This window comes from Lampris incognitus, chromosome 6 (assembly GCF_029633865.1).
Source record: "Lampris incognitus isolate fLamInc1 chromosome 6, fLamInc1.hap2, whole genome shotgun sequence".
Classification (NCBI taxonomy): Eukaryota; Metazoa; Chordata; class Actinopteri; order Lampriformes; family Lampridae; genus Lampris; species Lampris incognitus.
Genome location: NC_079216.1, coordinates 613,252 through 755,667, shown reverse-complemented (window position 1 = coordinate 755,667; position 142,416 = coordinate 613,252). Strand labels below are relative to the sequence as shown.

At 44.3% G+C, this 142,416-nt stretch overlaps 3 protein-coding genes across 3 annotated transcripts in view; 2 read left to right on the top strand and 1 right to left on the bottom strand.

Moving 5' to 3' along the window:
* Window positions 1-28,716: 28,716 nt before the first annotated feature.
* asb15a (ankyrin repeat and SOCS box containing 15a) lies at window positions 28,717-55,988 on the bottom strand. Its single transcript, XM_056281602.1, has 9 exons — window positions 55,891-55,988; window positions 55,734-55,786; window positions 46,900-47,034; window positions 40,189-40,353; window positions 34,519-34,764; window positions 33,799-33,970; window positions 29,573-30,098; window positions 29,141-29,298; window positions 28,717-28,888 (listed from the first exon to the last, which is right to left on the bottom strand). The coding sequence occupies exons 1-9, from the start codon at window positions 55,986-55,988 to the stop codon at window positions 28,717-28,719; spliced, it is 1,725 nt and encodes a 574-aa protein (XP_056137577.1).
* Window positions 55,989-59,865: 3,877 nt separating this feature from the next.
* Window positions 59,866-105,812, top strand: iqub (IQ motif and ubiquitin domain containing). Its single transcript, XM_056281601.1, has 12 exons — window positions 59,866-60,109; window positions 61,268-61,402; window positions 62,044-62,211; window positions 69,411-69,592; window positions 70,626-70,781; window positions 74,934-75,144; window positions 75,529-75,704; window positions 81,942-82,112; window positions 82,496-82,672; window positions 87,861-88,109; window positions 90,807-90,992; window positions 105,446-105,812. The coding sequence occupies exons 1-12, from the start codon at window positions 59,866-59,868 to the stop codon at window positions 105,614-105,616; spliced, it is 2,226 nt and encodes a 741-aa protein (XP_056137576.1). The 3' UTR covers window positions 105,617-105,812.
* An 18,064-nt stretch (window positions 105,813-123,876) lies between these two features.
* Window positions 123,877-142,416, top strand: part of LOC130113901 (diacylglycerol kinase zeta-like) — a 132,246-nt gene continuing 113,706 nt past the window's right edge. The window contains exon 1 of the mRNA XM_056281599.1: window positions 123,877-123,914. Within this exon, the coding sequence (XP_056137574.1) occupies window positions 123,901-123,914 (14 nt within the window). The 5' untranslated portion in view covers window positions 123,877-123,900. The remainder of the gene's footprint in view (window positions 123,915-142,416) is intronic.

Genomic DNA, 142,416 nt, shown 5'->3' with positions numbered 1-142,416 from the left:
TTAAAAGTGGTCTGAGTTTTTATCGACAAGAAAACCCTCAAACTGACACTGGTCTTGTGAAATGTGAGGAGGCGCTGAGATTACTAAAAGCTGTTTAAATAAATGTGAATATTTACAGAGATTGTCTCCTTTCTTTTTGAGCTCACAGAAACCCTTGTTCCATTGTTTCTTTCTTTCGTTCTTTTTTAAACAGTATCTTTATTTACTTTTTCTTTAGAACATACATGTAAAAAACACACCAACAAACAAACAAAAGAGAAGAGAAGGCCACTTTATTCAAAGGTAAAGGAAAGCAAACAACAACAACAAAAAAGAGGGGGGTGGACACTACCACCCATACATATCAACATTAAGTCACCGTTTGAATTTAGAGCAACAGCAACAATAAAAGAAGGGAAAAAAGAAGAGAAAATCTTGTGCATCAGAGTACAAATCCAAAGCAAAACATTCATATACACACCAACCTGTGGTATTACATGGTATTATATGTCTCTCTTGCAGTCTGTTAAACCCTTTAGTATAACAGCTGCCAACCTTGGACCTATGTCGTTTAGAAAAGGGGCCCATATCTTATAAAATACATTTACCTTACACTTAGCTCTGTAAGACAAGTATTCCATAGGTATCAAGCTCAAATCTAACCTTATGGCAACCTGCTACTGTAGGAGGCGTGTGGTCTATCCATTTCAACAAGATGTTCTTCCTGGCACAGAAAGAAAGAACACATACAAGAGTAGGAACTTTGATCCAGTTTGCTAGGCAGACCAAAAAGGAGACACAGAGGTCTTTTCCACATTGAACACCAAAGATTATGTTAAGTTTATCCACAATATTCATATATATATATATATATATATATATATATATATATATATATATGTTTGTGTGTGTGTGTGTGAATATTGTGGAGAAGAAGCATACTAGTACCGATTTTCAAGAACAAGGGTGATGTGCAGAACTGCAGCAACTACAGAGGTATAAAGTTGATCAGCCACAGCATGAAGATATGGGAAAGAGTAGTAGAAGCTAGGTTAAGAGGAGAGGTGATGATCAGCCACAGCATGAAGATATCGGAAAGAGTAATAGAAGCTAGGTTAAGAGGAGAGGTGATGATCAGCAAGCAGCAGTATGGTTTCATGCCATGAAAGAGCACCACAGATGTGATGTTTGCTTTGAGAATGTTGATGGAGAAGTATAGAGGAGGCCAGAAGGAGGTACATTGTGTCTTTGTAGATTTAGAGAAAGCATACGACAGGGTGCCGAGAGAGGAGGTGTGGTATTGTATGAGGAAGTCAGGAGTTGCAGAGAAGTATGTAGGAGTGGTGCAGGATATGTATGAGGGAAGTGTGACAGTGGTGAGGTGTGTGGTTGGAATGACAGATGGGTTCAAGGTGGAGGTGGGATTACATCAAGGATCGGCTCTGAGCCCTTTCTTGTTTACAATGGTGATGGACAGGTTGACGGACGAGATCAGGCAGGAGTCTCCATGGACGATGATGTTCGCAGATGACATTGTGATCTGTAGCGAGAGTAGGGTGCAGGTGGAGGAGAGCCTGGAGAGGTGGAGGTATGCACTGGAGAGAAGAGGAATGAAAGTCAGTAGGAGCAAGACGGAATACATATGCGTGAATGAGAGGGATGACAGTGGAATGGTCAGGATGCAGGGAGTGGAGATGATGAAGGCATTTGACTTTAAATACTTGGGGTCAACTGTCCAAAGTAATGGGGAGTGCAGGAGAGCGGTGAAGAAGAGAGTGCAGGCAGGGTGGAGTGGGTGGAGAAGAGTGTCAGGAGTGATGTGTGACAGAAGGGTACCAGCAAGAGTTAAAGGGAAGGTTTACAAGATGGTAGTGAGACCAGCTATGTTGTATGGTTTGGAGACAGTGGCACTGATGAAAAGACAGGAGGTGGAGGTGGAGGTGGCAGAGATGAAGATGACAAGATTTTCATTGGGAGTGATGAAGAAGGACAGGATTAGGAACGAGTATATTAGAGGGACAGCTCAGGTTGGACGGTCTGGAGACAAAGCAAGAGAGACAAGATGGAGATGGTTTGGACATGTGTGGAGGAGAGATGCTGGGTATATTGGGAGAAGGATGCTGAATATGGAGCTGCCAGGGAAGAGGAGAAGAGGAAGGCCAAAGAGGAGGTTTATGGATGTGGTGAGGGAGGACATGCAGGTGGCCGGTGTGACAGAGGAAGATGATGAGGACAGGAAGAGATGGAAACGGATGATCCGCTGTGGCGACCCCTAACGGGAGCAGCCAAAAGTAGTAGTAGTAGTAGTATTCATATATATATATATATATATCCAGACACAGTGGATATAACTCCCCACCTCTGTATTACACTTTATACACAGTAGCTCAGACTTGTTCTGATCCATTTAATGTCTAAACTGGGGAGTTATCTGTAAGCGGTGTAATAATCTGAACTGAGATTCTTTAGTTCTATTACAAACAGAAATGTCCTTTGCTAGTCCCCATATCTCATTACAAGTGACTTTATCAATATTAAGGTTCAGGTCATTATTCCAGTCATAATATCGGATTACTTCTATCATATTGATTAAATACCCCAAATCCGCGCCCTAAAATACCTCTTTTGTTGTGGTCCAAAAGTATCTTTTCCATCAGGGAGGGCTGGCAATTAAAGACAGTGTCCCTTTTGCTGTGCAAGAAACTACGTATCTGTGGATATCTAAAAATATCACTTTGTGGTAAGTTGTATTTCTGGTGTAATTGCGCAAATGAAAACATGATGTCTTTCTCATATAAATGACCTATACTGATGATCCCTTTATGTTGTCATAGGTCAAATCCAGCATCTGTAACTCCAGGGGGAAAGTCAATATTACCCCATACTGGAGAGAGGGAGGATAACATTCTTTCTTGTTCTTCTAATTTTCTAATTGCTACCCAAGCTTGTAATGTTGAGTTTATAATTATATTATTCCCAGAGATACTTTTACATTTTTTTCCATTCTAGAGTGAGCAGAAGACCCACCAATGACGTATTGATCTGTGATGACTCTAGATCTAGTCATATAGATTCTGAATCATTCTTTACCCATTCAGCAATATAATGTAACTGCGAGGCCAGTTGATGTTAGGGACAGACAAGCCCACCCATCTCCTGCGGCCTCATCAGTCTAGCCATCCTTATACGAGGCCTCTTCTTGTTCCAAATAAAGGTGCTAAATTGCCTATTTATCTCTTTCATCACTTTAGTTTTAAATAGAATTGGGATCAGCTGAAAGAAGTAGAGAAACCTCGGAAGAATGTTCACTTTAAGTAATGATATCCATCCTAACACTGAAAGCGGTAAGGAAGACCATCTCTCCAGGTCTTCATGTATACCTTTATTATTTTATTACTTTACCTTCTCTTATTGGGGCCATTCTGGTAACTGAGTTTGAGCATACAGCACAGCAAACTAATTTAAGTATAAAGGGTTATCACAACTGGCTCACCTTTACAAGTACTTGCCCCCTGAACCATCTGTGAGCCAGTGGCATCGCTCTCTCCTTCTTGCCCTTCCTCCAAACTGGCCTGAGCTGAGGTTTTGAAATGGGTGTCCCCTTCCTCGATGTTTCGTCAAATTGAACCCATAACAACACAGGGGATACTCGATGGTAAAACCAGCATCCTGGTACTATGCCCACTTTCCACCACTCAATTGTATAATGGTGTTAGCCCATCAGCAGGTTGGTTCTGCTGCCACTCATTCTGTTTTATCCAGATCCACCAGAATCTCCCTTCTCCCTTTTTGGTGATATTGGCTACCAGCTGCTTTCTTGATGGGCCTTCAATCCCATGCAGTCCAAGAGCTTTCCAGAGCGACTGCGTGAAATTCTCATGTTTTGTGTTATTCTGAGCACGTTTGTCGTTCACGTTTGTCTTAAAGGCAACACTGTGTGAGCTTTCTGTTAGAATGGTGATTTAGGTTCCTGTCGCTTTAAGAGCTAGGTCTTGTGATTTAGATTACTGTTGCTTTAAGAGATAGGTCTTGTGATTTAGGTTACTGTTGCTTTAAGAGATAGGTCTTGTGATTTAGGTTACGTTGCTTTAAGAGATAGGTCTTGTGATTTAGATTACTGTTGCTTTAAGAGATAGGTCTTGTGATTTAGATTACTGTTGCTTTAAGAGATAGGTCTTGTGATTTAGGTTACTGTTGCTTTAAGAGATAGGTCTTGTGATTTAGGTTACTGTTGCTTTAAGAGATAGGTCTTGTGATTTAGATTACTGTTGCTTTAAGAGATAGGTCTTGTGATTTAGACTACTGTTGCTTTAAGAGATAGGTCTTGTGATTTAGGTTACTGTTGCTTTAAGAGATGGGTCTTGTGATTTAGGTTACTGTTGCTTTAAGAGATAGGTCTTGTGATTTAGGTTACTGTTGCTTTAAGAGATAGGTCTTGTGATTTAGGTTACTGTTGCTTTAAGAGATAGGTCTTGTGATTTAGGTTACTGTTGCTTTAAGAGATAGGTCTTGTGATTTAGGTTACTGTTGCTTTAAGAGATAGGTCTTGTGATTTAGGTTACTGTTGCTTTAAGAGATAGGTCTTGTGGGTTCACGAAGGGAACTCGGGGAGGGGGGGGGCATTTTGTTTTGTGGAGTTGAGGCTGAAGTAGCGACCGAGCCACACGTGTTTCTTACGTAGTACAGCTTGCTGATGAAGGGGAACTGAACTTTTGATATTCCTGTAAGAAGATACTACAAACTGTGGAATAAGCCTTTCTTACATCGGAGTCCTGTGGAAGTTTTTTCCTTCTCAAGTTAACGTACACGCGTGAAGTGCAGGCAATTGCTGCGCTTCAACCCCCACATTGGTAAGAAACACTGCTCCGATCGGATGAATGGACATTTGTGGAAGGGTTTGAAACCACAAGAAAAGAAGAATTACAACTAATTCAAGGTACGGTGGCCGTGAGTAAAGTTACGTTCTCAACTCTCCCTATTCTTTATATTCAATCACGTGGCTTTCGCTGACAACGAACAGCTTCGCCATGTTGGAGGACAGCAAGACCTTAGCAACTACTGTTTACACTGAAGCAATATACTGTTTAAACTGTTTACACTGAAGCAATATACTGTTTACACTGAAGCAATATACTGTTTACACTGTTTACACTGAAACAATATACTGTTTACCCTGTTTACACTGAAGCAATATACTGTTTACACTGTTTACACTGAAGCAATATACTGTTTACACTGAAGCAATATACTGTTTACATCGAAACAATATACTGTTTACACTGTTTACACTGAAGCAATATACTGTTTACACTGTTTACACTGAAGCAATATACTGTTTACACTGTTTACACTGAAGCAATATACTGTTTAAACTGTTTACACTGAAGCAATATACTGTTTACACTGAAGCAATATACTGTTTACACTGTTTACACTGAAGCAATATACTGTTTAAACTGTTTACACTGAAGCAATATACTGTTTAAACTGTTTACACTGAAGCAATATACTGTTTACACTGTTTACACTGAAGCAATATACTGTTTACCCTGTTTACACTGTTTGCACTGAAGCAATATACTGTTTACACTGAAGCAATATACTGTTTACAATGTTTACACTGAAGCAATATACTGTTTACACTGTTTACACTGAAGCAATATACTGTTTACACTGTTTACACTGAAGCAATATACTGTTTACACTGAAGCAATATACTGTTTACATCGAAACAATATACTGTTTACACTGTTTACACTGAAGCAATACACTGTTTACCCTGTTTACACTGAAGCAATATACTGTTTACACTGAAGCAATATACTGTTTACACTGTTTACACTGAAGCAATATACTGTTTACACTGTTTACACTGAAGCAATATACTGTTTACACTGAAGCAATATACTGTTTACACTGTTTACACTGAAGCAATATACTGTTTACACTGTTTTCACTGAAGCAATACACTGTTTACCCTGTTTACACTGTTTACACTGAAGCAATATACAGTTTACACTGAAGCAATATACTGTTTACACTGTTTACACTGAAGCAATATACTGTTTACACTGTTTACACTGAAGCAATATACTGTTTACACTGTTTACACTGAAGCAATATACTGTTTACACTGTTTAATCCATCACTGTGAGAATGTAATGATTACCATCTTCTGTAACGGGGAATGGCCCAACCACATCCACCCCAACTCTTTCCATGGGCGCCCCCACCCTGTATTGCTGCAGGGGGGCATGGGATTGCCCCGCTGGCCCCTTCTTTGCATTGCAGGTGTTGCAGTTACGGCAGAACCGCTCCACGTCTTGTCGGCACCTCCCCCGGTAGAATCTTTCCTGCAGCCGCCGCAGAGTTTTGGTAATGCCGAAGTGTCCCACTCCAGGGGGGCCATGTACTATGCTTAACACTTGTTGTTGTAGTGCGTGGGGAACAACTAGTTGCCATGTACTGCCTCCCCTCCTTGGCTCCTCCCACACGCGATAGAGGCAGCCCTCATGAAGCATGAGTGAATTCCACTGTCCCAGCAATGCCTTGGTGGTGGGGGAGTGGGGACCTGCCATCTCTCTACTTGGGACCTCTTTATGTGCTAGCCAACGTATCACGGGTCCCAGGTGGCTATCCAGACGTTGGAGTTCCCCTATCTTGGTTGGTGACATCTCCTCCAGTGGCGCACTTGGGACCACAAGTGTCCGCACTGTAACCCGATTCACCCGTTGCTGTTCTTGAGTCTCCAACCGGCTACAATGGCGGCAGGCCTGATCCAAACAGGGGTGTCTGGAGGGAGCATCAGCATTGTTATGTCGGCTGCCTCTTCGGTGCTCCGTGGTGAAGGTAAATCCCTGCAAGGCCTCTATCCATCTGGCTACCTGCCCTTCTGGTTCTTTGAAGCTAAGCAGCCAGCGGAGCGATGCATGGTCTGTCCTCAGTAGGAAGTCCTTTCCATATAAGTAAGGCTTAAAATGCCTTACGGCCTGTACTACTGCCAGGAGTTCTCTCCGAGTCACATAGTAGTTCCTTTCTTCCTTACTCAAGGCTCTACTGTAATAGGCCACCACTCTTTCCCTTCCCCCACTGGGCTGCGACAGGACTGCTCCCACACCTACATCACTGGCATCAGTGTCAAGTATGAATGGCTGCTGCCTGTCTGGGAGGGCTAGCACTGGTGCTTGGGTCAATGCTTTTCAGAGTATCTGAAAGGAGCTCTCACATGCTTCAGTCCAGTGAAACCGTTGTCCCTTCTCGGTGAGCTGGTGGAGCGGATGGGCTTTTTCTGCAAAGGCGTGCACGAACCGATGGTAATATGATGCCAGTCCCAGAAAACTCCTCACCTCCTTTCCTGAGGTGGGCGTTGGCCAATCCCTGACTGCAGTGACCTTGTCATTGTCTGTGGACACACCTCCGGGCCCCACCACATGTCCAAAGAACCTTGTCTCCCGCTGCAGTAGATTGCATTTTCTCGTATTGAGTCATAGGTTGGCTGCCTTGATGCATTCGAGCACAAGTCGGAGGTTGGAGAGGGCCTCAGTAAATGTAGCTGCATGCACCAGGAGGTCATCCAGGTTTACCATGCAGGCAGAGCGAGGGATGGGGCCAAGGACACGCTCCATGAGGCGTTCAAATGTGGCCGGGCTATTACATAAGCCAAATGGCATGACTGTGAACTGCCAGAGTCCTCGGCCAATGGTGAAGGCAGTCTTTGCCCGGGATTCTTGGGCCATCTCTACCTGCCAGTACCCACTTCTTAAATCCAGGGAGCTGAACCATTGGGAACCCGCCACACAGTCCAGAGCTTCGTCGAGCGGGGGAGTGGGTACGAGTCTTTCCGGGTCAGGTTGTTTAGTCGCCGATAGTCCACACAAAATCGGAGGGAACCATCCTTCTTGGTAACCAGCACGGCAGGGGACACCCACGGGCTATCGGAGGGTTCAATGATTCCTGCAGTTGCCATCTCTTGGATCTTTGCTTCTGCCTCTTGAAATTTTATCAGAGGGTGATGGCGAGCTCTCTGGAGGACTAGGTCCACATTACCAGTGTCAATGTGGTGCTGCACAAGATTGGTGCGGCCACACTCCAGATCACTCGAAGCGAAGAGGTGTCTGTTCTCTATCAGCAGGTTCCGTACCTGCTCCCCCTCTTCTTGGCTCAAACCCTCCATGCGTTTTTGGGCCAGTTCTTCCAGTGCAGAGGCCGTTTCTGGTGATGTACCTTCCCATGGCCCTGAAGCCAAGCACAAGATCCGTGGTCCACCTTTATTGCCCCCCGCATTGCTGCGTACGGTAATGGCATTCAGCACTTGGTTGCCCACCTCCAGCTGTGGACCGGCCGCCCGTACCACACCACCAATGGCTCTCAAGGCATCCAGTCCAAGGATCTGTATCCTTGGACTTGGATGTATTTATGCTAGCCAAAAGTCTTGCTGTACCTCCATTTCTCCCATCTTAAGGGTCAGTTTACTTCTCCCCTCCATTCTAGCACACTGACCAGTAACTGTCTCCATCTTTACTTCTGTCGGCATCCACTGTACTTCTTCTCCTAGGACCCCTGGTCTCACCAAGCTGATGGTGGATCTGGTGTCGACCAGGGCAATACAGGTATTGCCATTCAGCTGACAGGAGACATGGAGGTTGAAGCCAGCGCCAATCCGTCCAACGACTCTGGGATTATTTCTCCGGGGGGGGGGTTGTGTGGGCCGGCCAGTCCCCCTCTAGGCCGATCCTTGGTCGTTTCCCGGTCCAGAAGAGGCGAATACTTGGGTGACAGGCCTCCGTACTTGTTGGTAAAAGCGTCTGTTTGTCTTCTGACACTGCCTTCTTTGCCTCAGTGTTGGGGCCGCTCCTTTTTCCACCATAATGGCCTCCACCTCCTCTGCCCTATGCAGCGCCTCTTCAATGGTGAGTGGCTTGGCAAGCCGCACCTGTCGCCTGAGGTGAGGTGGCTGTAGAGCCTGTGAGAAGAAGTCCAGGGCCAGGTATTGGATGGCAGATTGGGGCATATCAGGATACGCACGGCTCACCAGGCGTTGAATGTCAGCCACCAGGGTACCCAACTTCTCCTGGCCGTGTCTCTGTGTCTTGAATGGAGTTGATCCCGGAGGCTAATCAGCGATTGGGTGTTGCCAAACTGGCGACCCAGGGCAGTGGTTAGCGCCCCCAGTGATATCTCTCCAGCCGCCAGGTCTAGGAGTTCCTGCCTTGCTTCTCCCTCCAGGGCTGTGGCTAGGTTGACTACTTGTTGATTTTCTGTCCATCTCATCACCCTAGCAATCAGGTTGAACTGAGCAAGGAATCCTTCCCAGCTGGAGCTCCCGTCGTAGCGCCCCAACTTCACCGAGGGAGTGTTTGGGCTTGGCCAGGGGTCAGTACAGTTGGTGAGTCTTGTAATGGAACCATATCTGCAAGGTGTGTTACACTCTCCAGTAGTGGCAAATGGGGCAGTGTGTAACTTGGGTTGACATTCCCTCTCAGTAGATCGTGTCCAGCTTGCTGCTGCTGTTTCCCCCTGGTGACTGTTGGACTGCAGCTCACTCTACCAACTCATTTTCATCTATGTGAAAGCGTAGTCCTGCGTGTTTGTTGATAAAGCAATAGGAGATGATGTTCGGTCTCAAAACCATCCGTTTTATTTAGCAGTAAATGGATAAAGCATACAGAGCTCTGTGTCTAGATCTTCCTATCCCTGACAAACAACAGATTGTGCCAGTTCACGAAGTCTGACTGTCTCTCCTTTCCCTGACCCAATCTTTATACTATACAAAGTGTTGACTAAACATCAATGTGTGGTCTTCTTTGTGATTGGTCCGTTGATCTGACTCCATCTCCGCCTCAATAATATCCGGTACTCCAAGTGGCCTCCTTCTGCAGCTGCTGTGACCTCCTTCTGCAGCTGCTGTCGTAAGATCCTGTTCCTGTCTCTGAAACACAGATCACAGCACATCCTGTCTCTACTCCCCCAAGGCTACAGCACCCTTGTTGTTCCCTTTTACTTATTTAGAGCTGCTAACCTTATCTAAGGTTAGCGACCCTCACTCTTTTACCTTCTATGGAAATAGACACAATCCTCTTGGGACATCTTATCCTGTTATTGCCCCCCCACTTCTCTTCCTGTAGCTTACTCTGCATTTCTCTGTCTGCTGACATACTCAATACTTTTCCACTGCCACTATAGCCCCTCATGTCCTTGTAACAAGCCTTGTTCCTTATGCATATGATTTCCCAATGATTAATCTATCCTTATATCCATTAATCCAATCAATACGTTGTAATCATCATTATTAAACATCACACCATTGCATTTATCTACATGACATGCTCTCCAGTCATGCCCAACTTGCTCCTGATGGCCGTCGCTGGTGGCTCTCTCGCCACGGGTCGTGTCCAACTTGCTCCTGGTGGCTCCCCCATGGCTAGAAGCGCCGGCTTCTATGATTAATCTATCCTTATATCCATTATTCCAATCAATACGTTGTAATCATCATTATTAAACATCACACCATTGCATTTATCTACAAGTCCCCCTTTTGGTCTCATGTAAATGAGACCAACCAACCAATCAGATTCAAACATCACATTCAGCCTCTGTGTCACTGCCCAGTTCTTCACACCCTCTGTCCTCTATCAGAGCCACCGTCTCTGTCTTGACTTGAGCCATCTGATAGGGTGATGGGGGACTCTTCTTGTCGATGGCAGTGACGATCAACCTTTCAAACAGAGATCTGATACAGGGGATACAACAGCATCCACACAACACAAGTGCAGTCATCATGCCTCCCAGGGACAAAAACACAGACACTATCACACCTTTCCACTTCCCAAACCACTGTTAAAAAATTCCTCCCAGTGGGTTGTCTATACCTGGACCCAGTCTGTGGTGGGCAGTGTCTGACCCTCTAGGTTCCCCTCTGCTGCTGCAACCTGTTTTGAGAAAGCTGACACCAAAGCTGTTAGTTGGTCATACTAAGGTTTGTACTTCAGCAGATCTCTTTCCTTTTCCGTGGTTGGGATTCCAGCTCTCGGTCCCGGGAACTGCTGCCCTGTTGTCAACTCATATGGAGTGTAACCTGTGATGGAGTTTACTGAGCTCCTAATTGACATTAGAGCTAGGGGGAGGGCATCCACCCAACTCATTTTTGTTTGAGCACACACTTTTCCTATTTTTCCTTTAACGGACTGATTCATTCTCTCCACCTTTCCCTGTGATTGGGGGTGATACACTGTTCCAAACGCATGTTTCAGTCCTAGGGCCGCTTCTACTGCCTGCAGGTCTTTGTTCTTAAAATGTGTGCCATTATCTGACCTGATTCTTTTTGGAAACCCATGCGTTGGTATGTATTGGTTGATTAGGAATTTGATTACGGTTTTGCATCTTCCTTTTTAGCAGGTACTGCTTCTGGCCAGCCAATGTATGCATCCATGGCGACCAAGAGGTACCTATACCCATTTACTCTTTCCAACATGTCAGTGTAATCAATTATGATTTCTTGACCTGGCATTTTTGGCAAAGGAAATTTTCCCTCGTGTGGCTTTACTGTAGCCCTGCTATTGTATTCCGTACATATTTTACATTCCCTGATATGGTTCACAATCATTGCGGGCAAAAATGGATGCCACCAATGGGTCAGATGTCTCTGCATCTGTACCTTTCCACAATGTGTTAGCCCGTGTGCCTCCTTTAACACAGAAGCCGTCCACCCTGGGGGTAACACAGGTCGGCCGTCCGGCGACCTCCACACTCCTTCGGATTCCGTTGCCCCTCTCTCTTTCCAAACTGTGAACTCTTGAGGAGAGGCTTTCTGTTGTTCCTTTATTAACATATTTACATCGCAGGCAGGTAGTAAATCATACACCGTTTTTCCCACCTGCATCATCATGTATTGGGCTGTGTAACCTGCTGCCCTTTTAGCTGCAGAGTCTACTTCCTGATTTCCTTTTGCTATCATTGTTTCAGTTTTGTTGTGACCTCTGCACTTTATTACTGCTACCTCTGTTGGTTTCATTAGAGCTTTGACCAGTCTCTTGATGTCTTTCTCATGTTTGATTGGGGTTTTTGCTGCTGTCAAAAATCCTGCTCTGATCCACTGACTGAGGTCCACCTGTATTGCTCCTACCACATATGCCGAGTCTGTGTAGATGTTTACTTTTTTCCCTTCTGCCCATTCTAATGCTGCGATCATTCCCTGTAATTCAGCTAGCTGCGCTGATTCTTTTCCTATTACTCCCTCTGTCACTACCTCCTCAAACCCTTCATCTGTTTGTCTTACCACTGCATATGCTGCCTTCAGTCCCTCCGTGGGATGTCTGTAGCAACAGCCATCTGTGAACAACACTTCCTCTGGGTCAGCTAAGGGTTTTGCCCATAAATCTGCTCTGACCTTAACATCTTTCTGTACTCTTTCTTCACACACATGTAGCTCACCTTCCCCCATGTTATCTGCCATGTTGAGTCCCTCGTGTGTGAACGTTATGTGTGGTGCATTGAGGATTTTTTCCAACCTTGTCTGTCTTAATGATGTCATGGTGAATGCTGCTGAGTTCACATAGGCCACTATGCTGTGTGTTGTCAGGACTGTTAGAGCATATCCCATGACTATGTGTGCTACTTTTTGCAGAATTTTTGCTACCCCTGCTGCATGTCTTGTGCATGGTGGATGTCTATTTTCTGTTGGATCGAGTGTCACACTTGCATACATCATCACCTGCCTACCTCCCCCTTTTTTCTGAAAAAGAGCACCATTTCCTGTATGTGATTTTTCTGAAACATCCAGATAGAATGGCTCTTTGTAGTCAGGCAGTGCTAAATCAGCAGCGTTTGTGAGAGCCTGTTTGAGGGAAATGAAGTTGTTCTCTGCTTCAGTGGTCCATTGTAAGCATGCAGGCAGATTTCTCATCCCCTGCTCATTGACCATGGCCCTTAAGGGGTGTGTGAGTTCCCCATGTGATGCTATGTACTGTCTGCTGTAGCCCGTCAACCCCAGGAATGAGAGCATGTCTTTCACTGTGACTGGTTTAGGATGGTGTGGGATTGAGGATCTATGGACTGGGGACACACCTGTTCCTCTACTAGAGATAATTCTTCCCAGGAACGAGACCATCTGTCTGCAGCACTGGAGTTTGGTTTTGAAACTTTGAACCCAATGTGATACAGCTGAGCTAATAGGGATTTGGTGGTATCTAGGCAGGAGACATGATCTGGAGCTGCCAGAAGGATGTCATCCACATACTGAATCAACACCACCTCCTTTGGGAGGGTGAGATCAGTGAGCTGCTGTTTCAGAACCTGATTGAACAGCCCAGGAGACAAGATGAAACCCTGGAGAACCCTCGTATACCTTAGCTGTTGGCCTTTATAGGTAAACGAGAAGATCTCTCTCACGTGGTCAGCTAATGGTAGGCAGAAAAATAAATTGGCCAGCTCAATACAGGAAAACCATTTGTGTTCTGGGGACAGTGCAGACATAGCAGTGTATGGATTTGGTACTGGGACTGTAGGAGTTGACACAATACTATTGACCCGTCTAAGGTCGTGAGCCATTCTATATTTCCCTGTATTTTGCTTCTCTACTGGTAAAATAGGTGTGTTCCAGCCAGATGCTGAGGGCTCCAACACCCCCATTGCCAACAGTCCCTCAATAGTATCTGTGATCCCTGCTTCTGCCTCAGGTTTGTGGGAGTACTGTTTCTGCCAGATCGGAGTGTGATCTGTCAATTCAAAAAAGATTGGATCAACATTCTTGCAGTGGCTTACATCAGTTGGGCCTGCTGACCATAACGCCTCAGGGAGAGTGTCTATCATGCTTGCGGCATCAGAGTGATCAGCCTTCTCTCTGCCATGAAATCTCTCTATTTGTCTATGTTCTAACAGCACTTTGTCAGCCGTCTTGTGCATGATCCTGTAAGCCTTTTCGGATGGGGAGTACTGTAATTCAGGGAGGTGGGTCCAAACCCAGTCTGTCAGTGCCATCAGACGCTTGCACATCGGCCCAAGATCTCTAGCCTGGTGTTTAACATGCACTGCTAAGGTGATATGGGGCACTGGCTCATCAGACATCTCATACCACTCAAATTGTTCTGGTGTCAATTCAACAGCAGCTGCCACACCTTCATTCTCCACTAGAATACAACTAGACAATACTTCCCACTGTGTCCCTTCAATGTCATTGTAAAAAGTTTGCTGATAAATTTCATCCTCGTCCCTATCATAGTACAGAGTAACATGGAGGGGGTCGGTTGGAGGGGAGTAGGGATGTAGCATTTGGACCCACGGCCGCCACTGATGATACAGAGTCTGTACGCCTTTGCTTTGCTTGCTTCCAGGTTCTAGGAGTCCCCAGTATATATCTGCCCAGAGTCCTTCAGCCGTGGGTGAAACATCAGCTGACAACAACATTTGAGAGCTGGACTGGTTCATTGACAGAGAACAGTTCACAGAATATCCATTGGGAAAAGTCACTACCAGTCCCTCTGGCCCACACATGACTGATGCCCCACACCTCACCAACACATCCCGCCCCATCAAATTGACTGGGCACGCTGGTAATGAAATGTATTGATGTAAAAAAGTCTGTCCTGCCACCGTGGTAGTCAGAGGTGTCGTCAACGGCAGATTTTCTGGTTTACCGAGAACCCTACTAGCTGGACGCTGGAGGATGAAAGGTTGGACCCGAGACATGGCGCACGTGATAGTGGAAAACCTTGCACCTGTCAACTAGGAAATGCAGATCCATGTCCATTACCCTTATTTGCAGGTAGGGTTCTGCCAGCCCCACCTGCCCTTGAGTTCCCGGGCCCCTTCAGTACTCATACCCCTGACCACCCTGCATGGTCTGGGGATATTGTCCCTGCGGTGGAGCTGCTGCTGCATGAGGGGCTTGATGAAGTGGAACCATGACTGGAGGCTGCCCTTGGACCGGGGGCTGCACATAACCACCCCTGTTGCTGACTGGACCTTGACCTCCCCTGGGTCCCCACAGCACGGGACACTCCCTTCTCCAGTGTCCAGGCTGGCCACATCCAAAGCATGTAGGTGGCATACCTCTGGGTCCTCCGCGACCCCTCCCTCTACCTCTCATGCCTCCTGTTACTCCTACAGTCCTGCCCCCATAAGGGGAACTAGGCACCCATTCAGGCACTAGGTACACATTTGGGGTGTAGCTTTGTGGTGGTGGCTGTTGAACCATCTGATTGGCTACTTTTTGGTTTGTCTTTTTAGCATCATTTACCCTTTTCCTTGCCTCATCCAATTGGAGCTTTAGGAGCTGCACCTGGGCTGACTCTGTGCTCTGTCTATCCTCATCCTGTGTAGCCTTGTGTCTTTTCATATGATGAATCAGATGTTTTCCCATTGCTCAGTAGAACAGCCTGGGATGTCTGGATTGCCCTCCATGGCATCTTGTACTGTTTTGGGCATTCCAGCCATAACAGCTTTTCTAAACAGTGTGGTCTGTAACTGTCCTGAACCTGGATAGCTTCCTGCGGTGTCTGTCCATATGCCTTTGCATCTGCCTAAAAATGCTGACATGTCTTCTCCGTCTTTCATGGAAAAGGTCAGTGAATGCATTGCTCCGGGAGGAATGGGGAATTTATCCCTCATTGCCCTTCCCACAACTGTGGCTTGTCTGGTAAATGGTTCTGAATCTGGTAGAAAACTAGTGCCTGCCGCAGCCTCAATCTGTTGTATTTCCCACGTAGCTAGTTGTTTTCCCAATAATGCTCTCCAGTCTCCCATAGCTAATATGTGTCCCAAGGTGTGTTGGCAAAATTTCTCCATCCAGGGCCCTCCTCCCTCAGTGGGAGGGGGCATCTTATCCAGGATGCAATTCATGTCTGTGAATGAGAATGGTTGATACACATCCCCCGTTTGGGGTCCTTTATATATCAGTGGCAGTTGATGATATCTAGCGGGTGGTCGTATCTGTTCTCTGTCCCTAAGCTGGTGTCTATGCCTGTGGTCAGCACGGGGCACTATATGAGTCTGGTTGTGCCTGGTTAGTGCCCCTGTAATCGTGACCGGGTATGTGTCTTTGTTTTCCTCATCACTCCTCATGTCCTCTGCCTCTGTACCTGCTTCCAAGCTCTCCTCGTGGCCGTCTGCCCTATTCACTTCCTCTCTTATCTCTCTGAGCTGTCTCTCCTGGAACCCATCCATTGTTTCAACCCCCTGACTCTGTATCCTCCCCTGTCCTGCTCCTCCCCCGTATGGGGTGGAGCATGCTTCTGGCCCTGTTGTGGGTGAGCTTCCTGCCTGGTTTATCTCTTCCGGTCTGCTTATCTGTTCATGTATTATCCTACTCGCTTCTCTGGCTTCCTGCACCCGGCGCTCTGCCTCCCTCACCAGGTCCTCCACCTCTAATATTCTCCTTGTTACTACTTCCTTTAACCTCTCCCTAGCCACTCTGTAGTCCTCCTCTCCTATTGCTGTCATTTTCATTACTCCTTCCTCCACACACGCGAGTGGCATTTGCGGTGTGGGATAAGGAGGGGGTTGTATTCCGGGTATTTTGGAATATATTGGCGCCGATGGTTCTGTTTTTTCATTTCCTTTATCTTTTTCTTTGGTTATTTCTGAGTGTTTTTGATTCATTTCTACTGCCATGCAAGCTAAGGTCATGTTGTGTAAGTGGGCTCTTCTCTGTTCATTTTCCTCTCCGTCTTTCTTCCATTTTCTTTTGACTAACATGGAAACTTTTTCCGCCTTCCAGTGTTCATCTGCTTTCTTTTTAGCTTGTTTTTCTGCCTTCCCTAGGTATAATATCAATTTCTTCCTTTCCTCCTCTTTGGGGACCTTACCCTGTGTTTGTAAGCTTTTCCATATACTGTCATACACCCTAACCTTGGTGTCTCGCTTGTTCGTAGGGAGCCCTGCAAAAATTTGACTCCTGGTTCTTTCCCATTGTTGCTTAATGGTCAACATAACATTGGGAGGGCAACCTCCGTATTCTTCACACTCCCTGTCAGATTCCCCTTCCATTGTGTTTTATCTGTCCCCCCTAAGTAGCCAGCTGGTTTGTATGACACTTACGTTCTGAGCAACCAACCCAATCAGAGAAGAGTTCAGTAGCCAGTCAGTTTGTATGGCACATACGTCCCGAGCAACTGACCCAATCAGAGAAGAGTTCAGTAGCCAGTCAGTTTGTATGGCACATACGTCCCGAGCAACAGACCCAATCAGAGAAGAGTTCAGTAGCCAGTCAGTTTGTATGGCACATACGTCCCGAGCAACTGACCCAATCAGTGAGTTTTATCAGACAGTTTACGTTGACACCAGTTATGCTTCCACTGCTGATTCTTTCTCACTGAGACACTCCCTCCTTCCTCTCTGAGACACTACTGAGTTTCTACCACCCTTATACACAGTTTTATCAAACAACACACTTTTTAATCATACAAAATATCAAACGTTCACACTTGCCGTTAAAACACAGCACATATCATAAACCAGTGAGCGCTGCTTTTATGGGGACTTTTAAACCCCAAGGGTCTCTAAACCTACTCACTCGGGCCTCTAACCCCTTATACGGACATGCGCTGCTTTTATGGGACTCTAACCCATGGGTCTTTAAACCCGTCCGTGTTTCCCACGTGCATGCACTGCTTTCATGAGGACTCTAACCTCATGGGTCTCTAAACCCGCACGTCTTCTTTTCAGTACTGTTGTTGCTTTCAAGGGCCTCTCACCCCGGGACTTTAAACCCGTGCACAATTTACTTCAATGCTTTATTCATCTACTTTAACTAGGACACTTGTCGTATAATGACAACACACAATTTGGTATAGCCAATAACAGAACTTGGATAAAACAGGCGTCTGTTTACCTTAGTTTTTTTTCAGCGGCCGCTTGTTGTTGCCATCACACTGCAGTTATCCGTTGTCTTTTACTTCTGTGGTCAATCCGTCACTTCTCCGTCTTTATCATGTCGGGGTCACCAAACTGTTGGACTGCAGCTCATTCTACCAACTCATCTTCATCTATGTGAAAGCGTAGTCCTGCGTGTTTGTTGATAAAGCAATAGGAGAAGATGTTCAGTCTCAAACCATCCATTTTATTTAGCAATAAATGGATAAAGCATACAGAGCTCTGGGTCTAGATCTTCCTATCCCTGACAAACAACAGATTGTGTCAGTTCACGAAGTCTGACTCTCTCCTTTCCCTGACCCAGTCTTTATACTATACAAAGTTTTGACTGAACATGAATGTGTGGTCTTCTTTGTGATTGGTCCGTTAATCTGACTCCATCTCCGCCTCAATAATATCAGGTACTCCAAGTGGCCTCCTTCTGCAGCTGCTGTCGTAAGATCCTGTTCCTATCTCTGAAACACAGATCACAGCTCATCCTGTCTCTACTCCCCCAAGGCCACAGCACCCTTATTGTTCCCTTTTACTTATTTAGAGCTGCTAACCTTATCTAAGGTTGGTGACCCCCACTCTTTTACCTTCTATGGAAATAGACACAATCCTCTTGGGACATCTTATCCTGTTATTCCCCCCCCCCACTTCTCTTCCTGTAGCTTACTCTGCATTTCTCTGTCTGCTGACATACTCAATACTTTTCCACTGCCACTATAGCCCCTCATGTCCTTGTAACGAGCCTTGTTCCTTATGCATATGATTTCCCAATGATTAATCTATCCTTATATCCATTAATCCAATCAATACGTTGTAATCATCATTATTAAACATCACACCATTGCATTTATCTACATGACATACTCTCCAGTCATGCCCAACTTGCTCCTGATGGCCGTCGCTGGTGGCTCTCTCTCCACGGGTCGTGTCCAACTTGCTCCTGGTGGCTCCCCCATGGCTAGAAGCGCCGGCTGTTTTTCGTCGCACGGTCGGGGCAGGTCGCGGCTGGGACTCTTCGTTCGACGCGCTCTGAAAGAGAAGAAATTTTCCATTTCCTTGGGACTCCACCCCTCGGACATTACCCAGCGCGTCTACCGCACCCAGGGGTGGTGGGCACGGGCCTCCCCCTTCCTGAGGCCGCACTGCGCTGCTCCCATCTGGCAGACAGAGCAGACCTCTGATCTCCTTTTCGAGAGCAGCGATTTCCAGACGCTCACCGGCCGCCTTTGGTTACGCTCACCGGCCGACGTTTGCGGTCTAAAGAAGTCCATCCCACTTCTGACACCCATGTGACGTGGTTAAATAAATAACGGTCTTCTTAGCCAACATTTCAGAGTTAACAAGTACGCTTTTAATGACCGCAAGTCAAAACTGACACAAGTTTGTATGGGTCTCAGCTCCCACCCCTTTTCTTGGCCACCAAAGCGAGCTTATCTATTTGCCTACTCTTTACCCTCATGGTGGGAAATAGCATGTTGTCTAATACAACTTCCCTCATAACGTCCCCATTACCTTCCACCACATCCCCGCTATCTGAAACAGATACGTCCGTTTTTAACATGTTCCATATCCCACAACATAACCAAAACAGCGACACCTCAGTTGCATTGTGGGTAATATGCGAATGAACCCGGAGCAGAAACACTCTAGTAGAATTCGCCACAATACTGTTTACTGTTTGCTAGACCTTGGCAACCACCGTTTACAAAAATTAAAATTTAAGCGAACCTCGGACAAACGTACGGAAATAAAACGTGGCAGTTGTGATCCAGTCTTTGAAAACAGTTTGCAAAATAAACTTTACAAAGTTCTGGCCTAACGGCGCAAAGGATCAGATTCGATTTGAGGATTTTCGGCTGTTAGGCCAATCTCATGCAATAGGCTGGGTGTCGCGCTGAGGGCGTCCGGGTAGCGTAGCGGTCTATTCCGTTGCCTACCAACTCGGGGATTGTCGGTTCGAATCCCCGTGTTACCTCCGGCTTCGTCGAGCGTCTATACAAACACAATTGGCCGTGTCTGCTGGTGGGAAGTCGGATGTGGGTATGTGTCCTGGTTGCTGCACTAGCGCCTCCTCTGGTCGGTCAGGGCGCCTTCCGGATCGGCAGAGAGGGGGTGGAGCAGCGAGCGAGACGGATCTAAAAGAGCGGGGTAATTGGCCAGATACACTTGGGGTGAAATTGAAAAAAATATAAATAATGTCGCGCTGCGGAACTTCCGGGTGTGACTCTTTGCATAGGAACTTCCGGTACAACCGGATGCTTACGTCCTGTCCTGCTGAAATCATTAGTTGGCTGCTAACTTGTCCGTCCGAAAAATCAATGACTCAAACAGGGCAAAAAGGGGCGTTCAAGTATCAACGCGGTAACTCGGGCTCCACTGAGCACTGTTGTGTGCGGCAGGAAGTTTCCATTCATGGGCCGGTAGGTGCGAGGAAAGAACTAAGTGGCGAGCGAAGATTCGGAGGGATGCACTTACCGTCACCAACCGTACAAAGGTGTGTGTTCGGCGTTTTGAACCGGGTGATTTCGCTGTGCCAGCTACAGGCGTGTTAAGGGGGCTTGTGGTGGACACGTATTGGGGACAGAATTCAACCCAGGAACTAAGGGTTAAGTCATGGTTGCCCTGGCAGGTTAACGCAGGGTTAAGTTATGGTTGTCCACTCAGTTTTCTGGTTATTCTTGCCACCTCCGCTCAGTCGAGCTGTGGTTTTGTTGTCTCTCTGATTTACCGTGGATTAAAGAAAGTTGCCTACACGGCTAAAGTGTGAACCTACGGTCTTCTCCGTTCCTTCGGCTCTACAGGCTCAAGAAAGGAGCTGTCCCCACACTCTGCGTGGAATGAGCACTCCAAACCCGCACCCAGGCTAGGTGTGTGGGAGCGCCGGGAGCGTCCTGCTGTCGCCCCTCTGCCAGCTGTGGGCTCCTGATATTGAGATGGATGTCAGCTCTGCCTGCAAAAGCAGGACTATTGCGTGGCTCCTAATCCTGCCGCTTTGGGTGATGCCTGGCCCAAAACGAGTCGATGAGGAAACAAGTAGAAGTGCTCCAGAAACAACGGGAAACCGTCCAGCTACAGTCCAAATTCAGCCTGAGGCCGTTTGCAGGTTCCGATGAGGACATTCGGTTTTACACCAGGTATGTCTGCTTTGTATCATTTCATTTAATCGCGCCTGCCAAATTAACTCACCTGTTCAATCTCTGCACCCCCCACCATGCCTCGCTCACACACACCTGTCACGTGAAGTGAATCAATAAAGTTATAATATTGAATGGCACGTCTGCGCACGCGCATAGTCGATACAGGCACGTGAGGACAAGCAGGAAATACAAGTAGACAAGTCAGTAAATCAGCCACGTGTGTCTGCGTCCGTCATTAATTGATATAGTTCATTTACTTGTACGAAAACGCCACATGGTGTCAGAAGTGGTCGTTGCGGTGATACGGGAAGAAAATTCCAGCAACCTGCTTGACTGCGTGAAGTTTGTGCATCGCCATGGCGAAGTTTTCCCCTCCGGATCCGACGGATTTTGCGAAGCCTGCAACCTGGCCAGATCGGAAGCAACGGCTTTCACGGTACAGAGTTGCGACCAAGCTGGGGGGGGGAGACGAGCCTATACAGGCGAGCGCATTAATATATTCAATGGGAGCAGAGGCAGAGCACATATTTAAGTCATTCACGTTCGCAGCTGCTGGAGATGAGGACAAACATGATGTCGTGCTTGCACAGTTTGATACGCATTTCATTCCCAAGCGCAACGTCGTCTAGGAGAGGGCTGGCTTCCGTTGCAGAGTGCAGCTGGCCGGCGAAAGCGTGGAGACTTTCTCAGACAGCTCTACGAGCTGGCTGAACATTGCGACTTTGGGGCCGGGAAGGAGGAGCAGTTAAGAGACAGGATTGTCGTTGGAATTCGTGATACCGCCCTGTCCCAAAGGTTACAGATGAAAGATGACCTAACACTACGAAGTGCGATAGAAATGGCGAGACATTCCGAGCTAATTAAAGGACAGAATCAGGCACGACCTACTAGCTCGGACAATGTGGACGAAGTGAAAACATTCAGACGAAAGTGGGAAAATAGTCCCAATGCAGAAAAACACACGCATGGAGAAATGAGAAAACTGGGAAATGTGGCCGATGCGCGTAGTGATGATGAGCACTGCCCAGCAAGAGGAAAAACATGGAACCAATGTACAAAAAGGGACAGCGAGCTGCAGCGTGTCCTTAACTACACAAGAAAGGGTTGGCCCGACCACATCGCCTGTTTCGGCACTCCGTCAGATATCACCTCAGACAGGGGCCCCCAGTTCGTGTCAGAGCTCTGGTCGGCACTTGCGCGATCCTTGGGTGTGCAGGTACACCGCACTACCGCGTACCACCCTCAGGCTAACGGCTTGTGTGAACGTTTTCACCGGTAGCTCAAGGCAGCGCTGCGCTCTCGGATGGTAACTGGGTGGAGCGTTTACCTTGGGTTATGCTCGGGTTGCGTTCGGCTCCTAAGGAGGACCTCGACTCGTCACCCGCTGAGGGTGCTCGGTCAGCCGCTCCGCGTCCCTGGGGAATTTTTGCCTGGGAGTTCCGCTCCTCGACCCCGTCCGGCCCTTTATCCTTTTTTGTTCGACAGCACTCGGGTTCCAGGCCCCGTTCACCACTGTTTTCCGCGGTCGTTCGTGCCTGCGGAGCTCATGTCGGCTCGTTTTGTTTTTGTACGGCATGATGCTCACCGCTCGCCCCTCCAACCCCCATACGCTGGCCCATTTCGGGTTCTTGAGACGGATCCTAAGGGTTTTGTGCTGGACATGGGTGGGCGTAGGGAGCGTGTCACGCTTGATAGGCTTAAACCGGCGCACAGGGTGGCAGGCGAAGTTGTGTTTCCGGCCCAGGTTCCCCGTCGGGGTCGCCCTCCTTCCAGGACCCCGGCAGTGTCTTCACGGGTTCAGCGTTCTGCTTCTCAGCCGGCTTTGGACTGTGTTTCACCTACTGTTTCGGCTGAGGGACGGCGCAGCCGTTATGGCAGGCTGCTTAAGCCTCCAGTGAGACACTGATTTTCTTTCCAGGAGTCCCTTCTGGGTGTTCGGGGGGGGGGCTGTGTGGCGGACACTGGGGCCTGTGCCTCTCACCCAGCAAGGCTGGGGGCTGGGGGCGTGGTTTACGTTCCCGGGCTCACTGGTGCAAGGTTGTTCCTGCTGCAGTTTGGTTTTTGGAGCTGAGGAATAAACATCGAACTCGCCCTCGTCTCCTGTATTTTTCCTCATCCTGCCACAATGGAGTCCACTGAACAGTCTGGCCTTAAGCTGAATAAGGAGAAGTGCAAACTGTCACAGCCAAAATTGGAGTTTTGGGGTCAGATAGTAAGCAAAGATGGCATTGGGCCAAACCCAGCGAGGGTTGCCGCTATCACAGAAATGAGCACCCCCAAAAATGTAGAGGAGCTACGGCGGTTCACAGGAATGGTGAATTATGTAGGCTGCTACCTGCCAAATCTTTCCACCAATCTCCAGCCATTGAATGACCTGTTAAAGTCAGACAGACTGTGGGCCTGGGGCCCTCAACCAGAACAGGCCTTCACTGATGTGAAATCACTGATCTCCTCAGCACCAGCATTAGCCTATTTTGATCCAAAGAGACCCAAAGTAGTTAGTGCGGATGCCAGCAGTTACGGCCTCGGAGCCCTACTGGTACAGGAGCATGATGGGATCCTGAAGCCAGTGGCACTGTTCCCGCACCCTATTTGACGCGGAGCGAAGATACGCGCAGATCGAGAAGGAATTTCTAGCTGCCGTCTGGGCGTCAGAACGTTTCTACCAGTACCTGTGTGGCTTAGAGTCATACACAATCCAAACAGACCACAAGCCTTTGGTTCCATTAATCAATTCAAAAGATCTGGATACAACATCCCTCCGCTGCCAGCGCCTCCTTGTCAGACTGATGAAATTTAACCCTGTTGCTGTATATGTTCCAGGGAAGAACCTTGTCGCAGCCGATGCATTGTCACGACACCCGTTACAGAGCACAGAGCTGGGTGACCTGGAACAGGAAGTCCGGGCACACGTGGATGCTATAGAGGAGCGTGTTGGAGTGAGAAGGCCAGTCCTGGAACAGATTAAGGAACAGACAGAAAGGGACAGCGAGCTGCAGCGTGTCCTTAACTACACAAGAAAGGGTTGGCCCGACCACATCAAAAGCGTGGCTATGTCAGCCAAGCAGTATTTTATTTTCCTGAGAGAGGGACACTGAGCGAGCTGAACGGAGTCCTGAGGCGTGGCAACCAGATTGTGATCCCATACAGCATGCGTGATGACATGATCCAGAAAATACACCGGGGTAACCAGGGCCTGACCAAATGTGGACAGTGCTACAAGAACGCCATTTGGGGGCCTGGCATTGGCAATGATGTGAGAGAACTCATACAGTCATGTCGACACTGCAATATCAACCGACCTAGCCAACATAAGGAGCCCTCACTCACGACACCACTGCCAGAGCTGACGTGGCAGAAAATTGGAGCCGATCTCTGAGTGCAATGGCCACAACTACCTTGTCATTGTCGACTACTTTTCTAGATGGCTAGAAATTCTAAATCTACCAAAGACGACCAGCGAGTCCGTAATTGGAAAAAGGAAAAGCACCTTTAGCCGCTGGGGAATACCTGAGGAAGTTTGGACGGACAATGGACCGCAGTTCTCTGCAGAACTGTTCAAGAACTTTGCAGCAGAGTACGACTTCCAGCATGTCACTTCCAGTCCCCATTTCCCCCCGTTGAACGGGATGGCTGAACGCGCAGTCAAAACAGCAAAAGCCATCCTCAAGCAGGCCCACCCTCACATGGCACTTCTGAGCTACCGCTCAACACCACAGAGCCAACCAGGGAGAGCCCTTCCGAACTCATGATGGGTCGAAGCCTGCGTACAACTCTACCGACCCTCAAAGAGAATTTGAGACCTGCCTGACAACCGCAGGTACTCTGCAAAGCTGCTCCCTCCTCTCAGCTGCGGTGACCAGGTGCGTCTCAAGATCGATGGAGAGAAAACGTGGAAGACAACAGCCGTGGTGCAGCACGAGGAAGCGGCGCCGCGGTCTTTCACGCTGCAGACAGACCGAGGTAACACACCGAGGGGGGAACCGCAGGTGCGTCCAGCTGCCCAACAAATAATCTCCTGCGGAGCCGCCGGCAGTCCCGCCTGAGCTGGTGCACCCAGAGACCGTTCACCCGGAGCTCTGGGGCGCACAGCCTGTCAGCAGCCACCCAGCGGCAGGCCGGGGAAGTGCTGTTGTCACCAGGAGTGGTAGAATGGTGAAACCAAACAGACGTTTCGATACTTAGGGACCGAGATGGATGGCGTATAGGGCAGAATCATCCCTGCCTCCCCTCTTACAAGCGACTGTGGCAGTCTACCCACACCCTGTAGTTAGGTCGTGTGCATAATACTATTTACAGTGTTTGTGACGTTACTTTATTAGAATGTGAGAAGAGTACTTTTATTTTGAAGTTTATTTGCTCCCTCTAGCCTCCCTCACGCGACTTTAATTCAGGAAATAGTTTGCTGCCTGGTAGTCATGGTAACAGTACAGTCCAGCTTTCCATGCGGAGTTTCATATATTTGCCCAGCTCCTGTGTTTATTGCTTCTATCTACGTTTGTGCCTTGGAGAGCATCGTCTTTTTAAAAAAGGTTGAATTCTCAAAGTTCTTCAGTAAAGTTCCTCAACTTGGACCGGGACTCTGTATTTCTTTGTGATTCTTCATGTTGGCTATCTGTCGGCCTGTTTATACATGGACACAAACACGTAGGACAGAATAGTCTTCATAATAAGTACAGAAAGAAAATGGGGGTTTAAGTGACAGAAGTTTATTTAGTTATGGGGAAGAAAGGTGACTTATTATTTGAAGTTTAATTGTGCCGAAAATTGTAATTGTAAATTGAAGTGTTTACATTGGGAACTCTTTACTTTAGGGGGCAGATGTCACGTGAAGTGAATCAATAAAGTTATAATATTGAATGGCACGTCTGCGAACACGCATAGTCGATACAGGCACGTGAGGACAAGCAGGAAATAAAACAAGACAAGTCAGTAAATCAGCAACGTGTGTCTGCGTCCGTCATTAATTAATATAGTTCATTTACGCGTACGAAAACGCCACAACACCCACACGTAGTAGATTGCAAAAAGTACTGGGCTATACTTTAACAACTGTACAGAAGATAATAATGTAGCAAATTCGGGGGGCAGTCCGGGAGACCGTCGCCACAGCCGGGACGCGTATCTCCCACTCCGCGAGAGACAAGGTTAACCAGTCGACCCTTTAGCCAAGGACCAACGTGTCTACTTATCCATGCACGTTACACTACCCCCCTCCTTCGGCGTGCTTCAGCATATCAGCTCCCCCACGCCTCTGGGCGCATGCGCTTCCGATGGCCTCACGGTCTCACCGTCCCACTTCTGACACCAACCACAGGAACCGCCGCAGCCGGGACGCGAACTCATGGCTCCCACATCGCAAGCGACAACGTTAACCAGTCGACTAAAGGGTCCGACCCCTTAGTCAAGGACCAACGTGTCTACTTATCCATGCACGCTACAGTACTGTGAAACTGCCATGTCCTGTGTTATGGCTAGCATAGTTCTAGCGACGCCGTTGCTCGCCCTCGTAGTTGTCGATGTAGCTGGAAATATACATCTTAAACCCCTTTTCTTTTTTTGCTCGTCTGAGCTACCGAGGAAGCACTCAAGGTGCGATCTACGTCGTTGACCGTGATTTTAGGGAGGTCCTGCAAACAGCGAGTGTAAAACAAAGCCATCTCTTCTCTCGACAAACCAGACCGGAAGCTCTTGTGCAAGTACTCGTACGTCGGAAGTCGAACGACGCCATCTTATGCACCCGGGCTATTGGGTACAAACTTTAGATGGCAAAACCAAGGAGCGAGATATGGGAAAACTCGCACTTAAAGATATGTTAGACCCTTGCACTATCCCGAAGAATGAGTGGACTTCAAATGCTGACGAATACCCCAGTATATCGAACCCAGATATAGTGAACTACTTGATTTTCAACCCGAGTCCCTATATGATCTGAAGAGTTTAAAAAAAAAAGAAGCCCCCAAGCATATAACCAGCTTCTAGAAGGATGGGTCAAAGTCACCAGAGTGAAAAATGTGAAGGAAAATATTGCAATTGTTTTTTTCACGAGTAAGCATGCAGCCTAATTACTTAGAATTAGTAACTGCTGGTAATTTAAATGTCATTAAAACAGTTACAGGTACTTTTTGGTATTAATTTCAAGACCCATGAATTTCAACACTATGCTTTCAAGAGGCCCATTTTTATTGCATCCTAATAAACTTTACTTTTCAATCTTTTAGGTTCTCCATTCTCAAAGGATGAATAGTACACCTCTTCACCCTTGGCTTATTTGCGAAAACAGTGGGGAAATTCTGGCAGCCCGCTGTAACTGCATGGCAGGGCTAGGTGAAAGTTGTTCACGTGTTGCATCTGTGATGTTCTATGTAGAGACTGCTGTTAGAATTCGAGATTCAAAGACCGTAACAGAGGAAAGGCTTACTGTGTGCTCCCACCATCCCTTGATCGTGTTCCATACTGTCCTGTCAGTGATATGGACTTTACATCACCAAAAACAAAGAAAAATAAACTGGATAAGAGAATTGAGTCAGCTGGAGAAGAGCTGCTGGTTGAATCACACCATGTCACGAAAAAGACAAACGGCACTGCTCCCAAATCTTCTGCAGTTGAGGTCCATAACATCTATGAAAAAATTAACAAGAACTGCAAGCCAGCAGTACTGCAAATTGTGTCACCTTATTCTCACCAGTACCACCCATTGCCACTAGCAAGGAATTATCCAACTGTTATGTCAGAACTGACTGACCCAGATACTGTCTTCTTCTTCTTCTTCTACTCCTGTTTTAAGATGTTTCCCGAATGCCATGGGAGTAGTTTTCCAAAGCTCTTCTCTCTCTGGCCATTTAACAAGAAGTTCTAATTTGTTGATGCGATGTCCAAGATATTAAGAAAGATTCTGGAAATTGTTGTCGTTTGACACATTGAACCTGTAACCTAGATCTTCACATGTCAAATTACACCTCATTTGCATGAGCAATACCAGGAAATGTTGGAATTTATCAAGAGCGCTCCTGGCAGTTACTACTATGTGTGGCTCCAAAACATCCAAAACAGACATCATTGTTATGACGTTGGGTAGGCCAGTATAAACTGACACCCTCTTGTCATTGTTCTGAAATGACTGTTTGGATAAGGATAATGCCAGAAGATTTATTTTATGGTCAGAGATTACTTCAGTTGTTCTCTTCAGATCTTCGGCCATGTTGGAGATGTCTTGCATTGTTGACACTGTTTGGCAGGATGACTCATTGAATCTGTTGCTTTCTATGCCAGCCTCTTGAAATCCCTGCTGCTGTTCAATGACAGTATCTTCATTGACTGTTACAGTGCAAGTTGATAGGGATCACACATATACATGTAAGGTTCTTTATAGGTGTTGTCACTTGCTCTGGACCAAAGTGAAACATCTAATGGAGTGTCCCACTGTCCACTTTCTACTGCTGATAACTACATAAAGACAAAAGCATGGAGATATAAAGGTTTATTCACACACATGTTGGAATATTGAAACATTTCATGTTGAAATTCTTCCATCAAACATTCACACTTTAAAAGTATCCTTTAGAGTTTGGCTTATTCCATTCACACGTTCATTCAAACCCAGAGAGAATGAATAATAACTCACAATCTACCATAAAAAAGATACAAAAAACAGTGTCACACCCTTCTTCAGTAATGCAGGCCTAATAGGAATTTATCTAAATATAGTTTTGTTAGCAATATGATGTCGTCTTGTTTCCTGCTGTTAAATGGTGAGTTCTGTGCTGTGTGTGTAGAGATCTAGCTCGTGGTACAGCAGGTAGTTCTTTATTCTGGGTGGGAAGAGATTTGAATTCATGATTTCTTGGTTGTTCAGTCGTCTGAGGGTCAGCCGGCGTCTTATCTCCAGTCTGCAGAGGTGTGAGAGGGAGCGAGGGCTGCCTGCAGGGATCCAAACACAGTTTTACAAGATCTGAATCATTCAAACCATCATGAAAAGCAGAAATCGTCCACTCACTGAAGGTGTGTGTGTGTGTGGGGGGGGGGGGGGCTCAAGAAAAACAAAGGCTCATTGGAGCAGAGAGAGTTTGTCAGTTAAAAAACAACAAGGACGACGATCCCACAACTGCTAACAAGGAACTTCCATCTGATCGTCAAGCTGAAATATTCCTACTACTGCTTCAGGAAACTTACTGAGGACGTTGCAGATCTCTGGCCACTCTCTCTGCTTCTCCAGAATGAGGCGGAGTTGGGAACAGATGCGGGCATGGCCAGCGTAGTCCAGGAGAATCCGGACCACGCCCCCAGACAGGTGCATGACGCAACACAGACTGATGAACTCACAGAACTGTAGAAGTGAAAGGCCGCGACAGGGTTAACAACAATCATGACAGGAGGAACGTTTTACAAGGCACCATTATCTTTAGTTTTGCAGGAGTGCACCATAATCTTTTCAATTCAACACCATCGTAACGGAGCTGACCAGTGCAACCACTGTCTTCTACTGTTGGTCACTGGGAACTAGACTCAATCTAGTCTAACAAAAATGTTGTACATCATCATGTTTATCCAGTAAACTATTGCTGTGTAGAAGTAAAGAAGTGTAAAAGTGGTTAGCTCACCGGAATCTTTGTCTCTTCATCACTCTCGGGATCAACTGGGTTGTCATGGTTACAGTGAAAGCATCTCTCCACGTCATAGCCATTGTTTAGCAGCAGTCTCATCATCACCTCATCCTTCAGGCAGTACTGCAGCGCCGTGGGAAACACCGTATCGCTAACCACCGTGAAGTAACAGTTTACATCCGCTTTACTAGCCAGGAGCAGCCTCACCACCTCGTACCGCCCTGAACGGACCGCCACCAGGAGGCAGTAAAGTGGGTCCAGGTCCGTCTTGGCACCTGCGTCCAGCAGGACTTGGGTACAGGCCACGTCCCCATTGGACACAGCGAAGTACAGTGCGCTCCTCCTCATGTCTCTGTAGTTTTCAGAGTTGCGTGTGCTCATGCGATAGTTGACATCAAAGCCATTGGTTAGCAGGAGCTTCAGGCAGTGGCTGTGGCCTCCCTCTGCCGCGGAATGGACCGGACTCTGACCAGCCTCCTTGATGGCCTTCTTGGTGGTCAGAGGAATCAGCATCTTCAGAATACTGCCTCGGAGACAGACATTGATTGTTACTGGGATAATGGACACTTCAGCCACAGTGATAGTGAAGCAAAAAATACAATTCTGCCATAGTAGTGAAAAATAAGCTTATTATAAAGTAAAGCAACACTGCGTTGGAGTAAAATTAGTTTTAAACAACAATTACCAACACATCATAGTAGCAAAATATATATACATATTCTTTAAAAAAAGACATATATATATATATATATATATATATATATATATATATATATTTATTTATTTATTTTTTAAAGCTGCTAGGAGTTTTGTATTGTTGTAGAATTTGTTCCCCCTTGGAGACCAAAGTGGACGTGTTTGACAGAGGTCTTATAGGCCTCACGTCATCCTCTGGTATCCGGTGTATTAATTTAGTAGAGAAGAGTGAGAGATGGAGTGTTTCAGAATAACAGCTCTTTGTCAGATATACAGCCATGAGCTAATGTATCTCTGTGTCCATGGATCCCGTCTGTGTAACGGAAATATGGTCCGACTTAAGAGAATTCGACCTGGAGAAAAAGAACCAAGTGGTCTGAGGTCCGAGATCTCAGGCGGATGGCCTGTGAGCTGGACTGATGGATGCAACTGATATGGAGGGCAACCAGAATCAATCAATCAAGTTGCCATTTGACTGAAGGGTGGTAGCAGCTCTGGCGGGTGGGCAGACGGATGACCTGGAGGCCGGCGATGTGGACGGGACAGCCATTCGGGGGGGGGGCCACTCAGGGTGCAAGCGTTGGCAGTGGGGCCACTCGGGGTGTGGGCGTCGGTGGCTGGGCCGCTGGAGACATGGGAAGGGGGGCCGCTGGAGACATGGGAAGGTGGGCCGCTGAAGACATGGGAAGGCAGGCTGCCGCTGGAGACATGGGAAGGGGGGGCGCTGGAGACATGGGAAGGCGGGCTGCTGGAGACATGGGAAGGTGGGCCGCTGGAGACATGGGAAGGCGGGCCGCTGGAGACATGGGAAATGGGGGCCTCTGGAGACATGGGAAGAGGGGCCGCTGGAGACATGGGAAGGGGGGCCGCTGGAGACATGGGAAGGCGGGCCACTGGAGACATGGGAAGGCGGGCCTCTGGAGACATGGGAAGGGGGGCCTCTGGAGACATGGGAAGGCGGGCCTCTGGAGACATGGGAAGGGGGGCCGCTGGAGACATGGGAAGGGGGGCCGCTGGAGACATGGGAAGGCGGGCCGCTGGAGACATGGGAAGGGGGGCTGCCGCTGGAGACATGGGAAGGCGGGCTGCCCCTGGAGACATGGGAAGGGGGGCCGCTGGAGACATGGGAAGGGGGGCCTCTGAAGACATGGGAAAGGGGGCCTCTGGAGACATGGGAAGGGGGGCCTCTGGAGCCATGGGAAGGCGGGCCTCTGGAGACATGGGAAGGGGGGCCTCTGGAGACATGGGAAGGCGGGCCTCTGGAGACATGGGAAGGCGGGCCTCTGGAGACATGGGAAGGTGGGCTGCCGCTGGAGACATGGGAAGGGGGGCCGCTGGAGACATGGGAAGGGGGGCCGCTGGAGACATGGGAAGGGGGGCCTCTGGAGACATGGGAAGGGGGGCCGCTGGAGACATGGGAAGGGGGGCCTCTGGAGACATGGGAAGGGGGGCCGCTGGAGACATGGGAAGGGGGGCCGCTGGAGACATGGGAAGGCGGGCCGCTGGAGACATGGAAAGGGGGGCCTCTGGAGACATGGGAAGGGGGGCCGCTGGAGACATGGGAAGGGGGGCCGCTGGAGACATGGGAAGGGGGGCTGCCGCTGGAGACATGGGAAGGCGGGCTGCCCCTGGAGACATGGGAAGGGGGGCCGCTGGAGACATGGGAAGGGGGGCCGCTGGAGACATGGGAAGGGGGGCCTCTGGAGACATGGGAAGGGGGGCCGCTGGAGACATGGGAAGGCGGGCTGCCCCTGGAGACATGGGAAGGGGGGCCGCTGGAGACATGGGAAGGGGGGCCTCTGGAGACATGGGAAGGGGGGCCACTGGAGACATGGGAAGGGGGGCCGCTGGAGACATGGGAAGGGGGGCTGCTGGAGACATGGGAAGGCGGGCTGCCCCTGGAGACATGGGAAGGCGGGCTGCCCCTGGAGACATGGGAAGGGGGGCCGCTGGAGACATGGGAAGGGGGGCTGCTGGAGACATGGGAAGGGGGGCCTCTGGAGACATGGGAAGGAGGGCCGCTGGAGACATGGGAAGGGGGCCGCTGGAGACATGGGAAGAGGGGCCGCTGGAGACATGGGAAGGGGGGCTGCTCGAAACATTAACAGACAGTTGAGTCTGCAGAGAAAATCATTGGTGCCAACCTGCCCTCCATTCAGGACTTATACACCTCCAGACTCAGGAAACGGGCAGGCAGCATCACTGCAGACCCATCACACCCTGGTCACAACCTGTCCCCACTCCTCCCCTCTAGTAGGCGCTACAGAGCACTGTACCCCAAAACACCCAGATATAGAAACACTTTCTTTCCACGGGCTGTCATTCAAATGAACACTTAAAACTGTCAGTAAATCCAATAAGTTGTATCTACTGTACTGTACATGTTGTATATACTGTACATGTTGTATATACTGTACTTTACATGTATATACTGTACTGTACATGTTGCATATACTGTACTGTACATGTTGCATATACTGTGCTGTACATGTATATACCGTACTGTACATGTATCTGCTTTACTGTACATGTGTATACTGTACTGTACATGTATATACTATACTGTACATGTGTACATACTGTACTGTGCATGTTGCATATACTGTACTGTACATGTTGCATATACTGTACTGTACATGGTGCATATACTGTTGCATATACTGTACATGTATTTACTGTACTGTACGTGTATCTACTTTACTGTACATGTATATAATATACTGTACATGTGTACATACTGTACTGTGCATGTTGTGTATACTGTTCTGTACATTGTGCGTATACTGGTACACTCTGTCATGTACATCTACCTCAGGCATGTTTGTCAGTAAGCTGCTAACATGTATTTCAGCATCTCTGATATATTCTCTGCACCACTGCACCTCATCACCTCTTATTTCACCTGTATAAGTCAGTCCTTGTGTATGTAGTATGTGAAGGTTGTTGTGTTGTAGTGTTGTTATTCTGTGTTCAGTACACTGAGAGAGCCACGGCACTGGAGTCACATTCCATGTGCGTGCAAACTTGCGTGGCCAATAAACATGGTTCTGATTCTGATTCCCAATATTTTTTTTTCAAATGCAGGGGATGAAAAAGCACAAATGTCTCCGCTGTTGCGTTCTTCAGTGTACTGAGTACTTATAGATTAAAGAAATATACAGAAAAAAATCATATGATTTCATTCTGCAGATGAATCATGGGTGTAACTGATTATTCACTGATAATGTATTTCCCTGTTCATAATCATGTTTATTAAAGGTTCTTGTAGCAGCTTTAATAAACATGTTGAATTTATTGTGCATTAAATGATGGCGATGTATCAGCAACAAAAGCTGAGGGGGGTTGATAATTGTTGAATTAGCGCTTTAATTAGCACCCTGGTTACCACTGTACTCACCATAGCAACCAATTATGAGCGGCGCTAGCTTGGTTTTTGGGGCTTTGTCCCCATGGGTGTAAATCTTTAGCTTGTCACATTCTGTTGGCTAGCCTTCATTCAGCAGAGCTAAACAACAGAGATAACTCACTCATAGTGGCCGGCGTACGCTGCCTTGTGGATGGGCAGATGTCCGGTGATGCTGGGCAGGTTGGGGTTGGCGCCGTTCTCCAGCAGAACCTGAATACAGGCTGGATTTCCCGACCCTGCAGCGTCTATGAGAACACTCTCTCCATTAAACGCCTGGGAGTTCACTTTGCTCCCTACACAGAAACAGATGGAAGAGTTCTACATCTGTTATTTTAAAGTTAAAAACCTTTGCCTCAAAATATTGTAGAAGAAAAAATCCTTCACATTGTAATGGACTGAAAGGGAAACCAGCAGTATTATTACTGTGCAGAATGATGCAGATAAGAGAGGTTCCGGGGAAATAAGGCAGAGAAAGGATTTAAAAATGTTCTCTTTCTAAGTGAAAAAGTGAAACAGGATTAAGATGTTCACTCTGCTGAGGTTAACAGAAACACCTGTCATTCAGTCTTTGACCTGTGATGGTGAATAACCATGGGTACAGATCTTAACCATTACTATCGACCAACCATAGCAGATTAATTATATGTACATTATAGTACCACTACTTTAGCATAATCAATCTAAATCAAGTAAAGATAGACCAAAGTAGTTCTGTAAAACAGAAAAACTACAGAGGGAATAGAGCCCCAAACCCTGACAGTGATGCCTTCTCCTTTCACTGTGTCCATCATCATAACTTCTCCAGGATGAACCAGGCATCCAGCCCTCAGCAGTCACTCACCACAGTTGAGCAGGATCTCGGTAATGAGATGGTGGCCATGGTCTGCAGCTACTGCGAGTGGCGTCACCCCCATTGCGTCTCTCTGGTTGACACGAGCACCGCTCCGTAGCAGCAGCATTAGGATATTAACGTCACCAACCTTGGCGGCCTCGTGCATGGCGGTCCATTTCTTGCAGCAGATCTGCTCAACCCAGGCTCCATAGGCGATCAAGGCATGTGTCATGTCATAGGAACCGGCCCTCACCCCTTATCCAGAAGATCCAAAAAGGAGGATGACAGTCACACAGCTGGAAACTTAACCTGAACCACTACATCACTTCCCATTAACACCTGTCTGACAAATAAGCCTGTTTGTCCAGCATGACACAACACATTTCATCTCGTCTTCATCTGTCAGTGGTCTGTCCATTCATCTACACATGCTGAAACTGAGGCTTCCTGCCAGCATTTGCTATTATGGGGGTATTAAATCAGATGTGTGCTTGACTCTCACTAACTAGTTTGCTGGTCAGTGTAATCACGTTTGGGCATTGGTAAAAATGCACTTGAGATGAATTTATCTTCAGTGAACTTTATTGCAAACTTCATGCACTATGCAGAATTAATAGTTTCAGACAGTAAGTATGTTTTCTCTTTGTGTGGTTATATAACCATAGAAAATAAAGGACATAATTGAATATCAATTATATGTGAAGTTAATTTTATAGACAACACCGTAAGCCACTTTATTTGAATGAAAGCCACTTTGTTGCGGACCAAATCCTGCAGCTGACTGAGGGTCGTAACATTTTCGATAAATTTCAATCCGACTTTTGTCACAAGCATAGTACTGAGACTGCATTACTAAGAGTGTCCAAGGATATTCTTATGTATCATGCTGATAAAGGTGAATACACTATTCTCATTCTCCTAGATTTAACTGCTGCCTTTGATACCATCAATCATGCCATCTTACTTGATAGGTTGGAGAACTGGGTTGGCATTTCTGGTACAGCGTTAAATTGGTTTCGCTCTTATCTGACTGATAGATATTTTAATGTTTATATTAGCAGCCTTGTATCATCGTCAGCTCCCCGACTGTGTGGAGTCCCTCAGGGGTCTGTCCTTGGGCCAATCCTCTTCTCTTTATACATGCTTCCTTTGGGTCATTTGTTTAGTCACTTTGAACACACATCATACCACTGTTGTGCCAATGATACTCGGATCTATTTCTCTGCCAAACCCAATAACCTGAATCAACTGTCCTCCCTCCATGATTTCTTAGCTGCCGCCAAAGACTGGATGTCCCTTAATTGCCTCCATCTAAACCCCGACAAAAATGAAGTTCTCTTAATTGGTCCTGAGGACTTTGCCACTGCAGTTGATCAGTTTATTGGTCCACTTCATTCAAACATCAAACCTACCGCTAAAAATCTTGGTATCACCTATGACCAGAATGTCTTTCAATCACCATGTTACTAAGCTTGTCCAAGCCTATTTTCTTCAGCTATGATATATTGCAAAAATCAGAAATATTTTAGCTTTTAAGGATATCGAAAAATCAATTTACGCTTTCATTTTCTCCCGTCTAGATTACTGTAACTCCCTCTACTCTGACCTCAACCAAGCTACTTTAAATCGTCTACAGCTGCTTCAGAATGCAGCTGCTAGACTACTAACTAGAACTAGACTATTAACTAGAACTAGACTTCTAGCTAGAACTAGACTACTAACTAGAACTAGCCGTAGGTCCCATATTACCCCTATTCTTGGCTTCCCGTAAAATTCAGAATAATCTATAAGATCTTATTGGTTACATTTAAAGCACTGCATGATCTTTCCCCCTGTTACATTTGTGATCTTCTCATTCCTCATTCCATTTCTCAACCACTCCAATCCTCAAACCTTGGTCTTTTATCCATCCCTCACATGAGATGGATAATATGGCGATAATAAGCCATATTAGCCGGCAGCCATACCAACATGTAATCTGGCTCTTCCAAATGACGGGAGCTATGCAGGTGTGGGCTTGGCTAGTACTTGGATGGGAGACCTCCCGGGAAAAACATGAGTTGCTGCCGGAAGTGGTGTTGGTGGGCCAGTAGCGGACAGTCTTCCCTCTGGTCCTAATAAAAACAACAATATCAAATCCCAATGCCCCAGGGCAGTGAGGGGGACACTGTGCTGTAGGAGATGCCGTCCTTCGGATGAGACGTTAAACCGAGGTCCTGACTCACTGTGGTCATTAAAGATCCCATGGCTCTTATCAGAATAAGTAGGGGATTCCCCGGTGTCCTGTCCCCACCTGGCTCCCTCCATCTGGCCACCTAATGTAAATGGCTCAATGATTCCTCCTCCCTCTCCACCTCAAGCTGATGTGTGGTGAGCATTCTGCCATGCACCACCCAGGTGGTGTTACACATTGGTGGTGGTTGAAGTGAATTACCCCCTTCAGTGTGAAGTGCTTTGGGTGTCTAGAAAAGTGCTAAATAAATGTAATTATTATTATTGTTATTATTATTATAAGACAATATATTAGCTCATACACCCTGTAGGATGAACATGAATTACGCATCCTACATGTAGCAACTCAGACTCATATCTCCAAACAAGAAAGGGAACTTACTTCTCAATGGACGCACAGAGGCTCTCACTGTCGAAACTATGCAGTGCTGACTAAGTTTTAACTCAACCCTAACAGCTCACTATCCAGTGGTATATTTCACGAGTGATGCACCTGCGGAGTTGTGTTGTCCTGAAACTCTCTGGAGCAATTGAAAAGGGATGCAAATTACATCTGCTATGAAGGATTGATTGTCAGGCTATTTAACCAACAGAAATACACAGTAAGCGAGGCTTAAAAAACAAAAGAAGATCAGCAGGGATATGAAACTAAGGAATAGATATACAAGAAAATAAACTTAGGTAGAAATAAATGGAAGGATATGACATCTTCTCAGGGGGGTCGGAAGGGGCTGAGACTCCCTAGCAATAGCCCTCCTCAATGTCCCCAAAATTAATGAATGAATGAATGGGAAAGGGGTTACTTCTTAGTCATTGACTCTGGTTCTGTTTTTATTTATGGAGTAGTTTGTGTTGTTAATGTCAGTGGTGTCACAATGCCCAGTATGACACAGAAGAGGTTGATGCCACACATGTTGCATAAAGCGCTTTAAATGGTCTTGATTTGCTTTGGCTTCTGTCATTCTGAGCAACGATGAGCAAGGAAAATGTTTTTTTTGCGAGTAATGGACAGGTGGACTATATCTTATGTAGAAGGCACGATCTGAAAGGGATTGGAGACTGCAAGGTGGTGACAGGGGAGAACATAGCTAGGCAGCATCGGCTGGTGGTCTGTAGGATGACTTTAGAGATCAAGAAGAGGAAGAGAGTGAAGGCAGAGCCAAGGATCAAATGGTGGAAGTTGAAGAAGGAAGAATTGTGTGGAGTTCAGGCAGGAGTTAAGACAGGCACTGGGTGGTAGTGAAGAATTACCAGATGGCTGGACAACCACTGCAGAAATAGTGAGGGAGACAGCTAGGAAGGTACTTGGTGTGTCATCAGGACAGAGGAAGGAAGACAAGGAGACTTGGTGGTGGAATGAGGAAGTACAGCAAAGTATACAAAGGAAGAGGTTGGCAAAGAAGAAGTGGGATAGAGAGATGAAGAAAGTAGACAGGAGTACAAGGAGATGCAGCGTAAAGCAAAGAGAGAGGTGGCAAAGGCAAACGAAAAGGCGTATGGTGAGTTGTATGACAGGTTAGACACTAACGAAGGAGAAAAGGACGAGTACCGATTGGCTAGACAGAGGGATCGAGCTGGGAAGGATGTGCAGCAGGTTAGGGTGATCAAGGATAGAGATGGAAATGTGCTGACAAGTGAGGAGAGTGTGCTGAGAGGGTGGAAGGAGTACTTTGAGGGGCCGATGAATGAAGAAAATGAGTGAGAGAGAAGGTCGGCTGATGTAGGGATAGTGAATCTGGAAGTGCAGTGGATTAGCAAGGAGGAAGTGAGGGCAGCTATGAAGAGGATGAAGAGTGGAAAGGCAGTTGGTCCTGATGACATACCTGTGGAGGCATGGAGGTGTTTAGGAGAGATGGCAGTGGAGTTTTTAACTAGATTGTTTAACACAATCTTGGAAAGTGAGAGGATGCCTGAGGAGTGGAGAAGAAGCATACTGGTACCGATTCTCAAGAACAAGGGCGATGTGCAGAACTGTAACAACTACAGAGGTATAAAGTTGATCAGCCACAGCATGAAGACATGGGAAAGAGTAATAGAAGCTAGGTTATGAGGAGAGGTGATGATCAGTGAGCAGCAGTATGGTTTCATGCCAGGAAAGAGCACCACAGATATGATGTTTGCTTTGAGAATGTTGATGAAGAAGTATAGAGGAGTCCTGAAGGAGTCACGCTGTGTCTTTGTAGATTTAGAGAAAGCATACGACAGGATGCTGAGAGAGGAGGTGTGGTATTGTATGAGGAAGTGGGGAATTGAAGAGAAGTATGTAGGAGTGGTGCAGGATATGTATGAGGGCAGTGTGACAGTGGTGAGGTGTGTGGTTGGAATGACAGATGGGTTCAAGGTGGAGGTGGGATTACATCAAGGAGCGGCTCTGAGCCCTTTCTTGTTTACAATGGTGATGGGCAGGTTGACGGACGAGATCAGGCAGGAGTCTCCATGGACTATGATGTTTGCGGATGACATTGTGTTCTGTAGCGAGAGTAGGGTGCAGGTGGAGGAGAGCCTGGAGAGGTGGAGGTATGCACTGGAGAGAAGAGGAATGAAAGTCAGTAGGAGCAAGAGGGAATACATATGCACGAATGAGAGGGAGGACAGTGGAATAGTGAGGATGCAAGGAGTAGAGGTGATGAAGGTGTATGAGTTTAAATACTTGGAGTCAACTGTCCAAAGTAACGGGGAGTGCAGTAGAGAGGTGAAGAAGAGAGTGCAGGCAGGGTGGAGAGGGTGGAGAAGAGTGTCAGGAGTGATTTGTGACAGAAGGGTACCAGCAAGAGTTAAAGGGAAGCTTTACAAGATGGTTGTGAGACCAGCTATGTTGTATGGTTTGGAGACAGTGGCACTGATGAAAAGACAGGAGGTGGAGGTGGAGGTGGCAGAGATGAAGATGATAAGATTTTCATTGGGAGTGATGAAGAAGGACAGGATTAGGAACGAGTATATTGGAGCGACAGCTCAGGTTGGACGGTTTGGAGACAAAGCAAGGGAGGCAAGATTGAGATGGTTTGGACATGTGTGGAGGAGAGATGCTGGGTATATTGGGAGAAGGATGCTGAATATGGAGCTGCCAGGGAAGAGGAGAAGAGGAAGGCCAAAGAGGAGGTTTATGGATATGGTGAGAGAGGACATGCAGGTGGCTGGTGTGACAGAGGAAGATGCAGAGGACAGGAAGAGATGGAAACGGATGATCCGTTGTGGCGACCCCTAATGGGAGCAGCCGAAAGTAGTAGTAGTAGTAGTAGTAGTAGTAGTAGTAGTAGTAGACATGTATTGATATTGTGACCGGCCTAATGATAGGCTGAGCATAGTATGAGCAGATTTTCATCATAAACTAGGAACCCTCTCAGTTCTGTTGCTCACGTATAAAACAAGTAAGTGTAAATGAAAAAGTGGCTGCTTGGAGTTTCAGTATCATTCTAACTGATTTCTTTTTGTGTGGCGTCAGGTTACCAAGCAGCAGAGGAGACTCATTCTTGCTGTTGGTGTTTTGAGGTGAAGCTCCATGATCCAACAGACTCTTCACATTCTCCACCAAGCCAGCATTGATGGCCAGGGTGAGTGGTGTCTCACCCCCCATCGCTGTCCTCTCCTCCAGACTGAGTCCGTGAACAGCCACTGAAATTACAGTGCAAGGCAAGATCTGTCTTTATGCATGCCCAATAATCCAGGTAAGAAAATCATAGTTGAATCAGTTCATCTGGATACAATATTTATTGAGAGAAACGTTTCATAACTCATCTAAGTGATTTCTTCAGTCTAAACTGACTGCAGGTATCCCCACCCTTATAAACAATACAGTGGCATAGCAACCAAAACTGCAATCACAGCATTGTAAGATGGCAACAGATATACTCAAATGCTCAAACGCTTTCATGGCCATAGATGTAAGGGCAACTGGTCTGAAGTCATTGAGGCAGGTGATCTTTGAGGACTTTGGTACATGGATGATGGTATAGACAGTTTGAAGCACCATGGGACGATACATTGACTTAGATAGGTGTTAAAATGGTGAAAAATATTGGGGCCAATTGTGCTGCACGGTGGCTCAACAAAGTAGGACTAATGCCATCTGGCCCTGCTTCTTTCCTAATGTTCAGCTTCTTGAATGTAGTCCTCACCCCATCTTCCTGGATGCAGAACGGTGGCATTGGAGTGGGAGTATGGGGGGATGGCTGGTGGAATAGGTTTTTCAAACCTTGCATAGAATTCATTTAATTTATCTGGTAGGTTATGGTCGATTTTAGTTCTCCTAAATTTAAGTGCTGCCTTTGACACAGTCGATCACAACATCCTCACATTGCCTAGGGACTTGGGTTGGCATCAAGGGCTCGGCTCTTAACTTATTACGCTCTTATCTCACCAACAGAACCTTTTCTGTTGTTCTGGGTACCTCCACTTCATTGATGGCTCAGTTGCGTTGTGGTGTCCCTCAAAGCTCAGTTATTGGCCCCCTTCTCTTTTCTACATACATACTGCCCCTTGGCCAGGTCATTCAAAATCATGATGTGCTTTACCATTTTGATGCTGATGACACTCAGTTATACTTGCCACTAAAACCCACAGATCCTAGTGCCCTAATACATCTCACAATCTGCCTCTCTGACATAAAATCCAGGATGTCTGAAAATTTTCTCAAATTTAATGATGATAAATCTGAGGTCATTGCGTTTGGTCCCAAAAATTCCATCAGCCCTTTTGTTACTAATCTTGGTGGTCTGTCAGGGAGTCTTAAGCAGGCTGCTAGGAATCTTGGGGTAATATTCGATGCTAACCTCAGTTGTGATAATCAAATCAAACATGTTGTTCAGTCATGCTTTCTCCGGCTAAACCTAATCTTCATAATTAGTTCATTTTTATCAATTGCCGATCTGCAAAAAGTTGTACGTGCTTTTATCTATTCTCGGCTTGACTACTGTAGCACACTTTACTTTGGTATCAGCAAGAGCTCCCTCCACTGTCTGCAGTTGGTATAAAACGCTGCTGCTCGGCTCATTATCAGGACAAAGAGGCACGACCCTATCACTCCACTGACTCCCTGTTATATTTCGAATTGATTTTAAAAATTTTATTGCTCACTTTTAAGGTTTTAAATGGACTTGCTCCTACATACATTTCTAATTTATTGACCTGGTATACAGCCTCTCGACCATTAAGATCCACAGATGAAGCCTTGCTGGTTATTCCCAGGTCTGGGTTTGTCACAAAGGGTGATGGGGCTTTTGCTGTTAGAGCCGCCACACTATGGAGCTCTCTTCCTGTTGAACGAAGACAAACCAAGTCTGTAGCTTCTTTTAAATCGCTTCTTGACATTTTCTATTGTGAAAGCTTTTACAAATGTTTGATGATTGTTTTTATTTATTCATTTATAGTGTTTTATTTTTACTCGTTCATATTTGGTCTTATTCTTATTTTTACCTTGTCTGGTTTTCTTTCTTTGTAAAGCACTTTGTAACATTGTTTTAGAAAAGTGCTATGTAAATAAAAAGTTATTATTATTATTAAAGCTATTATGATCTGGAGGTGAGCAAGGGCTTTTTTGTAATCTGTCATTTCCTTAAAATTTTTCCATGTTAATCTAGTTACTGGAAGAGAATTGGTCAAATTTTGTTGCATAGCTGGACTTCGCTTTTCTTATTGCAGCACGCAACCTATACTTGGCTGCTCTGTACTGATCCCTGTCTCCATTTTTTTTTGTCTTTTCTTTGTGTAGGAGCTGTAATTCTTTGGAGAACCAGGGTTTTTTTATTGCCTTACAATGTCACCGTTTTGGTAGGGATGCACATATGCTGAGTTGGATGAGAGGTTGGACACTAAGTAAAGAGTCAAGAACTTCTACTGAACTTGGCAAAGTCTATCTTAGGTGGGGTGTTGGCATGAGGAGGTGGATACTGATCAGATTGTCTCTTTGGGTTACCTGGTGTCCCTTATGAAAGTTTGTGTTTAGTTACATGTGTGTGCTCATTCACTGAGTGTGTGAAGACGTTGTGCGTGGGCTTTTCCTCTGTGACCACGGGTGATGTCTGCAGCTCAGGATTTTTCCCACTGTAAGATTTTGTTGTGCGGTGACAAAGCAAAAGCTGGAGTCTTGAGCTGTGTTTGGTATTGCACATACTCCTCTGTTCTCTGTTGGACCACTCGGTGGGGCAGTACTTCTTACATTTTGCCTGTCTTCATGATCCATAGCTGCAGCTGCTTCTAAGACCTCAGCTTTTACCCGTGCATTTGCTGCTTCCTTTTCAATCTCCAAAGCTTCCAAATCTACTTCCAGCATAGCTTTTTCTAGATCAAGCCTAGCTCTCTTTTTTGATTTCCAGTTGTTTTTAACATAGGCCACCTTGGTAAGCACAGCTGAGGCAGAGGCTCTGGCCCTGTTGGCTGCCTCAATGACAGACGACTTAGAAGATGAGCGTTTAGAGCCAGCTCTTGATGCTGCCTTGGCTGAAGACTTGGAGGAAGATGAACACTTGGGGCTAGCTTCTGGCTTAGCCTTTTCATCTTTGACACTGGTTTCGGAGCCAGAGTCCATGGCTGTGTCCTTGTATTTTTTTCTTGCACCCACTGATGGTGTGGCTTTTCACTGTACTGTTTCCGCTACATGTTCTATACAACTAGTATGTTAACGTAGTTAAACAGCCAGCCAAACTCGATTTTCACAGGCAAGGAAGCGAGTGCCTTACTCCTATATTGACAATCTTCGTGTATGACAGGTGAACATTTATGAGTGAAAAGTCTTTGCTTTTGAGGGTCTGAGAAAAGTTTCAGACATGAGAGAAGCTTTCACCATGCGCACATCTGTGCTTCACATGACTTGTTTACTGCTGAGGGTTCCCTATTCCTACCCTGTGATGGCCTGGCGGCCTGTCCAGGGTGTCTCCCCGCCTGCCGCCCAGTGACTGCTGGGATAGGCTCCAGCATCCCCACAACACTGACAGCAGGATAAGCGGTTTGAATAATGGATGGATGGATGGTTCCCTATTCCACAATACACAGGATATCTCTTGTGACGTATCGAAATAAAGGTCACCATATTTCTTGCAATGTATCAAAATAAAGGTCAATCATGAGTTTAAGTGTGAACCAATATGATACTGTGTGTCTATCTGGATAGTATATTTCAGCATGATCAATTACTACAAGCAATGTACACTACTACTACTACTACTACTATTACTACTACTACTACTGCTACTTTCGGCTACTACTTTTGGCTGCTCCAAGTAATGTACACTAACATTCCCTTACTGACAAACCAGAGGGCAGATCAGAACAGCCTTAATTTTCTTGGATACGACATCACTGGGGTTTTTTGTTTAGGATTCATTCAGCTGAAAAAAATCCACCTCTTGATCTAAGCAGTACCTCCCTCGTCTCTTTTTTACAGTAATTAAAGACTATTTTTCTTTGTGTTTTTCTAATGTATGTTTAATGCTTCGTCCTCATGTCTTGATGCAGGCTCAATAATCCAGATAAGAAAATCCCAGGAGGTTGAATCAGTTCATCTGGACACATCTTTTATTGACAGATAAGTTTCATCATCATCTAAGTGACCTCTTCAGTCTCACTTGACTGCAGGTGTCCCCACCCTTATAAACAATACAGTGACTGCAGGTGTCCCCACCCTTATAAACAACACAGTGACTGCAGGTGTCCCCACCCTTATAAACAATACAGTGACTGCAGGTGTCCCCGCCCTTATAAACAATGCAGTGACTGCAGGTACCCCACCCTTATAAACAATACAGTGACTGCAGGTGTCCCCACCCTTATAAACAATGCAGTGACTGCAGGTACCCCACCCTTATAAACAATGCAGTGACTGCAGGTGTCCCCACCCTCATAAACAATACAATGGCATAACGACCGAAACCAACCACCAGTTTCATGTGCACATATGGGTGTGACCATTAACTTGAGTTTCAATGGCCAAACGTGGATGTTCCCAAATCCTTTCCGAATAGTACACATGACCATTGTAACTCTAGTTAGTTGTCACACCCATATGTGCATATGAAACTGATGGTTGGTTTCGGTCGTAATGCCATTGTATTGTTTATTAGGGTGGGGACACCTGCAGTCAGTTAAGGGTCCAGACACACCAAACCAACTAGCGGGGATGAAGGCCGACTGTTGCGTCGCCTCTTGTTGCCTGCCGTCTGGGCCAAAAAGTAGCACTTGAACACATCACAAAGACTACAGCCCACGGCCAACTAGCATGTAGGTTCTGCGCTGATTCGCTGAACAGCCAATCAGAGTGATCTCTCTCACCGGCGGGCTCTGCTGATCCAACATTACATTACATTACATTCCAGTCATTAAGCCGACGCTTTTATCCAAAGCGAATTACAATAAGAGCATCATTAGTCATCAGAGGTCATAAGTGCATCTAAATAAGCACCTAAGAGCAAAACCAGTGCTAAAGTAAAAGCACGAGAAAGAGATTTTTTTTTAATGAGTGAATACAATAAGTGGTAATAACAAGTAACAGGGTAGTAGTTCTTAAAGAGGTGAGTTTTCAACCTGCGCTGAAAGATGGGCAGCGACTCTGCTGTCCTGACATCAGTGGGGAGTTCATTCCACCACTGTGGGGCCAGGACAGAACAGAGCCGGGACCGGGTCGATCGGCAGCAGGGGCCTCAGAGCGGCGGGGCAACCAGGCGTCCCGAGGAAGCAGAGCGAAGTGGTCGGGCTGGGGTGTAAGGCTTGACCATGGCCTGGAGATAGGATGGAGCTGTTCCTTTCACTGCCCTGTAGGCTAGCACCAGAGTCTTAAACTGGATGCGAGCAGCTACTGGGAGCCAGTGTAGGGACATGAGAAGGGGAGTTGTGTGGGAGAACTTAGGGCGGTTGAACACCAGGCGAACTGCAGCTTTCTGAACAAGCTCCAGAGGTCTGATGGCTGACGCCGGGGCACCAGCAAGGAGGGAGTTGCCGTAGTCCAGCCGGGAGATGACCAGAGCCTGGATGAGCACCTGTGCCATCTTGTCGGTGAGGAAAGGGCAAATCCTCCTGATGTTATAGAGGAGAAATCTGCAGGAGCGAGCAACCGATGCAACGTTTTCAGCAAACGACAGTTGGTCGTCCAGGATCACACCCAGATTCCTCACAGTCAGAGTTGGCATCACGACGGTGTTGTCAATGCTGATGGCCAGGTCTCGGTGCGGGCAACCTTTCCCCGGGAGGAACATCAGCTCTGTCTTGTCCAAATTGAGCTTCAGGTGGTGTGTCGCCATCCACTCTGAGATGTCAGTCAAACACGCAGCAATGCGTGTCTCTACTTGTGTATTAGAGGGAGGAAAGGACGAGATCAGCTGGGTGTCATCGGCATAACAATGGTAAGAGAAGTCATGCGAGCAAATAACAGAACCCAGGGATGTCGTGTACAGGGAGAAAGGGAGAGGACCCAGAACCGAACCCTGTGGAACGCCTGTAGTCAGTCTGCGAGGCTCCGACATAGATCCCCTCCATGTCACCTGGTAGGAGCGACCCGTCAGGTAAGTTGCAACATGCTGAATCAGCTGAAAAGCTGCCGACAGGGGTCTGACTAGTGCTGATGGTGCGGGACACACCGGAAAAACTAGGGCCACAGACATTCATCGACGGACATAAATCGCCATCAGCATGGTGTGTCAGGGCCCTTAGACTGAAGAGGTCAGTTAGACGAGTGATGAAACGTATTCGTCAATAAATGTTGTGTCCAGATGAACTGATTCAGCCTTCTTTGAGTTTCTTCCTCATGCTTTTGTCTTCTTTCACTGTCCCAGCAGATAGGCTCATGTCTGTCATGTGATGACAGACATTAGTCTAATGTGTGTTATGTGATGACAGACATTAGTCTAATGTCATTTGATGACAGACATTAGTCTAATGTCTGTCGTGTGATGACATCATGTGATGACAGACATTAGTCTAATGTCTGTCGTGTGATGACATCATGTGATGACAGACATTAGTCTAATGTCTGTCGTGTGATGACATCATGTGATGACAGACATTAGTCTAATGTCATGTGATGACAGACATTCATCTAATGTGTGTCATGTGATGACAGACATTAGACTAATGTCATGTGATGACAGACATTAGACTAATGTCATGTGATGACAGACATGAGACGTTAACAGAAGAGCATCAGAATGTACAGTCTTAGATGAACAGCTTTACCTGGCAGGATTGTCTCCAGGACCTCCAGGACAGGTTGTGATGCAGCTCGGTGGAGGGGCAGCCAGCCTTGGCTGTCTTTTTGGCTGAAAGCGAAGGGGTGTTGGCGCATCATCTCCTTTAACACCAACACCTTCCCTGCAGCCCGGAGGACAAATGGTTGACAGTAAACAGACTACCTCCACCTCAGCCACCTTTCTCCAGCCGATATGGTCAATATCTGTTTCCCTTCCCTCACACTGACATACTGTCTCTCTTTCTATTGTTGATTTATCTATCTCTCTTTCCTCTCCCTCTCTCTCTCCCTCCCCCTCTTGCTCTCTCTGTCAATTCAATTCAATTCAATATGTGCTTTATTGGCATGACATACATTTGTGTACATATTGCCAAAGCATGTAAAACAACAACAACACAACACAACAATGATTATAATAATAACAACAACAACAACAGTGATTATGATATTAAACAACAACAGTAGCAATAGGTGCTGTCCCCCACTGTCTCTCAGGTTGTGGCAGGAAAATATAAATCTTGCTGCAATGCTCGCCGCTGGCCCCCCTCCCAGGACCCCCCACAGCTTACCTGCGTCCTCCATTTCCTGCTACTCTGGAGTCACATGTTCCAGCTCCTGGACAAAAGCCTGGCGCTGTTTTTCACATATGTCACATTTAAGGAGGAAGTGCCCCTCTGTCTCCACCTCATCTGTCCTGCACTGACCACATGTTCGATGCTCTTTTGGCAACCACGTCTTTTTGTGTCTCCCCTTTTCAATGGCTAGACTGTGGTCACTGAGCCTGTATTTGGTGAGGATCTGTCGCTGCTTCCTGTCTCTGACAGTTAAGAGGTGTTCTTCCAGATCATAGTTTGTTTTTAGGGCCCGGTAGACTTCTAGTTTGTTTTTGAGTTTTGATTTCAGCGTTCCAATGTTTCAGATAATTGTTCTTGCTTTGTTTTATAGCTGATTTATCCTCATGTTGGTTTGTTTTATAGCCTGATTTATCCTCATGTTGGTTTGTTTTATAGCCTGATTTATCCTCATGTTGGTTTGTTTTATAGTCTGATTTATCCTCATGTTGGTTTGTTTTATAGCTGATTTATCCTCATGTTGGTTTGTTTTATAGCTGATTTATCCTCATGTTTGTTTGTTTTATAGCTGATTTATCCTCATGTTGGTTTGTTTTATAGCTGATTTATCCTCATGTTTGTTTGTTTTATAGTCTGATTTATCCTCATGTTTGTTTGTTTTATAGCTGATTTATCCTCATGTTTGTTTGTTTTATAGCTGATTTATCCTCATGTTTGTTTGTTTAATAGTCTGATTTATCCTCATGTTTGTTTGTTTTATAGCTGATTTATCCTCATGTTGGTTTGTTTAATAGTCTGATTTATCCTCATGTTGCTTTGTTTTATAGCTGATTTATCCTCATGTTGGTTTGTTTTATAGCTGATTTATCCTCATGTTTGTTTGTTTTATAGTCTTATTTATCTTCATGTTTGTTTTATAGTCTGATTTATCTTCATGTTTGTTTTATAGTCTGATTTATCTTCATGTTTGTTTTATAGTCTGATTTATCCTCATGTTTGTTTGTTTTATAGCTGATTTATCCTCATGTTGGTTTGTTTTATAGCTGATTTATCCTCATGTTGGTTTGTTTTATAGCTGATTTATCCTCATGTTTGTTTGTTTTATAGTCTGATTTATCTTCATGTTTGTTTTATAGCCTGATTTATCTTCATGTTTGTTTTATAGTCTGATTTTTCTTCATGTTTGTTTTATAGTCTGATTTATCCTCATGTTTGTTTGTTTTATAGCTGATTTATCCTCATGTTTGTTTGTTTTATAGCTGATTTATCCTCATGTTTGTTTGTTTAATAGTCTGATTTATCCTCATATTTGTTTGTTTTATAGCTGATTTATCCTCATGTTGGTTGTTTTATAGTTGATTTATCCTCATGTTGGTTTGTTTTATAGTCTGATTTATCCTCATGTTTGTTTGTTTTATAGTCTGATTTATCCTCATGTTTGTTTGTTTTATAGTCTGATTTATCCTCATGTTTGTTTGTTTTATAGTCTGATTTATCCTCATGTTGGTTTGTTTTATAGCTGATTTATCTTCATGTTTGTTTGTTTAATAGTCTGATTTATCCTCATGTTTGTTTGTTTTATAGCTGATTTATCCTCATGTTGGTTTGTTTAATAGTCTGATTTATCCTCATGTTGCTTTGTTTTATAGCTGATTTATCCTCATGTTGGTTTGTTTTATAGCTGATTTATCCTCATGTTTGTTTGTTTTATAGTCTTATTTATCTTCATGTTTGTTTTATAGTCTGATTTATCTTCATGTTTGTTTTATAGTCTGATTTATCTTCATGTTTGTTTTATAGTCTGATTTATCCTCATGTTTGTTTGTTTTATAGCTGATTTATCCTCATGTTGGTTTGTTTTATAGCTGATTTATCCTCATGTTGGTTTGTTTTATAGCTGATTTATCCTCATGTTTGTTTGTTTTATAGTCTGATTTATCTTCATGTTTGTTTTATAGCCTGATTTATCTTCATGTTTGTTTTATAGTCTGATTTTTCTTCATGTTTGTTTTATAGTCTGATTTATCCTCATGTTTGTTTGTTTTATAGCTGATTTATCCTCATGTTTGTTTGTTTTATAGCTGATTTATCCTCATGTTTGTTTGTTTAATAGTCTGATTTATCCTCATATTTGTTTGTTTTATAGCTGATTTATCCTCATGTTGGTTGTTTTATAGTTGATTTATCCTCATGTTGGTTTGTTTTATAGTCTGATTTATCCTCATGTTTGTTTGTTTTATAGTCTGATTTATCCTCATGTTTGTTTGTTTTATAGTCTGATTTATCCTCATGTTTGTTTGTTTTATAGTCTGATTTATCCTCATGTTGGTTTGTTTTATAGCTGATTTATCCTCATGTTTGTTTGTTTTATAGTCTGATTTATCTTCATGTTTGTTTTATAGCTGATTTATCCTCATGTTGGTTTGTTTTATAGCTGATTTATCCTCATGTTGGTTTGTTTTATAGCTGATTTATCCTCATGTTTGTTTGTTTTATAGTCTGATTTATCTTCATGTTTGTTTTATAGCCTGATTTATCTTCATGTTTGTTTTATAGTCTGATTTTTCTTCATGTTTGTTTTATAGTCTGATTTATCCTCATGTTTGTTTGTTTTATAGTCTGATTTATCCTCATGTTTGTTTGTTTTATAGCTGATTTATCCTCATGTTTGTTTAATAGTCTGATTTATCCTCATATTTGTTTGTTTTATAGCTGATTTATCCTCATGTTGGTTGTTTTATAGCTGATTTATCCTCATGTTGGTTTGTTTTATAGTCTGATTTATCCTCATGTTTGTTTGTTTTATAGTCTGATTTATCCTCATGTTTGTTTGTTTTACAGCTGATTTATCCTCATGTTGGTTTGTTTTATAGCTGATTTATCCTCATGTTTGTTTGTTTTATAGTCTGATTTATCCTCATGTTGGTTTGTTTTATAGTCTGATTTATCCTCATGTTTGTTTGTTTTATAGTCTGATTTATCCTCATGTTTGTTTGTTTTACAGCTGATTTATCCTCATGTTGGTTTGTTTTATAGCTGATTTATCCTCATGTTTGTTTGTTTTATAGTCTGATTTATCCTCATGTTTGTTTGTTTTATAGTCTGATTTATCCTCATGTTTGTTTGTTTTATAGCTGATTTATCCTCATGTTGGTTTGTTTTATAGCTGATTTATCCTCATGTTTGTTTGTTTTATAGTCTGATTTATCTTCATGTTTGTTTTATAGTCTGATTTATCCTCATGTTGGTTTGTTTTATAGCTGATTTATCCTCATGTTGGTTTGTTTTATAGTCTGATTTATCTTCATGTTTGTTTTATAGTCTGATTTATCTTCATGTTTGTTTTATAGTCTGATTTATCTTCATGTTTGTTTTATAGTCTGATTTATCCTCATGTTGGTTTGTTTTATAGCCTGATTTATCCTCATGTTGGTTTGTTTTATAGTCTGATTTATCCTCATGTTGGTTTGTTTTATAGCTGATTTATCCTCATGTTGGTTTGTTTTATAGCTGATTTATCCTCATGTTTGTTTGTTTTATAGCTGATTTATCCTCATGTTTGTTTGTTTAATAGTCTGATTTATCCTCATGTTGGTTTGTTTTATAGTCTGATTTATCCTCATGTTTGTTTGTTTTATAGCTGATTTATCCTCATGTTGGTTTGTTTTATAGCTGATTTATCCTCATGTTGGTTTGTTTTATAGTCTGATTTATCCTCATGTTTGTTTGTTTTATAGCTGATTTATCCTCATGTATTTTTGTTTTATAGCTGATTTATCCTCATGTTTGTTTGTTTAATAGTCTGATTTATCTTCATGTTTGTTTGTTTAATAGTCTGATTTATCCTCATGTTTGTTTGTTTTATAGCTGATTTATCCTCATGTTGGTTTGTTTAATAGTCTGATTTATCCTCATGTTGGTTTGTTTTATAGCTGATTTATCCTCATGTTGGTTTGTTTTATAGCTGATTTATCCTCATGTTTGTTTGTTTTATAGTCTGATTTATCTTCATGTTTGTTTTATAGTCTGATTTATCTTCATGTTTGTTTTATAGTCTGATTTATCTTCATGTTTGTTTTATAGTCTGATTTATCTTCATGTTTTTTTGTTTTATAGTCTGATTTATCCTCATGTTGGTTTGTTTTATAGCTGATTTATCCTCATGTTTGTTTGTTTTATAGCTGATTTATCCTCATGTTGGTTGTTTTATAGCTGATTTATCCTCATGTTGGTTTGTTTTATAGTCTGATTTATCCTCATGTTTGTTTGTTTTATAGTCTGATTTATCCTCATGTTTGTTTGTTTTACAGCTGATTTATCCTCATGTTGGTTTGTTTTATAGCTGATTTATCCTCATGTTGGTTTGTTTTATAGCTGATTTATCCTCATGTTGGCTTGTTTTACAGCTGATTTATCCTCATGTTGGTTTGTTTTATAGTCTGATTTATCCTCATGTTGGTTTGTTTTATAGCTGATTTATCCTCATGTTTGTTTGTTTTATAGCTGATTTATCCTCATGTTTGTTTGTTTTATAGTCTGATTTATCCTCATGTTTGTTTGTTTTATAGTCTGATTTATCCTCATGTTTGTTTGTTTTATAGCTGATTTATCCTCATGTTGGTTTGTTTTATAGCTGATTTATCCTCATGTTTGTTTGTTTTATAGTCTGATTTATCTTCATGTTTGTTTTATAGTCTGATTTATCCTCATGTTGGTTTGTTTTATAGCTGATTTATCCTCATGTTGGTTTGTTTTATAGTCTGATTTATCTTCATGTTTGTTTTATAGTCTGATTTATCTTCATGTTTGTTGTATAGTCTGATTTATCCTCATGTTTGTTTGTTTTATAGCTGATTTATCCTCATGTTTGTTTGTTTTATAGCTGATTTATCCTCATGTTTGTTTGTTTAATAGTCTGATTTATCTTCATGTTTTTTTGTTGTAGAGCTGATTTATCCTCATGTTGGTTGTTTTATAGCTGATTTATCCTCATGTTGGTTTGTTTTATAGTCTGATTTATCCTCATGTTTGTTTGTTTTACAGCTGATTTATCCTCATGTTGGTTTGTTTTATAGCTGATTTATCCTCATGTTGGTTTGTTTTATAGCTGATTTATCCTCATGTTTGTTTGTTTTATAGTCTGATTTATCCTCATTTTTGTTTGTTTTATGGCTGATTTATCCTCATGTTGGTTTGTTTTATAGTCTGATTTATCATAATCTTTGTTTGGAATGCAGTGCTGGCCTGAGGTTGGTTGGTTGTAGTATTTGTTACAGGGTTAGTGAGTCTCAGAGCCAGCTGCTTCAGGGGACTATTTTCAGGGGTTCAGTTCTTGGGTTTTCAGATCTTTAAAGTGCAATGTATTTGTTGGGCTTGTATTTAAGTGCATCCAGAAATTTCGAGATCTTTTTTGTACATTTATCAATAATGGAAACCGGCCTAATTCTGACCTACATGCGTTGTTTGGTGTTTTCCTTTGTGTTTTCAGAATCATTCTACAGAATTCAGCATGTAGGGTTTCTGCAGGATGCTTGTCCCATCTAGTGTAGCTGGAAAGACTGAGTGGACCCCATACCTCACTTCCATATAGCGCAATGGGCAGAATTACACGATCAAACAGTTTGCACCAGATGGAGATTGGTATATCAATGTTAAAGAATTTATTTTTAATTGCATATAGAGCTCTGCGAGCTTTTTGTTTTAGGTTATTCACTGCCCTACTGAAACTCCCTGATGCTGTAATAATTAGACCAAGGTAAGTATACTGCATCGTATGCTCTAAGGTGATGCTACCTAGAGTCAACTGGTATCTATTTTCCTGACATCTGGGCTTCTTCCGGAAGATATCTCTTCCTCTTTCTCCCTCTCTTTCTCCCTCTCTCTCCCCCTCTCTCTCTGTCGCTCGCTCTCGCCCTCTCCCTCTCTCTCTCGGTCTCTCTCTTCCTCTCTTTTCTGATGTAAGCAGAAAGAGGAAGATGGACAGCTCAGTAGACACTGGTGATGTAAAACTGCTGTTCACTAGGATGGTGAAGGCCAGGATGACGATCGGCTTCAGGATGGTGATCGGTTTCAGGATGGTGATCGGCTTCAGGAGGGTTATCGGTTTCAGGATGACGATCGGCTTCAGCATGACGATCGGCTTCAGGATGGTGATCGGCTTCAGGATGACGATCGGCTTCAGCATGACGATCGGCTTCAGGATGGTGATCGGCTTCAGCATGATGATCGGCTTCAGCATGATGATCGGCTTCAGGATGGTGATCGGCTTCAGGATGGTGATCGGCTTCAGGATGGTGATCCGCTTCAGCATGACGATCGGCTTCAGGATGGTGATCGGCTTCAGCATGATGATCTGATCAGGATGGTGATCGGCTTCAGGATGGTGATCGGCTTCAGGATGGTGATCCGCTTCAGCATGACGATCGGCTTCAGGATGGTGATCGGCTTCAGCATGACGATCGGCTTCAGGATGGTGATCGGCTTCAGCATGACGATCGGCTTCAGGATGGTGATCGGCTTCAGGATGGTGATCCGCTTCAGCATGACGATCGGCTTCAGGATGGTGATCGGCTTCAGCATGACGATCGGCTTCAGGATGGTGATCGGCTTCAGCATGATGATCTGCTTCAGGATAGTGATCGGCTTCAGGATGGTGATCGGCTTCAGCATGATGATCTGCTTCAGGATGGTGATCCGCTTCAGCATGACGATCGGCTTCAGGATGGTGATCGGCTTCGGGATGGTGATCGGCTTCAGGATGACGATCGGCTTCAGAATGACGATCTGCTTCAGGATGACGATCGGCTTCAGGATGGCGATCGGCTTCAGGATGGCGATTGGCTTCAGGATGGTGATCGGCTTCAGCATGATGATCGGCTTCAGGATGGTGATCGGCTTCAGGATGGTGATCGGCTTCGGGATGACGATCGGCTTCAGGATGGTGATCGGCTTCAGGATGACGATCGGCTTCAGGATAGTGATCGGCTTCAGCATGACGATCGGCTTCAGGATGGTGATCGGCTTCAGGATGGTGATCCGCTTCAGCATGACGATCGGCTTCAGGATGGTGATCGGCTTCAGGATGACGATCGGCTTCAGGATGGTGATCGGCTTCAGCATGATGATCGGCTTCAGGATGGTGATCGGCTTCAGGATAGTGATCGGCTTCAGCATGATGATCGGCTTCAGGATGGTGATCCGCTTCAGCATGACGATCGGCTTCAGGATGGTGATCGGTTTCAGGATGGTGATCGGCCTCGGGATGACGATTGGCTTCAGGATGACGATCGGCTTCAGGATGGCGATCGGCTTCAGGATAGTGATCGGCTTCAGCATGATGATCGGCTTCAGGATGACGATCGGCTTCAGGATGGTGATCGGCTTCAGGATGACGATCGGCTTCAGGATGGTGATCGGCTTCAGGATGACGATCGGCTTCAGGATGACGATCGGCTTCAGGATGGCGATCGGCTTCAGGATAGTGATCGGCTTCAGCATGATGATCGGCTTCAGGATGGTGATCCGTTTCAGCATGGTGATCGGCTTCAGCATGACGATCGGCTTCAGCATGACGATCGGCTTCAGGATGGTGATCGGCTTCAGTTATTACAGGGGAAGGAAAGTTCCCCAGCAGCTCAGTGTTGTCTGGGCTCATCTCGGAGACGTGTTGTGCTCAGTAAAACACAACCCACTGGTCTTTTCTGGAGAATTGATGTGATTTACTTTTTATTTTTAAATATTTATTTATTTGCTTGTGGTTTGAATGTGATTGTATTTCTTAAAAAATAAAAGTTACTTTTTAAAAATCAAAAATCTCTCTTCCTCTCTCTTTCTCCCTCTCTCCCCCTCCCTCTCTCCCCCTCTCTCTCCCTCTCTCTCTCGGTCTCTCCCCCTTGCTCCCCCTCTCTGTCTCTGTCTCTCTCTTCCTCTCTGTCTCTCTGTCTCTCTGTCTCTCTGTCTCTCTCTCTCTCTCTCTCTCTCTCTCTCTCTCTCTCTCTCTCTCTCTGTCTGTCTGTCTCTCTTCCTCCCTCTCTTCTCTCCCTCTGTCTGTCTGTCTCTCTCTCTGTCTCCCCCCCCCCTTTGTCTGTCTGTCTGTCTGTCTCTCTCTCTCTCTCTCTCTCTCTGTCTCCCCCCCTTCTCTCTCTCTGCCAGGTGCTTCTCATGCACACCTGTTGACTGTGTGACTTTAGCGGCTGGTGTGAGAAGGCAGCAAGAGAGGACATACTTCACCACATGAGGTCAGTACATACCTTGCTGTATTGCAGCCAGTACCCTCAGACTCTGGTCTGTCGCTGAGTCCAGACTGGTGCCAAGCAGAACACGAGGAAGTTAGCGGGCTGTTCAGCCGTAAAACATGTAGGTTTGGTTGAACACGGACACGTTACCTGAGCCACGGAGGTTCCGTACCTGGCGGCAGATTTCAGGAAGGCATCCTGACACGCGTCCTGGATGTTCAGCTGGATGACGAAGTCGCTGATGTCATCCTCACCGTCATACGTGTTCATCACTGGTCTGGGTGAAGTCACACGTGTTGCAGGGTTACCACGCGTTTCACCTCTTATTTTAACCCCGGCAACTTTTCACTGCATTTGAAGTTTTTCTGTTTAGTTAGCATGCAGGATCACTACTTCTACTACTACTACTGCTACTACAACCACTACCACTACCACTACTACTACTACTACTACTACTACAACCACTACCACTACTACTCCTACTACTACTACTACTACTGTATCTGTGGTAAGGTAAGTACAAGCTGTCGTGTGGAAACACGTGCGGCACATTTAGGTGGCCTTCTTACTTGTTTTTCCTGATATACTATGTCCAAATATTTGGAACATTTCTGGCTATTTTTTTTAAATTTGAATTTTCACGAGAGGAACGTGATGGTAACCCAGTAATATAACAGAGTTGCAGACCTGAAGCGCAAGCGGGGGACGGAGCACCGTGCAGAAAGTACAAGAGCTTCTCAAGCACACGGCTTCAGCTGCAGCCGTTCCCCAGCAGCAGCAGCGGCGGCGGCAGCAGCAGCAGCAGCAGCAGCGGCGGCAGCGGCAGCAGCCACACACCGAGCCAGCCAAACAAGCACTTCTCTCACCAAAGCAGCTCTTCACCCCAGTACTTGCACACAACTCCACACGCTGAACGTGCCGCGTCTCACCTGGGAGGAATGCCGGCCGGTCACAGGACCCTGTGTCCCTGCCGCGCTCAGCACACACGCTTTATATTTAGGCCTGACCGACCTGCTGTGGTGACACACGGCCTGCTGGAATGTGGAGCTGGCTGCTTCGGCGCTGACACGCGCAAGCCTGCAGACACCTGGCTCGCCATCTTAAATATAGTGGGGTTACCGCCGCCATTGTCTTGTAAGCCAGGACTTGGGGTGTTGGCTGGAAAAGCACATTCAGATCATGAGAGGCTGTCCATGTTCTGATGGGGAGTCATGCGCTTGTTTATCACTCTGTTCCATGGAAGTCTAAATTGGTTTTCCTGGACCACCAGGCAGGAGAAACGCTATCTGGTGGGCTGTTGTGGAGGGAGCATTGAGCACAGCAGGCTCTCTGGTCTGTTGTGTCACACTTTTACACACTGCATTTCGAAAAATGGACCAAATTGATGTGGAGAAAACGACATTATTTTCCCCGAGACAGTCAAGAAAGAGTTTCGGGCCACGTTTCAATCTGCTGACCCGTCTGTAGTCTTCTGGGCCAGCGTGACCCACAGCAGGGTTTAACAGCAGAGGACCGACTCTAACTGACCTGTTTCAGCTGACGTGTGGGGACTTCTCCTACAGTGGCCCCAGCGCTAGAAACAGTGGAACACGGTTTGTGATCCCATTTCCATGAAAGCTGTACACCACTAGGGTGCTAAGATTGTCTGAGGGTCATGTGTGCCCCTAAGACATGTGTGGGTCATGTGACTCTATGAAAACTTGTCTCCACTGATGAAATGCAGTCTTTCTGCATGGTGGAGAGGGGAAACCCAGATAGTCACACAGATTGTGATGAATGACAGGGTGTTTCTTCCTGCGCAATACATTTGGGGTTTAAAATGAAATGAAGTTGCTTTAATTTCGAGGTTTAATGACGGCGGCTCTTAAATGACCCTTAAGACCAGGGCAGTGTGCACCACGTGTGGACACACAAGGGTTAATCCACTCGTTTCATTTGTATTGCCAGACTGATAGAAGCTGCCTCACATCTCATTACTTACATGACCCGTGTAGAAATATTAAAACTGAGAGACGGCACGTGTTAAATTATATAACGCTTAACCAGACACACAAACCTGAAATGAGGTCAGCATCTTAATATAGGCTGATGTGGGTGTGCGCACACAGCTGTCACAGAGGAACATTCACATCAGCAGATGATCTCTGCATGAATACAGGTTTACGGCTAACTTGCAGTCAGGTCTGTAGGGGGAGTTATTCTGGGGATGCCAGTGGATGTAAAGCAGATTAGAGAGGTTTTGGAGGAGCCGCTGTGTCGCCTCCACTCGACAAGTGTCACACTATGTGACCTCTGCAGATGCCTTCAGATGTAGGCACCGTTCCAAAATAGCAGAAGCCCCACACTCCAACCCCACAGAAAATAAACATAAAGGCAGTGTTGGAGAAAATAAATCTTGTTTTGCACAGTTCAGAGGACTGGTTTTGATATGAGAGGTAGCAGAACCTCCCCACACCTTTTTGATCCATCCCAAATTAAGACTTGCAGCTATTTAGTTCATTTCCCTTTGTTGATGATAATAATAGAAAGTTCAATAGGCATCTTCAAATGAAAGCTTGAAATATATAATTTTATTCTAACCTTTAAATAGAACCACCTTCTATCCTTGAATTTGTACTACCTTTCACCTGAAGAAAGAACGCTGCTTTATTTTGTCATCGTACAGTTCAGTCAGTCAATCAAGTTGCATTTTTATAGCGCTTTTCTAGCTGCAACAGCCACTCAAAGCGCTTTACAATTAATTAATTCACACACACACACACACACACACACACACAAAACATTGTTGCCGTCTTGCCACAAGACGGTGATAATGAGCGATAATGACTTAGGGTCATTGTCGCCATCTTGTGGCAAGACGGCGACCATGCACATGACATGATATTGCCGTGTTGCCACAGTTGTACAAGTTACGATGAATGTGTTGCCTGCATGTAACCATCCTATTGTACAGGAGCAGTGGGCAGCTGCAGCACCCGGGGACCACCTCCAGGTCTTCTTTCCACTGCCTTGCTCAGATCTGGGATGTCCATGTGCTGTGTCATTATTAAACCAGGAGTTTGTAATACTAATGTTAAGAATGTCACAACAGAAAACTATTGAACTTTTCATGTACAGCTGCTCTGCCATTGTACCGAAACAGGAAATGTAAATGTCATCCATGTTCTGCACAAAGCTGAGTCTTTATGAAGCATGTTGTGGTCGTTGTGTTTCGGGTGGGACTCTCACCATTAAAATGTTCACATGTTTGTTTTGTCTCATTAATGTCATGTTTTTTTCTGTTACATCGTGTAAATCAGTTTTAAGAGACTCAAAGTTGAATCAGTTTATCTGGGTGACTCCCACAAAGTCACAGCAAGAAGGTCCTGGGTTCGAACCCCCAGGCCGTCCCAGGTGCTTTCTGTGTGGAGTTTGCATGTTCTCTCCGTGTCTGCGTGGATTTCCTCCGGGTGCTCCGGTTTCCTCCCACCATCAAAAAGACCTGCATGTTAGGGTTAATCCTCCTGTCTGTGCCCCTGAGCAAGGCAGTGGAAAGAAGAAGTGGAGGTGGTCCCGGGCGCTGCAGCTGCCCCCTGCTCCTGCAGAGAGGATGGGTTACATGCAGAGAACACGCTCATTGTAAGATGTCACATAAAGTGGCTTTCTTTCTCTCTTCTTCTTTTTTTCGTTTGCATTAATCCATAAAATAAATGAGATTAGATTAGATTGTTTTATTTGCCACACGACCAAGGCCGGTGGAATTTGTTTTTGGTTCACAATCAAACAAATACATTTATTTCTAATAAACATCTTGAATCGGTGTTTAACAGCCATGTTTATCGTCCACATTTGATTTAATCCGGGCATCGCCTGACTTCCTGGTTCGCGCTACAGGATCACGTGACCTCGAGTTGTCATAGCGACGAGTACACGTTAGTGTTGCTATGCTAATGCTAACCGACCCGCTGGATGGCTGGAACAGGATTCGTCGTTTACAGATTTAAAACGCTTACCACCTTTTTTTTTTTAAATGATATTTTGTTATGCTGGCGACTCGCTTGTAGACACACTGTTAATCTGACATCGGTTTGTTAAAGTTAAGTTAAATTAAAACTTAAATACTGTAGCGAATTCGTCGCTACAATACTAATGTCAGAAGGTCGCCGTGATGTCGGAGCAAAGCCAAACTGAGGGACAGAAGCAAGCAGAAGACCCGAGTGGGTCCGTAAAAAACCTAGAACATGAGCCACATGCCGACGGCCGTGGCCCAGAAGATCCTCCTGGGGGTGACAGGAGTCCGGCAGCGGATGACGGAGCCGCCCCGCCGGCCGCTGTTGGGACAGGCCGGTCTGAGACTGCGGGGGTCCGGGAGGGAGGCGGAGAGTCTCCGCAGAGAAACTCCACCGCCACCGGTCAGGGTAGTGTCCGACATGAAACGCTAGCTAACCCAGATGTGTATGAAACACTAGCTAATCCAGATGTTTATGAAACACTAACTAACCCAGATGTGTATGAAACACTAACTAACCCAGATGTGAATGAAACACTAACTAACCCAGATGTGAATGAAACACTAGCTAATCCAGATGTGTATGAAACATTAACTAACCCAGATGTGAATGAACACTAATCCAGATGTGAATGAAACACTAGCTAACCCAGATGTGAATGAAACACTAGCTAACCCAGATGTGAATGAAACACTAGCTAACCCAGATGTGAATGAAACACTAACTAACCCAGGTGTGAATGGAACACTAGCTAACCCAGATGTGTATGAAACACTAGCTAATCCAGATGTGTATGAAACATTAACTAACCCAGATGTGAATGGACACTAATCCAGATGTGAATGAAACACTAGCTAACCCAGATGTGAATGAAACACAAGCTAACCCAGATGTGCATGAAACTTTAACTAACCCAGATGTGAATGAACACTAATCCAGATGTGTATGAAACACTAGCTAACCCAGATGTGAATGAAACACTACCTAACCCAGATGTGAATGAAAAACTAACTAACCCAGATGTGTATGAAACACTAACTAACCCAGATGTGAATGAAACACTAAGTAACCCAGATGTGAATGAAACACTAATCCAGATGTGAATGAAACACTAGCTACTCCAGATGTGAATGAAACACTAGCTAATCCAGATGTGAATGCAACACTAACTCATACAGTTATTAATCCCGTCGTGGTTTAAATTAGGTGATCCCAGCCTGCTTCCAGCTGGACGAAGTAGCTTGTTTACCTCATTCGTGTAATTATTCTTATGTGTCGTCATCCTCAATCCCTCTCACCAAGGTTAACTGGGTTTTTAAATGTAGTGTTTTCTTTTATCATTGCCTTGTTGTTGTCTGTGCACATGTCTTCATGAAAAGCACATTGAATTGCAAGTGAAATATGCAGTGTAAAGTTTGCGTGCCTGTAATGTAAAAAAAAAGTGTAATATAAAAACATGATTAAAAAAGATTAAAAACATCAATAAAACAGCTAAAAGAAAAGTGAACAAATGTGAACAATAAAGTTAAAAAAGGCAGAACATCTGGCTTGTGGTTGCAGTGAAGGTCATTCTGGTGCCGGAGGGGAATGTGCTGACCGAGGCCTTTGTCATTGGACTCAGCATCCAGCAGCTGAAGCACCACTTTGCCAGAGAGCTCAAAGTACCTGCAGAGGTCCTGCAGATCTTTCTGGATGGTAAACCAAGCCTATGTTTAGTGTTGATCCATGCTGGCTCTAGTTTCACCAGAACTTAACAGTTAAAGTGTTAGTAACTTGTGGGGTCCAGCTGGTGTCTTTAGGTGTAAAAGTGATTTCCCAGCTTGTTTGTATGCCAGCCTCACAGCAGCATAACAGAAGAATTTGCTGCCACAGTAAAGCAAAATAATGCAGAGGAATTTAACTTGTTTGATCCTAAAATTCTTTAGATCCATTTTAACAGAAAACCCCCCTTATTTCATCAGCCAGTATTCTAGAAAGATTATTTACGATTTCATCCTGCAGGGCTTTTCATGTTATGATGAGATGATGTTATCCTCAGTAACTTCTCTTTTTTTGATGAGTTGTGACTTAAGACAAAATTCATGATTTTCTTTTCATCGGTCATTTCATGGCATCAGTAATCTTTTTTTCCTTCAAATTATAGATATTAAGTCATTCACACAATGACATCTGGATGTAACTTATCTGTACATGATTGTATCACAGTCTATCCTGATCATGCGAAAGTAACAAGCAACTAAATCTATATTTTCATAATCATATGAGCCATAGAAAGGATTATAGCAATCTAAATATATGATTCCATGTGAAATCACTGGCTGGACCTCCTCTTGCAGGAGACATGGTGGAGGATCAGAGGAGCCTGATGGAGCTTGGTGTTCAGCCCCACGGCACCGCCCGGCTGGAGATGAGTTCTACAGAACCAAACACACACCCTCTCCGCCCGCTGAGACCCCCACAGCAATACAACATGCCTGATGTCATCACTGTCCGTGTGCAGAAAGGTAGCAACACACACACACACACACACACACACACACACACACACACACACACACACACACACACACATCTACACACATCTACACCAGACATATACAGATTAATAGACAAACACTGACACACAGGGGTTCTTGAAGGAGAATAGGGCATGGATGGTTTTGGTTCTGACACCCAGGATCTTCCCTGGGCCTGCTCCTGGATCAGTTCTGATAGGTACTGTGTTGTAGGAAAGAATCTTATTGGATATTCAAGTCCCACTGTGTAAAATGTTCATGAATAAAACCCACCGTCTTTTGCTTTTGATACACATGTTGAGATGCTATAAGACAAAACCCTCCACTGGCAGTCTGCTGTAGCTTCGGACCCCTGCCAGAGTTTCTGGTCAAACATGACCTTTTACCTTTTTTAGAAAGCTAGTCGCCTCTCAGGAAGTGATGCATTTTATGTATCAGTGAAGTGCATTACCTCTGGGAATTTTTCTCAGAAAAGCACTTTTATCTGTCTTGTTGCATGCTCAGTAACCCAGGTAAGGAGATCACAGAAAGGTGAATCAGTTCATCTGGAGACCACGTTTGTTGGGGGGAGCATTTCATCACTCGTCTAAGTGACCTCTCCAGTCTCAGCTGACTCTTGGGCTTAGAGTACATCTGTCGCCATCTTACAATGCTGTGATTGCAACTATTCCCCAATCCATTCCCCAATCACTGGCGCTCCCCTGCCCACCCGGCAGGAGTTGTACATCTCTAGAGCCCGGAAATGGGCAGGCAGAATCAGCACAGCCCCTCCCCCCCACAGCCAGGTCACAAGTTTGTTTGAAATCTTACCCTCTGGAAACCGCTACAGAACAATGTGCACCAAGACCACCAGACATAGGGACAGTTTTTTTTCCCTCCCACAGGCCATCTCTCTCATGAACACATAACAGCATGGTGCAATAATGGGCACTTATTATGTAAACATGACACTTTGTAAACAGCCCCTTCTGATCAAAGATGTCTCACCTATAGATCTACAATGTGCACTACCTCTTTAAACCAGATGTGCAAAACAATGTTTGTGCAATACAAATATAAAATTGTAAATACATATTCAGCTGCTGTATTATAATAATAATAATAATAATAATAATAAATTAAACTTATATAGCTCTTTTCTAACACTCAAAGTCGCTTTACAATAAATGGGGTGAAACAAGACAACAGATAAACACAACACAGACATAAAGGGGTGGATGGGGGGGGGGGCTACGAGAGGGAGAAGCGGCAGCCACACGCCAGCAGTACTCTCCCACTTAAACACATACAAAAGGGCAAGAAAAACAAAACACAACAACACTGTGGACTTTGATTTTCTGTAGCGGTTTACTGGTTACAATTATTGTTGTGGTTGTAACATAGGTATATAATATAGTATGGAGGCGTTAGATGGATGGTAAGTGAACATATACTGTGTATTTCTGGTACAGAAGATAATACTACTACTACTATACTACTACTACTACTTTCAGCTGATCCCATTCGCAGTCACCACAGCGGATCATGCGTTTCCATCTCTTCCTGTCCTCTGTCACACCAGCCACCTGCATGTCCTCCCTCACCACATCCTTCTCCCAATATACACAGTATCTCTCCTCCACACATGTCCAAACCATCTCAATCTTGTCTCTCTTGCTTTGTCTCCAAACAGTCCAACCTGAGCTGTCCCTCTAATATACTTGTTCCTAATCCTGTCCTTCTTCATCACTCCCAGTGAAAAATTTATCATCTTCAACTCTGCCACCTCCAGCTCCACCTCCTGTCTTTTCATCAGTGCACTGTCTCCTAACCATATAACATAGCTGGTCTCTCTACGATCTTGTACACCTTCCCTTTAACTCTTGCTGGTACCCTTCTGTCACAAATCACTCCTGACACTCTTCTCCACCCACTCCACCCTGCCTGCACTCTCTTCTTCACCTCTCTTTTGCACTCCCTGTTACTTTGGACAGTTGACTCCAGGTACTTAAACTCATACGCATTCATCATCTCTACTCTTTGCATCCTCACCATTCCACTGTCCTACCTCTCATTCATGCATATCTATTCCGTCTTGCTCCTACTGACTTTCATTCCTCTTCTCTCCAGTGCATACCTCCACCTCTCCAGGCTCTCCTCAACCTGCTCCCTACTCTGGCTGCAGATGACAATGTCATCCTCAAACATCATAGTCTACGAAGACTCCTGCCCGATCTCGTCCGTCAACCTGTCCATCACCATTACAAACAAGAAAGCGATCAGAGCCGATTCTTGATGTAATCCCACCTCCACCTTGAACCATCGTCAACATCATTCCTACCACACACCTCACCACTGTAACACTGCCCTCATACATATCCTGCACCACTCATACATACCTCTCTGCCATGCCTGACTTCCTCATACAATACCACACCTCCTGTCTTGGGACCCTTTCATGTGCTTTCTCTAAATCCACAAAGACACAATGTAACTCGTTCTGGCCTTCTCTATACTTCTCCATCAACATTCTCAAAGCAAACATCACATCTGTGGTGCTCTTTTGTGGCATGAAACCATACTGCTGCTCGCTGATCATCACCTCTCCTCTTAAGCTAGCTTCTATTACTCTTTCCCATATATTTATGCGGTGGCTGATCAACGTTATACCTCTGTAGTTGCTACAGTTCTGCACATCACCCTTGTTCTTGAGAATTGGTACCAGTATGCTTCTTCTCCACTCCTCATGCATCCTCTCCCTTTCCAAGATTGTGTGAAACAATCTAGTTAAAAACTCCACTGCCATCTCTCCTAAACAACTCCATGCTTCCACAGGTATGTCATCTGGATGAACCGCCTTTCCACTCTTCATCCTCTTCATAGCTGCCCTCGTTTCCTCCTTGCTAATCCACCGCACTTCCTGATTCACTATCCCCACATCATCCAATCTTCTCTCTCTCTCATTTTCTTCATTCATCAGCCCCTTAAAGTACTCCTTCCACCTTCTCAACACACTCTCCTCACTTGTCAGCACATTTCTATCTCGATCCTTGATCGCCCTAATCTGCTGCACATCCTTCCCAGCTTGGTCCTTCTGTCTAGCCAGTCGATACAAGTCCTTTTTTCCTTCCTTAGTGTCTAACCTCTCATACAACTCAACATAGGCCTTTTCCTTTGCCTTTGCCACCTCTCTCTTCGCCTTACGCTGCATCTCCTTGTACTCCTGTCTACTTTCTTCATCTCTCTGACTGTCCCAATTCTTTGCCAACCTCTTTCTCTGTATATTTTCCTTCCTCTGTCCAGATGACACAACAAGTACCTTCCTAGTGGTCTCATTCACTATTTCTGCAGTGGTTGCCCAGCCATCCGGCTACTCTTCACTACCACCCACTGCCTGTCTTAACTCCTCCCTGAAAGCCACACAATGGTTTACCTTCTTCAACTTCCACCATTTGATCTTCGGCTCTGCCTTCACTCGCTTCCTCTTCTTGGTCTCCAAAGTCATCCTACAGACCACCATCCGATGTTGCCTAGCTATGTTCTCGCCTGTCACCACCTTGCAGTCTCCAATTCCTTTCATATCGCACCTCCTGCACAAGATATAGTCCACCTGTGTGCACTTTCCTCCACTCTTATACGTTACCCTGTGTTCCTCCCTCTTGTTGAAATATGTATTCACCACAGCCATTTCCATTCTTTTCGCAAATTCCGCCACCATCTCTGTTCCCTTCACCAGCATGGCCATTGAAGTCTGCTCCAATCAGTACTCTCTCCTCTTTGGGTACTCTCTCCACCACTTCATCCAACTCATTCCAGAACTCTTCTTTCTCTTCCATCTCACACCCAACATGTGGGGCATATGCACTTCATCACACCTTTAGTTTCCAGCTTTATACTCATCACTCTGTCTGACACTCTCTTCACCTCCAACACACTCTTGACATACTCTTCCTTCAGAATTACCCCTATCCCATTTCTCCTCCTATCCGCACCATGGTAGAAGAGTTTGAACCCACCTCCAGTGCTCCTGGCCTTACTCCTCTTCCACCTGGTCTCTTGCACAAACATTATATTTACCTTCCTTCTCTCCATTAACCTCCCGTCTTTAAGCAGACTTGTCACCAACCAAGATAAGGCCAATGATGGTTTTGTCGCCCACAAACTTCAGGAGTTTAACAGATGGGTCACCTGAGGTGCAGTCATTTGTGTAGTCACCTGAGGTGCAGTCATTTGTACAGAGGGAGAAGAGTAGAGGGGAGAGAACATATTGCTGGGGGTGCCAGTGCTGATTGTCCAGGTGCTGAATGTGATTTTCCCCAGCCTCATCAGCTGCCTCCTGTCTGTCAGGAAGTTTTTAATCCACTGGCAGATGGGGGCTGGTACAGTGAGCTGGGTGAGTTTGGAGTGGAGGATATCTGGGATGATGGTGTTGAATGCTGAGCTGAAGTCTACAAACAGGAGCCTTGCATATGTCCCTGGGGAGTCGAGATGTTGGAAGATGTAGTGCAATCCCATGTTGACTGCATCATCCACTGACCTTTTTGCTCAGTAGGCAAACTGCAGGGGGTTAAGCAGGGGGCCTGTGGTTTCCTTCAGGTGGGCCAACACCAGTCTCTCAAAGAATTTCATGACCACAGATGTTAGAGCAATGGACTTGTAGTCATTTTATCCTGTGATACAGGGTTTTTAGGGGACTGGGATGGTATTGGAGCTCTTGAAGCAGGAGGGGACTTCACACAGCTCCAGTGATCTGTTGAAGATCAGTGTGAAAATGGGGGCCAGCTGGTCAGCACAGACTTTCAGACAGGAGGGTGACACGCCATCCTGGTCCAGTGCCTTTCTGGTCTTCTGTCTCTGGAAGAGCTGACGCACATCCTCAACACAGATCCTGAGTGTGGATTGGGGTTCGGTGGGGAGGGGAGAGGGGCTGGCAGGGAGTGCAGTTGGTTGTGTATTGTGGCTGGAAAGGGTGAGGGGTGTGAACGTTTGTGTTTCAAACCTCCAGTAAAACCCATTTCGGTCATCAGCCAAAGGTTCGCTGAGGTGTGGGGGGATGTTTTCCTGTAGTCGGTAAGCATCAGTCTCCTGTAGTTGGTAGCATCAGTCTGGAGTAGTCTGAAAGACCACTCCAGACTGATGATGGGTCATTGGCAGAAACCCTGTTTTTCAGCTTTTCAGAGTAGCACCTTTTTGCCACTCTGAGCTCCTTTGTGAGTGTATTTCTGGCTTTGTTATACTGATCTCCACTCCTGTAGGCTTCCTCTTTGACCTGACGAAGCTGCCTGAGTTTAGCTGTGAACCAGGGCTTATTGTTGTTGATGTTACAAAAGGTTTTGGTGGGCACACACATGTCCTCACAAAAGCTGACAGAAGATGTCACATTGTCAGTAAGTTTGTCCTGGTCTGTTGATGCAGCCTCAAAACCATTCCAGTCAATGCAGTCGAGGCAGGCCTGGAGCTCCAATTTCGACTCATTGGTCCATTTCCTCACAGTTTTAACCACAGGCTTTGCAGGTTTTAGTGTCTGCCATTAGGTTGGGGTAAGATGAATTAGACAGTGATCAGAGAGGTCCAGGGCTGCACAGGGGACAGAGCGATAGGTGTCCTTTAATACTGTGTAGCAATGATCCAGAGTGTTTTTGTCTCTGGTGGGATATTTAACATGCTGTCTGTATTTTGGCAGGTCGTGGCTGAGGTTTGCTCTGTTAAAATCCCCAAGGATAATGAGAAGGGGGTCTGGATATTTGTGCTCCATGTTTGTAATTTGATCAGCCAGGAGTTTTAACGCCTCTCTAACACAGGCCTGGGGTGGGATATAGACACCGCCCAGAATAAATGAAAATTCCCATGGTGAATGGAATGATTTACAGTCAGTGAAAAAGGTCTCTAAGTGAGGGCTGCATGATGCCTTCGCCACTGACACCCCCCCCCCCCAATAGCTCCGTATTGCGGTCCGCCCGGAGGAGTTGGAACTGCAGCAGATGAAGTATACTGTCTGGTATATGCTCACTAAGCCAGGTTTCAGTGAGACATAGGGGGGCAGAGCTGGAAAAGTCTGAGTTTTTTTCCACTTGGGAGCAGCAGTTGGTCCATCTTGTTGGCCAGAGAGCAAGCGGACATTCGCCAGGTGGATTGACGGGAGCGCGGTTCTAAATCCCGCTGTCGCAGTTTAACGAGCGCTCTGGTTCGCTTCCCCCTTCTGCGTCTTCATCATAGACCACAGAGGGCTGTACCGATCAATACCTCGGCAAGACCATTGTTAAAATGTTCAATTAGGGCATCTGTGTGGAATGGCAGTCTCTTCCATTGCCTACCAACACGGGGATCGGTGGTTTGACAGTTCGAATCGCTGTGTTACCTCCGGCTTGTTTGGGCGTCCCTACAGGCACAATTGGCCGTGTCTGCGGGTGGGAAGCCAGATGTGGGTATGTGTCCTGGTCACTGCATTAGTGCCTCCTCTGGTCAGTCGGGGTGCCTGTTCGGGGAGGAGGGGGAACTGGGGGGAATAGCGTGATCCTCCCACACGCTACACCCCCCTGGTGAAACTCCTCACTGTCAGGTGAAAAGAAGCGGCTGGTGACTCCACATGTATGGGAGGAGGCATGTGGTAGTCTGCAGCCCTCCCTGATCGGCAGAGGGGGTGGAGCAGAGATCGGGACAACTTGGAAGCGTGGGGTAATTTGTCGGATACAATTTCGGTGGGGGCAATGGGGGAAAAAATCCACCCCCCTAAAAAAGTTCAATTAGAGTCATTAAAAAAGTCTGTTCAGTTTGTCCAGTGGACAGTTGGAGACCGCAGTGTTTTTTTCAGGACTTATTTGATTTGTGTATTTATCCCAGCCACCGAGGGATGCACAAGCCAGTGCATTCTTATTGCCAGGAGTAGTAGTAGTAGATTTGATGTGTGTATTTATTGATTCACCCAGTAATACATGCAAATGTACTACTGGGTCCACAGACACAGATGCATATAAACAGTGCTGTCTCTCGTTTTGATGCAGGGTCAGTAATCCAGGTAAGAAAATCCCAGAAAGTTGAATCAGTTCATCTGACACAACTTTTCATCTCTCATCTAAGTGAGTTTGTCAGTGTCAGCTGACTGCAGGGATCCCCCCCCATAAACAGCACAGTGGCATAGTGACTGTTGGTTTTGCTCTCTGTCTCACCGTCTCTCTCTCTCTCGCTCTCTTCCTCATTTACTCACACAGATGCAGAGGCGGGTGTGTTTCAGGAGGTGGTTGTGGAAATAGAGCGACCCCCCCAGCAGAAGGCTTTTCTCGGTGGCTACAGGCACCAGCTGACGGGGGCAGAGTACCACCATGCTGCTGTCCAGACGGCAACCAAGAGGAGACCTGACAGAGGCGTGGTTGTCTTCAGCCGTGACACACAGGTAGAGGCTGGGGGGACATCATACCCTGCCATAGTGCTCATCCCCATGACAGCCAATCCCTGCCCCCTGAAGGAGGCCAGTCTGTAAAGGAGTGAAAGCTGAGTGATTTAGTAAAAGTAATGTTTCACTGTTAACAATCTTTTGCTCATTTTGACCAAAAGTCGATTCCAGTTCAGAAATTTTATTTTGAAATGATGACATCATTAGTACATACTGGGGGGGGGGTGCAGTGGCTCACGTGGTAGAGAGGTTGTCAGAAGGTTGCTGGTTTTATCCCGGCTCCTCCTCACCTCGTGTTAATGTGTCCTTGAGCAAGACAGTAAACCCCTGACTGCCCCAAATGAGCAGGTTGGGACCTTGTATGGCAGTCTACACCATCGGTATGTTTTGTGTGAATGAATGTGTTGTGTGCATGTGAGGCATAACTGTAAAGTGCTTTGGGTGCTCTATTGAGTGGAAAGGCACTATATAAATGCAGTACATTTACCATTTACACACATGGGACACACACAACAGGACCTTTAACAGGGACAAGTGAGGCTGCTCCTCTGTGTCAGAATCAAGTTTATTGGCCATGTAGGTTTGCACTACATGGAATTTGGGGGAGAAGAGTAGAGGGGAGAGCACACGTCCCTGGGGGGCACCAGCGCTGATTTGTATCTGCCCAGCAGAACCGTTGGCTGTGAGGCTGACAAGACAGCAGTGCAGCATGTCATCAGAGATGTCCGTACTTCAACAAGCTGAAAGGAAAAGCTTCAAATTTCCCTTTATAGAGAATTGTTGTGTTGTTGTGTTGTGCTCAGTCATTGGCTGTTACGTTCTCCTTGCTGAGAATACTAATTTATATGATGAGTTCAGTCAGATTTTTATCTCGAGTAAACATGAGCTCATTTTGACAAGTCTTCTCTTACATACACACTTGTATCTCTCTCTCCATCTCCCTCTGTCTCCACTGCGCCGTCTCTCTCTCTGTTGCCTCTCTCTGTCTCTCTGTCTCTCTCTTAACGTGTCTTTCTCCATGTGTCTCTGTCAGACAGTAACAGTAAAGCACCAGGCCCAGCAGTGTGCTGTCAGTTCATCCACCCAAATGACAGGGGTTGGCTGTTATGTCAGCAGCACGAAGGACAAGCTGGTTGCCCCCGGCAACTACATAACTGCTGACCAACTCCACAGCAAGAGGCTTGCAGCGGTGGGTGAATTGTTTGTGTGTATGTATGTGTGTGTGTGTTAGGGGGGGGGCTATGATGTGCTTGAGCATGCTTTGCACATAATGATTATATACACACTCCGTTCTATACACATACTCCATAAATGCAGTCCATTTACCATCTATATACTTATATTCACGCTACACCACACTGCACCATCCACACGTTGCACCATACAGGTATTCAGAGCACCATGTATTGTCCAAATAAGTCAAGTCAGTTTTATTTGTATAGCCCAATATCACAAACTACACATGTGCCTCAGGGGGCTTTACAGCAACACAACATCCTGTCCTTAGACCCTCACATCAGATAAGGAACAACTCCCTAAAACCTTTAACAGGGAGGAAAAGTAGGAAGAAACCTCAGGGAGAGCAACAGAGGAGGCTCTCTCTCCCAAGACACACAACGTGACGTGATGTTGTGTTTACACAATTTACACAATAGAACATTGAAAGAGGATAACGCAATTACAATGGAATCATAAAATATAAAGAATATGATGGGGAGGATGCCAAGCAGTGTCCAGACGCCACCGGAACAGTTCAGGACCCGAGCCACGTGACCACCATCACCATTTTAAAAAAAAGAAAAGTGAATAAGTGAAATAGAATTCATCTAAAATGCCCCCTGGTAATTATATATTTATATCAACACAGATACAGCAAAAAAAGTTTTAATGCATAGCAGTACAGGCCTGTTTTGTGCGTCGCGCACTCATCAGCTGCTAATGTGGTTCAGCAAAGAATCATACAGCCTGTATGATTGCTGTATGATTCTTTGTTGAACCATATTAGCAGCTGATGAGTGCGTGATGCACAAAACAGGCCTGTACTGCTATGCATTAAAACTTTTTTTCCTGTATCTGTGGCGACATTCCGCTCCTCATTAGTCGAGCACTTATAACACTATTGACGGTTTCAGAAAAAAACGCTATATATTAACTTTGTTAAAAGAAACACTCAACGGTAGGCAAAGTGCTCAACAAATAAAGGAGCAAAATAATCCAGTGAGTCAAGTAAAGTCTTTATGAGACAGTACAAGCCTGTTTCATGCCGTAAGCATCATCATCTGTCCATAAAGCTACTGGAGGAAAGGACATCCCATCTACTGCCCCATCATGCACATCTCATGTACAATGTCCAATGGAGAGGTGCAGCATACAAAAATTTCAAAAACACATGATTGCATCTCAGAAAGCATTAATAGAAGACTCTCAAAATGATCATCTAGTGAGTCTATCTTCAATGAAGCTGCACCCCCATACCAAGATGCATTACAAAAGAGCAGCTCAAGTACAACCCACCATTACACACTGACTGACCGCAAACCAACAAACGTAGCAGAAGACGAAACATCACCTGGTACAACCACCCTACAGTGACAGCGTGGTACAACCATCCTACAGTGACACCGTGGTACAACCCACCCTACAGTGATACCATGGTCCAACCCACCCTACAGTGATACCCTGGTACAGCCACCCTACAGTGACACTGTGGTACAACCACCCTACAGTGATACCGTGGCCACAAACATGGGTAAGCAGTTTCTTGAACTTTTGGGTAAGTGCTTCACCCCGGACCATCAACTAAGGAAGACATTCAGTAGGAACACCATCAACATGAGTTACAGCTGTACGCCTAACATTCATCACATAATATCATTCCACAACACAAGAATCATCAACAAATCAATGACACCTTCATCACAAACGGACTACCCCAACTCAACTACCGTGTGAAGGACTCATGCCCCCCCGAGGGAAAATGCCCGACGAAGGGAGTTATCTACCAAGCTGCGGTTACAAGAGAGGACAACGACACAATAGAGACATACTATGTGGGTCTAACAGAGGGGACATTCAAAAAGAGGTTTAATGCATACGTGTAGCTTTACAAACAACCGTTTAAAGAATGTCACATGTTTAAGCCCTTATATTTGGTCATTGGCGGACAGAAACATTAATTATTCAACCACCTGGAAAATCCTCTCAAAGAACAAAGCATATTCACCCAGTAGTAAAATGTGCAACCTATGTCTAACTGAACAATATTTTATCATCTGCAAACCACAAATGTCCACATTGAATAACAGCAATGAACTGGCCAGCAGTTGCACACATAGACATAAGCACTTATTTTGTAACTATAAATAAATCATGACAATAAACAAATACCAACCCCCCCTCCCCCATTGGAACGTTAGTGATCACATGTTTTTGAATTTTTGCACCTCTCCCTTCAATTGGACGTTGTACAAACCCCAATTCCAGTGAAGTTGGGACGTTGTGTAAAACGTGAATAAAACAGAATACAATGATTTGAAAATCCTTTTTGACCTATATTCAGTTGAATACACTACAAAGACAAGATATTTAATGTTCAAACTGATAAACTTTACTGTTTTTTGCAAATATTCACTCATTTTGAATTTGATGCCTACAACACGTTCCACAGAAGCTGGGACAGGGGCAACAAAAGACTGGGAAAGTTGAGGAATGCTCAAAAAACACCTGTCTGGAACATTCCACAGGTGAGCAGGTTAACTGGAAACAGGGGAGTGTCCTGATTGGGTATAAAAGGAGCATCCCTGAAAGGCTCAGTCGTTCACAAGCAAGGATGGGGCGAGGTTCACCACTTTGTGAACAACTGTGTGAGCAAACAGTCCAACAGTTTAAGAACAACGTTTCTCAACGTACAACTGCAAGGAATTTAGGGATTTCCTCATCTCCAGTCCATAATATCATCACAAGATTCAGAGAATCCGGAGAAATCTCTGCATGTAAGCGGCAAGGCCCAAAACCAACATTGAATGCCGTGACCTTCGACCCCTCAGGCGGCACTGCATTAAAAACCGACCTCATTGTGTAAAGGATATGACCACGTGGGCTCAGGAACACTTGGGAAAACCATCATCAGTTAACACAGTTGGTCGCTACATCTACAAGTGCAAGGTAAAACTCTACCATGCAAAGCCAAAGCCAGATATCGACACCACCCAGAAACGCCACCGGCTTCTCTGGCCCGAGCTCATCTGAGATGGACTGACGCCAAGTGGACAAGTGTGCTGCGGTCTGACTGGCGAGTCCACATTTCACATTGTTTTTGGAAACCATGGACGTCGTGTCCTCCGGGCTAAAGAGGAAAAGGACCATCCAGATTGTTATCAGAGCAAAGTCCAAAAGCCAGCATCTGTGACGGTATGGGGGGGTGTTAGTGCCCATGGCATCATGGGTAACTTGCACACCTGTGAAGGCACCATTAATGCTGAAAGGTACATACAGGTTTTGGAGCAACATATGCTGCCATCCAAGCGACGTCTTTTTCAGGGACGTCCCTGCTTATTTCAGCAAGACAATGCCAAGCCACATTCTGCACGTGTTCCAACAGCGGGGCTTCGTAGTAAAAGAGTGCGGGTACTGGACTGGCCTGCCTGCAGTCCAGACCTGTCTCCCATTGAACATGTGTGGCGCATTATGAAGCGCACAGTACGACAACGGAGACCCCGGACTGTTGAGCAACTGGAGTCGTACATCAGCAAGAATGGGAAAGAATTCCACCTACAAAGCTTCAACAAGTAGTGTCCTCAGTTCCCAAACGCTTATTGAGTGTTGTTAAAAGGAAAGGTGGTGCAACACAGTGGTGAACATGCCCCTGTCCCAGCTTCTTTGGAGTGTGTTGCAGCCATCACATTCACAGTGAGTGAATACTTGCAAAAAACAATAAAGTTTATCAGTTTGAACATTAAATATCTTGTCTTTGTAGTGTATTCAATTGGATATAGGTGGAAAGGGATTTGCAAATCATTGTATTCTGTTTTTATTCACGTTTTACACAACGTCCCAACTTCATTGGAATTGGGGTTTGTACATGTGATGTGCATGATGAGGCAGTACATATGTTCTTTCCTCCAGTAGCTTTATTGACAGCTGATGATGATGCTTATGGCATGAAACAGGCTTGTACTGTCTCAAAGAATTTACTTCACTCACTGGATTTTATGTATATGTTTATATATACTGGATTTATATATATATGTATATATACACACACGTACATATACATATACATATACCACCATTACAAACGTAACCTATTCCTGACTATCCTAAACACACACACACTGTGTAGGTGATCCAGTTGCAGTCCTACGTGCGGCGTTGGCGTGCCCAGCAACTGGTGGAGGGGCTGAGGAGGGACAGGGAGCGCAGGTTGGCATGGTTGGAGATGGAGGAGAGGAGGAGGAGAGAGGAGAAAGAGGAGCGCTTTAGAGATCAGCACAGACGAAGACTGAACCCCCAGAGCCGGGAAGACTTCACCTTGATCTACAATACTCTAGAGAGTAAATCTGTCTATCTATCTATCTATCTATCTATCTATCTATCTATCTATCTATCTATCTATCTATCTATCTATCTATCTATCTATCTATCTATCTATCTATCTATCTATCTATCTATCTATCTATCTATCTATCTGTCTGTCTGTCTGTCTGTCTGTCTGTCTGTCTGTCTGTCTATCTATCTATCTATCTATCTGTTTGTCTGTCTGTCTGTTTCGGTCTAGAGAAGTGGATACAGTCTACCAGCCTTTATTTCTGTGTGTGTGTGTGTGTGTGTGTGTGTGTGTGTGTGTGTGTGTGTGTGTGTGTGTGTGTGTGTGTGTGTGTGTGTGTGTGTGTTGTGTGTGTGTGTGTGTGTGTGTGTGTGTTGTGTGTGTGTGTCAGGGTGGAGACGAGAGGAGACTGAGCGTATTGACGCCATGCTGCACGGTGCAGAGAGGAAGGCAGCTCTCTGCCTCTTGGTGGAGCAGGAAACACAACTCATTGCCACCATCGGCCGCCATTGCATCATTGCCCAAAACAACAACTATGAGAAGGCTGTCAGGGCATTCTTGGATAAGGTCAGAGGTCACCCAGCGACTTTCTCTAGCTTTTTTACATATAGACAGACAGACAGACAGACAGATAGATGCTAGACAGAGAGAGATACAGTGTACAAAGACAGTGAGAGTGAGAGAGAGGGATAGCTTTCCATAGATGTTTGAATAGAGAGATGGACAGATGTTACACAGAACACAACAGATAGAAAGTTGAAGCAGTTCATCTGGACACAATGTTTATAACAGTACAGTGACTGCAGGTACCCCACCCTTATAAACAATACAGTGACTGCAGGTACCACCCTTATAAACAATACAGTGACTGCAGGTACCCCACCCTTATAAACAATACAGTGACTGCAGGTACCCCACCCTTATAAACAATACAGTGACTGCAGTTACCCCACCCTTACAACAATACAGTGACTGCAGGTACCCCACCCTTATAAACAATACAGTGACTGCAGGTACCCCACCCTTATAAACAATACAGTGACTGCAGGTACCCCACCCTTATAAACAATACAGTGACTGCAGGTACCCCACCCTTATAAACAATACAGTGACTGCAGGTACCCCACCCTTACAACAATACAGTGACTGCAGGTACCCCACCCTTATAAACTATACAGTGACTGCAGGTACCCCACCCTTATAAACAATACAGTGACTGCAGGTACCCCACCCTTATAAAAAATACAGTGACTGCAGGTACCCCACCCTTACAACAATACAGTGACTGCAGGTACCCCACCCTTATAAACAATACAGTGACTGCAGGTACCCCACCCTTACAACAATACAGTGACTGCAGGTACCCCACCCTTATAAACAATACAGTGACTGCAGGTACCCCACCCTAATATACAATACAGTGGTATAACGACCCAAACCAGCAATCAGTTACATATACAAATTACCATGACCGTTAACTAGAGTTAAAATGGTCATGTTGTGGCGGCCACTAGGGGCTGTGCCTCTCACCCAGCAGGACTGTGAGCTGGGGGCGTGGTTTACGTTCCCGGGCTCGCCGGTGCAGGGTTGTTCCTGCAGCAGTTGGTTTTTGGAGTTGAGGAATAAACATCGAACTCGCCTTGGTCTCATGTGTTTTTCCTCATTCCTGCCACATTGGTGACCCCGAATTGAACATGTTTGGAGCAGAAGATGTGTGTGAATCCACTTCGGCCACGCCGCCCCGACTCTCACAGCCGGCCGTTCTCGCCGCGGCTGTGAAGCTCCCACAGTTCTGGAAGAGCGACCCGGCCCCGTGGTTCCAGCATGTCGAGGCGCTGTTCCACCTGCGTGGAATCTCCGCGGACGACTCCAGATACTATCTGGTCGTCGCTGCGCTGGACCAGCAGTCCACACGCCGGGCCATGCAGCTGTTGCGCCCCCCCCCTCAACACGGTAAATACGTCGCCCTCAAACATCTTCTGCTCCGGAGGTACAGCCTATCTGCCGTGGAGAGGGCAGATAGAATCCTTTCCCTATCCGGTTTGGGCGACGGGACGGCCGTGGATCTCATGGACAATATGCTGTCGCTGTTAGGCTCAGACGAAGGTGGCTTCCTTTTCCCGCACGTTTTCATGCGCCAGCTCCCGTTTCCTGTGGGCGCGGCTTTGGCTAACTCCCCGTGTCTGGCCGCTGGTGACTGCCGAGGTTTGGCTGAGGAGGCCGATCGGGTCCTGCTGGCTACCAGACGGTTCTCTGTGCAGAGTGTGGCATCGGAGCCTCTGCAGCCGACGTTGGAGGACGAGGACCCGGCGCTGGTGGCTGGAGTGACTGCCCGGAGACGGCGCGGGAGCGGCCTCTGTTTCTTCCACCAGCGGTTCGGCGGCAAGGCGAGGCGCTGCGTCCCTCCGTGCACGTTTGAGGCGGTGGGAAACTCCAGGGCAGCGCTCAGTAGCAGCTGTGGGCGCTGGCGGACGTAGTGAGCTGCTCTTCATTAAGGACACGATGTCAGGAAGACGGTTTCTGGTGGACTCAGGCTCGCAAAAGAGCCTACTCCCTCCTGCTAAGACAGACAGGTCGGCCGAAGGCAGCGGCCCACAGTTAAGTGCAGCTAACGGTTCGTCCATTGCGACGTTAGGCACAAGGTTGGTGACTGTTTGTTTCCACGGGCGCCATTTTGAGTGGGACTTTGTAGTGGCCGCCATTACTGTTCCTATTATCGGCGCGGATGTTCTGTGTGCTAATGGTCTGCTGGTTGATGTTTTAAACCGCCGTTTAATTGATGCTGTGTCTTTCGCCACTGTTCCGTGCGAGACAGGGGGAGCCGGGCCGTTAACACACGCTAACTTTTTAGCATCAGGGGATGTTTTTCAGCGTTTGCTGGCGGATTCTCCATCGGTGACTCCACCTGCCTTTTCCACCGCAGTTACTAAACACGGGGTACAACATTTCATTCCCACTCTGGGACCGCTAGTTTTTGCGCGCGCGCGGTGCCTCGACACAGTAAAATGGGCTACAGCTAAGGAAGAGTTCGCCATCATGGAGCGTCTGGGTATAGTGAGGCGTTCCAACAGCCCGTGGGCCTCGCCGCTTCACATGGTGCCCAAGGCGGATGGGTCGTGGCGGCCTTGCGGCGACTTTCGCCGCCTGAACAACGTCACCGCCAATGACCGCTATCCCATCCCACACATACAGGACTTTTCCATACGCCTGGCAGGTACCACTATCTTCTCTAAGGTGGACCTGGTGCGCGGCTATCATCAGGTTCCCGTGCGCGCAGAGGACGTGCCCAAGACCGCAGTGATCACCCCGTTTGGGCTTTTTGAGTTCGTGCGCATGCCATTTGGCTTGAAGGGGGCAGCGCAAACCTTTCAGAGGCTGATGGACTCGGTGTTGCGGGACCTTGCTTTCGTGTTCGTTTATCTTGACGACATATTATTGGCCAGTCCGTCAGCTGAAGAGCACCTGGCGCACCTGAAACAGGTTTTCCGTCGTCTGGACGAACACGGCCTGATAGTCAACCCGGCCAAGTGTCAGTTTGGACTGCCGGTGATTGACTTCTTGGGTCACCGCATTTCGCCGCAAGGCGCGGTCCCGTTGCCTTCTAAGGTGCAAGCGGTGGCGGAATTTCCCCGCCCGGTCTCTGTTAAGGCATTGCAGGAATTCTTGGGCATGGTGAATTTCTATAACCGTTTCCTCCCTCGCGCTGCCCACCTCCTTCAGCCACTTTACGAAGCCCTGCGGCTTAAGAAGGCTAACGACCCTGTCGACTGGACTCCCGAACAGGTCCAGGCCTTTGACGGAGTTAAGTGCGCCCTGGCTAACGCTGCCCTCCTCGCTCATCCCACACCCACGGCGTCCATAGCTTTAACAACCGATGCGTCTGACATAGCCGTGGGGGCTGTGGTTGAACAGCGCGTGGCGAATGCGTGGCAGCCACTCGCATTTTTTAGCCGCAAACTGCGAGATAGTGAGGGCAAGTACAGCGTTTTTGACCGGGAGTTGCTGGCACTGCACATTGCAACCCGGCATTTCCGCTTCCTGCTGGAGGGTCGCCCATTCACGGCTTATGTGGATCATAAGCCGCTGACTTTTGCCATCTCCAAGGTGACTGAGCCGTGGTCTGCTCGTCAACAGCGCCACCTAGCGGCGATCTCCGAGTTCACAACGGACATTCAGCATGTGGCCGGGAAGTCCAACCCTGTTGCTGATTGTCTGTCGCGTGTGCTTGTGTGTCCTGTGCACCTCGGTGTGGATTTCTCCGCTATGGCTGCCGACCAGCCCAGCGACCCGGACGTCCTTGCCCTTCGGTCAACACGTACCGGTCTCAAGCTAGAGGACGCTGTGATGCAGGAAGGCAGTCCTGCCCTCCTCTGCGATGTCTCCACCGGCCGTCCCCGCCCCGTTATTCCAGTGGCCTGGCGCCGTCGAGTTTTCGATTCGATTCACTCCCTCTCGCATCCTGGAGTTCGGTTCCAAGTTCGTCTGGCCTGGCCTCCGCAAGGACGTCAAGGGGTGGGCAGCTGCATGTGTAGCGTGCCAGCGCGCTAAGTTCCACCAGCACACTAAATCGCCCCTCGAACCGTTTCCGATCCCGGCCAGACGTTTTGACCACGTGCATGTGGACCTGGTGGGCCCTCTACCTTCTTCACAGGGTTTTACGCACCTGCTCACAATGGTAGATCGGACCACCAGGTGGCCAGAGGCTGTCCCTCTATCCTCCACAACATCCTCGGATGTTGCACGCGCTTTTCTTTCCTCCTGGGTCGCCCGTTTCGGCACTCCGTCAGATATCACCTCAGACAGGGGCCCCCAGTTTGTGTCAGAGCTCTGGTCTGCACTTGCGCGATCCTTGGGTGTGCAGGTACACCGCACTACCGCGTATCACCCTCAGGCTAACGGGTTGTGTGAACGTTTTCACCGGTCGCTCAAGGCAGCGCTGCGCTCTCGGATGGTAACTGGGTGGACCGTTTACCTTGGGTTATGCTCGGGTTGCGTTCGGCTCCTAAGGAGGACCTCGACGCGTCACCCGCTGAGCTGGTGCTCGGTCAGCTGCTCCGCGTCCCTGGGGAATTTTTGCCTGGGAGTTCCGCTCCTCGACCCCGTCCGGCCCTTTATCCTTTTTTTGTCCGACAGCACTCGGGTTCCAGGCCCCGTTCACCACTGTTTTCCGCGGTCGTTCGTGCCTGCGGAGCTCATGTCGGCTCGTTTTGTTTTTGTACGGCATGATGCTCACCGCTCGCCCCTCCAACCCCCATACGCTGGCCCATTTCGGGTTCTTGAGATGGGTCCTAAGGGTTTTGTGCTAGATATGGGTGGGCGTAGGGAGCGTGTCATGCTTGATAGGCTTAAACCGGCGCACAGGGTGGCAGGCGAAGTTGTGTTTCCAGCCCAGGTTCCCCGTCAGGGTCGTCCTCCTTCCAGGACCCCGGCAGTGTCTTCACGGGTTCAGGTTTCTGCTTCTCAGCCGGCTTTGGACTGTGTTTCACCTACTGTTTCGGCTGAGGGACGGCGCAGCTGTTATGGCAGGCTGCTTAAGCCTCCAGTGAGACACTGTTTTCTTTCCAGGAGTCTCTTCTGGGTGTTGGGGGGGGGCTGTGTGGCGGACACTAGGGGCTATGCCTCTCACCCAGCAGGACTGTGAGCTGGGGGCGTGGTTTACGTTCCCGGGCTCGCCGGTGCAGGGTTGTTCCTGCGGCAGTTGGTTTTTGGAGTTGAGGAATAAACATCAAACTCGCCTTGGTCTCCTGAGTTTTTCCTCATTCCTGCCACAATGTGTACTATTCACAGAGGATTGGGCAATAGTTGAAATCACAGCATTGTAAGATGTTGACAGATGAACTCTTACCCCCCCCCCCCCCCCCCAGTTCAGGGTTGGTCATTCCTTCTTCACATAGATGGCCTCGATCTGGTTTGGGCCATTATGCAGCTGTACAGTTTATGAGGTGGGGATACCTGCTGTCAGCTGATGAACCATTTCTCCCACTAAACGTTGTGTCCAGAGGAACTGATTCAGCTGTCTGGGATTTCCTCACCTGGGTTACTGAGTTTGCATCAGACAGATAGATGTACACTTAAACACCACGCAGAGTTCATACGCAGAACACAAATGGAAGATGATGGTAGATTCATCATTATTCACTTCATTCCTCCACACGGAGACATGTGAGACACATGTTAAAGGTAGAAGGAGTAGGATTTTCCTAAAAACCACTGTGTAGACTCATACAAAAATAATCCCTCTCAGTCATCACTTAAGATCCACTAGACGTGTGGTGGTGCCGTCTCTGCAGAGACCCTGTCCTCTTCCTGTATGTTCTCATTGTTCTTATTTTGCTATGTTTCTTGGCATTAACCTTTGGGCAGCGGGACTCTATATAAATGTAGCAACCAGGTGCCAGATTGAGAGCATAAGCACAAATTTAAGAGGAAGCTACAACAATGTCAGACACAGCACCGAAAAGACACAAATCTAGCGAGGCGAAACGCCAAGCGGACAAAGCAAAATAAGAGTGAATCTGGGGTTAGCTTTCACCCGCTGGTGAGCACTGAAGGAGAGGAAGGGGATGAAGAGTGACACAGAGTTGGCCTGTACACTGGGATGTGTACTAGCAACTGTGGTCAGGGGGTGTCCACTTCTGGTGATGTTGAGCTGGGGAGGAGGGGCCAACTTTGGATGTTGTGTTTACAAATGGCAACCGACAAATCCTTCTGGTTCTACCTTAAGCCTGCATGTTATAGCAACACAGTAACTAAACATCTGCTGCCTCTGTTTTACTGTCTAACTGGACTGATGTCCCGGGACAGTGTGCTGCCTCAAAGCGCTGGCACACGTGTGATGGTAAAATTGCCCAGATGGACACCCAGAGCACCATCAGAGCCAGCGAGCTCCGAGACCTCTATCTAAACATCAGCTTCAGCGGCTCCACGCAGGAGGAGCGACTCCAGCTGCTGTCCCACCTCAAGAACACTGTCAAGGTGACATGAAACACACAGTGAGCATGAGTACACACCACACCAGTTTCCCGTTACTGTATGTGTTAAGATGTTTCAGTTACCAGGAAATCCTCAAAATGAGCTCTGCACGGCTGGAGAGCCTGTGGCTCCTTGCTTCCTTGTTTAAAGAACCTTTGGTGTGATTTTAAACTGCAGCACTACAGATGGAGTCGTTTCACCTGTCCTGTCAAATTCTTATGACCTTTGGCTGTGAATAGTAAGATAGAGCTCTTTGACTGAGGACCAACCATCATCTCAGGTTTCTGTAGACAGAAATATTTTAAAACGAATCTTCTATTGTCTGACACCAGTCACATTGTCAGTCTATCACTGTTGTGATAATCAACTCAATACCATTCATTCAGGAGCATGACTGTCAGCTCACCAGAGACATCGTGGAGTTGATTGACAGGGAGGCAGTCCTAATGAGCAGGGGGGTGAAACAGAACAATCTGAGGGGGCTGAGGAAGAGGATCTCCACACTCTTCCTCCAACTCATCAAAAGACCTTCATTTAACCCCGCCGTGGCAAAGCTGCTCAAGGTAAACTGGGACAAACGGGTTGGCTGGGGTAGGCTGGGGTAGATTGGGGTGGTGGTAGAGGTTGTCTAGAGCAGTGGTTCTCAACCTTTTTGGGGTCCTGGACCCCCTGCGTATTTTTGATCTACCCTGAGGACCCCTCCACCTGATCTTGGGGGAGGGGGGTTGCAATTTGATAGAAATAGTAGAAACTGCATTTTAGATTGCATTATAGCATTTATTCACTCTTTGGGGCAAAAATAAGAGCTTTCAGTTGTAACTTAGATATATGTAACAAAACAGAATTCTTATGCAGTAACTTTCAGATATATGTAACAAAACAGAATATGTATTCAGTAACTTTCAGATATATGTAACAACAGAATTTTTATGCAGTAACTTTTAACAATGCAAACGGGAGCGAGATCTCTTATTAAAATACAATAAATTACACTTGTGAAACAGATGTAATTGGAGAAAAAAGTCCTGTTACCCATTATAGTTTAGGTAGATAAAGGTCTGTCACATTTGAGTAAAATAATCCTATTTCTATAAATGTCATAGGATCTTTTTTTTAAAGATATTTTATTTTCACGGACCCCTTGCAATTACACCACGGACCACTAGGGGTCCGCGGACCCCCGGTTGAGAAACACTGGTCTAGAGGAGATAGAGAGGTTGTCGGTTCCAGTCCCTGGACCCAACTGTGAAAATGTGGTCAAGGTGGGAGAATGTTCTTTTCTTGACATTATTGTAGGGATGGCTTTTAGCAAGGCACTCGCCTCTGTCAGTGGTGTATCTGCTTGGTGGTTGTAGCAGACTGCTCTCGGTGTCCACCAGTAGCAGCTGGATCTGTACTGGGCAGTCTGGAACTGTATGGCCGTGGAGCAGGTCAGGGCTGAAACAGAGCCTGTTGCTGCAGAATGAAAGGTTTAGAAAGTGTGTATGTTAAACGTGTCGTATGGTGGGCGTTGTCCATGCAGCTGTTGTTGTCTGTCTCAGTAAACTATACAGCTGTCACAGTAAACTGATTTCTACTGGAGGAGGCTGAAAATGTCAGATGTCTGTGATTGTGCTGTGTATCCGCTACCCTTCCACACTATAATATTTCAGTCCAATTGAGATTTATTTTTTTGTGTGATTTTTTTTTTTAATGTACTTGCTGCAGTTCTAAACCTGCTATGAAAAGCAGACTGTTCGATCTGAACGAGAAAGGAGGTTGCGCATCAACGGTGGGACCCTCAGTGGAGTGCTAAACCCCAAATCCAATGGGCATAATCCAAAAAATATGTAAGGGTAGCACATCTCACATTTTCAAGTCAAGGAGGACAAAATGCTCACATTTCACTAGCTTATTTGGCTCACATCACAATAGAAAATGAAGTGTACAGGTTCATATTGATCATATACACAAGGGCAGAATTCATACCCGGCTGGGAGTTGGAGCTAGTTATTGAGGAACCAATCACTTTCTTTATCCCATGGTTCTAGATACAGGGACAGTTCACAAGTATATTATTACATCTGATTCAAACCCCGTTATATACAGTATAATGGATGATAACGTGTCTGCATATAGACGGACAAGAGGTTGAACTACTGGACCTCTGGTGCAGCCATAACAACCTGGAGCTGAACATGCTCAAAACTGTGGAGATGACCGTGGACTTCAGGAGGAGCTTCCCAACACTGCCCCCACACCCACCCACCATACTCGATAGCAAAGTTTCTGCGTTGAAAACCTACAGATTTCTGGGTTCCACAATCTCTCAGGACCTCAGGTGGGCATCCAACATAGACACAATCATCACAAAGGCCCAGCAGAGGATGTACTTTCTCCACCAGCTCAGGAAGTTCAACGTGCCTAAGGAACCTCTGATTCAGTTCTACACTGCAGTAATCCAGTCTGTCCTCTGCACATCCATCACTGTCTGGTTTGGATCGGCCACCAAACAGGACAGGGACAGACTACAACAGACAGTTAAGTCTGTAGAGAAAATCACTGGTGCCAACCTGCCTTCCATTCAGGACTTATACACCTCCAGACTCAGGAAACGGGCAGGCAGTATCACTGCAGACCCATCATACCCTGGTCACAACCTGTTACAACTCCTCCCCTCTGGTAGACGCTACAGAGCACTGTACCCCAAAACAACCAGATATAAAAACACTTTCTTTCCACGGGCTGTCATTCAAATTAACACTTAACACTGTCAATAAATCCACCATGTTGTATATACTGTACTGTACCTACTGTACTGTACATGTTCTATATACTGTACTATACATGTATATACTGTACTGTACATGTATCTACAAGGATAGAGATGGAAATGTGTCGACAAGTGAGGAGAGTGTGCTAAGAAGGTGGAAGGAGCACTTTGAGGGGCTGATGAATGAAGAAAATGAGAGAGAGAGAAGGTTGGATGATGTAGGGATAGTGAATCAGGAAGTGCAGTGAATTAGCAAGGAGGAAGTGAGGGCAGCTATGAAGAGGATGAAGAGTGGAAAGGCAGTTGGTCCTGATGACATACCTGTGGAGGCATGGAGGTGTTTAGGAGAGATGGCAGTGGAGTTTTTAACTAGATTGTTTAACACAATCTTGGAAAGTGAGAGGATGCCTGAGGAGTGGAGAAGAAGCATATTGGTGCCGATTTTCAAGAACAAGGGCGATGTGCAGAACTGTAACAACTACAGAGGTATAAAGTTGATCAGCCACAGCATGAAGATATGGGAAAGAGTAGTAGAAGCTAGGTTAAGAGGAGGAGAGTAATAGAAGCTAGATTAAGAGGAGGAGAGGTGATGATCAGCAGCAGCAGTATGGTTTCATGCCATGAAAGAGCACCACAGATGTGATGTTTACTTTGAGAATGTTGATGGAGAAGTATAGAGAAGGCCAGAAGGAGTTACATTGTGTCTTTGTAGATTTAGAGAAAGCATATGACAGGGTGCCGAGAGAGGAGGTGTGGTATTGTATGAGAAGTCAGGAGTTGCAGAGAAGTATGTAGGAGTGGTGCAGGATATGTATGAGGGAAGTGTGACAGTGGTGAGGTGTGTGGTTGGAATGACAGATGGGTTCAAGGTGGAGGTGGGATTACATCAAGGATCGGCTCTGAGCCCTTTCTTGTTTGCAATGGTGATGGACAGGTTGACGGACGAGATCAGGCAGGAGTCTCCATGGACGATGATGTTCGCAGATGACATTGTGATCTGTAGCGAGAGTAGGGTGCAGGTTGAGGAGAGCCTGGAGAGGTGGAGGTATGCACTGGAGAGAAGAGGAATGAAAGTCAGTAGGAGCAAGACGGAATACCTATGCGGGAATGAGAGGGAGGACAGTGGAATGGTCAGGATGCAGGGAGTGGAGGTGACGAAGGCATTTGAGTTTAAATACTTGGGGGTCAACTGTCCAAAGTAACGGGGAGTGCAGAAGAGAGGTGAAGAAGAGAGTGCAGGCAGGGTGGAGTGGGTGGAGAAGAGTGTCAGGAGTGATGTGTGACAGAAGGGTACCAGCAAGAGTTAAAGGGAAGGTTTGCAAGATGGTTGTGAGACCAGCTATGTTATATGATTTGGAGACAGTGGCACTGATGAAAACACAGGAGGTGGAGGTGGCAGAGATGAAGATGATAAGATTTTCACTGGGAGTAACGAAGAAGGACAGGATTAGGAACGAGTATATTAGAGGGACAGCTCAGGTTGGACGGTTTGGAGACAAAGCAAGAGAGACAAGATTGAGATGGTTTGGACATGTGTGGAGGAGAGATGCTGGGTATATTGGGAGAAGGATGCTGAATATGGAGCTGCCAGGGAAGAGGAGAAGAGGAAGGCCAAAGAGGAGGTTTATGGAGGTGGTGAGGGAGGACATGCAGGTGGCTGGTGTGACAGAGGAAGATGCAGAGGACAGGAAGAAATGGAAACGGATGATCTGCTGTGGCGCCCCCTAACGGGAGCAGCCGAAAGTAGTAGTAGTAAACATGTTGTATCTACTGTACTGTACTATACATGTATATACTGTACTGTACATGTTGTTTATACTGTACTGTACATGTTATATCTACTGTACTGTACATTGTACGTATACTGGTATACTCTGTCATGTACATCTACCTCAGACATGTGCACACTGCACTTTATCACCTCTTATTTCACCTGTGTAAGTCAGTCCTTGTGTATATATGTGAAGGTTGTGTTTGTGTATATACTATGTGATGGGTGTTATGTTGCAGTGTTCTGGCAGTCATTGATTCTCTATGAAGACAATACACTAGATAGCAATAAAGGGACATTTGGTTAAACCCCGTTCGTGTTCCATTGTCGGATAATGTCAAGGATGAACACACATCCTTCAGAGCACTCATATGGGTCGGGATGTTCATAATGCTGGCAAATCATTCTGATTTTACTGCCTGTAGCGCCGTCTTGAGGCCACCTGGAGCTCAGTCTCGAAAATAACCACCATCTCGTTGGGAAGGGAAGAGAGCAGCTTTTCATTTGGAGGGGGCAGTAACCTCTGCTGGCATGGCAGTACTGCCCGGGCAGGAAGAGCAGTCACTACGAGGTGGGGATACAGTGTGCGGAGCCAGCTGCAGTGGTTGTGCAGTCAATGTGCCCCCAGTTTTGACTTTTTGAGGCATTATGGTCAGCAAGAGGTCTAAGTTAAAGTACTGGGTAAAACTTGCACCAAAAAAGCACAATACTTGTGCCTTGGGTAGGATTTTTTTCAAAGATTATTGCAGGAGCCACGACAGCTGCGTGCTACTCCATTGATTGGTACGCCAGAAGTCCAGAGACTATTTTGTGAAGCTGCATATTGTATGGGGTTTAAGTCAGGTTTAAGCATGGACTTGTGATTGGTCCATGTATTTAGAACAATGGGACGAAAAAGTGATTGGCTCCTAAATAAATGGCTCCAAGTCTAACTCTCAGCTGTGTATTAAGTCTGCCCTTATGTATATTACTGAAGTGAACTTGTGTACTTCAGACACTCTGGTGAAGGCTCTGTGCCGAAACACGCAAGCGTTCTTCTGTTGTGTTGTGAGCCAAATAAACTTGTGAAATGTGAGTATGTTGTCCTCCTTGACTTGAAAATTTGAGCTGTGCTACCCTTTCCTATTTTTTATAATGTTAGATCATTCTGTCTGCCCAGTGTTTACCAGTGGACAGTTGTGTTATCATGTTGTCTCTCAATGTTGAAGATCCCTCCTGTCCACCTCAGGTTCCTCAGATCTCCTCCCAGCTGAAGACCAACATTCATTACTGTCCATCCTGTCAGTGTTACCTGCAGTCATCTGACTACAGTCTGACGGCCAACGCCCACCTGTTGGGCCGCTGTCAGCGCTGTGCTGCACTGGAAAACAAGGCCCGGCAGCGGGAAGACTTCTCTGTCTACAGAACCATCCTGACCCAACTCCGCAGGGACGAGGAGCTGCTCCTCAATGAGGCTAAGATCACTTACCTCTTGCAGGTTAAGAGGAAACACAAACACACATACAAATTCCACCCACTACTGAGGCACATAGAGAAGAAGAAAGAAAGCCCTTTATTGTGTCATGGTATTCTTACAACAGGTTGTACAGGTTACAGCGAGTGTGTTCTCTGCATGTAACCATCCTAGTGTATAGGAGCAGTGGGCAGCTGCAGCACCCGGGGACCACCTCCAGTTCTTCTTTCCATTGCCTTGCTCAGGGGCACAGGCAAGAGTATTAACCCTAACATGCATGTCTTTTTGATGAAATTACACCCCTTGACCTCAAGGGGGCGCTGTAATACTCAACTTTATGTTTTTGTAATTATCTCGATAACGGCTTGGCTTAGCGTCAACATTCTGTCATCGTTTTAATCTCTGGTCACCTGCATCTCTATGATCTCCTGCTCCAGAAATGTCAAGTTTTGCAACTTTTTCTCAAAATGTTATTCTCGATATCTTGTCCAACTGCTGGGCCAATTGTCTCAAAACTTGTTTTAAACAAGGTTTATTTTCAAACACAAACCAATCAAACAATGGTCCCACAACTACAACACTACTCTCGCCCCAACTACCCGCCCACCTCCCAACAGACCCATATAGCCGCTTGCGGCTATATTTCTATTTGTTTCTATGCTTTTCCCTCTCTGTGACTCTTTTTACATCTTAAAGGTGCTGTGAAAGGACTAATGTCTTTTTTTGAGGGGGGAGGGTTTCCCCCTTTTTTCTCCCCAATTGTACTTGGCCAGTTACCCCACTCTTCTGAGCTGTCCTGGTCACTGCTCCACCCCCTCTGCTGATGCGGAGATGGCTGCAGACTACCACATGCCTCCTCCCATACATGTGGAGTCACCAGCCGCTTCTTTTCACCTGACAGTGAGAAGTTTCACCAGGGGGACGTAGCGCGTGGGAGGATCACGCTATTCCCCCCAGTTCCCCCTCCCCCCCAAACAGGCACCCCGACCAACCAGAGGAGGCGCTAGTGCAGCGACCAGGACACATGTCCATATCTGGCTTCCCGCCCGCAGACACGGCCAATTGTGTCTGTAGGGACGCCCGACCAGGCTAGAGATAACATGGAGACCTGAACCATCGATCCCTGCCACGCCACCCAGAAGCCCACAAATGTCTTTTCATTATTTTCATTATTTTCACCTTTTATCTGAACTTATATTTCAAAAATTCACTTTTTTTTTAAAAATGTGCTGTCAGCAAGTTTGGCATACAACACAGACTGCCAATGTGTCCTAGACATAGTAAATCTGCAAATATAGTTCAGGCAATCTTTATTAATTATCAAGAACCACTTATAATAACGCTGTAATATTTTCATGATATATTAGCTTGCTTGCTAGATGATATATTAGCTTGCTTGCTTGCTGGTAGTCCATCGAGTCCGATGATGACGTCCCTCCTGGTTAACGGTGTGTTCTTGATGACTGTAGAGTCCAATTCTTGATCCACAGGTGTTATTGCACGTTGGGCATATGAAGTCTAGTGGGGGCAGGCAGGGTTGTGTGTCTCCTCAGTCTTTTCTGTTCTTTTTTCACATTCCTCTCCATGTCCAGCTGTTCTACATCTCTGTGGCAGATCTCCCGCCAGATGGAACGGTTCATGGCAGCTTGCTCCAGTCTCAAGGGGTCTATATAACACTTCTTCAGCAATGTTTTTAGCAGGACTTTGTATTGCTTCTTCTGACCACCTGAGGACCAGAAGCCCAGATGAAGCTGTCAGTACAGGACTTGATGTGGCAGGCATTCTTGAGGCATCCTGATGACATGCCCAAGCCAGCGCAGTTGGTGTTGTTCAGTGACCATGTCTTCTATGCTCTTGCAGTTTGTCCTAGTGAGAGTCTCAGCATGGGGAACACAGTCACGCCACTTGATCCTCATGATTCACTGCAGACACTTTATGTGGAACCGCTCCAGCGACCTTAGGTGGCAGCTGTATGTGACCCAGGCTTCACAGCTGTATAGGAGAGTTGTGATGCAGATGGCTGTGTAACTGGAAATTCTGGTGTGCAGCTAGAGGTGTTTGTTTTGGAAGACTACATTGGAGTTTGCCCAAGGCTACAGAGGCTTGTTTGATTCTACTGTGAATTTAGTGATCAGTGTTGCAACCCTCAGAAAAGATGCCACCCAGTTATTTGAAAGATGGAGCACTGTGCCACCCTTTTCTTTTTTTAAAGAAAGAATATATATATGAATATATGTGTGTGTGTGTTTATTTTTTTTTAATATATATATTTTTATATACGTATGTGTGTGTGTATAGCTATACATACACACATATACACACACAAAAAGAGAGAGAGGGGGAGAGTTGATCACATGGTCATCAGACAGTCCATAGAGGAAGATATTTGGTCCCGAAAAGTGAGAAAAACAAACTGAGAGAAAAAAAAAGAGAGCGAGAGAGACTGAGGGAGATAAAAAGAGAGAGGAGGAGAAGCACACAACATGGGCACTCGTGTGTTCAGAGATACACAAGATTAGAATGGTGCAATGCTTTCAGGAAAGTTCAGGAACATTCTCACTGACACCACAAGACCAAGAGTCTGGATTAAAAATGGGGCCTCTGACATTCTGTTTTTTTTTCCTTACTTTCTTTGGGGCAAAGTTTATTTGACTGGCTCACAGTTTGTTTCTGTCTCTTCCTTCAACTAAAGGTAAACCTAAAGGCTTTCTCTCCCGCCAGGAGAAGGACGTGCAGTATCTGGTGGATGTGGTGTGGGGTGCCCAGTCAGCCCTCACTGCCTGCCGTGACCTTCATGAACTGAAGCTGATCCGCTGGGAGTGCTGCTCGCCATGGAGTCCCTGGAACTGCATCCTGGTGTCCAAAGAGGAGGCTCGCGCCCACCTGACAGTAGAGAACCTCCATCAGGTCAGCATGCATCGACTTTTCCATTCAAAGCTAGCATAACTAATCCAGACCCACTTCACTCACACCCCCTTTCCACCAACATGGAATAGGTTCTATTCCGGCTCGCAAACCTAATTTTGAACTGTTTGGGGCTTTTTGACCAAAAATAAATTGATTTGGAGCCCAAAAAGTTGGTTCGCAGTTGGAACCAAGAAATAATAGGACCTGAAGTAGGAACCGTGTGGGCGTGTCATATTCTAGGTTGAAAAGAGAGATTGATAAGGCAACAATGGAGGTGAAGGCAAGTGAGAAATCATCAGGGAAAAAGAACACGCAGTGGTCTGAGGATGAAATCCAATACTTGATGGCAATTTGGTCATCTCCTGAGTTTCAGGAAAAGCTAGAAAGTAGCATGAGAACAACTAAGCTGTACACCAAACTAGCCAAAGAGTTGGCCAAGGCTGGATGCAGGTGCATCAAAAAATGTGTTTTCTGTGGGATGGGGTACTAATCAAAATAAATTATATTTTAAAATCGCCATCAAACTGGTGTAAAAATTGCACACCCAATGAATTCTTGTTAATATGCTTCTTTATCTAACAAGACTGACGTGTTTCGAAACTATGTGCAATGTGCAGCACCCTCTGTTGATGATCCTTGATTACAATGGTTCTGTTCAAAACGGGTGGAAACGCGGGCTTGTTCGCTAGATTGCACCAATGTTTCAAGAATCAGAATCAGGATCAACTTTATTGGCCGAGTGTGCTTATGCATACAAGGAATTCTACTCCAGTTTACAGTAGCCTCTAGTACTTACTACATACTATATCAATCACACACACAAAAAGAAGTAAGGCAACAAAAACGAAAATAAAAATAAATGGAATAATACATAGAATCCTGGAGGTAAGTAAGTATGCACAAGGTGTGTCACAACAACATAGAGATTTGTTATGGCTGAATAATTTATAACTTATTGTACTTATACATTATTTAAATATAATGGGTGTCACGGTGGCCCAGTGGTTAGCACTGTCACCTCATAACATGGTTTGAACCCCGGGGTTGTCCAACCTTGGGGGGGGTCATCCCAGGTCGTCCTCTGTGTGGAGTTTGTATGTTCTCCCCATGTCTGCACTGGGTTTTCTCCGGGTGCTCCGATTTCCCCCACCATCAAGAAAACATGTATGTTAGGGTTATACTCCTGTCTGTGCCCCTGACCAAGGCAATGGGAAAAGAACTGGAGTTGGTCCTTGGGCGCAGCTTGAAGACAGCAGCCCACTGCTCCTCACATCTAGGATGGGTTAATTTGCAGTAACTGAATTTCCCCAAGGGGATTAATAAAGGTCGGGATGGTTCATAGCACAGTAGAAGATCAGAAATGTATTTTGGCCCTAAATCATTCAGTGCTTTATAAACCAGGAGCAGTATTTTAACATTAGTTCTTTGATGAACAGGAAGCCAGTGTAAAGACTTCAGAACTGGAGTGATTTGATCCACTTTTTTGGTTTTAGAATGACCTGAGCAGCAGCGTTCTGAATCAGCTGCAGCTGTTTGATCGATTTTTTTTAGAGAGACCTGTAAAGACATCGTTACAGTAGTCGAGTTGACTGAAGATAAATGCATTGAAAAGTTTCTCCAAATCCTGCTGAGACAAAAATCTCTTAATTCTTGATATATTCTACACTTGATAGTAGGCTGACATTGTAATTATTGTAATGTGGCTATAGAAATTCAGATCTGAGTCCATGAATACACCAAGATTTCTGGCTTGGTTTGTGGTTTAACGTTACCAATTGTAGTGGAGTGCTTACTTTTAATCATTCTTCCTTGGCTCCAGAGACAATTACTTCAGTTTTGTCATTGTTTAATTGAAAAAATTTCCAAGATATTCAATCGTTGATTTGCTCAATGCATTTACTCAGCGCTTGTATGGGATTATGGTCCCCTGGTGATATGGTTAAGTAAATCTGTGTCTCCTCTGCAGGGGCGCCGCTAGCGATTCTGGGCCCCATGAAAGAATATAATATTGCCCCCCCCCCATCCCCCACCCACCTAAACCACCCATCAACCTAAAAAACACAGTTGAATTTGATGTTTGATGAAGAACTATTTCATCGATAGAAGATTACTTGATGCACTGCAAGAAATCCACTGAAGGCTATCTTTTGTAAATTTAATAGAATACAGTAAATACAGTAATTAACAATCCAGTAAACAAAAACCCTCAACATTCATCAACTTAAATGAAGATTTAAACACAAGGACAAAAAGTACAATCATACAAAAAGTAAAAATGTAAATTCAATGGGGTGGTATTTTTATCTAAATAACAGAAGCGCTAATATAAAACTATGTGGAGTCCATGGCTGTTGGTTTACCATACAGCTCCTGGCTGCATGGTCTTGGAAATACTAATCCACAGTGTCAAAGGTGAGGAAATACGTTTGACTTATAAAGCTTTAGCCTACTTTACGTTCTCCGAAATCATCTGTTGCTGGCCTAGTTTATCTCTAGTTTACAATGTAATCAGCAACGGGCAAGACGTAGGCGATTACAATGTAACAACGCCAGGGCAGTTGTTACAGTAGGCCTATAGCTGTGAAACTAAACTTCATTCTCCCAGCCCATGACTTAAATGCCAAAAGCCAAACACCGGGCCTTCTTGCTAGCAAAATCGTGAATCAAATCCCTAAAGTTAAGTGATAAAGCCAACTTGCTTTCAATTGACAGTATTGCAAGGTTGTTCAACCTCTTCTGAGACATTCTTGATGATCTCAGATAGCTCTTGATCAGTTTCAGTTTGCTAAATACTCTTTCTCTGCCGACAACGGTAACTGGGAGAGTGCAAAAAATCCTAAGAGCAATGCAAACCTCTCCAAAAATGCTCTGGAGTTGCATTTTATAGATTGCATTCAGGAGAGCAAGAGAGGTACAGTCAGAGGGTAAAGTGGCAGAAAATATTGTATTAAGATGCCTGATTTCACTCTCAAACTGAGGTGTGAGGTCCTTTGTGTACTTCATTATCAGTGGCTGACACACAGAAGCAATATTACTGTCACTCAACTGCCCAACTTTAAGTATGGCCGCAAATTCTTCGACAATATTTGCTGTGGTTTGGAACCGAGTGTCCAAGTCACTTATTATTTGGCCCATGGCAATGAAAAACACAGTGTTAGGAAATGTTGTTTCTGGCCTGTCCTCCTGACCTGTTTTTTGGAGGTCTCATCATGGAACCTCTTCCTCCTCCTCATCTGTGCTGCTGTCACTGTCCTTTGCCTCTTCTTCTGCCTCTGCCTCTTTACCTCTGCTCTCTTCTCTGGCTGCCTTGCTTGAAGAGGGCCCTGGCTCTAGAGTATCCATAAGGTACATCATTCATAATCTGTCCTATAATAGTATTAACATAGTAATACATTACACCAGATGAGCTATCCTAAATGTTACCCAGCTAGCTAAAAACCTTATTTTAAGGTGCCAGTGGTCAATGTTATTGCAATTACTGGAAGAATTAGATGAACTAAATGTGACTATTAGCCAAAGTTGTATTCAATGCTTGCTTGCAAGCTAGCTACCTGCTCACATGTTAATGCATCATACATTAAAATATTCAAAATCAGTTTGTATGAGCCTTAACCCCAAACCTCTACTGCTCACCTCCTTCTCCTTCAACTGGGAGGTGGGTTGAGGGAAGGGTTTCTGATCCTGAAGCTGCATCTGTGTATGACAAGGGCATATGTGATTAAGGAGTGAACAAGCTTGCGACCATGTAACATTATGCTAGTTAGCTAGCCTAGCATACTAGCTGCTGGAAAAAGGCTACAAATTCACTGAGCTCTAGTTATATTTGGAGCAAATTTGCACTCATCTCATTTTCGGTGGCAATAAATATTTAACTGAAATTACCCTGACACTGCACTGTAAGTTAACTTTACTTGAAGTTAGCTAGATCATCCATGCAGTGATTAAGCCACACCGAATAGCTACGTTGGCTACGTTAGATAGCTACATGTTGTGGGCACCAAAGGAAGGGGCTGTGAATAAAGATCTTTCTTTTGAAAAAAACTTTGTGACTAGCTGTTGTCCCTTAATGTCACTTGCAGTTTTTTTGTCTTTCTTTTCTTTTCTAACAACCTGATTTAGGTTTGGACGACATCTCTTCATCTCGTCACCTAACGTTATCTATTGGAATCAACTGTTCTAGGCTAGCGCGCTCTGTAAGACTGAACCATGCAATGCATAGAGAGAGGGGTGAAATAAGGTCAATCCATCCTGATAATTTTGCCAAAAATGGAGAGACAAAACACGTTTGTTACTTTTTAATCCATACAAATATAATTTTAAGTACATTCACTTACTTATAGTAATAAAAATAAAAATACTAATAGTGTTCTCTGAAGGGTCGCTGTCAGTGCTGGGCCCTTGGAATCATCCTAACTTTCCCCCCCTTACAGCGCCTCAGCTCCTCTGCATAATTACGTAACATATCTTGTTGTTTTCCCTATTCTGAACTAGTGAGAGCATAGAATAGAGCCTCGAAGACCTCCACAGGTCACTTGCTTTATATTAATGATATTTGCAATGTTACTGATTTGTTGAAAGTTATTGTTTTTGCAGATGATACAAACATGTACTGCTCTGGTAATAATTTACAGGAACTACTGTCTTCCACTGAAAGAGAGTTGAAAACCCTCAAAACCTGGTTTGATGTCAATAGATTGTCACTCAATATTAAAAAAACAAAATTCATGGTTTTTGGGAATCGAAAAGAAGTTGACAAGGATATTAAATTAAAAACATGTGATGCTGAAATTGAAAGAATGACTGAGATTAAATTCTTAGGGGTGGTTATTGACCATAAATTAACATGGAAACAGCATGTCCAATATATAAAAGGAAAGATTTCTGAGTCAATAGCAATTCTGTACAAATCAAGAAACATATTAAATTATAAGGCTTTACAGATTATTTACTGCTCACTCATACTTCCTTATATATCATACTGTGTTGAAGTCTGGGGATCAACGTATAAAACAACTGTTAATGCAATAGTTCTCTTACAAAAACGAGCCATAAGACTTATTAATAAGGTTGACTACTATGAACATACTGACCCACTGTTTTTGAAATCGCATGTTATGAAATTTAATGATCTGGTATATTACAAAACAATGCAAATAATGTATAGAGCTAAATCAAATCTACTCCCAGCCACCATACAATGTTTTTTCTCATCTCAAGAGACAAAGTATGATTTAAGAGATGACTGCAAATTTACGGTACCAACGGCTAAAAAGGAGGTTAAAAGGAGGTGTTTATCTGTTTTAGGTGTTTCAATATGGAACGGTGCTGATATTATATATTAAGAAGGTGTAGTACATTTCAGATTTTCAAAAGGACGGTTAGTAAAGCAATTTTTGAGGGCTATAAGTGTCCATGATTTTGTAAAGTTTTTTTTGTGTTCTTTCTATGATTTTGTTTCATTATTTTTTTCTACAGACTCTGTAACTTTATTTGGTCTTGTAAAAACTGTTGATGGGTAGCTTAATTTGTCCTAAAGGACAGGCTTAAATATTAGCATGATGCTTCTGCCTGTGCCTTTTCAGTCACTGTTTTGAGTACATTGTTTGTATTGTAAACATTTGTTAATTGTGGGTGACTGAATAAAACTTAAACTAAACTAAAAACTAAACTTTTATCCACTCAGATTTGTAATTACCTAGTATAGACACAAAGTAGTCCCTGTCTTTTAAGTGGGATTCAAACCAGTTTAGTGCTGTGCCAGAAAGTCCCACTCAGTTTTCCATTTGGTCTGTAATGTGTTGTGGTCGACTGTGTCAAATACAGCACTGAGATCCAATGATACTGAGACTGAGATTCTGCCACTGTCTGTGTTTGAACGGATGTCATTAAAGGCCCTAACAAGAGCAGTCTCAGTGCTGTGGCGTGGTCAAAATCCCGATTGGAAGACATCAAAACTTTTGTTTAGTGCCAAAACGTCTTTCAGCTGCTGGAAAACGGCTTCTTCAAGGATTTTACTTAGAAATGGAAGGACCAGCTAAGAGTTGTCCAAATGGGTCGATTTGTTTGAGTCAACGAGGGTTGAATCAGTTCATCTGGATATGTTTATTGACAGATATGTTTCATCACTCAACTAAGTGACATCTTCAATCTAAACTGACTGCAGGTATCCCCACCCTTATAAACAATACAGTTGCATAACGACCGAAACGAATGACCAGTTTCATATGCAGATGTGGGTGTGACCATTAACTAGTTTCAATGGCCATGTTTACTATTCACAGAGGATTGGGCAATGTTTGCATTCACAGCATTGTAAAATGGTGACAGATGTATGCTTAGCCCCCCCCCCTTTCAGGGATGGGCGTTCCCTCTCAACATAGATGGGCTCTTTGACTCCCCATTCAAACCAGCGTTCCTCCCTATCAAGGATGTGCACATCCTCATCCTTGAAATAGTGGCCACTGGCCTGTAGATGGTGTAGACTGTGTAGCCCTGGTCTGACGTGTTAGCTCTCCTGTGTTGTGCCATACTCTTTGCCAGCGTCTGTTTAGATTCCCCAATATACAAGTCACGGCAATCAATTCAATTCAATTCAATTTATTATCATTAAAAACAATGTGCAGGCACATGTTAAAATTGAAATGAGGTCCGCGGTGGTGTAGCGGTCTAAGCATCGGCTTTGTGTTGATGCAGTTGCCCACTGGGGATCTCGTCAGATCCGACTATGGCTGGACTCGATGAAGCAGCAGTAATTGGCAACGCTGTCTTCGGGAGGGGGCCAGAGTCGGCTTGTGTTCGTCACATGAATGCGTCTCTGGGTGTGTGGGGGTAAAGCAGTGGTTTGGCCTGGATTCGTCTTGTCACGCAAGTGGCGAGGCGTCTCCTTCCTGACTGCCGGCCGGAGAGAAGCAGTTGGCGAACGCATGCAGTACGAGGGTGGGTGTTTGAGTTAAAATAGGGATTGATTGGCCACTAAATTGGGAGAAAAAGGGAAAAATCAGAAATAAATTAAAAAAAAGGAAATGAGAGCTGTGGCTTCACCAAACAGTGCAATACAGACACACACAAACACAGCAAACACAGTATAAGATATACACACATGAAGACCAAAAGACAAAAATAAGTTAAAAGAGAGCTGGAGTACAAAATATTTGAAATATCTACAGACATTCAGTGGGTGACCAGGTTCAGGTGGGCAACAGCTTGTGGAAAGAAGCTGTTTTTGAGTCTGGTAGTGTGGGCTCTGAGGCTCCTGTAGCGCCTCCCAGAGCGCAGGGGGGAGAACAGTCCGTGGTTGGGGTGGGTGGGATCTCTGCTGATGCTCAGACCCCTTCTGTAGTGAGCAGGTTTTGATATGTAACGAGCGCGCATGTGCGAGTGTTGGGACTTGAAGATATGCTTAGTAAAAGGTCAACGTTATGCCTTGGTCTCCGGTCCAGTCATTACTAATATAAGTACTATAAAGTACAAGACATGGTGTCATAAGTCGTCGTCCTCGCCTCTGAGATAAATACAATCACCCTACGCAAGTAACCGGAATGATCCGTGCAGTTTGACTACGTGAGAAAGGAACTTTTGAATTGGCCGAGTGAGCTAGCAGAGCTAACGCTAATGTGGAGCTGCGTTGACACAACGTTTGAGAGGAGCATTAGGAAGGTAAAACAGAATGGATTCTCTATTTTCAGTAAGTCCGCCTGAAGCATTTGACTTGGGAGACTTTGGTAGTGGCCTAATTGGATGCGAGGTTTTGAAAGATTCCGCATAGCGGCAGCAGGACTAAATGCAAAGAGTCAAGAGGATCAAGCTAACTCGCTAGTTTACACTATGGGAGACATGGCGGATGACGTTCTGAACACGTCAGCACTGACGGAGGAGGACAAGAAAAAGTAGGACCAAGTAAAGCAAGCATTCGATAAACATTTCGTATGCAAGCGTAATGTGATCTAGGAAAGAGCTAAATTCAGCAAACGTAGCCAGGAGCCTGATGAGACAGTTGAAGAGTTTATTACTACTGTGCATCAACTGGCTGAGCATCCGCCAAAGTGAGGAAATTAAAAAGCAACAGCCTGCATTGAGACAGAGTAGCACAGATGGCACAGAGGCAAACATGGATGCAGTTAGATTCAAGTTCAAACAGAAATACTCTCTACATGGAAAAAGTGGTTTTAAACCAAAGGAAAGAGTTCAAAATAATGCAAATACTAAATGTGGCAGATGTGGGAAGACTCATGAAAATTCATTCAATGCATGACCCGCGCGCACTGCTGAGTGCAGGAAATGTAAGAAAAGGGGGCATTTTGCCGCTGTTTGTAAAACGAAAATGAGAGTGGAAGAAATTAAGGAAAATGACTTGGATGAAAGCGTAGAGACATTGTTTATGGGAACAGTGAATTGTACAAAATCCAACACATTCTGGCAGAAATCGCTTGCAGCGAATGGTCAGCAGATGACGTTCAAGTTGGACACGGGCGCTGCAGTGACAGCGCTCCCGGCACATTTGTATTCACAAAAGCGACATGGAAAGCTGCTACTGACAACCAAAAGACTGTGTGGACCAAGTAACTCTCCCATAGAAGTGAAGGGACATTTTACTGCGGATATTAGTCACAATGGAATTGTAGCGAAGCAGCAAGTATATGTTGTACCAGGGTTAGTGACTCCTTTGCTTGGCTTACCAGCGATACAAGACCTCTGCCTGCTCAGCCCTGTGCAAGCTATCACAGCAGCTGAGGTAAGCTACAAAGAACAATATCCCAGAGTTTTCACAGGCTTAGGTAAGCTAGAGGGAGAATACAAAATTAAATTAAAAGAAAATGCCACTCCCTTTGCTCTCACTGTGCCACGCCGTGTGCCATTGCCCTTAAGAGGAAAAGTTCAAGAAGAGTTAAAAAGGATGGAGGAAATGGGCGTTATTTCTCCCATAGAGGAAGCTACAGAGTGGTGCTCAGGAATGGTCGCAGTACCAAAACCTAATGGAAAAATTAGAATATGTGTCGACCTAACCTGCCTGAACGAAAATGTGTGCAGAGAGGGACATATTCTTCCAGCTGTTGATGAGACGCTAGCTAAGCTAGCTGTAGGATTTTTTTCCAAACTGGATGCCACTGCCGGTTTTTGGCAGGTGCCTTTGCACAAAGATTCAGCCCCACTCACCACCTTCATCTCACCATTTGGCCATTATTGTTTTAATCGGCTTCCCTTTGGAATATTATCCGCGCCAGAACACTTTCAGAAGCGTTTAATGCAGATGCTTGACGGCCTAGAAGGAACTTTGTGTCATGCGGATGACATCCTGGTGTTCGGTGCCACGCCCGAAGAGCATGATGAAAGGGTGCATCAAGTGTTGCAAAGACTGCAGCAGCAGGGCCTAACTCTGAATGACAAATGTCAGTTCGCAGTGAAGCAGGTCAAATTTATCGGAGACATTGTCAGTTCAGAGGGCATACAAGCAAATCCTGAGAAGATTAGGGCAATTAGAGAGATGTCACCACCCAAAGATGTGGCTGACGTAAAACGCTTCATGGGGATGGTCAACTATGTGGGGAAATTCTCTCCTAACATCGCAGAGCTCACTGGGCCAGTCAGAGAACTCCTGAAAGCAGAAAACATGTGGATGTGGGGAGCAGCGCAGCAGTGTGCCTTTGAAAAGGTGAAAACGAGCTCAGCTCATCTACTGTCCTTGCCCAGTACAGTCCAAAGAAACTGACCAGGGTGTCAGCAGATGCATCGTTTTATGGATTAGGAGGGGTCTTATCTCAGCTTCAAGAACCTGGAGACTGGATGCCAGTGGCTTTCATATCTCGCAGCATGACTGAAACAGAGCGCAGACATGCCCAAATTGAAAAGGAGGCCCTTGCTGTCACCTGGACTTGTGAAAGATTTCAGACCTACCTCCTGGGCCTACACTTTGTGATACGAACCGACCACAAACCGTTAATAAGTCTTCTCAGCTCAAGGCCGCTGGATGACGTCCCGCCTCGTATAATGTGCTTCAGATTGAGACTTATGCGTTTTTCCTACTCAATCGTACATGCACCAGGGAAAAATCTTATTGCAGCTGATGCTCTATCAGGAGCTCCACTCCAGCGTACTGCAACAGAGGAAGACCTTGCACTTCAGAACAACGTCACAGCTCAAATCAATGAGGTCATTCAGCAACTCCCGGCCTCACCTGAGAAGTTGCTACAAATAAGAAGAGCACAAGAAGAAGATCCAGTGTGTAAGCAGCTGTCCTCCCTGATCCACACAGGATGGGAAAGAAGCAGTTCTGCGCCACAGTTAAAGCCTTTCTGACAATACAGAAACGACGTGTTGATGGTGGATGGCCTGTTGATGAAAGGAAAGAGAATACTGATTCCAGCAAGCATGCAACAGGACATCTTGGACAAAATTCACCAGGGTCACCAGGGAATGGTGAAATGCATGGCCAGGGCCCATGAAGCAGTGTGGTGGCCTGGGCTGACAAAACAGATTAGAGAGAAGGTACGTCAGTGTGAAATTTGTGGTAAAGAGAGTCAAAATGCCACAGAACCTCTGATGACCACACCCTTGCCATCACGCCCATGGGAACGGCTAGCAGCTGACTTATTTGAGTGGAAGAAGGGTCAGTATTTAGTAGTCATTGATTACTATTCAAGATACATTGAGGTTGCCAATTTAACAAGCACTTCAGCAACAGCTGTGATTGTGAAAATAAAAGTCATCTTTAGCCGCCACAGGGTGCCGGATACACTCGTCACAGACAACGGACCGCAGTTTGCTGCTGCAGATTTTGCTAAAGATTACAACTTTCAGCATGTTACCAGTAGCCCCCGTTACCTGCAAAGCAATGGGGAAGCTGAACGTGCAGTAAAGACTGAAATCCCTGTTGCAGAAGAGTGAGGACCCTCACAAAGCACTTATGGCATACAGAGCAACTCGTCTTGCCCATGGAGTATCACCGGCACAGCTCCTGATGGGGCGCAACATTCAAACACCCCTTCTGGTGTGTCCACGTACTCTCAAACCAGCATGGCCAGACTTGAGCGCTTTTGAGTTGAAAGACCAGGAGCTTAAAAGACAACAGGTTGAAGGATACAACAGATGACATAGAGCACGGGAGACACCACCACTCCAACCACGTCAGAGAGTTTGGATACGGAATGTTCCACACACAGGAGTCGTCTCTGGATCAGCAGGGACACCATGTTCATACGTGATCCAAACCTCAACAGGCAGTCTCCGAAGAAACCATTCTCATTTGAGAGTAGTGCCTTCACTGTCTGGAAGCCAGCCGGACTCTGGACTACACACCAGAGTTGGCAGGGCAGTCAAGCCTGTTAAAAGACTGAATTTGTAGTTTAGTGTTGTGAGTATACATGGAGCAGAATAACCTCCATACCACAACAGAGAGGATAAGGTAGTCTACCCTACCTCTCAGTTAGGTTATGTACTTGTCTTGATATGTTCATAGGTGAAAAAAAGGAAGAAAAAAAAGGAAAATGAGACGTGAAATGTGTGTCTAGATATGAGCTGTGAAATGTGACGTTCATTTGACCAGTTTACATATGCTCACATTTACAGAGATGTTTAAGGTGCCAGCTGTTCCCCTGCCTTGTTGGTAAAATCAGCATTAGGCTTTATTAACATATGATTTAATTTTTCTGTAAAGATCCTGAAATTATCAGTTTAAAAGGGGGAGGTGTAGTGAGCAGGTTTTGATATGTAATGAGCGCGCATGCGCGAGTGTTGAGACTTGAAGATATGCCTAGTAAAAGGTCAACGTTATGCCTTGGTCTCCAGTCCATTCATTACTAATATAAGTACTATAAAGTACAAGACACCTTCGAAGGCAGCGTTTGTGATAAATGTCTTTTATGGCTGGGAGCTGGGTACCGGTGATATGCTGGGCCACCTTGATGACCCGCTGCAGAGCTTTTGGTCTACTGAGGTGCAGTCCTCCTGACACTTAACAGTGTACACTATATTGCTCTGATTGTGCCAGGGCACCCGATCCTTGGGGTGGATCAACTTCTGGCGCAGCATATTTTGGGGTTTGAAAGCAACTGAGACACGGCGTTTGGAAAATATGCATCTCAGCTGTTCCGACGCTCCCGCCACATACAGAATCACCACTGGTTTATGCTTAGACAGCTGTTGTCCTCTCTTCAATCAGTTGGTGCACTGTTTGGACGTTTTCCTGGCCTTGACAAACGCCCAGTTAGGATAACCGCACGTAACCAAGGCCTGTTTAATGTGGGATTTCTTTCCTTCCCCAGCCACTGTGTCAGTGAGGACATTGTCAGCTCGGTGGTACAGCGTCCTGATGACTCCTAGTTTGTGCTCCAGTGGATGATGAAAGTCAAACCTTAAGTACTGATCAGTATGTGTTGGTTCACGGTAGACATTCATTCATGCATTGATTCATTCATCTTCAGCTGCTTCTCCGGGGTTGGATCACGGTGGCAGCAAGCTAAGTAGGGCACTCCAGACATCCCTCTCCCCAGCAATGCCCTCCAGCTCCTCCTGGGGGATCCCAAGGCATTCCCAGGCCAGATTGGACATGTAGTCCCTCAAGCGAGTTCTGGGTCTACCCTGGGGTGTCCCCCCAGTTGGCCATGCCTGGAAAACCTCCAAAGGAAGGTGCCCAGGAGGCATCCTAATCAGATGCCCTAACCACCTCACAGACATCTCCAAAAAACTTTTTTTTCAATTTGTGAAAGCTGGTGAAAAACTATCTGGAGTGAACTGCCTACTGTTAAGCAGTTCTTCTCTAGTGAAAGTAATCTGGTTTGAGTAACCATACACACAGAGAATAAACAAAAACAAAGAAAGTATTAGAGAGTGCTATACCGATGCTGTGCCATCAACTGCACCATCATGGTGACCAACATGATGAATTCACCAACATGAGGAATCTTGAATGGAACCGGTTCAAGAACCAGAGCTAGTTTGGTGGAAAAGGGGTATGAGAGTAGGAAGGTGGACATGTAGTGTCTTGTTCAGGGACCTTTACCCTCTAATTGATGGTCACACATTAACATCCAGTAAAGACCATCTCAATATGTCCGTAGCAAATTAAATTAGAAATGCTGTAACAACTACAGACCTTTTCCTTCCAACACTCAGTATGTTTTTACATCCTGTCCAAAAAGTCACCTCCACATCTAATCATGCTGCTTTGAAAGCGTTTTCTGATATGCAGTCTTATTCTATATGTGTTATAGCACAGTATTATTCTATATGAGTTGTAACACAGTCTTATTCTATATGTGTTATAGCACAGTATTATTCGATATGAGTTGTAACACAGTCTTATTCTATATGTGTTATAGCACAGTATTATTCTATATGTGTTATAACACAGTCTTATTCTATATGTGTTATAGCACAGTATTATTCTATATGCATTATAGCACAGTATTATTCTATGTGTTATAACACAGTCTTATTCTATATGTGTTATAGCACAGTATTATTCTATATGCATTATAACACAGTCTTATTCTATATGTGTTATAGCACAGTATTATTCTATATGCGTTATAACACAGTCTTATTCTATATGTGTTATAGCACAGTATTATTCTATGTGTTATAACACAGTCTTATTCTATATGTGTTATAGCACAGTCTTATTCTATATGAGTTGTAACACAGTCTTATTCTATATGTGTTATAGCACAGTATTATTCTATATGAGTTGTAACACAGTCTTATTCTATATGTGTTATAGCACAGTATTATTCTATATGTGTTATAACACAGTCTTATTCTATATGTGTTATAGCACAGTATTATTCTATATGCATTATAGCACAGTATTATTCTATGCGTTATAACACAGTCTTATTCTATATGTGTTATAGCACAGTATTATTCTATATGCATTATAACACAGTCTTATTCTATATGTGTTATAGCACAGTATTATTCTATATGCGTTATAACACAGTCTTATTCTATATGTGTTATAGCACAGTATTGTTCTATATGCGTTATAACACAGTCTAATTCTATATGTGTTATAGCACAGTATTATTCTATATGCATTATAACACAGTCTTATTCTATATGTGTTATAGCACAGTATTATTCTGTATGAGTTGTAACACAGTATTGTTCTATATGAGTTGTAACACAGTATTGTTCTATATGAGTTATAACACTAATGAGGTAAAGTACCTTGTTTGGACAGCAGAGGGTGCTATGATTTCAGAGACATACTAGCAATATTTTGGTTGGTGATCAGATCAGTACACAGAAAGTGTCTCTGGAGAATTCACAAGCTGTCTGATATTTCCTGTCTGTTACGGTCATCTTGTCTACAAACAGTCAACTCAGCAGGCAACTCGTCATCTGGTCTGTACTGCAGAGATGAATCAGTGGAAAGAGACTAGAAGAACTCTCTTGTCCGGTCCTATATGTGACAGTTCTGGAACGTTTTCTTATTACGTTCTTGTTGTCATCTCCAGGCATACGGGCCAGTCTTCATCCGAACTGTCAAACACAAACACATCCTGGCTCAGAGGTACTTTGCCCAGTTCCCCACCATGGCAGAGTACTTGAACAAACTGGAGTCCCAGTCCGGATCTTTGAGCACCCAGCTGGTCTCCAAATCCATCAGCAGCCAGTCCTCCACATGAGCTCATGACCTTCGGTCACTTTTCCCTCTTTTCTACATTCTGTTTCCTCCTTTTCTGGACACTTTAACTTATTGTCATGGAAAATAAAGGTTCCCAGTTTGGGTTAACTCGTTTGTACAGAATTTACATCGTTTTAGTGACGATTCATCTTCCATGGCTTTCTTTCACAGAAGAAACCACACAGACAGCATGAAAGTGGGAGGCATAGTTCCGTTGTGTTCTGAAACCAGTCAGAGAGGACGACTTAAGACAAGTCTGTTAACGTTCAGAGGTGAAGAGAAAATGAGTATTTTCATGACCGATGTCAGTGTGTTAAAACTTTCACAGACATTTGATCAAAATCAAGTTTTTAGACAAACACAACTTTGTAAAATGCATTTTTCAGTCAAGTCTTAAAGGCTCGTTCCAGAGAAAAACATGATTTTCAAGCTAAATGTGTGTGATTTGGGGCCATTTGGGTTCAATATTGTGAAAATGACATATGAGTTTTGTTATCAATCATTTCTCTGGGATTGTTTTGTTCCACCCATCACTTCCTACTGAGTCTTCCTAATGCATTTCAGATTTTGTGTGTCCAGATGTGTCACTCAACAAAATGTGTTTAATGTGATGTTGCAGTGGTGAGTATCCCCACAACTCATTACAGTTTTACTTTGGACTCTTTAAATCCGCTGCACACATGTGTCAGTAGTTCTGAATGAAAGGTGAAGGTTGTCTGGTGGTTGCTGTCATGTTTCATTTGGATCCAATAAAACCAAGTCTCAAATGTTCGGTCTGAGAGAAGTGAGTTTTCCTTGACTTTCTTCTTGAAGACTTGAGGAGTCAGACCGAGACCTTATCAATCATAAATGTTCTCAACAGAAAACCTGAACTGGACGTAACTCACGCTTTAGATTTTAAGGTATAATCCTAAAGATGGACAGTTAAAGCAACAATCAGATGTCCATGTAAACAAATGTCCTCTATGATTCTTTCTGTCTGGCACATCTAAGACAATTAACTCGTGAACACCACACCCTGCAGACTGTAGTGGTGTGATAAGGATGGCTGGTGTCTGGTAGGACTTTGCCAGGAAACATGACGGTGCATAGTGTTTCCATCTTCATCATAGCAGCCAGGTGAGGTAGAAGAAGGCAGGTAGTGTTGAGTTAGAAGAAGAAGTGAAGGTGTTGCATCTAACCAGCAGATATGACAGAACAAGCTGGTAGAAGGTCTTTACCAACACATAGTACTACATCAATAAGTACAACTCAGGTTCTACCAGGTTTTATGTGTATCTGACACAACAGCCCTGTCACATAATCACAGCAGGAATGAAACTTTAAGGAGATTCACATGCACACCTTCTGTGACACCTCCCTGTTCCTCCCTGTTCCCAGTCACTGCTACTCTTTGCTGCTTCAGTGGTTTTGTTTCTGAGTCCATGCAGCAGAGAAAACACGTTCCTGACTCCTGTCAGTGGAAGCTGGTGCTGCTGTCTGCAGACTGACTGCAGGAATGACTGTCAGAACCTCACCGCTATGTGTGTCTGCTGAAGAACTGGTTTCATCTGCATCACCACCTCAGCTTGTCTTCCATGAACCCACAGTCACCAGAAAAACACCATTCATCTCTGAGGGCATGCCGTCAACCTCCAGGCCCTGATGTGTAAAGTTCTGTTGTTTCTGAGCTGCTAAAGGAAATAGCAAGGGGTCAGAGGTCATGAAGTGGAGCTGGTAAGTGTTTAACAGCAGCAGCAGATAAAGAGAAGGGAGGTCAGAAGTTGACATGCTGAAATCTAATGAGGAAGAAACACTTGTTAAGGAAGTCCTATAACCAATGTTTATGGAGGTGCACACACATACACACACACACACACACACACACACACACACACACACACACACACACACACACACACTAAGCCTGACGTGAGTAGTGTGTGGACTCACCTGTAGACGATCATACCAGAATATGTCCACATTCTGTTGCCATGAAGCTGAAAGATGTGCTGTGGTGACAGGACCAGGTTTCAGGTCTACTTCTTGTGTTGGGCAGAAAGATGTTCACCTGACATCACATGACTTACACGTGATGTTAAGAGGTTTGCTTCTGTAACATGGGTTTGCATGACACACCACACTAAACTGTGTTGTTGTTCATGTGGTTTAGGGGTGGACTGGTCCAGGGCCAGGGCCAGCGGAGTGGTCTGAACTGGTCCAGGGCCAGCGGAGTGGTCTGAGGTGCTGAACATTACAGAGCCGTCAGCCACGAGGTTTGATGGCCTCTGTTTTGGGAGTGGATGAGGCAGAAGGAGATCTCTGTGTCTGCCAGGAGTCTTTGAGGAGCTGAGATGAGGAGCCATTTGGGGAGAATGTTGTGGAACTACCGGAACATCTTCATCGTCATGCTGACGCCCATCCTCCTTCCTCTTCCTCTTCTCCTCAGGAACAAGGTGAGATAACAGCAATGTTACTGTGGGGCATGAACAATACTGCCAATACACCACTGACAGATCAGTAGCACACACACGCACACACACACACACACACACACACACACACACACACACACACACACACACAAACACTTCCCCTTCAACGCAAGGTCAGAGTTGAACTGACAAATACTTTTGTGTGACGGTGTGTTCATGCTGACATGAGGAAGTGTAAAACTTGCTGGCTGACAGCAAAAACACACTTGAATATGAAAAATTAATCTTTCTTTCTAATTATGTATGTGGATTCTTGCGTTTTATAAACATTACACATGCAGTGGTGTTTCACTGTTTCAGCACTGTCTGATTAATCTGTGTCTGCTGGAGTCTGTACACATATGTACACGTGTGTGTACATACTGTATATACACATTAAACTGCACACATTAAACACATTAAACTGTAAGTCAGGTGAATCGGCCGTACTAAATTGTCCCTAAGTGTGTGTGTGTGTGGGGGGGGGGGGGCCCTGTGATGGTCTGGTGGTCTGTTCAGAATGTCTCCCTGCCTGCCGCTCAATGACTGCTGGGATAGGCTCCAGCATCCCTGCAACCCTGAGGGCAGGATAAGCGGTTTGGATAATGGATGGATGGATGGATAATGGATGGATGGATACTGGCTGGATGGACGGATAATGGCGGGATGGATGGATGGATAATGGATGGATGGATACTGGCTGTATGGACGGATAATGGCGGGATGGATTGATGGATGGATGGATAATGGATGGATAATGCATGGGTGATGGATGGATGGATCATTGATGGGCGATGGATGGATGGATAATGGCTGGCTGGCTGGATGGATGGATGGAGGGATAATGGATGGGTGATGGATGGATGGATAATGGATGGATAATGGATGGGTACATGTATATAAAAATGTGACTCTTGAGCACACTGTGCACAAACAGCATGGCACACTTTGTTTGAGAGGACGTCACTGCTAAAATGAAGGGTTTGTGTCATCTGGGCTGAGGACTAATGTTAACTAACAAGTCCAGAAAATCAGCATGATGGTAGTTGAACCCTGGGCCAGGGGAAACCAGCTCTACGTAAGCGTAACCCTGGGCCTGAACCCTGTCTTCAGTCATAATGGGACTGAGCGTCCTTACAGAACCAACCCAATATCACGGCAGCGCACTGCTGCCATGCCAGAAAGAGAAAAACCGTTCAGTATCAGGTTATAATGTGAAAAGTTCGTTATAACAAGATGTTTTTCATGTTATAACGTGACAGCTTATTGTCATAACATAAATCATTACACTTTATGATGCGATAACTTGTGAAACAGCTCATGTTATAACGTGACAGCTTATTGTCATAACATAAATCATTACACTTTATGATGCGATAACTTGTGAAACAGTTCATGTTATAACGTGACAGCTTATTGTCATAACATAAATCATTACACTTTATGATGCGATAACTTGTGAAACAGTTCATGTTATAACATGACAGCTTATTGTCATAACATAAATCATTACACTTTATGATGTGATAACTTTTGAAACAGTTCATGTTATAACGTGACAGCTTATTGTCATAACGTAAATCATTACACTTTATGATGCGATAACTTGTGAAACAGTTCATGTTATAACGTGACAGCTTATTGTCATAACATAAATCATTACACTTTATGATGCGATAACTTGTGAAACAGTTCATGTTATAACATGACAGCTTATTGTCATAACATAAATCATTACACTTTATGATGCGATAACTTGTGAAACAGTTCATGTTATAACATGACAGCTTATTGTCATAACATAAATCATTACACTTTATGATGTGATAACTTGTGAAACAGTTCATGTTATAACGTGACAGCTTATTGTCATAACATAAATCATTACACTTTATGATGTGATAACTTGTGAAACAGTTCATGTTATAATGTGATATAATGAGATACATTGTTATGATGTGAAAGTCATGTTTGATGAGGAAGTGGTGTGTGGAGCTGAGACATGGTGAGATTCTGTCGTTCCTGTGCATGGTGGGTGAGGTTGTGATAAGTGTGCGTCCACTAGCTGTGTGTTAGTGTGGGTATGTGTATTAGTTTGGGTATGTGTGTTAGCTTGGATATGTGTGTTAGTTTGGGTATGTGTGTTAGTTTGGGTATGTGTGTTAGTTTGGGTATGTGTGCTATTTTGGGTATGTGTGTTAGTTTGGGTATGTGTGTAACTTTGTGTATGTGTGTTAGTTTGGGTATGTGTGCTATGTTGGGTATGTGTGTTAGTTTGTGTATTTGTGTTAGTTTGGGTATGTGTGTTAGTTTGTGTATGTGTGTTAGTTTGGGTATGTGTGCTAGTTTGTGTATGTGTGCTATTTTGGGTATGTGTTTAACTTTGTGCATGTGTGTTAGTTTGGGTATGTGTGCTATTTTGGGTATGTGTGTTAGTTTGTGTATGTGTTTTAGTTTCGATATTTGTGTGTTAGTTGGTATATGTGTGTTAGTTTGGATGGATATGTGTGTTAGTTTGGATATTTGTGTGTTAGTTTGGTTATGTGTGTGTTAGTTTGGTTATGTGTGTTTGGATATGTGTGTTAGTTTGGATATGTGTGTTATTTTGGATATATGTGTTAGTTTGGATATTTGTGTGTTACTTTGGTTATGTGTGTTTGGATATGTGTGTTAGTTTGGATATGTGTGTTAGTTTGGATATGTGTGTTACTTTGGATATGTCTGATAGTGTGGGTATGTGTGTCAATTTGGATATGTGTGTGTTAGTTTGGATATGTGTGTGTTAGTTTGGATATGTATGTTAGTTTGGATATGTGTGTTAGTTTAGATATGTGTGTTAGTTTGGATATGTGTTTTAGTTTGGGTATGTGTGCTATTTTGGGTATGTGTGTTAGTTTGGGTATGTGTGTAACTTTGTGTATGTGTGTTAGTTTGGGTATGTGTGCTATGTTGGGTATGTGTGTTAGTTTGTGTATTTGTGTTAGTTTGTGTATGTGTGTTAGTTTGTGTATGTGTGTTAGTTTGGGTATGTGTGCTAGTTTGTGTATGTGTGCTATTTTGGGTATGTGTGTAACTTTGTGCATGTGTGTTAGTTTGGGTATGTGTGCTATTTTGGGTATGTGTGTTAGTTTGTGTATGTGTTTTAGTTTCGATATATGTGTGTTAGTTTGTATATGTGTGTTAGTTTGGATGGATATGTGTGTTAGTTTGGATATTTGTGTGTTAGTTTGGTTATGTGTGTGTTAGTTTGGATATGTGTGTGTTAGTTTGGATATGTGTGTTAGTTTGGTTATGTGTGTGTTAGTTTGGTTATGTGTGTTTGGATATGTGTGTTAGTTTGGATATGTGTGTTATTTTGGATATATGTGTTAGTTTGGATATTTGTGTGTTACTTTGGTTATGTGTGTTTGGATATGTGTGTTAGTTTGGATATGTGTGTTAGTTTGGATATGTGTGTTAGTTTGGATATGTGTGTTAGTTTGGGTATGTGTGTTAGTTTGGATATGTGTGTTAGTTTGGGTATGTCTGTTAGTTTGGGTATGTGTGTCAATTTGGATATGTGTGTGTTAGTTTGGATATGTGTGTTAGTTTGGTTATGTGTGTTAGTGTGGGTATTTGTGTTAGTTTGGATATGTGTGTTAGTGTGGGTATGTGTGCTAGTTTGGGTATGTGTGTTAGTTTGGTTATGTGTGTTAGTGTGGGTGTGTGTGTTAGTTTGGATATGTGTGTTAGTTTGGATATGTGTGTTAGTTTGGGTATGTGTGTTAGTTTGGATATGTGTGTTAGTTTGGATATGTGTGTTAGTTTGGATATGTGTGTTAGTTTGGGTATGTGTCTTAGTTTGGGTATGTGTGTTAGTTTGAATATGTGTGTTAGTTTGTGTATGTGTGTTAGTTTGGATATGTGTGTGTTAGTTTTGATATGTGTGTTAGTTTGGATATGTGTGTTCGTTTGGGTATGTGTGTGTTAGTTTGGATATGTGTGTTAGTTTGGGTATGTGTCTTAGTTTGGGTATGTGTGTTAGTTTGAATATGTGTGTTAGTTTGTGTATGTGTGTTAGTTTGGATATGTGTTTTAGTGTGAGTATGTGTGTTACTTTGGATATGTGTGTTAGTTTGGATATGTGTGTGTTAGTTTGGATATGTGTGTTAGTTTGGATATGTGTGTTAGTTTGGCTATGTGTGTTAGTTTGGATATGTGTGTTAGTTTGGATATGTGTGTTAGTTTGGGTATGTGTGTTACTTTGGGTATGTGTGTTAGTTTGGGTATGTGTGTTAGTTTGGGTATGTGTGTTAGTTTGGATATGTGTGTTAGTGTGAGTATGTGTGTTAATTTGGGTATGTGTGTTAGTGTGGATATGTGTGTGTTAGTTTGGATATGTGTGTTAGTTTAGATATGTGTGTTAGTTTGGGTATGTGTGTTAGTTTGGATATGTGTGTTAGTTTGGATATGTGTGTTAGTTTGGATATGTGTGTTTGTTTGGATATGTGTGTTAGTTTGTGTATGTGTGCTAGTTTGTGTAAATTTGTTAGTTTGTGCATGTGTGTTAATTTAGGAATGTGTATTACTTTGTGTATGTGTGTTAGTTTGGGTATGTGTGTTAGTTTGGATACGTGTGCTAGTTTGGATATGTGTGTTTAGTTGGGGGTATGTGTGTTAGTTTGGGTATGTGTGTTAGTTTGGATATGTGTGTTAGTTTGGGTATGTGTGTTAGTTTGGATATGTGTGTTAGTGTGGGTATGTGTGTTAGTTTGTTTATGTGTGTTAGCTTGGGTATGTGTTTTAGTTTGGGTATGTGTGTTAGTTTGGGTATGCGTGTTAGTTTGGATATGTGTGTTAGTTTGGGTATGTGTTAGTTTGGGTATGTGTGTTAGTTTGTGTATTTGTGTTGGTTTGGGTATGTGTGTTAGTTTGGATATGGGTGTTACTTTGGGTATGTGTGTTAGTTTGGGTATGTGTGTTAGTTTGGGTATATGTGTTACTTTGGATATATATGTTAGTTTGGGTATGTGTGTTAGTTTGGATGTATGTGTTTGTTTGGATATGTGTGTTAATTTGGGTATGTGTGTTTGGATATATGTGTTAGTGTGGGTATGTGTGTTTTAGTTTGGATATGTGTGTTAGTGTGGGTATGTGTGTTAGTGTGGATATGTGTGTTAGTTTGGATATGTGTGTTAGTGTGGGTATGTGTGTTAATTTGGGTATGTGTGTTACTTTGTGTATCTGTGTTAGTTTGGGTATGTGTGTTAGTTTGGGTATGTGTGCTATTTTGGGTTTGTGTATTACTTTGTGTATGTGTGTTAGTTTGGGTATGTGTGTTAGTTTGGATATATGTGTTAGTGTGGGTATGTGTGTTAGTTTGGGTATGTGTCCTAGTTTGTGTATGTGTGTTAGTTTGGATATGTGTGTTAGTTTGGGTATGTGTGTCAGTTTTTGTATGTGGGTTAGTTTGGGTATGTGTGTTAATTTGGGAACGCGTGTTACTTTGTGTATGTGTGTTGAGTTTGGGTATGTGTGTTAGTTTGGATAGATGTGTTAGTTTGGATATGTGTGTTAGTTTGGATATGTGTGTTAGTGTGGGTATGTGTGTTAGTTTGTGTATGTGTGTTAGTTTGTGTAAGTGTGTTAGTTTGGGTATGTGTGTTAGTTTGGATACGTGTGCTAGTTTGGATATGTGTGTTTAGTTGGGGGTATGTGTGTTAGTTTGGGTATGTGTGTTAGTTTGGATATGTGTGTTAGTTTGGGTATGTGTGTTAGTTTGGATATGTGTGTTAGTGTGGGTATGTGTGTTAGTTTGTTTATGTGTGTTAGCTTGGGTATGTGTTTTAGTTTGGGTATGTGTGTTAGTTTGGGTATGCGTGTTAGTTTGGATATGTGTGTTAGTTTGGGTATGTGTTAGTTTGGGTATGTGTGTTAGTTTGTGTATTTGTGTTGGTTTGGGTATGTGTGTTAGTTTGGATATGGGTGTTACTTTGGGTATGTGTGTTAGTTTGGGTATGTGTGTTAGTTTGGGTATATGTGTTACTTTGGATATATATGTTAGTTTGGGTATGTGTATTAGTTTGGATGTATGTGTTTGTTTGGATATGTGTGTTAATTTGGGTATGTGTGTTTGGATATATGTGTTAGTGTGGGTATGTGTGTTTTAGTTTGGATATGTGTGTTAGTGTGGGTATGTGTGTTAGTGTGGATATGTGTGTTAGTTTGGATATGTGTGTTAGTGTGGGTATGTGTGTTAATTTGGGTATGTGTGTTACTTTGTGTATCTGTGTTAGTTTGGGTATGTGTGTTAGTTTGGGTATGTGTGCTATTTTGGGTTTGTGTATTACTTTGTGTATGTGTGTTAGTTTGGGTATGTGTGTTAGTTTGGATATATGTGTTAGTGTGGGTATGTGTGTTAGTTTGGGTATGTGTCCTAGTTTGTGTATGTGTGTTAGTTTGGATATGTGTGTTAGTTTGGGTATGTGTGTCAGTTTTTGTATGTGGGTTAGTTTGGGTATGTGTGTTAATTTGGGAACGCGTGTTACTTTGTGTATGTGTGTTGAGTTTGGGTATGTGTGTTAGTTTGGATAGATGTGTTAGTTTGGATATGTGTGTTAGTTTGGATATGTGTGTTAGTGTGGGTATGTGTGTTAGTTTGTGTATGTGTGTTAGTTTGTGTAAGTGTGTTAGTTTGGGTGTGTGTTAGGTTGGATATGTGTGTTAGTTTGGATATGTGTGTTAGTTTGGGTATGTGTGTTCTTGTACTCCTTGTAGGTTTTGGATGTGTTTTTGTCTTTGTGTTACACTGCTGTCGGCTGGGGGAAACAACAAATTTAAGTATTCCTGATTCCTAAAAAGCAAAAAATTGATTTACAATAATAATTGTCGTTCTTAGTAACCCTCAAATAATTAAAAAGTAAAAATCCTTTATTTCCTTTTCCCCCGGAAGGCTGTTGTATGTGACATGGAGTTAGCTGCTTACTCTGTATCTTACTCTGTATCTTACTATGTTTCTTACTATGTTTCTTACTCTGTATCTTACTCTGTATCTTACTCTGTATCTTACTCCATCTTACTCTGTATCTTACTATGTTTTTTACTCTGTATCTTACTCTGTATTTTACTCCATCTTACTCTGTATCTTACTATGTTTTTTACTCTGTATCTTACTCTCTATCTTACTCCATCTTACTCTGTATCTTACTCTATCTTACTATGTATCTTACTCTGTATCTTACTATGTTTCTTACTCTGTATCTTACTCTGTATCTTACTATGTATCTTACTCTGTATCTTACTATGTTTCTTACTCTGTATCTTACTCTGTATCTTACTCTGTATCTTACTATGTATCTTACTCTGTATCTTACTATGTTTCTTACTATGTGTCTTACTCTGTATCTTACTATGTATCTTACTCTGTATCTTACTATGTTTCTTACTCTGTATCTTACTCTGTATCTTACTCCATCTTACTCTGTATCTTACTCTGTATCTTACTATGTATCTTACTCTGTATCTTACTATATTTCTTACTCTGTATCTTACTCTGTATCTTACTCCATCTTACTCTGTATCTTACTATGTGTTTTACTCTGTATCTTACCCTGTATCTTACTCCATCTTACTCTGTATCTTACTATGTATCTTACTCTATCTTACTCTGTATCTTACTCTGTATCTTACTCCGTATCTTACTCTGTATCTTACTATGTATCTTACTCTGTATCTTACTTTGTATCTTACTATGTATCTTACTATGTCTCTTACTCCATCTTATTCTGTATCTTACTCTGTATCTTATGCTATGTTTCTTACTCTGTATCTTACTCTGTATCTTACTATGTATCTTACTCTGTATCTTACTATGTATCTTATTATGTATCTTACTCTGTATCTTACTACGTATCTTACTATGTATCTTACTCTGTATCTTACTTTGTATCTTACTATGTATCTTACTATGTCTCTTACTCCATCTTATTCTGTATCTTACTCTGTATCTTACTTTGTATCTTATTATGTATCTTACTCTGTATCTTACTATGTATCTTACTTTGTATCTTATTATGTATCGTATTATGTATCTTACTCTGTATCTTATGCTATGTTTCTTACTCTGTATCTTACTATGTATCTTACTCTGTATCTTACTCCATCTTACTCTGTATCGTACTATGTATCTTACTCCATCTTACTCTGTATCTTACTCTGTATCGTACTATGTATCTTACTCCATCTTACTCTGTATCTTACTATGTATCTTACTCTGTATCTTACTCCATCTTACTCTGTATCTTACTCTGTATCTTACTCTGTATCTTACTCTGTATCTTACTTTGTATCTTATTATGTATCTTACTCTGTATCTTACTATGTATCTTACTATGTATCTTACTCTGTATCTTACTTTGTATCTTACTATGTATCTTACTATGTATCTTACTCCATCTTACTCTGTATCTTATTATGTATCTTACTTTGTATCTTATTATGTATCTTACTATGTATCTTACTATGTATCTTACTCCATCTTACTCTGTATCTAATTATGTATCTTACTTTGTAACTTATTATGTATCTTACTCTGTATCTTATACTATGTTTCTTACTTTGTATATTACTATGTATCTTACTCTGTATCTTATTTTGTATCTTACTATGTATCTTACTCTGTATCTTATTTTGTATCTTACTATGTATCTTACTCTGTATCTTACTTTGTATCTTACTCTGTATCTTACTATGTATCTTACTCTGTATCTTACTCCATCTTACTCTGTATCTTACTCTGTATCTTACTCTGTATCTTACTCTGTATCTTACTTTGTATCTTATTATGTATCTTACTCTGTATCTTACTATGTATCTTACTATGTATCTTACTCCATCTTACTCTGTATCTAATTATGTATCTTACTTTGTATCTTATTATGTATCTTACTCTGTATCTTATACTATGTTTCTTACTCTGTATCTTACTATGTATCTTACTCTGTATCTTACTATGTTTCTTATTCTGTATCTTACTTTGTATATTACTATGTATCTTACTCTGTATCTTATTTTGTATCTTACTATGTATCTTACTCTGTATCTTACTATGTATCTTACTCTGTATCTTACTCCATCTTACTCTGTATCTTACTCTGTATCTTACTCTGTATCTTACTCTGTATCTTACTTTGTATCTTATTATGTATCTTACTCTGTATCTTACTATGTATCTTACTATGTATCTTACTATGTTTCTTACTCTGTATCTTACTCTGTATCTTACTATGTATCTTACTATGTATCTTACTCTGTATCTTACTATGTTTCTTACTCTGTATCTTACTCTGTATCTTACTCCATCTTACTCTGTATCTTACTCTGTATCTTACTATGTATCTTACTCTGTATCTTACTATGTTTCTTACTCTGTATCTTACTCTGTATCTTACTCCATCTTACTCTGTATCTTACTATGTTTTTTACTCTGTATCTTACCCTGTATCTTACTCCATCTTACTCTGTATCTTACTATGTATCTTACTCTATCTTACTCTGTATCTTACTCTGTATCTTACTCCGTATCTTACTCTGTATCTTACTATGTATCTTACTCTGTATCTTACTTTGTATCTTACTATGTATCTTACTATGTCTCTTACTCCATCTTATTCTGTATCTTACTCTGTATCTTATGCTATGTTTCTTACTCTGTATCTTACTCTGTATCTTACTATGTATCTTACTCTGTATCTTACTATGTTTCTTACTCTGTATCTTACTTTGTATCTTATTATGTATCTTACTCTGTATCTTACTACGTATCTTACTATGTATCTTACTCTGTATCTTACTTTGTATCTTACTATGTATCTTACTATGTCTCTTACTCCATCTTATTCTGTATCTTACTCTGTATCTTACTTTGTATCTTATTATGTATCTTACTCTGTATCTTACTATGTATCTTACTTTGTATCTTACTATGTATCTTACTATGTATCTTACTCCATCTTACTCTGTATCTTATTATGTATCGTATTATGTATCTTACTCTGTATCTTATGCTATGTTTCTTACTCTGTATCTTACTATGTATCTTACTCTGTATCTTACTCCATCTTACTCTGTATCGTACTATGTATCTTACTCCATCTTACTCTGTATCTTACTCTGTATCGTACTATGTATCTTACTCCATCTTACTCTGTATCTTACTATGTATCTTACTCTGTATCTTACTCCGTCTTACTCTGTATCTTACTCTGTATCTTACTCTGTATCTTACTCTGTATCTTACTTTGTATCTTATTATGTATCTTACTCTGTATCTTACTATGTATCTTACTATGTATCTTACTCTGTATCTTACTATGTATCTTACTATGTATCTTACTCCATCTTACTCTGTAGCTTATTATGTATCTTACTTTGTATCTTATTATGTATCTTACTATGTATCTTACTATGTATCTTACTCCATCTTACTCTGTATCTAATTATGTATCTTACTTTGTATCTTATTATGTATCTTACTCTGTATCTTATACTATGTTTCTTACTCTGTATCTTACTATGTATCTTACTCTGTATCTTACTATGTTTCTTATTCTGTATCTTACTTTGTATATTACTATGTATCTTACTCTGTATCTTATTTTGTATCTTACTATGTATCTTACTCTGTATCTTACTTTGTATCTTACTCTGTATCTTACTATGTATCTTACTCTGTATCTTACTCCATCTTACTCTGTATCTTACTCTGTATCTTACTCTGTATCTTACTCTGTATCTTACTTTGTATCTTATTATGTATCTTACTCTGTATCTTACTATGTATCTTACTATGTATCTTACTCTGTATCTTACTTTGTATCTTACTATGTATCTTACTATGTATCTTACTCCATCTTACTCTGTATCTTATTATGTATCTTACTTTGTATCTTATTATGTATCTTACTATGTATCTTACTATGTATCTTACTCTGTATCTTACTTTGTATCTTACTCTGTATCTTACTATGTATCTTACTCTGTATCTTACTCCATCGTACTCTGTATCTTACTCTGTATCTTACTCTGTATCTTACTCTGTATCTTACTTTGTATCTTATTATGTATCTTACTCTGTATCTTACTATGTATCTTACTATGTATCTTACTCCATCTTACTCTGTATCTAATTATGTATCTTACTTTGTATCTTATTATGTATCTTACTCTGTATCTTATACTATGTTTCTTACTCTGTATCTTACTATGTATCTTACTCTGTATCTTACTATGTTTCTTATTCTGTATCTTACTTTGTATATTACTATGTATCTTACTCTGTATCTTATTTTGTATCTTACTATGTATCTTACTCTGTATCTTACTATGTATCTTACTCTGTATCTTACTCCATCTTACTCTGTATCTTACTCTGTATCTTACTCTGTATCTTACTCTGTATCTTACTTTGTATCTTATTATGTATCTTACTCTGTATCTTACTATGTATCTTACTATGTATCTTACTCTGTATCTTACTTTGTATCTTACTATGTATCTTACTATGTATCTTACTCCATCTTACTCTGTATCTTATTATGTATCTTACTTTGTATCTTATTATGTATCTTACTATGTATCTTACTATGTATCTTACTCCATCTTACTCTGTATCTAATTATGTATCTTACTTTGTATCTTATTATGTATCTTACTCTGTATCTTATGCTATGTTTCTTACTCTGTATCTTACTATGTATCTTACTCTGTATCTTACTATGTTTCTTATTCTGTATCTTACTTTGTATCTTACTATGTATCTTACTCTGTATCTTATTTTGTATCTTACTATGTATCTTACTCTGTATCTTACTTTGTATCTTACTATGTATCTTACTATGTATCTTACTATGTTTCTTACTCTGTATCTTCCTTTGTATCTTACTCTGTATCTTACTTTGTATCTTACTATGTATTTTACTCTATCTTACTATGTATCTTACTCTGTATCTTATTCTTCATCCTACTCCGTATCTTACTATGTATCTTACTTTGTATCTTAATATGTATCTTACTATGTATCTTACTATGTTTCTTACTCTGTATCTTCCTTTGTATCTTACTCTGTATCTTACTTTTGTATCTTTCTATATATTTTACTCTGTATCTTACTCTGTATCTTACTGTGTATCTTACTATGTATCTCACTATGTATCTTACTCTGTATCTTACTCTATCTTACTATGTATCTTACTCTGTATCTTATTCTTTATCCTACTCCGTATCTTACTATGTATCTATCTTACTCTGTATTTTAGTATGTATGTTACTCTGTATGTTACTCTGTGTGTTACTATGGATCTTACTGTGTATCTTACTCTGTATGTTACTATGTATCCTACTCTGTATCTTACTCTGTATCTTACTATGTTTCTTATTCTGTATCTTATTTTGTATCTTACTGTGTATCTTACTCTGTATCTTACTCTGTATCTTACTCTTACTATGTATCGTTTCTTCAACTCAATAATTATTACTTATATCTTTACGTTTTGCGATTGAAGCTTTCAATAATTTCCTATCAGCTCAGGTCCCCCTGGAAGCTACCTGATGCCTCCTTTTGGGCTGCTGCCACCCTGCTGAGAACCATTTATGTTGATAGGCAAACCACTGGTCAGGATTTGAACCAGTGGCATTCTGTTGGTTGTATTTTCTTTGTATTGAATGTCATTAATGTACTGTAGAATGGTTTATTATGAATGGCTGAATGATTCAAGTGGCCTGAAAAATTAGCGGACGAGAGAACTATGCAGTACCTGTACGTGTTGGTTAACATACAGTAAAGTATGCAGTAATTCTACGTGCTGGTAAAGTATGCAGTACTTCTACGTGGTGGTTAACATACAGTAAAGCCAGTCAGCTGGTCCCATGTACAGACAAGTACAGACATGTACAGACAGCCTGAGGCCACTGTCATTCAGGCCCACCATGTCCCTTATCCAGTGACAACAATGATGGTAAGAAAAAGACAACAGTCACACCAACACATTAACGAGAGGACTTACTTGACCAGGGGCATTAATCATTAGCCTCACACAGCCACCTCCTTACCTGCTGCGCTCAGACGGGCTCTGGATAAAGGTGTGGAAAGCTGTAGTTGGTAGGAGACATGACTTATCTGCTGAGCTCAGACGGGCTCTGGATAAAGGTGTGGAAAGCTGTAGTTGGTATGAGACATGACTTATCTGCTGCGCTCAGACGGGCTCTGGATAAAGGTGTGGAAAGCTGTAGTTGGTAGGAGACATGACTTATCTGCTGAGCTCAGACGGGCTCTGGATAAAGGTGTGGAAAGCTGTAGTTGGTATGAGACATGACTTATCTGCTGCGCTCAGACGGGCTCTGGATAAAGGTGTGGAAAGCTGTAGTTGGTAGGAGACATGACTTATCTGCTGAGCTCAGACGGGCTCTGGATAAAGTTGTGGAAAGCTGTAGTTGGTAGGAGACATGACTTATCTGCTGAGCTCAGACGGGCTCTGGATAAAGTTGTGGAAAGCTGTAGTTGGTATGAGACATGACTTATCTGCTGCGCTCAGACGGGCTCTGGATAAAGGTGTGGAAAGCTGTGGTTGGTATGAGACATGACTTATCTGCTGAGCTCAGACGGGCTCTGGATAAAGGTGTGGAAAGCTGTAGTTGGTAGGAGACATGACTTACCTGCTGAGCTCAGACGGGCTCTGGATAAAGTTGTGGAAAGCTGTAGTTGGTATGAGACATGACTTATCTGCTGCGCTCAGATGGGCTCTGGATAAAGGTGTGGAAAGCTGTAGTTGGTATGAGATATGACTTGAGAACACAGATTTTGAACTATGACACAGGCTGAGATGATGATAAATGAGAACTACGAGAAGGGTTTAGATAGTGAAGGCTGTTTGTCACCATATTCATCATGTTCCCTGAGGTGAGAAAGGAGCCTCTGTCAAGCATATTTTCTTGCTACAGTTATTGATAATTGTTTTGTCAACCATAGCGTTTTATTTTCATCACGAGGTCACTATATTATTACTAATTGTTATAAAACGCAATATTTTGCCAATATTAATGGATGGCTGACTGAAAATGTTTTGTAACCACTGATCTAATCCTTGATTGAGGCTTATGGTCATTAGCTTTAACCAATCCACGAACACCACCCTTCCATCCTTAAACCTAAACCTAACCCTAACCCTAAACCTAACACTAACCCTAACCCTAAACCTAAACCTAAACCTAACCGTAAAGCTAACCCTAACCCTAAAGCTAACCCTAACCCCAAAACCTTACCCTAAACCTAACCCTAACCCTAACCCTAAACCTAACCCTAAAACTAACCCTAACCCTAACCCTAAACCTAAACCTAACCGTAAAGCTAACCCTAACCCTAAAGCTAACCCTAACCCCAAAACCTTACCCTAAACCTAACCCTAACCCTAACACTAACCCTAAACCTAAACCTAAAGCTAACCATAACCCTAAAGCTAACCCTAACCCCAAAACCTTACCCTAAACCTAACCCTAACCCTAAACCTAACCCTGACCCCTGCCCTGAACCCAACCCCTCCTCCTAACAGAAGAAATCTGACTCCGTCACCCTTCTCCATTTTAATTGGCTGTCAAAAATAACCGTGGCTCATCCCGAGCTCCACCTCAGTGCAGAACACAGGGGATGTAGCGGCTATGGGCACGTGGTGATGATGTCTGCGTGGGCCCTGTGACCTCTACTTTAATGCAGTATTCCCCTTTCTTTCTTGCTGGCTGGTGTAGGCTGGTACACCATCTTTATGTAAAACTTATGTGGGAGGGAAGTACATTGCAATGTGCTGCTTTGGAAATGTGGTCCAAGTGAGAGGCAGCTTAAAATACAACCTCTTCCAAAGCTGGGAATAGGCTGATCTTCTCCATACGTATGTGTTATAGTGTTTGACACCGATGTCCTCCTCAGCTTGTGTTGTGCCGTGCTGTGGGAGTGTTTGGTAAAGAAACCAGAGGCCCGTGTTTAGCTTCTGCCGCAGCTCTGAGGAGGAGAAAATTAGTTCATTTCCTTCTTTTTTTCGACTGCTGCACAGATGCACTGATGGGAGGCCACACATTCATATCCCACTCATAGCCAATGAAAGTGAGAGGAACGAAGAGTAGGAGGGACTGAGAAAAAGAGAGGGGGAGCCACAGAGATGAGTGAGAGATAAAAGTATGTGAAGAGAGTGAGAAGAGAGGCAGATGAAGCTGAGAAAAGAAAGGATGAGTAGCAACAGGTTGGAAGAGAGAATCTGGGTGAGATAATGACAGAGCCTTACTGTTGCTTGTTTCATCAAGACTTGAGACTTCCTGACTGCATGTCAGTTGTTTCTGTGTCTGTGTTTTGTAGCTGGTGATGATAGCCAGTCAGCCCAGCCGTCTTCATATAGAATAAAGTAAAGAGCAAGGAGAGAGGCTTCCTTAGCCATGAGTTGTTAGAAGAAGGAAGGAAGGAAAGGAGCTGGAAGAGAAGCAGATTTTACTGGTTGACCCTAGACCACAGCACAATTCTGTTTGATAAGACGCACAGTTGAGGAAGAGGAGTTTAAGGGGTATAAGTTTAGAATGGCTTGTTGAAGTGAACCACCACGGAAGAAGAAACTCAGTCATGGAGCTGCCGGAGGAGGAACACAGAGTGGGATCATCTACTAACCAGGACTTTCTACTCAAGGATGGAGAGGAAGTTTTCACCTCCACCTCTGTTGCCTCCTCTTCCTCCTCATCATCCTCCAGTGTCCAGCAGCCCTCTGCCCCCTCTCCTCCCCCTCATTGCCACCACACCAGCAAAACCTTCAGTGGTCTGCGCATGTTCTGCAGGAGGTGAGTTTGCAAACTACTCACACACAGTACAGCGAGTGCCATAGCAGCTACTGCAAATCCATAATGTGTCCAAGTCCAACTGTCTGATTTACTAAGGCCAATGTCCTACTTTTAAAAACACAATCCTGAAGATCTTCACTTTAGTTTAACTGTTTGTCCTATGTAGGTGTTGGTAAGGTGAGTGGTACTGGACTCTATTCAGGATGAATGAGAGTCATCAGTGCTGTTGTGTCAGCGACTCCCCCACTGCCCAACAAACAAACCTGGTTGAACCCAAGTTTTACAGAGTTCCACAAATAAATACATGTAGTGGTCCTCCAGGCAGCCACCTTACCAAACATGTTTGCTGATGTGCACTCTTGGCCAAGGTTGGCTCTTACAAGAGGGACAAAAAATCAGTGTTAGTTATGAACTTTCAACAACTATTGGTAATGCATGCATTTGTTTCTAAAGTTTGTATTTATTTTAATTTATCGAAGATAATTGAGGTGCTTCATATTGTACTGACAATTTGACGCCGTTGAACTCTCCTGCTCTTCCCTCTTCAGTCCACAGCAGTGTATTCATCTTGACCTGCCTTCCACATGTAGCACTGCAGTCAGTGCTTCATCTCCTCAACCTCACTGACACTTATTGCCCTTGTCTGAAATGGAGAATAAAATTAGTTTCAAGATTAAATTAAGATTTCATTGCACTCAAACTATATTCAGATACAGTCACAGTTAGGTTAGAGAGCATCTGCTGGTCAGCAGACTCAGGGCCAATCACTGCACAGATTCAGTTGTGTGTCCGTTGACTGAGTTGGACATGCTGCAGCAGTGCTAACATGTTGCTTCCCTAAAGAGGAGGAGTTGTATTGTGTACATGCTGCAGCAGTGCTAACATGCTGGTTAGCTAAAGAGGAGGCGTTGTATTGTGTACATGCTGCAGCAGTGCTAACATGCTGGTTACCTAAAGAGGAGGAGTTGTATTGTGTACATGCTGCAGCTGAGCTAACATGCTGGTTACCTTAAGAGGAGGAGTTGTATTGTATACATGCTGCAGCAGTGCTAACATGCTGGTTACCTAAAGAGGAGGCGTTGTATTGTATACATGCTGCAGCAGTGCTAACATGCTGGTTACCTAAAGAGGAGGCGTTGTATTGTGTACATGCTGCAGCAGTGCTAACATGCTGGTTACCTAAAGAGGAGGAGTTGTATTGTGTACATGCTGCAGCAGTGCTAACATGCTGGTTACCTAAAGAGGAGGCGTTGTATTGTGTACATGCTGCAGCAGTGCTAACATGCTGGTTACCTAAAGAAGAGGCGTTGTATTGTGTACATGCTGCAGCAGTGCTAACATGCTGGTTACCTAAAGAGGAGGCGTTGTATTGTGTACATGCTGCAGCAGTGCTAACATGCTGGTTACCTAAAGAGGAGGCGTTGTATTGTGTACATGCTGCAGCAGTGCTAACATGCTGGTTACCTAAAGAAGAGGCGTTGTATTGTGTACATGCTGCAGCAGTGCTAACATGCTGGTTATCTAAAGAGGAGGCGTTGTATTGTGTACATGCTGCAGCAGTGCTAACATGCTGGTTACCTAAAGAGGAGGAGTTGTATTGTCCACATGCTGCAGCAGTGCTAACATGCTGGTTACCTAAAGAGGAGGAGTTGTATTGTCCACATGCTGCAGCAGTGCTAACATGTTGGTTACCTAAAGAGGAGGCGTTGTATTGTCCACATGCTGCAGCAGTGCTAACATGCTGCTTACCTAAAGAGGAGGAGTTGTATTGTGTACATGCTGCACCAGTGCTAACATGCTGGTTACCTAAAGAGGAGGAGTTGTATTGTGTACATGCTGCAGCAATGCTAACATGCTGGTTACCTAAAGAGGAGGAGTTGTATTGTGTACATGCTGCAGCAGTGCTAACATGCTGGTTACCTAAAGAGGAGGAGTTGTATTGTGTACATGCTGCAGCAGTGCTAACATGCTGGTTACCTAAAGAGGAGGAGTTGTATTGTGTACATGCTGCAGCAGTGCTAACATGCTGGTTACCTAAAGAGGAGGCGTTGTATTGTGTACATGCTGCAGCAGTGCTAACATGCTGGTTACCTAAAGAGGAGGAGTTGTATTATGTACATGCTGCGGCAGTGCTAACATGCTGCTTACCTAAAGAGGAGGAGTTGTATTATGTATACTAAACTATGCTTTCTTACCTTCATAAAAGTTTATTTATAATCAATGTAGAGGACATCACACATTAGCTGGTTTGACATAAGAGGGAACATTGCATATGTATTGTGTGTGTCAGATAAAACCAACAGAGACTGAGGGAAGCAAAAATAATAGGAGAACCTGTTAAAATCCCCCATAATGCTCCACAACAAACTGTATTTCAGTTCAGGACCATCACCGTTATTCTCAACCGACTGAGCACAGCGTAGAAAAGGACCAACACAACATCTCCATTTGACTGCTGGGCTTTGTGTGGCCACTGTGTGGTTGGCCAGGACAGAAAACACCCGTTTTCCATGTGTGGACAACCGGTTTCTTTCAGAGCTGGTTTTGACTACTGATATTGTAGCATTTCTTGGTGAGGTATTCTACTACATCTTCAAGACTGTGGCTTTAACATCCCCAAGAGTAACAATATCATAGCAATGTGGTCAGCACACAGGAAGTGGTAATTTGACTGCTGGTCTCTGCTGGTCTCTTCTGGGGTCTGCTGGTCTCTGCTGGGGTCTGCTGGTCTCGTCTGGTCTGCTGGTCTCTGCTGGGGTCTGCTGGTCTCTTCTGGTCTCTGCTGGGGTCTGCTGGTCTCTGCTGGGGTCTGCTGGTCTCTATTGGTCTGCTGATCTCTGCTGGGGTCTGCTGGTCTCTTTTGGTCTCTGCTGGGGTCTGCTAACTGCCTGAATTCCTTTTTTGACTCAGGACAAGTCCTGACGGAGTGTGTGATGCTGTGCAGCCTCTGTTCTGACGCTCCATCAGACGGAATCAGCATCTGTTTTCATCACATTGAGGAGGAGGCAGATGGATTGCTCTTATTAATACATTTTACACATTTCTCTACCTCGATATCTTAATTCTATTTGAATATTACTAGTGTTAGATGGTGGATATGGTATGTTGTAGTACATTTTAAAGTAATGTAAGCATATTCAAATGAGTCGGGTGATTACATGGTTACATTACCCCTAGTGAACCCCCCCCCCCGTCCTCTAATTATAGCTCCTATTAACAGACTAGCAGAGCAATTAATTTATAGCGGTCATTTTGGGATCTTCTGGGAAAAAGTTCTCCTTAGAAAAGACAATTCAGTCTGATGTCTCTAAGGAGAGCAGATGGAGTCAAGAAGGAGAGAGGACAGGTGTCCATCCATGGAGCTAGTTATTGGTCCTCCTTCTTTTTTGAAAAAGCCAATGGTTGAACTGACCCAGAGCTACAGCTGGTCTCCAACCTGGACCATATGTGATTATTGTGAACAGCAGAAGCCCAGTCAGAATTACCGTCTAACCTGTTTAGAGCAACAGACAGGATGAGCGCGCTGCACAAATCAACCTGACAGTTTCTGTTCGTCTCATGTGTTGACTACATGATGACACCATGCCTACATCAGGATGTTCCATGTGTTCAGTCAATATCTTGCCTTCACCACCGTTCAGTTTAAACCATCAGATTTTGTTTATTATAGAGTCCATTTCTCCTCTACTGTGTAAGAAGACACTTTATTATTTGTCATTGTATAGACATGCGGTGAATGTGTTCTCTGTATGTAACCATCCTATTGTATAGGAGCAGTGAGCAGCTGCAGCAGCTGGGGAACAACTCCACTTCTTCTTTCCACTGCCTTGCTCAGGGACACAGGCAAGAGTATTAACTCTATCATGTATGTCTTTTTGATGGTGGGAGGAAACCCACGCAGACACGGGGAGAACATGCAAACTCCACACAGAAGGACCTGGGATGGCCTGGGGTTCGAACCCAGGACCTTCTTGCTGTGAGGAACAGTGTAACCACTGGGACACCGTGCCGGCCACCAAATAAAAAAAAAAAGAGGAAAAAAATAGTTTCTGCAGTTGCGTTTGCTAACAGAGATTTTTGCACTACCTCTTACTACATGTCCAGCAGATGAGGTTAAGTAGTTTAAAGCCCGGATGAAAAGAGAACACACAAACTGTGTTTTATATCCACATCAAGACTAAAGTCCACAGGCAGACATCAGCAGTGCTGTCTGGTGTAAGAGGGAACCAGTAACCTGCCATGTGTCTGGATGACAAGCTCATCACTGACAGGCTGATGTAGTGGCTTCCACTGTCCAGATGTGCTGTGACGTGTAGCCAGTGTGTCCGTCTGTGGCCATGCTGCTAACACTTCCTGTTGACTAAACACCACTTTACTATAAAGTGTTAATGACTGAACACCACCTTAACATAATGTGTTGATGTCTAAACACCACTTTACTATAACGTGTTGATGACTGAACACCACTTTATCATAACGTGTTGATGACTGAACACCACTTTACTATAACGTGTTGATGACTGAACACCATTTTACCATAACGTGTTGATGACTGAACACCACCTTACTATAACGTGTTGATGACTGAACACCTCTTTACTATAACGTGTTGATGACTGGACTTTATTATAACGTGTTGATGGCTGGACTTTACTGTAACGTGTTGATGACTGGACTTTACTATAACGTGCTGATGACTGGACTTTACTATAACGTGTTGATGACTGGACTTTACTATAACGTGCTGATGACTGGACTTTACTATAACGTGTTGATGACTGAACACCTCTTTACTATAACGTGTTGATGACTGGACTTTATTATAACGTGTTGATGGCTGGACTTTACTGTAACGTGTTGATGACTGGACTTTACTATAACGTGCTGATGACTGGACTTTACTATAACGTGTTGATGACTGGACTTTACTATAACGTGCTGATGACTGGACTTTACTATAACGTGTTGATGACTGGACTTTACTATAACGTGTTGATGACTGAACACCTCTTTACTATAACGTGTTGATGACTGGACTTTATTATAATGTGTTGATGACTGGACTTTACTATAACGTGTTGATGACTGGACTTTACTATAACGTGTTGATGACTGGACTTTACTGTAACGTGTTGATGACTGGACTTTACTATAACGTGTTGATGACTGGACTTTACTATAACGTGTTGATGACTGGACTTTACTGTAACGTGCTGATGACTGGACTTTACTATAATGTGTTGATGACTAGACTTTACTGTAACGTGTTGATGACTGGACTTTACTATAACGTGTTGATGACTGGACTTTACTATAACGTGCTGATGACTGGACTTTACTATAACGTGTTGATGACTGGACTTTACTATAAAGTGCTGATGACTGGACTTTACTATAACGTGCTGATGACTGGACTTTACTATAACGTGCCGATGACTGGACTTTACTGTAACGTGCTGATGACTGGACTTTACTATAACGTGTTGATGACTGGACTTTACTATAACGTGCTGATGACTGGACTTTACTATAACGTGCTGATGACTGGACTTTACTATAACGTGTTGATGACTGGACTTTACTATAACGTGTTGATGACTGAACTTTACTATAACGTGTTGATGACTGGACTTTACTATAAAGTGCTGATGACTGGACTTTACTATAACGTGTTGATGACTGGACTTTACTATAACGTGTTGATGACTGGACTTTACTATAAAGTGCTGATGACTGGACTTTACTATAACGTGTTGATGACTGGACTTTACTATAACGTGCTGATGACTGGACTTTACTATAATGTGCTGATGACTGGACTTTACTATAACGTGCTGATGACTGGACTTTACTATAACGTGCTGATGACTGGACTTTACTATAACGTGTTGATGACTGGACTTTACTATAACGTGTTGATGACTGGACTTTACTATAACGTGCTGATGACTGGACTTTACTATAACGTGTTGATGACTGGACTTTACTATAACGTGCTCATGACTGGACTTTACTGTATTGGGTTGATGACTAGACTTTACTATAACGTGTTGATGACTGGACTTTACTATAACGTGCTGATGACTGGACTTTACTGTATTGGGTTGATGACTAGACTTTACTATAACGTGTTGATGACTGGACTTTACTATAACGTGCTGATGACTGGACTTTACTATAACGTGTTGATGACTGGACTTTACTATAATGTGTTGATGACTGGACTTTATTATAACGTGTTGATGACTGGACTTTACTATACCGTGTTGATGACTGGACTTTACTATAACGTGTTGATGACTGGACTTTACTATAACGTGCTGATGACTGGACTTTACTATAACGTGTTGATGACTGGACTTTACTATACCGTGTTGATGACTGGACTTTACTATAACGTGTTGATGACTGGACTTTACTATAACGTGTTGATGACTGGACTTTACTATAACGTGTTGATGACTGGACTTTACTGTATTGGGTTGATGACTAGACTTTACTATAACGTGTTGATGACTGGACTTTACTATAACGTGCTGATGACTGGACTTTACTGTATTGGGTTGATGACTAGACTTTACTATAACGTGTTGATGACTGGACTTTACTGTAACGTGCTGATGACTGGACTTTACTATAACGTGTTGATGACTGGACTTTACTATAATGTGTTGATGACTGGACTTTATTATAACGTGTTGATGACTGGACTTTACTATAACGTGTTGATGACTGGACTTTACTATAACGTGTTGATGACTGGACTTTACTATAACGTGTTGATGACTGGACTTTACTATAACGTGCTGATGACTGGACTTTACTATAACGTGTTGATGACTGGACTTTACTATAACGTGTTTATGACTGGACTTTACTATAACGTGCTGATGACTGGACTTTACTATAACGTGTTGATGACTGGACTTTACTATAATGTGTTGATGACTAGACTTTATTATAACATGTTGATGACTGGACTTTACTATAACGTGTTGATGGCTGGACTTTACTGTAACGTGCTGATGACTGGACTTTACTATAACGTGTTGATGACTGGACTTTACTGTAACGTGCTGATGACTGGACTTTACTATAACGTGTTGATGACTGGACTTTGCTATAACGTGTTGATGACTGGACTTTACTATAACGTGTTGATGACTGGACTTTACTATAACGTGCTGATGACTGGACTTTACTATAACGTGTTGATGACTGGACTTTACTATAACGTGTTTATGACTGGACTTTACTATAACGTGCTGATGACTGGACTTTACTATAACGTGTTGATGACTGGACTTTACTATAATGTGTTGATGACTAGAGTTTATTATAACGTGTTGATGACCGGACTTTACTATAACGTGTTGATGGCTGGACTTTACTGTAACGTGCTGATGACTGGACTTTACTATAACGTGTTGATGACTGGACTTTACTATAAAGTGCTGATGACTGGACTTTACTATAACGTGTTGATGACTGGACTTTACTATAACGTGTTTATGACTAGACTTTACTATAACGTGCTGATGACTGGACTTTACTATAATGTGTTAATGACTGGACTTTACTATAACGTGCTGATGACTGGACTTTACTATAACGTGTTGATGACTGGACTTTACTATAACGTGTTGATGACTGGACTTTACTATAATGTGTTGATGACTGGACTTTATTATAACGTGTTGATGACTGGACTTTACTATAACGTGTTGATGACTGGACTTTACTATAACGTGTTGATGACTGGACTTTACTATAAAGTGCTGATGACTGGACTTTACTATAACGTGCTGATGACTGGACTTTACTATAACGTGTTGATGACTGGACTTTACTATAAAGTGCTGATGACTGGACTTTACTATAACGTGCTGATGACTGGACTTTACTATAACGTGTTGATGACTGGACTTTACTATAACGTGTTGATGACTGGACTTTACTGTATTGGGTTGATGACTAGACTTTACTATAACGTGTTGATGACTGGACTTTACTATAACGTGCTGATGACTGGACTTTACTGTATTGGGTTGATGACTGGACTTTACTATAACGTGTTGATGACTGGACTTTACTATAATGTGTTGATGACTGGACTTTACTATAATGTGTTGATGACTGGACTTTATTATAACGTGTTGATGACTGGACTTTACTATACCGTGTTGATGACTGGACTTTACTATAACGTGTTGATGACTGGACTTTACTATAACGTGTTGATGACTGGACTTTACTATAACGTGTTGATGACTGGACTTTACTATAACGTGTTGATGACTGGACTTTACTATAACGTGTTGATGACTGGACTTTACTATAACGTGTTGATGACTGGACTTTACTATAACGTGTTGATGACTGGAATTTACTATAATGTGTTGATGACTGGACTTTACTATAACGTGCTGATGACTGGACTTTACTATAACGTGTTGATGACTGGACTTTACTGTATTGGGTTGATGACTGAACTTTACTATAACCTGCTGATGACAGTGACGTTTGAGCTTTGCTGAATAGAAACACATTCTATTGTGTTATTTCTATTATTTTGTATTTTATTACATTTTGTGAGTCTGCGCACATGTGCGTGCATGTGTGTATGTGTGTGCGCATGTGTGTACGTGTATGTGTGCATGTGTATATGTGTGCATGTGTTTGTGCATATGTGCGTGTGTTTGTGTGTGTGTGTGCATATGTGTGTGCGTGTGTGTGCGTGCATGTGTGCGCTCGTGTATCTGTGCATATGCGTGTATGCATGTGTGTATGTGTATGCATGTGTGTATGTGTGTATGTGTGCATGTGTGTGTGTGTTTGTGTGCATGTGTGTGTGCATGTGTGTATGTGTGTGCATGTTTGTGTATGTGTGCATGTGTGTATATGTGTGCATGTGTGTTTGTGTGCATGTGTGTGTGCGTGCATGTGTGTATGTGTGTGTGTGTGTTTGTGTGTGTGTGAGAGAGAGAGAGAGAGAGAGAGAGAGAGAGAGAGAGAGAGAGAGAGAGAGAGAGAGAGAGAGAGAGAGAGAGAGAGAGAGAGAGAGAGAGAGAGAGAGGGCACACTGAGCAGTGGTGCAGCCAGGACCCAGGGATTACGCAGACCCATTTCCTTGGCTATCTTTGTCCCTTCACTGTCCTGTTTCTATTAATAGTCTGGCCCACGAGGTGACCATGGCTCTTGGGGAGCAAGAGAAGATTAGAGAAGAAGGAGAAGAGAGGAGCTGTCCAGACCTCCGAGTGTCGGGCAGATTCTGTCCTGCAGAAAACACGGTCTTTTATTTGCCTGACGTACGGCAGAGATTCAGTGAGGAGAGGTTGCTGAGAGCTGGCAAGAAAAACAACAACTACAACAACAATGAGGTCGCAGCGATTAGTAGTGAGAGAGAGAGAATGGAACCACTTTTCCAAACAGAAGTAGGGACCTCATAACACCTCATACATGACATAACAACAGAAATAGGGACATCATAACACCTCAATATGACACAACAACAGAAATAGGGACCTCATAACTCCTCATACATGACATAACAAACAGAAGTAGGGACCTCATAACACCTCATCCATGACATAACAAACAGAAGTAGGGAGCATCATAACACCTCATACATGACATAACAAACAGAAGTAGGGACCTCATAACACCTCATGCATGACATAACAAACAGAAGTAGGGAGCATCATAACACCTTATACATGACATAAACAGAAATAGGGACATCATAACTCCTCATACATGACATAACAAACAGAAGTAGGGAGCATCATAACATCTCATACATGACATAACAGAAATAGGGACATCATAACACCTCATACATGACATAACAAACAGAAGTAGGGAGCATAACGGGTGTGGGCTGGGGGGCGGCAGGGGAGCTGTTCTACGGGGGGGGTTCCCTCCACCCCCTCCCCACGCCCCGGAGATTAGGGTTAGGGTGATGTAATGTCCGTAGACGCCTTGTCTTACTGACATAAGAATAATTCAAGAACGAGCCGACTTCGTAGGTTCTTAACTGTGTAGCTTTTACTAGCGTTCATCCGACATACAACCTTCATAACATGCGCGTCTCACTTCCTGTATACGTCACACGCACTGCACGTACACCCGTGAGTAGGTCAAGTTAAACACGTGACCTTTCATTCATTACATCTCCCCCTCTAAGATGATTTTCTAACCTGTATATCACCCCCCTTTTCACAAAAAATAAAAAATCCCCCACAATACACAAGTCCATACGCCTCACAAATCCAGCCGGATTGCAGGCTTGCTCACCCTGCCAGAGCGAGTAACATATGGTGTGGAAGTTGGCATTTCTGCTGCTCGGGACTCCCCCGTGTTTCCACTCTCCCCTGGAGTGACATGGTCAGGATCCCTGCTGACAAAGGTGAGTGTTTTGGGTGTGGCCAACAGGTGGCGCCTGTTCCTTCTGTAATGTTCACCTTGAGCTGTCTCCACTATGTAGGATCTGGGAGTGGAGCTCTGACTGTGAACTACTGCTGGCATTGTCCATGTTTTCTGTCCATCAGGTTTGGTGAGTACTGCGTCACCTGAGTTCAGTGGGCGCAGTGTCCGCACGCCGTTCCTGCGGTTGTAGTAGAAAGCCTGCCTCGATTTGGCTGCGGCGTCAGCGGTTTTGATCAGTTCCTCTTTAGGCCAGGCCGGTTTCAGGTTATGCTGCAATGTGGGTAAGGTGGTTCTGAGTCTCCTACCCATGAGCAATTCCGCTGGACTGGCTCCAGTGGAAGAAGAGGGTGTAGCTCTGTATGTCAACAGGGCGAGGAGAGGGTCTTCCTGCCTTAATATGCTTTTGGCTATCTGAACAGCCCTCTCTGCCTGTCCATTACTCTGGGGGTAGTGTGGGCTTGAAGTCACATGGATGAAATCATAATCCTCACTGAACCTCCTCATCTCTTCTGAAACTAGCTGTGGCCCATTATCACTAACTACAATTTCAGGGATACCAAAACGTGCAAATGTAGCCTTCAGCCTAGCTACAACCTGACTGCTAGTAGTTGTTGGTAGATTTAGAATCTCCAAAAACCTGGAATAATAGTCAGACACTATCAAGTAGTTTTGCTTTTTGTACTCACACAGGTCTATGCCAACTTTCTGCCATGGTCTGGGTGGGAGCTCACTTGACATTAAAGGCTCTTTTCTCTGTGTGTTCTTGTGTTCTCTGCAGAATTGACATTGCTGTATCTTTGTTGTAATGTGCTCTGTCATTTTGGGCCACCACACTGACTGGCTAGCTCTCTCTCTGCACTTAACTATCCCCTGGTGCCCGTCGTGTATTCTGTCTAAGATCACCTCCCTCATCTCTGTGGGAATGACGATACGACTGCCTCTGATGACTAAACCATCTACCTCAGATAACTCCCCTCTCACCTGATAAAAGTCTCTGACTGTCTCCGGCACTTTATCGACATACTCAGGCCAGCCGTGTCTGATGAAGCCCAACACTGTCTGGAGCTGCAGATCCCCATCCGTGCTCTGTTTTATCTCCTGCATCCTTTGAGGTGTGGCAGGCACCTGGCACACGATGGCATCAATGTGCGCTGCAACATCATCATGAGAAGCACCATCTCCGTAGCGCTGCTCTGGGCCTCTGGAGAGTGCATCAGCCACAGCTAAAGTTTTGCCTGGTGCGTATTCAGCCACTGCATTGAAACGCATCAGCCTCATTAACAGTCTCTGGCACCTAATGGGCACATTATCCAAGTCTTTGCTGTTCATGAGAGGCACTAGTGGTTTATGATCGGTGACAAGTCTGAAATTGTCAAGCCCAAACAAGTACTTCTCGAACCTTTCACATGCCCAGACGCTGGCTAAGCACTCTTTCTCGATCTGTGCGTACCTTGTCTCTGCGTCACTCAGCCGTCGGGAGCAGTAGGCCACGGGCTTCCAGTGTTCCCCGTGCTGCTGGAGCAGAACGCCTCCCAGCCCGTAGCTGCTGGCATCTGCTGACACCACCGTAGCCTTAGTGACGTCGTAAAAGGTGAGTACCGGGGCGGTGGCGAGTGCTGCTTTAAGGTCTTGGAATGCTGTGTTCTGTGCAGGTCCCCACAGCCACTCTGTCGTTGCTTTAAGCAGTCCATAAAGCGGCTGACCTACAGTGGACAGCTCTGGGACATATTTTGCCAAATAGTTCACCATCCCGAGGAACCTCTTGAGTTCCGTCACGTTCTGGGGCTGAGGAAAGTTCTCTATTCCGGCCACTTTGTCCGGGTCAGGTCTGATGCCTGCCTCGTTGATGATATGACCAAGGAAGCGGACTTGTTTCTGTTTGAACTTGCATTTCGCTTGGTTCAGTTTGAGACCTGCTGTTTCAATGACCCCCAGCGCTTCTGCTAGGCGCCGGTCATGGATTTCCTCAGTCTCTCCATGTATAAGGATGTCATCCATGTACACCTCTGTGCCCTCTAGCCCGGTCAGAGTTTCCGCCATCTTTCTCTGGAAAATCTCTGGAGCACTCGTTATACCAAATGGAAGGCGGCAGAAAGCATACCTCCCAAATGGGGTGATGAAAGTGGTGAGCCCCCTGCTGTCTTCATGCAAGGGGATCTGGTAAAACCCACTTGCTGCATCCAACGTTGTGAAGAACTTTGACCCTGCGAGCCTTGGCATTATTTCCTCCATAGTGGGCAGCACGTATTTCTCACGTTTCACCGCTCGATTCAGCCTCCTGAGGTCAGCGCAGCAGCGAACCTCTTTCTTGTTCGGTTTCAGCACCGGCACCATAGCGGCGCACCATTCTGTGGGCTGAGTCACTTTTTCAATAATGCCCTCATTTTCCATGCGCTGCAGTTCTTTCTTAACCAGTGGTACAAGTGGCAGTGGTATCCGTCTGGCTGTATGCACCGCGTATGGCTGGGCACCCTCCACCAGAGCTATTTTCACTGGGTCTGTTTTCAGCAGTCCACTTGAACCGAAAACTCCACTGACCTCATTCATCCGCTTCACTAGACCCATCTCCACTGCCTCTGGACGACTCAGCAGACAGCTGCCTCTCCCCTTGATCACATACACTGGAAAGGAGTATTGTTTCTCCTTGTATTTGGTTGTGGCTTGAAACTGTCCTATGCAGCTGATGTTTCCACCTGGGCTTATGAAGCATGTGTCAGGAGGTCCCAGTTTTATGTTTGGCTTCAGCTTTTTAAATGTCCCTTGGTTGATAACAGTAGCGTCAGCCCCCGTGTCAATTTTAAAGGTTATTGGTACATCACTTATTGTTAAACTAACAGTCCAATCTTCCTGACTGCTCTCTTTGCCAACTTCTCCCAGAAAGTACAGCTGTTTAACCTCTTCAGTGACTTCTCTCACCGCTTTAGAGTGACATACACGCTCCCAATGTCCCTTTTTATGACACTTGTTGCACTTACTGTTCGTTGCAGGACACTTCCGCTCATCGGTGTGCTGCGTCTTGCCGCACCTCCCGCATTCATCTACTTTGTTGGTTGCCGGACTGCCGCCACCATGACGCTGTCCGCCCTTTTTGTTTTGGCGTTCGTCCCGCCATCGGACAACATTGACGTTAGCCAGCAGGGCCTCTGGTTGGTTAGCTTGGAGGCTGAGCTGCTTTGTTATTGCCTCCGCCTGGCGCACTTGTTCAATGACTTTCACCAGAGTAAGGTCCGCTGTGAGCTGGAACTGACGGGAGAGCACCTTATCTTTTATGCCCACTACCAGACGATCTCTGATATGTTCATCCCTCTTGTCCCCAAACTCACAGTGTTCAGACAGCTCATACAATGTCCGGATGTACATCTCCGCTGTCTCTCCTGGCTGCTGGCTACGTTGATAGAAGCACGCCCTCTCATGTATGATGTTACGGCGGGGAATAAAGTAGTCATCGAACTTTTTCAGTACGATATCATAGTCCACTTTATCACCCTCCGCCGCGAAGTCAAACGAGCTGAATATCTTTTCAGCCTCGCCGCCCATTGCATAAATCAGCGAACTCACTTGAATCTCCCCGTCGTCTTTATCCAGCTTTGTCGCGAGCCTGAAGCGCGAAAACCGTTGTCTCCACTCCGGCCATTCAACGGGGCAGTCAAACTTGAATTCACTTGGCGGATTAAACTTCGGCATGACCGCTCGTGTTCAGATACACAGACTATTCTGACACCATGTAATGTCCGTAGACGCCTTGTCTTACTGACATAAGAATAATTCAAGAACGAGCCGACTTCGTAGGTTCTTAACTGTGTAGCTTTTACTAGCGTTCATCCGACATACAACCTTCATAACATGCGCGTCTCACTTCCTGTATACGTCACACGCACTGCACGTACACCCGTGAGTAGGTCAAGTTAAACACGTGACCTTTCATTCATTACAGGTGAGGGTGAGGGTTAGCGACGTGGTTACCTACGAAGATTTGTGCATGACTTTTCGTACGTTTTCCTACGACCAGGGAATGAGAACAGCCTGGTCTGTACAGGGCGACAGAATAGTGCCAAAAAGCACTCGCGCGATAAAACCTGCATTCGGGCGTCTTATGTTATTCACACACGTAGATATGATCTCTGTGCGCGCGCACTCAGAGGACACTGCTCCCCGAGCGAGGAAAAAGATGCTGCGAGCGAGGAGGAATCTATGACCAGCGCGCCAAACAACCGCTCGAAAATCACTCCGCGAAAATCACTCCGCGCTCTCCAAGTTGATTTCTGCTCGTGCGAAGTGGATTTCTGCTCTCTCGCTCGAAACTTTTGGCACAGTGGGGGAGGGACACAGGGGCGGTACTTGCTCTGCTGTGATTGGTCGTTTCTGAAGCGCGACATTTGATTGACAGCCCTCCTTTCATAAAGCCCGGGAAAGTGAACTCCCAGTCCCTGAAGAAGACGCCATTACCACTTCGTTTTCGAACTCCGCTGCTGAGCCGGCATTTTTTCAGGTAGGATAACCTGGATTGAATTCGATTGTTTGCAGTGAATGAAAATAGTGGCTTTAGTAGAGTTTCATGAAAATGTGTTTCTGAGAATTATGTTGTGTAGTGTAGTTAACTTAATTACCAGCATTAGTCTGCGTGCGTTCTATCTAGATGAAATTTTACACAAGCCTCTGTTTTCGTTCATCACAAATGCCCGAATTCAGCCAAGGGTTCATATCTACGTGTGTGAAATAATATAAGACGCCCGAATGCAGGTTTTATCGCCCGAGTGCTTTTTGGCACTATTCTGTCGCCATATTGGTCTCCTCGGTGCGGATGATGCCATCTCGCGAAGTCTCGCGGCGGGAACAACGTAGTCTCGCCGTTGCTGCGTAGTTTAGGCGGAAGAAGGGAGCATAATGGCGGGACGTCGTTTTGCACATGGCGACAGTACCCGCGGACATCCTGCTACGTTTCAGCCCTTGAGAGTATTGTGGGTAGGTTGAGTTAACCTCTAGATCCCTATCTAATATGATCTTTTGTCATTTTGAGTTTGGAGGACATTTTATATTGTATTGGTGTATAGAAGCGGATGATCCGCTGTGGCGAGCCCTGACGGGAGCGGCCGAAAGTAGTAGTAGTAGTAGTAGTAGTCGTAGTGTATACTGTAGTGTGTGTGTGTTTGCTGATATTGTGCGGACATGAGAGTCGGCTAAACTTTAATTGTTGGTTATAAAACAACCTTTGAATGAGTTGAAACCTCTTAATTCACCAGTAAAAGAAGTTGAACTGAATGTCATCGTGGTGATTGGGGGAGGAGTTATCTGTCTGTCGGCTCATGCAGGGCGCATGAGGGTGACGGAGCAACAGTCAAACATCAGCTTCTCATCCACACGTTCACCGTCTTCCTTAGTTTGCCGCCATGCTCGTCATCCCGCCGTAGTCACACAAGTCCCGCCCTCTGCCATCGTTCCTCTCCTTCCAATAGGCCCACAGTTCCTGACAGTCACTGATCAGCCGATGAAGTGCCCACCCATCACCAGAGGCAATTCAACCCTCTGCAAGCCAGCCAGTCAGTCCCACACACAGAGCCAGTTATGTGTTCCGTGTTAATTCTCCACCTCAGGTTGTTGCTGATGTATGCTCCAAGGAATTTAAGAGTCGGTGGTGGTGATGGGGTCTCCGTTGATTTGTATGGGTGTTTTAGGATTCGGCATGCATGCAGAAGGTCGTTGTTTGCGCACCAAGTGACAGCTTGGTGTACTGCAGTGCGGTACTGGGTTTCATCATTGTTGGAGATGAGACCTACAATGGTTGTGTCGTCTGCATATTTTAACAATTTCACAGAACTATCCATGGATGTAAAGTGGGTGGTGTAAAGTGAGAAGGGCTGGAGGGTGGGACACAGTCCTGAGGAGCACCTGTAATGAGGGTAAGAGGGTGTGAGGTTAGGTTGTTAACCTTCACCCTCTGTGGTCTGTTCCAAAGGAAGCTCTGGATCCAGTGGCATATGGCTGTTCATATTATGGTAAAGTGTTTGAGTGGAGTGATGGAGTTGAAGGCAGAACTAAACTCTAAGAACATCATAAAAGATATTACACACCCTGGACACCATCTGTTTCACTCCCTCCCATCAGGTAGGCACTTCAGATCAATCCGCACACATACAGAGACACTTTTTCCCAAAAGCTGTGGCGCTGATGAACTCGGACATCTCTGCCATTCTGTGTGTGACATTGTTGTGTAAGAAGTGGGGTTGTTGTGAAGCGTCTACTGTGTTGGTGTAGTGTTGTGTGTCTGTCACGTCTCACTATCAACCTTCACCGCTGGCTAGCAGAAATGTGAACAGGAGAGCCAAGCACGTAAGTCTCCTTGCCAGTACATAGCCTCTCCAACAGCAAGTCCTATGTAGCGTCTCCTCGTGGCGAGACACGATAACTGGGTACACCTTGGACCCTGGCTGAACTACAAGGGACTCGGAGGAGGTCTGGCCCCTAGACGTGCGGTACGCAGGCCCACTGGTGTGTGGTTATTCCTTGATGCCCACGAACCAGCCCCAGCTATGGGTTAGACAGTGCCACCTAGTGGATACCTCGGGAGAAAAATAGGCTAGGGGAGTAAACCCCTACACAACATCAACGTCCACTGCTGTTGTGTTTTGTTTTTCTTGTCCTTTTGTATGTGTTTAAGTGGGTGAGTACTGCTGGTGTTGTGTATGGCTCTCTCTTGCTCCTCTATCATATATATGTCAGTTTATGCTGATGACATTACTGTTTGTCAGAAACTAGAGAGATGTGGTTTCTTGCTTTTCATTTGAGCTTTTTGTTATGGGTTGAAATACCCATGCTGAAATACCCCTAATAAGTATTCTCAAATACCCCTAATAACAAGTATTCTCAAATACCTCTAATAACAAGCATGAGTTTAAATACTTGGGATCAACTGTCCAAAGTAACGGGGAGTGCAGAAGAGAGGTGAAGGAGAGAGTGCAGGCAGGGTGGAGTGGGTGGAGAAGAGTGTCAGGAGTGATTTGTGACAAGAAGGGTACCAGCAAGAGTTAAAGGGAAGGTTTACAAGATTGTGAGACCAGCTATGTTATGGTTTGGAGACAGTGGCACTGATGAAAAGACAGGAGGTGGAGCTGGAGGTGGCAGAGGTGAAGATGATAAGATTTTCATTGGGAGTGATGAAGAAGGACAGGATTAGGAACGAGTATATTAGAGGGACAGCTCGGGTTGGACGGTTGGGAGACAAAGCAAGAGAGACGAGACTGAGATGGTTGGGACATGTGTGGAGGAGACATGCTTGATGTGGAGGACAGATGCTGGGTATGAGCAGAGCTGCTCTCATACCACTCCATCCTTATGGGATACAGAGATGTTGTCTTTCTTTATGATAATGCTTTATGATTTGTAGTGTTTTCTATAGTGCGTATGGTGTAGCTGATGCTCAAATTCGATAGAATTCAGTGGAGGTGGGTGTAACGGAGTTAAAAAATGCTCTTAATTAATGTCTTTATTTCCAAACAGTATTTTTGAACTTATTTATCATTTAAAAACTCTGTTAAGTATTTGTGAATTTTATTTTATTGAGTTATTTTAATTCACGGTTATTAATATTTCCTGCAGAAATGATGCTACTTCATGTCACTCCTTCTGTACTGCCTGTGCTTCCGCAGCTTCCGCCTTCCCCTCACAGTATGTCTTGCAGTGATGAGCAGCAGAGGTGCAGAAGCGATACTGAAAATTTGTGTTTGTCTTCTGCAGAGCCAATAAATGCTGAAAAACTGTCGTTGAGAGTTGCCTCCCTCTGTGCCCTGTCCACATGCCTTACACCAGCTTACTGACCTGTCCACATGCCTTAAAACAGCTTACTGAACTGTGCACATGCCTCACACCAGCTTACTGACCTGTCCACATGCCTTACACCAGCTTACTGAACTGTCCACATGCCTTACACCAGCTCACTGACCTGTCCACCTGCCTTACACCAGCTTACTGACCTGTCCACATGCCTTACAACAGCTTACTGAACTGTGCACATGCCTCACACCAGCTTACTGACCTGTCCACATGCCTAACACCAGCTTACTGACCTGTCCACATGCCT

Excerpts from the sequence above, each read along its gene's own strand:
- asb15a (XM_056281602.1), bottom strand. The coding sequence starts at position 55,988 with ATGAACACGTATGACGGTGAGGATGACATCAGCGACTTCGTCATCCAG. Across the intron at positions 34,765-40,188 it reads TGAGTCTCCTCTGCTGCTTG|GGGTGAGGGCCGGTTCCTAT; the intron begins GTAACCTGACGC and ends CTTCTGGATAAG. Across the intron at positions 29,299-29,572 it reads ATGAAGAGACAAAGATTCCG|TTCTGTGAGTTCATCAGTCT; the intron begins GTGAGCTAACCA and ends TCACTTCTACAG.
- iqub (XM_056281601.1), top strand. The coding sequence starts at position 59,866 with ATGTCGGAGCAAAGCCAAACTGAGGGACAGAAGCAAGCAGAAGACCCG. Across the intron at positions 60,110-61,267 it reads GAGAAACTCCACCGCCACCG|TGAAGGTCATTCTGGTGCCG; the intron begins GTCAGGGTAGTG and ends TTGTGGTTGCAG. Across the intron at positions 75,145-75,528 it reads GATCTACAATACTCTAGAGA|GGTGGAGACGAGAGGAGACT; the intron begins GTAAATCTGTCT and ends TGTGTGTGTCAG.